Genomic DNA, 114,576 nt, shown 5'->3' with positions numbered 1-114,576 from the left:
ACGAGGCAAAAATATATGCGATTTGCAGCACTGTTACTGTACTGCTTTATATTTATAGGGTTGTTGTACTGACTTTTATTCATTGATCTACCTTTGGCACGTATGGTAACTTCGATATGCAATGTAGACCTAGATCTGGCTAGTTAGAAAGTCATTCATAATGGCATGATAAATTAAAAGTAATGTCTTCTTGAGTGATGTGAGCATGATTTCGTGCAAACGCTTTGTCTGGCGGTATGCTTCGGCCGTGTCTAGTTGCCACCTTTTTGTCAAAGACTTGCCGTCAAAGCGATTTAGCGGTTCGGTTCTATCGCGTAGAAACCGAGTTCTGTATGAGTTTAATATAACTAACTAGTCTATAAGTAACCAGGCATATTCCTAAAAAGTTAGCTCGCTCGGTTTAAATAAAAATAACTGGAAGAATATCCTATCCTGAATAACCTACTTACTATTCTATCTAGCTTTTCGAAAAGTTTTTATGTTTTTTCGAAATCCTATTATAGTGTACAAACTAATTTTTCAATGGTAGAAATAGGTATCTACTTGGTCATTACATTCGTTAACTTGAGTGGCGATATCGAAGCCAGTGGTGCGTTTAAAGCATTCAATTGATATTTTTTTGCCGTATTGCAAACGTCTGTCGGCTGACCTTACCTACTTCTCATTATTTTCCAGTCTGGTTCGATGGTTACTTTTATTTTTACTGGAACCGTCGTCGTACTTGTTGATTTTACTTTTTCAGTTCTTTGGCGGAATCGTTATATAATTTGTTCTACTCTTTTTATTAGCGTTCTAAACATTCAACGTCAGCTATAACCTTTTAATCGTTATGACTACTAACATAAATAAGATATATTTTTCATCACACTCTCTCGTAACGAGAACCGTAATACATAGATATAAGGCTCATAATCCAAGTTATTAGACACGCGTGTTTTATTTTAAAATTACCGTACTTGTGCTTTATTGATGATGACCCGATTATGTTTAGTTTGCGCTTCACTGCAAGCTATATGTATGAAGATGGACTTTTAATTTAGTCGGGAAATACAGATTTTTTTTTAACCAACGTCAACGTTCATCGCGCTATTATCCGTGATTAATATTTTGTTAATTTTTTTGTTTTTTGGTCTACTGTTAGTAATTTGAACTGTTCATTTCAAATTGGAAAGTAGAGCTATTTTATATGTTTTACTCCGCCGGGAATAATATTCGAGACACATGGCGAGTGAATAACCTGTTTCGACCAAAATCTAGAGAGCGGCCTAGAAAACTTTCATACGGTAGAAAAACACAAAACAATTATCAGATATTTCTAAGAACATATTTAAAAGTTTATCCTGTTTTATTCCTAGCAAGTGTGATGAAAATCGTCGTACGGAACGCGTTTGGTACATTACTTGTTACACTCTCGGCTTTCTTAGCGCATTCGCTTTCAGCTCATGCGTGTAATACCGTCTCGGCTGTAAAATGCAATGTTACAAAACTAGATTGATCATCTTCTTTGTCTCCGTACTTGGTCGGTCGGAACTTTCCGGAACCTTCCGGAACTAGATTGATAATCTACTATTATAATCTAGGTTTGAGCATATGTATGTACGAATATCGTATTGATATGGTTATGGCGTCGGTGTGGGTTGTTGTTACTTACATAATAATCGTTAAAAACCGCCAAACATTATAAGAGCAATGTGATGGTCTTCAATTGTCAATCCTACTCAACTATTATACCGGAAAGTTACGGAAAGTTAATGAATGATGAAGTGAAGATTCTATGTATGAAGTCGTACCAAAACGTTACGATTTTTCCTTATTCCACTACAAGTTAGCTTTGACTGCTATCGCACCAGCTGGTAAATGATTATGCAATTTAAGGTGATAACGGGCTAACCTGTTGAGGGTATAACAGTTATATTAAACACATACCCCTAATCGGTTTCTATGCATCATCGTACTGGAACACTAAATGTCTTAGCGGCACGTCTTTGTTGGGATTGTATGCATGTAGGTAAGTTATTCTGGCATGCCTTAGAGCCGGAACTGCTTGTCGAATTTTTATGTGAGAAGTGTCAATAAATTCGTCTTGGTCGTGAGAGTGACACTGGTGACATCAACACTAAAAAAAATATTAAGAATAAAAAGATTTTTGGCGCCAAAAAGTAATCTAAAAAAAATATTGCTTTCAAAATACAAATTTTTACTTTATTTTTTACAAATTTTATAAATAGTGTGGTATAAAAAAAAAGAATCTTTAACGGTGATTACGAATATGTATATAACTCATGTGTTTTATTAAAATTTGGAATAGGAAATGCTTGTATAACAAATATTAAAAATAATAAACTCGACTGCATTGCAATATCTGCAAACTTTAATAAAATCATTACAGAACTAAAAAGATAAAAACAAGATTTTTATTTCAATATTTTATTTTGGTTTTTTATAATCTTATTTGGATATGTGGTTGTATATTATACCACAGATTATTAAAATAGTTTCATACTCTGGTTGAAAGGCGATTGTTGCCGTATTCAATGTTTCCAGAGTACTTACATGATTACATTGTTAAATAATATTATGTAAACGCGTTCATATTTATTTTGATTTGGTTCCGTTGCAATGTAATTTGTATTCAACTTGTCAAGGCACACGCATTTCCCATTACTCGTGTTTAGTTCCACAATTTCCAAGAACGACATTGCTATTTAAGATTAAGGGAAAAAAGGTAGAAGGCACGGCACCAGAATATATAACCCAGTGAAACTAATTTTAACACAGAAATATATGCTTGCGTATTCGGCTTATATCATGCGTCAGTTGCATCGGATGTTATATAAACACTCTGTCTATTTGAGTAGCAGTTACTCCTGCGGAAACTTTTGATTATTCCGGGATATATTGCAACCCAACCATTCCAAACTTCAGACATCGGTTCATCTCTGTGGCGTGAAAAAGTAACAAACATCTAACCACACAGACTGTCACGTTCAAAACATTATTTAAGTAAGATTTCTGAAATTATTTGTGTTTATATTATTATTTGTGCCTCTAGTAAGACTTTCGTATAGGTACAGTAAAGATTTGTGCGTTTTCTGCTGTCGAGTTTTACGACGATTCTTTGTTATACAAAAATCAAAAGTAAACCTAACTGACAAGTCTTAAAGTAGTACGACAAATTCTGAAATTAAAATATCGATTTTGATTGGAGATCTCAGATCAATTGCACTCGTATAAAGAGTCGTCATCAATATCCCTACAGGTACAGTATCTAACACCACAGTTTAAAAAATATAGTAAAACTTATCAGTTTAAAGGCACGCCGCGCATTTGGCATAATCTAATATATGGAGTTTTATACATTATAGAGGTCGATGGTCTCGCAAAAACTGAACTAAAAGGACTAGTAAATAATAATACATGGGACGTCGGCTTCATCTATACTTTAACAATAGTCTATGACTGGTGCCAACGAACTGCAATAGATTTTAAAGATACGAAGTTTCCAAGAGGTACAATACATCGTTTACAGGAAAGCAATTCTATTCTATTATACTGCTACACAAACTACTCGTAGCTAAACATATTGTCTGCAGTGCCTTCGATCGAGACCTCTAGAATCTGGAAGTGTTGCAACTTTATCCTGATCAATAAGCCACGGCTCATCTGAATAGGGTTGTGTTAAAATCAAAATAAAAAAAAATTATATCTCATATACATTCAAAAATAATTTGGAGTAAGTACGTGGTTAGCATAAATAATAAAGTATAACAAGGGTGATACAAATTAAATTTAGGTGATACGAAATTTATCGGTTGTTTAAAAAATTTCAGTATTTCAATCAGTTATGCGTTGACTTGAGTTGATTGCATTCAAGAGTACCTTATAGTTTGGATGTCCAAATTAATCTAACGACAACTTATTTTGAGTAACATTCAAAAATGCGTTTTGAACCAATCGGCTTTTGTATCTCTGGTGGCAGTTCACAAACTGGAGAAGCTATGCAGTTTCAATATTAAATCAGAAAGCAAGCTTTTTTTTATGAGAGTAAAATGTTATCATTGCTGACATTCGGATCGATCACATAATCTGCATCAATCATGCATTACAAAATAAAGAAAACGTAATCTCGTGAGCTCTCGTGGCTATAAGACATCGGTAATCCTCAGCACACGGTACCCATATATATTTTTTAAACTGGTTAAAAGGGAACCATGTGGGTGGATCTTTTATGTGTGTCTAAACACCGACAACTGAGCAGAAGTTCAAGACTGTCAATCAAGGTTCATAACCTTTTTACGATCAGGTTTGTCTGTAATCGCCCATTACGACCCAGTGCAGAAGAGCCTTAAAGCTGTAATATGATACAACACAGTCACGATTTAGAAAGATGTAGTTTACATCTGTTCTCTATAATCTATAGGTAATATCGCGCGTACAAGATTACCAATCGAACACAGTTCTTATTTTGTAAGGAATAATGTTTCAAATGTAACTAATGCGTTCGTTGATCCGTACCGTAATGGTTTGTGCATATTCATGCTCTTGGTTTTGTATTGCAAGTAAATTAAAATATATATTAAACTTACTGTTGCCAGCGACGTTAACTTTTGAATACCGCGGAGACCTTTGATTTCCCGAAGTGAGAAAAGTATCCTATGTTCATCTTCAGGATGCAAACTAATGTTAGCGGTTGCCCACCTGACGACCACTGAAGATTCATTAATATGGAACAGAATTTACTTTATATAATTCGTAATAATTCTAATCTAAATATTTCATGTTTTTCTAAATAGATCTATCTATAAATATAAAAGAAAGTTGTTTTAGTTTCACCATTTATAACTCAAGAACGGCTTTTTTTGATTTTTATGATATTTGACGTTTTTGGATTCCTCTTAGACCGGAATAGTTAGATAGATAATACGTATTAAAATAAAACATTCATAAAAAAACATTATGCACGGTACGAAGCTCGCCGGGACAGCTAGTTAATAATAAAAATATCGTAACTAAATAATTATTTATTATTATTATTTAACTCTTTATTTGTACACCACAATGAAGTTAGAATACAACAGGCGGCCTTATCGCTTAGTAGCGATCTCTGCCAGGCAACCTTTGGATTAGGACAAGATGAGCGAGAGCGGACAGGTGGTGTAAAATTATTATAAACCTACATTCAAATAGCTAAATACAAATACATGAACAAAATTGCACAAATAGGAAAAATATAATAAATAAATATAAAATAATAAACTAATATATACTCTAACCTATAATAATAGGTAGTTTATAAAATAATTTACCGGAAACTAATATCGTAAAATATTATTATTGGTTCGTTTTTTTGTCAACATCGTCAACAGGTCCTGAGCCGTGTAAAAGTAGAAGCATTGCTTACTCAATCATTCGTTCTGTATCAAACAATTGTAGAGGGAAACTATGTTCGATTATATGTCAAATGAATTAAATGAAAACTAGTATTATTAAGACTTTTCACAAATCCCGTGGGAACCGTTTGTTTCTCTGAGATGCAAAGTACTGACTTTACACCAAAAATGAAGTCAATTGGTGGCTTAGTTAGACCATAAAGTAAGGACAAAAAATACTCTATCACATAAATATTATTAGTTCACTCATTCATACATTTAAAGTGGAATAATTTATTAATAAACCCTTCATTAAGTAATTAAGAAATAGAAATGTACTGGTGCAGTGGCCTGTAATTTTGGTATTACTATTTTTATTTGGGACGTTAGATATATTATATTTTATATCTTATATCTTTAAACGAGCAATTCTTGTATATACATATATATAATTGGAATCTCGAAATCGGCTTCAACGATTTTCATGAATTTTAGGGTTTCGGGGGCGATAAATCGATCTATCTAGGATTCATTTTTAGTAAATGTCAGTTTATTCGTGTTTTATCGATAGATATTCCATTAATAATAATTATAATAATAATAATTTATTAACCAAAATTCACAAGTAGACTTAAAACTATTATGGTGTAATCATAAATTCTTACGAATTTTACCGTACACCACCGTGCCGTCGACAAAAGGTAACATCTAAAGAAATTAATTAACACCCACCTACTTACTACATCAATCAAGATATTCCATATAAATAAAATTCCCTCAATATAATTAGGTAGATACATCGGAAGTTTAAAATTGTTTAATTATTTTATTTATTTATATATATATATATATATATATATATATATATCTCGGAATCGGATCCCAACGATTTTCATGAAATTTAGTACACAGGGTGTTTCGGGGGTTATAAATCGATCTAGCTAGGATTCATTTATATAGGAATCTCGGAATCATTTATATTGGATATACGACTATTTTTTTAAGTCGACTCTTTTACGGACGTAGTCGCGCGGGTCCGTTAGCAATTATAATTGACGGAACAAGTTCTACAAAGGCCCGCCTTATGTCCGTCAACTAGCGGCGTAGATAGGCGATTCACAGGACTCTCAGCCTACCACCGACGATACGTCTTTCAGACTGGAACACAGCTGCTTGGCGGCAGTAATACTCCGGACGAGCTCAGGCACAGAAAGTTCTACTACTACTACTATTTACTACTATTAAAATTTTGTTTGTTAAGCATTAATCCGTTTTAAGCGAGGCTATTTGAATGTGCGAGGGCTTTAAGGATAAGTGAAATCTCAATGATAAATAGCAATGTGTCGGTGTTAATAAGGCCACCCGCGGAGTGGCGAACAAAGCCTAATTTGTCACTACTTGTGACAGTACAATGGTCACCGTTCGATTTTTAACTTTCCCTCTTTAAAATTAAGTTCAAATCCAAACGGTATTCATGTAACACTATCCGATGTTTTGGGCTGTCGTTACAATCGCTTAGGTAAGTAATGTGAGACTAAAGTTTAATGCAGGCTGCTGTAAGTCACACGATCAGGCACAAATCTTCTGTGTGTTACAATTGGAAGTACAGTACTGATGAAACGTAGTTTATTAACTTAATTATTGAGTAATATTTTTATTTATAGATACACTTTATTTGTACTCCAAAACAAGTTAAGAAAATGAATAGAAAAGAAGGCGCTTAGTGTGTTTTGGGTTAGTTATGTGCGACTAAACGTGAATGCTAACTGCTAGACGAGCTACACGATTCTTCGGAGTAGGTATAGTTAGAATGGTTTAAGTAATAGTGCGACTAAAGTTTAACGGAGACTGCTACAAAGGCTACAAGTTGTTTAAGATCTGTGGGAAACGGTATAATAAAAAAGTACGAAAGATGTCTCATAAATACGATTCGGTCGCGCTGAGTTCGGTCGCGCTGAATAAATAATGATCATATCTATGTCAAGGGCCGATCTTCCGCCTCTTGCGGCAGTGTGTGATAAACCTACTCGACAAATTCAAATTCGAAACAGGAAACACGATCTTTGACCCTGAAAAGTTAACATACTCAGTCATGTTAGCTCCGAATTAATTCAGTGGGTTCAATGCATTTGATAAATGCGTAGTTCGGTGTGTTTGGAGATAGGAAGGAAATGTAAAAATTATGAGGTATATTGTAGGTATAAAAAGATGGAATTGAAAATTTCCGGGGTATATATAGGTTTTAACCAGAATCATAGCCATATGGGTAAATTAGTCAGATCCAAAATAGAATACATCTACTATTTAACAAAAAATCTACTAGGCTAGCATAGGTTATTGCACGTGAGAAATTATTGACACTATTCAGAAGCTCATAGATCGCTGAACTAAAATAAATTGTCACATAGAAAAATATTGCTTTACGAAAGGAAAGGAGACTTTTACAGCCTACTTCTTTTAGATAGTTAAATTTATCTTTAAACGTTTTACGCTGCTTCATAAGCCATATTCTTAACAATTTTGAGACAATAACGATTAAACCAAAGTATCGATTTCTCTATATTTAGGTACCTACTACCTTATACAAATAAAAACTATGCTGTATAATCACCCAGCTCATGACGTGTAAGGAAAAAGTGCTTCATTAAGTATGTTTTGAAAGTAAATGTTAAGTGTAGACATTCTCGTTAATTCTATGACTAACAAAGAACAGAATTTTAAATAGTGGTTTACCTCGATCTATATTTTTTATTATAATATGTGGTCAGTTCATTTCTACTTAATGAGAATATTCTGTAGCTCTTAGAAGTTATTAAAACATTTTCGAAGATCTCTAGGGTAGCGGTGTCAGCGTGTGGTGTTGTATTTTGATAAGTCGATATCCGGACAATGGTCCAATTTTGGAATTGATAATTTGTCCATCAATCTCTCTTGCCAGCGAGGTTAGTAAGTAAATAATCGTATAACTAAATATATATTACAACAATACACACATTGCCATCTAGCCCCAAAGTAAGCATAGCTTGTGTTATGAGTACTAAGATGACTGATAAATATTTTTATAAATAATATACACATAAATACTTATAATATACAGATAAACACCCAGACTCTGAAAAACCTTAATGTACATACCAACATTTTAAAGTTGTGGGAATCGAACCCACGGCCTTTGACTACGAAAGCAGAATTCAAGTAGTTTTAACGTCTGACAATAAATCGAGAAGACATCTGTTCGATTCTTCGGTCATATAATACTTGGATCAATAGTAACAGCATGGAGTTGCAAAATGAAGCTTTTCCTTCACATACTTCGAAAAAAAACGTTAAGTCATCAGTCCTAGTTGTTTTACCATTACCACATCACTAAAATGTATATAAATAATCGTGTAGTGGGACGTTAATAGCCTTATGATAAATGGTGTTTAGGTAGAGCAGTTCTGGACTGATGGAAGTCTTCAGCACAGTCAACAGTCTACGGTACGATATAAGTTTATGTATGGTAAAAAACATTCGTATACCTTCCAGGTTAGGTGTGTTTTTATTTTACATTTCATCGTCGCTGTCGTACCTACTGCAGTTAGAGATTCTAGTAATCCTCATGTATCAAATTTTTATAAGTATTAAATCAATTCAAGGTTTAAGTAAATCCTCACAACTGCAAATGTTGCACGCCTCATAAGCGGAGCAAAAGGTGATGCTCTACTCTCGACATGTCAAAAAACCCAGTCTTTCAAAACTTAAATGATGTTTTTTTTTATTACTATAACACTTACAGGATTAGTTAACATCAAGTTAAATAATCTGTGTAGCACATACGATATATATTTTATTTATAGGCAATTATTCTTGTTCAATATGGTAAATAATAATAAAACTAATCATTCTTGGACGTCCGTGTGTCTGTGTTTACGGATCTGTGTATGTGGCAGAGAAATTGGACGAAAAAAATATCTTACCGGATTTTTTTTTTTTTATTATATAAAATAATGCAGTATGCTGATTCCTAGTTAATATAAGCGTTCTAAGTACTGTCGTTTAATTATAATTTATCAAAAACTATTTTTCTATATGCAAGAGTAAGTTGAAAATACAGATTCGCGCATGCGCTATATAAATTTCGTCTCATAAAATTGCGTGAGACATAAAGATACTAATTTTATTTGTTATTTCATTTTAAAAAACTTGAGTTTTTGTTTTAGGATTTTTTTTAAAAGTGTGAATGATCGCTATGAGTGCACTTTTGGATTTTCCAAATTCTTCTTTTGCTGTACAGCAAATTTTTTTACGCAACATTTGTACATATAAATTAATAGGTACAGAATGTATGACTTTCAAGCAAGTATCAGTTTTACTTTCGTGTATAGTTTTATGACATTAGAAAACGATTCTACCATTGCGAGAATCTTATATAAAGGGCACAGGTCAAATCGCAGACATACTTACTCGGAGTAAGCGTTGCGTTTACATTGCGTTAAAGTTGGTATATATTCTGTAGTTGACCGCTACGAATTTATTATAAAAAAGATTAATCAGGTCCCAAATGTGGCACTAAGTGACATTAAAAATAATGAACATAAAATAATTGTATAACAGTGGTAATAAATGTCTGAAATATGAAAGATCATGTACGGATAAATGTTTAAACGGTTGAAATCGAAACATTCACTTTTTGCGTCTGACGCAACTCTTTTAACTTAAGGTTGCGGTTTTACTGAAAAAGTAGATATTTTTAATAACTAGCTTTTGTATGCAGTTTAATATATAACTCAATACAAATATTGCTTCGAACGATTAGTTACCTGTCACGAGGCTTCTCAAATATTACCTTGTCATTTCGTTGCAGGCCTTAGATTATACGTAAACATGTTTATACTTACATAATATCTTTGCCAATATTTGAATTAAAACGAAATATCCGAATTGCATCAGCCATTGTAAAGTGAAAAAGCGTTTGTTTACGAAAATACTTAAAAACATACTATAACTCTATTTAGGACTTCTTTAAACCGTAAATAGGTAAATCAGATGATTATGAAAAAATATTTTTTGATAATAGTGAATTAAATTTAAAGCTCTGTTTGCTTTTTTTTGTCGTGAGAATTAAATTAAGTGATGAGTAATTTTTCTTAACTATTAATTTAAATTAAGCCTATTAAGAACTTCGAAGTACCTCTATAACTCCTATAAATTAATTGTACAATTTAACTACGATAATATTTCAAACCTAAAAACGCTACTTTGTCGCTCAAGCAGTGTTGTCTGACAAACACCTTAGTATCATTTTGCTCCATTTCACGTGAGCAGTGCCCAATGTGATAAATGGTGTGCGCACGAGCATCCATCGAAGCCTGACCGATTGCGCAACATTATTATAGCCAAAACCCGAACCTAGTAAACGTCACTAGAACGTTTGACGACTTGTAGATTTTATAATCACTGAAAGATTTTAGTGATCTATGTTTTTCCTGTTACACGGGCGTGTGATTTTCATGCCGTGCCCAGCAATTCTTATTGATGATAATGTAATAAGGGAGAGGTTAAGCATTTATTGCATAGTAACTAACTGACAGGAATATACAAACTTAAGCCGCTTAAACTAAAAATGTTTCTCGTCTACGTAAACATAGCAGTAATTTGGCGTCAAATCTGTCTTAATACGGAAGTAATAGCCATAAAGGGCCGCAAAATCGTAATCATGCTCGTTAGCGGTGGAACCTGTCCACATTAAATTGCTACTTATTACATGAGTGGCTTTACATTTTCACTGTAATGCAGGAATAATAATGTTGTCATGAGGAGTGACCGGTTCTTAGACTACAGATTGTCTTAGTATTTCTTTCTGTAAATATTATATGCAACGTGTAACCGAATTACGAAATAATGTTCAAGGATACATAAGTATAATTCATGAGGAATCGCTCTGTAAAAATAATAATTCTAAACATTCTAAGACACTGTATACTTATGACAACCCTATTGAAGATAAAAACAGACACGCGCATAGTACCTACGCTACGTGACACGTGCCTAAAAAAGTGACAGGAGTCACATGATTTTAATTGCCTTTGAATTAAATATAAGTAACGATGCTCTATTTCCAACGTATAGTTACTATATTTCTTGTACAATATTTTAAAAATATACCACTAAATATTAAATGATTTAGAACTTTTTTTAAACCAAAGGTATTTGCGCGCACGAGATCTGCAAAATAGCTAACTGGGCGTAATATATGTATATCTCAATGGTTTTTATGTGTTTTTCCCTTTAATATCATGCCGAGACGGCATATCGAAATATAATCGATTTTAGAACGCAATTTGAAACACTAAATCAACATTGAATCGATTAGAACCCTTCCAGCGGATCAAGTAACATTTCACGTTATATTAAGACTTCACTTACGGTTACTACTTGGTGTACCTATCTACTGAATACCTAATGCTGAATACTTTCCAACAAATTTCGTAAAACCTATGGTTGCTTTGTTAAAAAGAACCCACTATCGAATTTATAGATACATTCTAACACTGAAATAAACTTGATTGTTCAATAATGCCATCCCTTTCATACAAAACATACAAAAATTTATCGAAATTAGATTTTTATAATCTGATTTGACAGACCAAGTCCAAGCGGCCCATCTGATGGTACGTTAAATAACTATAATAAACTATGAATCGACCTAGACATAGCAGGTCATGCAAGAAATACATTCTCCATAAACCTGAGGCGTGGGAGTTAAATAATAATAATATGCAATCTTTATTTCAGGCATCAAGGCATACCCATGTGTCCATAAAACTGAGGTGTAGGAGTTAAATAAAATAATTTATATTTAAGGCTTATATATTTTTTCGCCGGTAAAAAAAACATTACTACAATAATAAAAAAAATGGTATGTGCGAACAATCCATTTGTAATAGCACAGCAGTGATTCTCATACCATCAGCCCTACTTGCATGCATAAATCAGTATTTATGCATGCAAGTAGAAGTATCAGTATACTTAAATAAAGAAAAATCTTTTATTACACACTTGTTTTTTTATATTTTCTATGTTTAGTACTAAAACGCATTATTCTTTACATTTTAAGACAGTTAAAATAATTGAGTAGGCACAGTTTTGCACGACAAGAATTTAAATAGGTACGTAAAACACCTTTACTGTTATTGTGACCTGTATTTATTTTTACATACTGATTATAATTCAAAAGTCAAAAGTCAAAAATATCTCTATTCAAGTAGGCCCTTATAGGGTGGCACTTTTGATGAGTACATTAAATGAGAATTACACGGGAGTGAGATGATGGCGATAACCATATTCATAAACTTAAAACTAAAGCTACGAGGGTTCCAAACGCGTCCTGGCCTATGTAGAAGCCCAAGACGGTGTTTTTTTTGTCATCACCATCTCAAATTGACATTTAAAATTATTAGAAGAGCAAAAACTCGCTGACGACATACAAAACACTGGCTCTTGGACTAGCGGCATGTCTAGCGGCGGTCTAGTCGTAGAAGTCATTGGCAGGCCCACTTTCTACGTCTGAATAGCATCATGTAATGTTTTCGGCCGTTACAATAACTGTCCAGTTATTGTGATTACAGGGAACGGACACTCCAATTATTTGCTTGTTGTAATTTATCTTGGAAATCAGTATACCGCTTGAGGTATATTATTTATTAGGTAGCTGTTGTGGCAAATCAATGTGAGGCTGTGGTTTTCTATTAGACAAAATTGGTACGAGTGAAAGCTCTTCTTTTATTTATTTATTTTTGATTGTGTATTTGCTGTGTTGTGACGGTAGATCAGAAAACAGTTGTTATCCCTCCCCTTCCAGCGGTTATGGTACGAGGCGACTAAGGGAATTTTATGGGTAGTAGCGTCCTCTATGCTACTACTACCAAACCGTTTGCCCAGCGTCGTGATTATAGCCGAAACTCTCTGTAGGAAGGGGCGCTCAGTCCAGCAGTGTACTGTTATAGGCTTTTGATGTAAGGTATGCAAAGATGCTATAGTAACGCATGAACCCACATTGGAGTAGTGTGGAGAGTCTTAATTGTTACACCATTCGTTATCTATGCACAGGGCGTATCTCTCTTAGTATCTATGGATTAAGGCGCAAAGCACTGTATTTTTGAAATGGTGACAAATTTGTTTTGTAATGGATAATTCTCAGGCATGCCGGTTTCCTCTCGATGTTTTCTTTCACCGTTAATGTAAGTGAAGTCTAATTGCAGTTAAAAACGCATGTAACTCCCGAAATTTACAGGTTTGTGCCAGGGATTGTACTCGGTCCCTCCGAAAGCGAAACCGAAGCCTTGCCCTCTCGCCTATCACCAAGAGTGAGGTGAGACGAGATGGGTCTTTATACCCAGACAAAACTTAGTAATCCTAGGCGTTAATAAGACCGTTGATGATATAATCAGCCTATTTTTGCGTAACGTGATACCCAGCCTTATGAGAAGTGGGCGTGTGGAAAAGAGGTCATAGTTTTTACTCATGCGGCACTGAAACAGCTTAGGTAATATGTAGGTTTCTGCAGTTTCTATCCTAAAAAATAGTAATGTTGTCTCAGTGTATTGTGTATTTTTATTGTCGGTATAACCTATAACAACTAATAATTGAAATGAAAAACAGGTTGAAATTAAACGCTTCGGGAATGGAACAAATGAAAGAAAACATTTATTTTTGTATTGTTTCCTCGACCTTGATAACATGTACTATATACTTGTTGTTTTGTATTGGAATATGGTACGGAACGGCGTGCTGGGAATCGAACTAGGTCTCCACAAAAGGGAGGCGCTAACATTGTGCTTCAATTCGCTTCTATTTTTCAATGGATTAACGAATAAGAAGAACCTGTCTCTTCTTAAGTGCGTACATAATTAAGTAAATATACGATGTTTTTATCGCTTTACGGACTTTTACAAATTTTACCAGACCAAAATTCAAACCAGAACCGAGTATCACTTGGTACCTTCTAGGTACTAGGTGATTCTATGAACTTACTTTAAGAACAAAACCATGAACCTAAATGAATCATCATTAAAATTAACATTTTGTAGCAGCAATGGCTTGTGTAGAGGTAAAAGTTTTTTGTCTGATAGGTCAGTTGATAATTGACTATTTAACCGTTAAATGTGGTACTAACATTCCCCTCCACTGATGATGGAGTTGCTACACCTACGCAATGTCTCACTCTGCCAAAATACATGACCGCAGGGGCCGAGAAAATATGGTAACGTATGGACAGTCGAAGTGCGATGTTGTTACTAAATTTTTTATCCATAATTCCATAATAATATTATTAATGCAAAGCTGTGTCTGTTTGTTTGTTGGTTACCTATGTTCTGCTCAATCGTAAACCCGATATTGATGAAATCTGGCTCACATGACGTAAAGTATCATCCATGATGCAAATAAATAAATAATGAAGGACTCTAAGATGGGACGCACTTGGCTTGAATAGTATTAACATTCCCTTCAAGAGTGCAAATGAATTTGAGATAGAACAATTTTTATTAGATAGATTTTTATTTTAAGGTCTTAGTGTAAAACCGCTCTTCCTAACCTAACCATCGCGTCAGTTTGCTCGTTCTCATTTGCCACTTACATCTCCGAGGTGTGTTGATGATTGGCAAAATGTACGTAGGATACAGGTTAGAAATTGTTGTTGAGTTTTGAGTTGGTTTTACTTGATAACAGTAATTACGGTTTACGATCGCGCGGTAATTTCCTCTCCGCCTGCAGTGGTTGGGGGCGTTGCTGGAGATCAGGCGATGGTAGATAGCCATTATGCAAATTTCTTGCTCGTAAATGAGAAGGTAATGACTTTGTTCACAATCACTCCGAATGAGCTGAATGAAGTCGGATCCTTTTGAATTAATATGTTTTTGTTTAATCCAATTATATCTCTCCTTTAATAAGAGTTCATGTTATGTTGACGGAGTATGGGGGCGGTCAGGACCAAAAAGTATGTATATATATTATGGTTACATACCTCCATAGCTGTGCTTTCATGTGACGGTAGATAAGAATACAGTTGCCACCATCTCTCCTCTTCCCGCGAGTGTCATACGAGTGAGGCTAGCATCGTCCTCTGTGTTACTACTATCATCTACTGCGATCACCAACCATTCTGCCAAGTGTGATGATTATAGAAAAACCCTCCCGTTGAGAGGTATTTAGTTCATCAGTGGACTAATAATAATAATAAATGCTTGTCTGCAGACCAAATATCCATATGACAAAAATTACAAAAATTAAAACAAAAATAAATACTGTGAAGATAAGCAAATATGTACAGACTACGATCTACGATCTTTTTGATCTTACGATCAAAAAATTAATTAAAAATCAATATGAAAATTTTAAATTTTAATATTGATTTTTTTTTTTTTTTGTATTATTTGCAATTCTAATTTGATTTAAGTTAGTATTACGATCTTACGATCAAAAAGATCGTAGATCGTAGTCTACTACATATTAGCTAATCTTCACAGTATTCTTTTTTTGTATTTTTGTTTTAATTTGTGTTGTTAAAATTTACTATTTTAATAATGTTTTTAATTTATTAAACTTATTATTTAATTTATTTTACTAAAATTTATAGGCTATTGATGTTATACCTCCAAGGTTGTGGGAATTATCGCCATGTTGGCGGAAAGCGAGAACGCAATTATTATTTTAATTTTAAATAATTATCTTAATGATAGAATTGTTATAATTATAATTTTTAATGTACTATTTTAGTTTGAACGTAAGTTGTACTGTGATTGTGGTAGACTGATATCTTACTATGATGGTGTGTGTGTGTTATCGGGGTGTTCTTGCACTTATCATGGCTATTGTCATCTTCAGCCTAGCGATTTCAATGGGCCGTAAAATATCTTTACCTTATTATAGTATCCCATAGTTAAGCAGTCAGTGAGCACAGGTTTCTTGTCTCATTAGGGAGAATTAGAGCTAATATGCCTTCTGCTGCGCCAATGCTTGTTTGCAGGCTTTAGGCTTAAAGTGCCCTCAGTGGTAGGGTTTTAGGAATTATGCTATAATAATTATTATTATTTAAGGAAAAAAAAACAATAGATATACAAAGACAGTAGTAGAATACAAAAGGCGGCCTTATCGCTTAGTAGCAGTATAATCCAGTGATGGGATACATTATTTTGGCTGTGAGTCAGAGTGTGTGAGTTGGCATTATTCTTTTTCTTTTTGGCCATTCCAGACACTATAGAACTATTCTTTAAACTTTGTAGGGATTTTTTTAAATGTTATTGTTGTAAATTGATATTTTAACCCCTTTTCGCAATTGTGCTTATTTGCCTTAAAATTTATGTTTAAGTAGGTACCTATAACTTGACTGTTTCCTGTAATAATAAATTATAAAGTGTCTTAAATTTATTTGGTTACCGCACTGATAGCAAAAGTTTATCTCCTGTATTGGGTTTTGTTCACCAACTGTTTTGTATATACTGTAATTTTTATCAACGTCGATAACGTAATTAATTATTAAAATAAATCAAATTATAGTTTTACGACTATGTGCCTACTCATTATTATTTATTTTAAATTACGTTACTACACAATTATTTTACAAACATACCTATTTCGTAAATCAAAATAAAATTTTAAACTGACTTTAATTTAAGTTTGAAACGATATTATTTGGTTCATAAGATGCTGATGATGATACCTAAAATGTTACTGGTCCAGTGTCTAGTGTCAAATCCCGTGCCTACCGGAGAATGAGTTTCTTCAGTTTCCGGATTGGAGAAACACGGTGCAGGGACTTCTCTCTATATGCCTACCTATACCAACCTACTATATATTATAAACTAAACTCTGAGTATATACAAATAATGAATATAATTTACATGTTGGTGTTGTTTATTTTGAGCGGTGTCTAGTGTAAGGATGCACTCAAGGACCCGTCTCAACTGAACACTAATTGTGTCCTGACGGCAAGGTCGGTCTAACTGTATAATACGAAGATTGTGATGCGGGCAGGGAGCGACTGGGAAAAAAGTGTACCAACAACTTTTACAAGCTTTATCATGCATACTACAAGTGTATGCAGAAAAATATAGCCTTCTTTGAGATTTTAAGAGTGAATTTGCTCTGTGCTCGCGGGATCTGATTTAATTTCGTCGTGATTGCCCTAACGGTATGACGCGGAGATTAAAATGCGGGCGGTTGGAGGGTTTGTAGAAAAAGTTGATGCCTTACGGTGCAATTTTTAATAAAAGATTAAGTGACTTTATTATTTTATACCTGACCAGCCCGTGTCTACTATACTATTCGAATGTACTCCTTCAACACTACTTATTTTATAAATACGAAACGATGGACAAAGTTGGCTTCTGAATTTATTTTTATTTAATTCAGCATTAAGTTCGATCGAAACTTTTCGAGTTATGTTTTAACAGTTAAGAAAAACATTGTTAGGAAACCTGCATGCCTTAGAGTTTTCAATAATGTTCTCATAGGTGAGTCAAGTCTGGAATTCGCACTTGGCCCTTCCATTCCATTCTGAGAGGAGACCAGTGCCCTATAGTTTGCTAGTATTATTATGATGATGATATTGATTCGCAGTCTATATATGTACTCTGTTTCATAAGAGGGAGAGAGAGATTTAGAGCGAGGTCCCTATACGACGATTCTCCAATGCGGGCTAGCGATTATTTTGATAATAAAATCAGAACTGAAGATTTAACGTATTCTCTGATTCAAGGGGGTGATTGAAGCTAGACTTAAATAAAAAATAACAAGTGGCCCGATAAAATCCTAAACTTTACGGTTCCATTGCAGCGAGAGATTTTTTTAAATCGCACATGGGTCCTTTTATGTCAACAGTACGGATACATTGTACAGAATGGCCGGCCATATTTCGGTTGGCCAATGAAGATTGATTGCGGCTCCGATTATTTTGTCTGCATAACAAACTCCCAGGTGACGATGCATTGTTGCCAGGACTTCCTTATTCTGATTATTTGCGGTGTCATTCATTCGGTCTTCAAGGTTGTTAGCGGTACAACGTAAAAACTTAAGGCTAATTGTATTTTTTTTGCGAATTTTAACATTCCTGGTATCCAACAACTCGGACATCTATGCAAAACTATGGTTATTATGGTATCCGTATGTTGCAGATTTTTATTGAACCTTAAAGGCATTTTCTATCATAATATGTATATATTTTAAAAGGATTACATGAATAGAAAAAGAAAAACTTGGATATTTTTCTAACTTCCTAGCTGATTAATTTTAAATGAAACTTGAACAGAAAATAAAACTTGGCTAAGTTTGTTGTGAGCTACTTGTTAGGTCAGCACGAGATAATATGTCGACTCAAATTCTTGTCGTCTCGTTGAGGTAGGGCGACAAAATGTCAGAGTAAATAATGTGCTAACAGCAAGCTTGGAACCTAATTAGGTTTATTTTTAAGTAAACCAATGTAGTCATCACCATCATCAAAATCTCAAATATAGGAATAGGATAGGAATATGTTTGAACGCTTAATAGGTGAATTGACCTATATGAATAAAGAATTTTTAGATTTGAAATTAACAATAAGACTTAAATTGCTATTAAAGCTTAATAATTAAATGAATACACTTTTATTGTACACCACATCAACATACAGATAAATTGTAAATAAAAATTTAACGAAAAGTATAGAATTTGGCGGCGTTATCGTTACATAGCGATCTCTCCCAGGCAACTAATGTCGGAAAACACAGCTCAAGAAGAACCTTTTATTATAAACATTTCAATAAATATGCCTAAATGTATTGAAATCAACTATAAAATTTAATAACAAAGTCGATAGTACAACAGTAAATAGTTTTATTTTAATTATAGCTGCCTTAGTAATATGATTTTATGATCAGAGATTTTCTTTTCATTTAAGCGTCGCGTGTTTTATCCAACAAAATTGATCGGTGAAAGATTTTGCATTAAAATTAGCTTAAAATATTTTAAATTTAAAAGATCGTCGTTATAGATATCAATGTTGAAATAAAAATAAAACGTCTTACACAAAAAAGTAATTGCTTATTTTAAAACAGCTTTAAATGTTATGGTCTCAGATCTAGGTTCTAATCGTCTAGTCATTATTAACCTCTTGTGATTGCACGTGTAAGAGTTTTCGTGAGTCAGTGGCGTGCAAAATCACTGCCAACCTAAAATTATAAGTCAAATACGTATCTACGTATCATCATTTCTGATAAACTATGCAATTATTTTAACATTCGGGAGTATGATTCTGATTTGCGTGCTACTTTGTATTCCGTCGATAGTCAATTGTTTTTTCTAAAGACGAAAAAATAGTAAATCTATCGTAACAAAAATAAGAATAAAAAAAACATTGTATATATATACTAGATTGTTGTTACTTGATCCATGATCCATACGTATATTGCCCTTGCCGAGGAATTTAGGACTGGAGCATTTCTCTCCTTCTCACCTCCCTTGTTCTCAGTATTTACTTTTACAAAACTTATGCGTGTTGGAAACAGATGGTCCAGCATCGTACGTTCTTCGGTTTTATCTGCAATGGTACCCACCATTGCAGATATCCCCTTACTTATACTATAAAAACACTAACTACACTATAAATACATAACACTTATTTTGTAACCTCACTATACTATAAGTAAACTACACTTGTACAAAATTTAATGATAAATAAAAAATTATAAATATATAATAAATTAATTATATGTAATTAAACTGTTTTAATGGTGAGATAAAGGCCTGTGAAATTCACAAAAATTTAATTCGTGTGTCGTAGATATACTCGTGGCATTTAACTTATTACGTGCTATTTTATTCATCTCAGTTGAAACAACAATGCGTTTGGTTCCAAATCTTGCATGACATTACGTTCATTCATACTTTAAAAAAGATTCATTGCTTCCCGGATTATAAAATGAATCTGTTCCCTAAATACTTACATCCTAAATGGTTTCCAAGTGTCATTGGACAACCAAATAGGGTCATTATCTACTTTATATGGGTAGTTTAATTATTTATGATCCAAAAACGTAAATACCGTTATTAAGTAGGTAAAATATAATATTTCTAATCGGCAGTTTTTTTTTGATAAATACGGTATCTTTTTATAAACTAGTTTTATTTCAGGATACCTAGATTTTTTTTAACAGTGTCCTTACTGCGGTGTTTAAATGTAATCCGAATATGGCACTTTATCAATTCGGGGTTTGATAAACTGCCATATTCGGATTATCGTACCGTGTTTATAACTATCACCACTCACGCTTATGTAGCTATGATATGTGCAATAATAGTGGCTCATGGTTGCAGATCTCATTCTTGACCGTTATAATTAGTGACAAAAAAAATCGAATGATGATAGTAAATGTACCATCAAATACCGTTAATCGTTACTTGATTTATGAAACCAATTTTACCGAGATAATTGGCATATTAAACATATTCTTTGTAAAACCAACCCTGAATAATCAGTTAAAACTTTATGGAACATATATTATTATGATCCACATCTTGACGTTTACGACTGATGATGACCGAACATCCTTATCATTTCGCGGTCAAGGTTCACATTAACATTGGATAACCTTTGAGGCCAATGTGAACAGGTTAGATGGATATTAAAATATATGAGAAAGTGCCGTGGAGATTGGCTACAGTCGTAATACAGCTGGAATTTGAATATTGTTTCATTTAATTCGCTGACGGATCTTATTTTGCGCCCTAGTCTATCTATCTCATCTCGCTAAAACTCAAAAATGGTTGGCACGAAAGGATTTATTTTGGTAATTCGTTTGCCTAAATACAGAGATTAGCTAAAAAAGAAATTTAGGAAAAGCCCAGACGAAAAATGAAAAAACTGATATGAATCATTGCTTTGGATTACTTTTAATAGACGGAAGGATCATCTAGTTCCATTCTTAAATGCATTTTTTGAAGTCAAATTCTAGTCTTTATACAATAAGAGTCAACATTTAGGTCACAAGTTACCAGTGTGTTAAGATGTGAATATTTGAGGGTCCGTTACAATTGGTAAGATGCCTTGGTACTAGGGTAACTGATGAATATTAATGAATAATAAACATAAATACTTAAGATGTCAATAATGATTACTTTGTTACAGATTATTGGATTCCAATAATTGTATATATTTATCGTCAATATGAAGGTTCTATCTACTTTAGAAATAATTTATTTGGGTATTAACTTTTTTGTATGAATCTCATTTGGCAAGAAAATAATATTATTGTAAAACTAAGTACTACTTCCTTGTCAATGATACTTAAAAATCGTAAATATTATATAAATAGAGACGTGAAAGTTAGGATTTTAGATCAATGCTTGTAGGTAGGTAGTAGGTACTTGTGTTTGTTTTGTGACAATGGAGTGTAATTATCTAATTGAAGTTACAAGTTCTTGCTGCGAGCTATTACGAGCATGTACGCACTTAATGATATAATTGAAAGTGGTGGAAACAAAATGGTTGATTTATTTATTGAACTCTCATTGAGACAAATGATCGTGGAATAAAACCTTTTTGGAAATACTCGTCTTTTTCCTCGAAATAATGTAGTTATTGATACTCTGTCAATTTGTATCCTTTTGAGTAAATACTTTAACCCTTTTTAAAATTTTCATGGAATAAGTTAGAATACAAAGGTGTATTATTTTTTAGGTGTCCTTAAATTATTTCTTTGTTTCCGTAGAAGTTCATCTGCCAGCCTAACAATTCTGTGCTGCCGGCAAAAAGCCGTTTAAACCATATGATATTATGTGTCGGTATATAATCAGACATGCCACATAATTTGTCATCAAGAAACATTGATTTAAGATGTTACGCTGTCAAGAAATATACAAATGAAAGCCCTACTTTCTTAAATTTTAAATAATGCCTTATCTCGGCTTCTGCACCTATAAAGTTGATGTATTCATCAACATCTTTTTGATTTCTTTCGAGAGCGCAAGATGGAATGAATGTTAATAAATTATACATGGTATAAATCATCATAATTATGCATTAAAATGATCAAAATAATCTAGACGAATAAATGATTGTCATTAAGATTCGTCAGCTTACTTTGTTTTCCACAGAGCTGTCTTTCTGTTAATAAAGATAATTATTGAAGCACTACGCGATATTTCTATCTTTTTGACGTATGTTGCATTATTCTTTCAACTGATTTCTTTATATGCCTATGTTGCAAATATTATATGCAACATAGACATAAAACAAAACAAAAATCAAAATCATGTTCCTTTAAAAACACTGATCAAGGAATAGTAAATAGTTACTATCACTTGATCACAGTAGTTTTTTTTTATGTATCATGATTTTGATATTATTTAAAGAGTTCATATATATTTGTTAGCTTAGTTCCTTACTCTTACAGACAAAGGAGGAATACCGCAAGATACGATTCCCACGATTATTTAATCAAACAATTTGGTAAGGACTTCCCGCCAATTTGAATAAATGGTCCTCGAAACAGTTTAGACTAAACTCACTTTAGATGCATTAGACTCTTGTAAGTAGTATTAAAGACTGATTTTAGTAGTGCTTGTAACGAGAGTTTTAAGGCGTCTAAAAACACAATAACAGATACAAAAAGTAAAAAAAGTTTAAAGATTCAAACGCAAAAAATTCAAATGTTAGGCCACCAAATTGTACTCTTTTTTAACTAACTAATACTTTACGTACTACTAACTACTTTTTTTCTTTGGTGTACAATAAAAGTGTATTCATTCATTCATTCTAACTGCGTGGAGATAACAAATAAGTGATTTAAATGAAATTATGAACAGTTAGTTAGTTATCAATTCTCGTATTGCATGTTCATCTTTGGATTGATGGCTTCGTTTCTAAGGATGGTGCATGAATGGTTGTTCATTCTTTCTATAAAATTCTGTGATCGATAAAGGTAATATAAAATGAAATGGTTAACAGGTTTACATGGTTGGTTATAAATTGTTTGTTTTTGAGGAATTATTTACCTGCTGGCAAAATTCAAATGTCATCCCCATATCATCCATTGGTAGTTGGAATAACTTTTTGGCACTAATTAATAAATGAAACCTCGAACCTATACCACGAAATTTCTATGCAATATGTATTAGCTACGTAATATTGAATTCCAGGTAGAACTCATCTTCTCGACTTTCTAATGTTTATTTCTAGTAAATGAATAATAGAGAAATCGAACCCTGCCACCTAATAAGGAGGCACAAATGAACCGCCCTCTCTCTGAGGCAGGTATACAATAAATATTGTTGGTACTAGGTACATAATATTACAGTTTATAATGTTTTGTCATTGAAATGTAAGACAGAGTATCTTCGTGGCTTGCTTTTAATAAAATCAGGATTCTGAAATGACAACACTACAACATAGGCTATTCCATTGACCGTCTTGTGTTTCAAGGGAAAGTAGAAGGAACCAGAGCACGCGGTAAATCACCGATGAGATGGACGGACCAAGTGAAGGCCGCAATCGAGGCTCCTCTACATGAATGCGCATTAGAAGAGAATGCGTTAGAGAAGAGTGGCGAAGGATTGTAAAGAGAGCTACAACACCCAGATGACGACCACGACCAGTCTGTAAAGATTGTAACGACTAAGAAGAAGACAACATACGCGCTAACTAATCTAATATAAAGAGTAAGTTATAGTCGTCATGAAATAAAAAATGAGGATATCTATTATCTTTACAAGATCAATACTGACAGTGATTGTGAGTTACGAAGCAAAATTAGCAATGGTTGGGGCACTCGGCTCGGGAAAACGGAGGATGATGGATGCCCCAATGATGGCCGCTGCAATACAGAAAACGCAGCGTTGATAGACATCGATATCTCATCATCTCTTCTCTCTTCTCATCTCATTTTAGGTAATAGATGATGCAGGGCTAACCTGTTAGGTATGGAATATATACCTATTGAAATGTTTTATCACTAATCGATTATATTCACAGCACCGTACCAGAACGCTTAATTTCAGACAAGATTGCTCTTTCTTACCTCCGAGGAAGGAAAGAGCAACGGCTTGATCATGCATTTAGAAAACCCTACTATAGGTGTATAATATGGTAATGATGAAAATAATGCTTGGTGTCATAGCAGACATTGTGGCTCACAAAACCTTACGATTAAGACAAAATAATAAGAAAAACAAGAAACACGTAATCTTCAAAGATTTTTTATGCAGTGCAGGCTTCCGTCTTAACTGCGTCAGATAATACCCAATGCAATTAGAAATGCTAGAGGACGACCATAACGGGAAATCGTATAGGATACTGCCTGACTGGTTGGTAGTAAATCAACGGATGTCGGCAACAACAAATACTTTGTACCTCGTAAACGTGGGCGACAAGATGCTAGGGTTGTCCCATTGCTCGCTTTTTAAACAAACTACGCACGCACATACCAACTCTCTGTACTTGTTTTCTATTAAGTGGGTCTAAATTTTTTATATCAGTAGGTCCTCAATAATATGAACTCTGTAAAACAAAATTTTAGTCCTTTTAAAAAATATATGATTGGTGATATCGGAATATCGACTATGAAAGGAGCAGAAAACCTTTGTGGGTTCGACTTTATGTTTTTCAACTCGATACCGAAGATTACGTTTTGCATTTGCATACATTTATAAAATATTATTTCATTAATTTTTTGATTTTACATTCGATACATCGAGGTTACTATACTATTGATGAATTTCTTAACGACAAGGCGGCTTGTAAGCATTATTGTTAAATTGTAAAATGATTTTGCAAAAGAGCAACTGACACTTATGTTTCTTTCCGGATTCTTCTCGGTAAAGTGTGCCTTTCGAAATGGTCAAAATTGTCAAACAAACAGATATCCTGGACGTTTAAAAAGGGCTTATATTACATTGAATTGTCATTTATTGCAAAAATCATTATATTAGTCTTATTATAACACTATTCAGCATTAGATTCCTGTTTAATGTAAAATATTTTAATCATGTTGGGTTACTCTTGTTTTCTGCTTTATATAACTACGCAGATTAAGCACCCGATTGTCATAATGTACAATACATTAGTTACGTACAATTGTTTCGCACTTTTTTTGTCCGAAACAGTGAAATTTACATATTAAATTACATTGAAACAGTTACAAACAATACGTATGACGTTCATCATGAAACAAAATATAATTAGAATTTTAATACTAAACAAGCAGATTTACACTTATTTCCTTGTACTTTATGATTTACGATCTATTAATTTTTTATGTTTTTATATTGTTGGTCATGGGATTCATTATTAAATTATTAACACCCCTATTAAAATATATATCTACCAACTTCGATAACAATGTATAAAAAGTTATTAATTAATCACAAGTAGTGTATACATAATTTTTATATTTAATTTAAAACAATTTTAATGCTTACTGCAGTTTTTTTTCTCATTATCTCCTTACCACCTACGAGTCCACTCCCACAATGAAAAGGAGTAAAAAAACGGGGTTCACCCCGTTGGCTCATTGCGGCCTGGTGGACTCCACACATTCTTGAGAACATTATGGAAACTGTCAGGCATGCAGGTTTCCTCACGATGTTTTCCTTGACCGTTGAAGCAAGTGATATTTGAATTACTTAAAACGCACATAACAGAAAATTTAGAGGTGCCTGCTGGGATTCGAACTTGGCTCACTGAGAGGGAATCCGAAATCAAACTCGCTGGGCTATCACGGCATGACTGTGATCTACAATGATGGGAATATTTGAGGTGCCTACGGATTGAAGAGTAAAGTTATACAAAATGAGATCCTCACCCCTCATCAATTCCTATACGAAAATCCAGCATTAATTGATTCATTAGATTGTTGTTAAAGTGATCATTCTGGGATTTTTGTCCATGCTGCAATGTCTACGACAACTGTGGAATCCAATTCATAAGCAAGAATATAGTAAACTCTTCCTTCAACAATAGCTGGACCAGCAGTAGCGGCGCTGGTTTGAAGAAAAATTTAAAATTCATTTATTTCAAGAATGCCTATTTTATTAGCACTTTTGAAACGTCAAGTATGTCTGCTTATAGAGACTCTACCACCGGTTCAGAAAGCAGTTGCCTTTTGACACCTCTATGTGCTAGCTCATCTGGCAACCAGGCGATAATGCTCCTATTTGACGCCCTTTCTAGCGAATTACCTATTGCGGTGTAAGTTGAAACTACTGGATTCGATCCGCTGCAGAGTCAATTTGACATTTTATTATTTTATAAATTTTCTCTGGTCTGGTCTGGTGTAGGGAGACTTTATTCATGTCGGAACATGAACGCTTCATAAGTGCTTGTGATAGCACATGCACTTATGAAGCGTTCATACATGTATGTTTACATAATTGTAAGGGGATTGTGATAACTTCGTTCGCCAACTTAAACCTAAAGCTACGAGGGTTTGAAATACGCACTGGTCTAAGAAGAGACCACAACAAACATAGCGGGTATTTTGTTTTTTAACACCCTCTCACAGTAAATTAATATTAGGCCATTAAGTAAGAGCAATTCACACCCAATCTTTTTTTATCGTTTAAGTAATCCTTATTATTATAATTGGATTTTTCTGTACGCTTACGTTTTATATAAACTTTGAACTTATTGAGAGACATCTCAAAGATATATTACAACCAGATGAGACTGCAGTCATAGGCTTACTTGTACTTAACTGTCTTCTACACAAGATGATGCTAATTTACCGCAACTTCCTGAATTTAACTAAGGAACTTAAACAGTGGAGTTGGACTCGATATGCGTCGCGCATTTGACCGAGAGTAAATAAAAGTTAAAACCCTGACATCTAATTGACTTTATCAGACTAACCTTTTAATTTATCACTGCGTTAATCGTATCCAACTTGCACGATATTTGATCTGCAGTCTTTTTACGCATTGTCCTTGCCATAAATCAACCTTTTAATTTAAATCATTTATCGAATGATTGATCTTGATGCAAGGAAAATAAGACATACTGAGATATTTTTTTTTAATGTTGTCTTATATCGTATAAGGATATTATTTGCTAACGCATGTTTCACTGTACTAGGAATATAATTGAATCAATAATATATCATTTATTTGGATGAAAAAAAATACTTCATATACATTACATATTAGATAACAATATATCGAGATGCACACTGGGTGTACATAAAAGAAAATCTTAAAATTAGATACTATCCTACATTTTATTACGATAACTACAATAGGTAACTGTATCTAATTGTAATATCTATTTCATTATTTAACCTATTATATTCATAAAATAATAAAATGATATGTAGAAACTAACATAATATATTAGGTACATATTCTAGGTACTATTTACATATCTGTGGTTTAATTATGCGGAGGATTATAGTTCAGGTATGGAAATGAAAACAATTTTTATATAATTCTAGTCTATGTGGTCATACCACAATGAAACCAGCTAATAAGTGCCTAATGTCCAAAATGTAGATACGTGTCACGTGGCGCGATGTAGAGTAGCGTGTTATAAGTCGTTTTAAACTAACACACACAATCTACATGCTAAGAAGGCTTCTTTACTTACGAGTACGAATGAAAAAAAGAGTTTTAATAAATTATGAGTCAAATGTATCCACTTGTGTTTTAAGTTACGTTCATTGATCTAAAAAGTGTTATTTAGTCCTAATATTATGTTCTTATACCACCGTGTGCCCACCACCGTGTGCCCAATGAGTAATGATTTGTTTTGTGTCAGCGGACTGGTTTTAACAGTTTTCATACAAATAAAAATCATAATTGGGAACCATGGATGGATGGATAAACAATACTTCTTCACAGAGTACTTTTTACAAAGGATAATAAACTAAATTCGCTGTCATTAGAGAAAGTATGCCTAAAAATATGTTCTCAACCACGACTTGCAAATCTACTTTTGTTGATATCTTAATAAGAAGGCTTATGGGTTTATCTTTACGTTTGAATTTAATGGCTTATTTTGGGTTAGAACATAAATGTTATAATGTTGTTATATTCAAACACATAACAAATAACTCTAATTTTCTATCTATACAATATCTGATTACTTTTCCTGTTAGATTTTTACATTGACTGCATTTGTAATTCGTACATAAATTATTGATCGATAGAACATTATAAAATGTCAAAATATCGACAAATCCAAAAATATTATCGTGGTATGTACCCGTTGAACTATATTTAAGAATGTTGATTAACCACGAAAATCTTAGTTTAATATCATTTATTATATACGGTTTTATTATGTTTTGTTTGTGCCAGCCTTTTCTCAATGCAATACTATGACAACTGAACCTGATGCTAGAACAATTCACGCACCAGAGCACTATAACTTGCTGTGTTGGCAGTAAATTATGCGGGCTCCTGTGGGCGGACTGGCAAACCAAACTATACAGCCAACAGCCAACAGGTAGGCTAAATGCATAGACAATGTGGCTAATGCTAAATAGTGAACTGGAATTTGTGTATAATGAGATAACGATGTTCTAATATTTAGTTTGCGAAACTGGCCACATTGTTTCCAAGAAACTTTCAAACCAAAAACTTAAAAAAAAAATTTCGTAAAATAGCTTAAGCAGACATTTTTACTGCAAATAAACGATACAAATAAATATTAAAAAAATCGATGATGTATATTTTATCATTATAAGTTATATTATATTAGGCCTTCGATACTCGATAATTTACGATTTTATTCTTGCGTTATTGGCTTAAAAATATTGCGTTATTTTAAATAGAAAATAGTTGGTAGATACTTTCACAATTTTGTTTTTGCAATTAGAAAGATGATAAAGATCTCCTGAGGTTTGATTTCAGACAGGCAATCGGTCTTATATACGATACAAGATAACCAAAACCACAATTCTATATTCAAGTAAATAGGATGTAGTGTCGACCTCAGTTTTAGTTTGTAACTAACATGAAATTTATTTTCTACACAAGACCCACCGGTCATTTTCGGTGTTTTACGTTCATTTCGTTATTTAATTAGAAGTGTTAGGTACGCATTGCAAATATTTAGTTCTTACAGTCCATTTCAGTGTCCTAGTGCGTATAATGACAGACTTATTATACTTACCTACCTAGGTACTTAAGTGTACGCCAGCTGGTCTAAGCCAATTAAACAGATTTTGTTAATATTCCATAGTATACAAGTCACCGATGGTGACACAATAATGCGGTTATAACGTAGTATAATCTCCTTAGCTATTTAATTATATAATACAGTTTACCTACTTGTCAACAGTATTTGTAATTTTTTTTGCTATGTAAAATAAAAACAACAATTTATATTTAAAAAAAAACACAAAAGTACAAATAAAAAAGTTAGCCTTTTTTGGCATAGCATTTATAGTTATTTATGTAAAGGACTATTACATGTATATCTTAAAAACTATCTAGAAAATACCTCTTCAGAACAGAACCGACTTAAACTTAACTTGAGCTTAAAATAGAAAATTAGCATACGAGCATATAAAGACAAAAAACAAGAAGTTTTAGTACTTTTGAGTATCCATAGTGACCTTTGTTTCGTTACGGATAATACCCCTATTCTTGATATGAATGCTATAGTATTACTTCTCATTTGCATGATCTATTATTACCATTTTACATGGAAATCCAATCTGAAGAATTTTCTTAATCCGTAATTCCCAGATTCACAAAGCATGTTCGCTTTTTGTTTCTAGCAACCGATCTGTTCCGTGGTTTTGATCCGTGGCCTCAGATAGGCCAGCCGTCGGCTTCCCTACGCCAACATGTCAATATTTTGCACTAATAATATTTATTATCGCTGCCCAGGAATCAATACCCTTTGTGCCTTTCACTTACTTCTTCAAGTAAAACCCGTTTGTGTTGCACATGTCTATCAATAATGCACATACGCTCGTAATCCTCGATAGTGAAAACTTGTTTCAGTACCTAGGCTTGCGCTGTGCGTAAAAGGGTGTGGAACTATTAGAAATGTCTTCGAAAAAGTTGCAATATTGTTCTTGATTTTTATCTCATCGAGCTACCTACTTACTGTTACCTAAGGATCAAGCGAAATAGAAATTGCTTGTATGTTGTTCATTGGTCTATTGTTATAATTTCTTCCCCGAACAATTATTAAATAGATTCTCCTTTTGTTTGTCTAGTGTTACACAGACACCGCAAAGTATCTCTGCATCGTCTAGAGCCCCATAAAAGACTGAAGTGTATCGAAAATGCATATCAAGATACCCACCGACTCAGTCATGAACATTGGTCGTGAATAAAATACATTTTTAATTGTTTCTTGAAAACTATTTATTAATTATATAAGAAGTATTAGCATAATTGTTAAAATGTTAATCAATATAGTAAAATATCTAGCAAATAGCAATTTATACTTATCAAAAGTTTAACTAATAGTTAACCCAGTTTATAAAATTAATGTAACAAATAATTTGTAATATTGTAAACTTATTATAAAACAATATTTTGAAATACCATCACTTACACTTATTTTACGAGCCCGTTTTTTCCATTTTCATAATTTTACGAGGTTCGTAAAATACTGGAAATCCTATCACTGCCTTTTAACCCGCTCATTAGAAAATCTAAGTCTATATTATATATTGTCATATGGTTTTAAAAAGGATACCTAATTTCAGACGAAAACTGAAGCTAGTCAGCGTTTGCAAAAAGTTAAATATAAGCTAGTTAGTAGCAGTCTGAAATTTAATCGGCTTCAGTTTGTCTAATGTCTACGTCATGAAACCACACTTATACTTATTTGGTTTCGACAATATCAAATTTATTATATTACAAAATTTTGCCTTACGTATATCAGTTTGATTTCTTTCCAGTGAGCTAGTTTATATTATCTGATAACGTTTGGGTCTATATGGCATCTATAGCTTACTCAAAGGCTGGAGCGTTTATTTCTATAATGCAAATCACCTTTGTAGTAATAATAGTCGATTGTTTTATTTGATACCAAACTCTATTTACTTGTTCTTTGGCACAAACCAGTCTTGTAATTGAAACGACTTGGAACTAGGTTTGCCACTTGTGGTTGTATATTGTGTACGGTTCGATACAGTTCGTACGAGTGAAATGGCATACTTATACTTGCGGATATTGATTATGATTGCGGAGCTGAAAATGATTTGTAAAATTGTTTATCTATTTTACAAAGCATTTATTTTCTCATCGAAAACACAATAATTTCACCTTATTTATTTTATTTCATGTTACACAGAAGCAAGCACGTATTTCACGACAGCCCATGAAAATATAATTATAGTGCATAAAGTTATGTGTTTTAAACTGCGAAAGCTAGATTATTCAGTTTGGTGTATTTTGTAGCATCTTTTAATCAAATAGAAAATTAAGGCTAATTCATGTTTCATGTATAAACAATTATTTAAAAGAAACGAAACATACTTTAAAAAACAGTAAAAAAGGTTTTACTTCAAGTTATATATAATTAATCTCTCGGCAAAAAAATATAATATTAAAATATGTAAGTGTGTCTTCCAAAATAAACGTATTACCTAAGAGACGGATATTAGTTAAGTATTTAATTAGATTTTCAAGAATTACTGGTTATTGACAACTGGTAATGTCCACAAAGAATCAATTGTTGGCTTTTTGAGGAGTTATAACTGGCATGTGCGAGGTTCTTAATCAGGTCTTCATCGGCAGAAAAACTATTCAGAAGCAACTACCAGTAAGTAAATAACACAACAAATACAAAAGAAAAATTAAGAGTTTATCGAATTTTCCAAGATAGGTACTTAATAATATAAAACCAAGTACAATTTCCAAATCTACTCTTCTATTTCCTAGATGTTCAATACTTCAACATGAACACAGTGCAGGGTAATTGATACTAGGTTTGCCACTTAGGGCTAACAACCGCTGTATTTCTTGTCTGGTTCGATACGGTTCATACAATTTACATCGGTTCACGTCTATCTATAACGGAACTTTAAAATATAATAAAATTTCCTTGCTGTGTAACTTCAAGTTATTTCTGATTATTGGCCACCTCCTCGTACTGAGCTATACTAAATATAGGAGATAATTTTGTCAAAAATAGGAGTTGTGTGTTCTCTCTGCTAAAATATCAAACTGTACCTTATACATTCCGCGCCGCGTATTCATTCAGTGAATGCAAAACATAACGAACAACCCCAGAATATCGAAAATCGGTTTAAAAATAAATAAATTGAACATTCTATTAACCCAATAAATATTTCACAATATAACTCGTTTTGTAAATATTAAAGTAATTTGCTCATCTATTACGCAATCGCATGTTTGGAAAAAAAACTGTGACTTACATAACTAATTTTAATTTAACAATTTAAACCTAGAAATTTTTAAGTTATGAGCGTTTTAAGCAATTAAAATATCACTTGCTTCCAACTTTTCAGTGGGAATAAAGTAACTTTGTTTGAGAAGTCGGTTATTTGTTGTAAAAAAATGTTAATTTTGTTAACCTAATATTTTCCTTAAATTGCAATAAAGTGTTACTTTTTGGTTATCTCTGAATTGGAGCTACGTTCGTGCGCTTCAGCTTTACCTACAAACAACATTACATTACAGCCTACCTGCAAAATATATGTGACAGTTTTCATTTAGATCACGTAATATGAAGACGAGAACTTAATACGAATAAATTAGATTTAGGTCGATTTAAATCTATGCATAAAAAACCTTGGCTTTCATGTCCTAAAAAAATCCAACGGAACACGTCGAGATTAAATCCGTTATTGAGAAAGAATCGCGGAATAACCTTGAACATATGATAGGTCAAGTATTCTCTCTTAACTGAGTTAAGGGCACTCGATATTCGCGCTGGGTTTCATAAAAGAATAGTGAATTTATAAAGGCTCTAAAGAGCTGTTAAAAAAATATAGTAGACCTTTTTACTCGCCTATGGTGAAGACGACAAAGGGGCGTTTACAAAACATCTGCACGTATAAAAGAAAAATCCATATTTTTAAACGTAATGTGCTGTTATAGCTAGTTACTAAAAAGGATTTAACAAAAAACAAAATGGTGCTAAGTCGATATAGACATTAAAGAAAGTGTTAAACTTCCTACAGTAAAAGTCCAGCAGTGGAAGTAAGCAGCCCAGATATTCTCCTCTAATCTACCAAAGAAAGCAGTAGGTACCTAATAAAGCTTTTGCTGAGAGAGCTCGTCCATTGAAGTACTACCGCCAGTTTTGTTTCTAGTTCCTGAAGCTATGTTTGGGATTATATGAATAGTGAAAAAAAAGTCGGTCAGTATTATTGAGCAATTTTTGGGTTTCCAAGTAAAACGTCACTTTTCTGTAGATAAATCATCCAGCTAGTAATTTTCATAACTAGGTAAAAGTTATATCTTTATTACTGCCTATGATACATAATAAATTACTTACTGAGCCATAAGTTTAATTACGGTACGCGGAAAGATCAAAGGCTATAAAGAGAATATTTATTTTATTAACTGTGTTTACAGTAGAGTGAATGTTGCATTAGGGGTGAAAGAATTTATCATGTACAGACTGCCACAGAAATGACATGAATTTTTTGTCTTTCGATCTTCATCCAAAAAATCCCGTACTTCATATCCTATACGTACTGCTTTTTTACTGTTTCAACTATGGAATTGTGGACGTATTATAACTTTATAGCTAGTTACGTTAGGTTAAGTTTGGCTTAAGTATTTTGAGACTGGGAACGATTTTACGATTCCAAGTGTGTAAGTCTTAAATTTAAGGAGTATACTGAAAATGACTGACTTACTGAATCTCTCTTACTGAAGCCGCCTCTGGTACTCTACTTCTTTCTTTATATGTTAATGTCGTGGTATACAAATAAAGAGTTTAATAAAATTATGGAGCTTTGCTATATCAGTAATTTTTCTAAGAACCGGATTGGATTTTAGCAAAGCGCTGTTTACTAATACTGAGAAGTGTCTCGACTTTTTGGTCGTGTACTGTACTTTTTTGATTAAATTAACGGAGAAGGGTACTTTGATGAATCTCTTCGTAAATAAAGTGTTGATTGTTTTTAGAGAAATATTTGTTTGGAAGATGCATGGAGTATTTACGTTCATCCGAATATTTACCCTCTGATAATAGAAATAAAAAGAAACAGACTTACATTTAGTACAGTTACAGTACTTTTCGAACTAATAATTTAATCTAAATAAGACGCAGTTATTTCAAAGAAAATCGACTATAGATTTGTTTGTATATACTCGTGCAAATGGTAATCTAAAACCGCAGAAATTGTCGGGACAAAGTTACAAAACGGAAACAGCATCCTTTCGGATGTCAGCGTAATTTTGACCGCTGCTGAAGGTTGAACATAACACGTAGCTCATGTGTATAAGACACAAAAATCGTCCACTTCCCTTTACTAGTGATACAGTAATAAAGACAAATGAAATGCATAGCGAAGCAATTGAGTCATTTTGTAATACTTATGATCGTGTATTGAGAATTTATGTGTTAATTCGTTAAATTACTTACCACACATTTTCAATTAGTTGTGTAACGCCAAGGTCATAAGCTTAATGCTTGCTTATAAATAAATTAAGTTTATTACAAAATTAAGTGCCAACATAATAAAACATGATTCGTATATGTTACTATTGCTGACTGGTCTTTTTAAATATACCTGCTCACTGATGATCTTTTTCAATCATATTTATCAGAATTTTCAAAATAAGGAGCAATAATGTATTATGGTGCAAATAACTTAACTACGAAATTGTTATCAGACTTTAAAACTTCATTTAAGATGGGCACATATTTCAAATCAAAAAGGCTTTCATATCTTTCCACTTCATGCAGGCTTATTTTCAATTTATTTGCTTCATTTTTACTAGTTCAGAGAGAACCTCAAGTTATATAAATTTAATGCTGCTAATATTATTACCGTGTGGTGACGGCAGATCATAATATAGGTGTCACGACCTTCTCTTATCGCGGATGTAGTACGAGGCGTCTAAGGGAATACAAAGGTGACCGGGCAGCAGCATCCTATGTGCTACTACTTCAATCTTCTGCAGTCAATAACCAGTCTGCTCAGCGTGATGATGGGCAATATCACCCGTTGAGAGTAGCCAGTACAGCAGATGACTGCTACAGGCTATTTATTTATTGAAAATGTATATTAAAACTATCAATGATGTCGAATCCATACGTACGTTTACGCATACTCAATTAGTAAAGTAGGCCATGTTCTACTCTAACAAAGCATCTTATATAGATTAGCCGTTTCCAGCTATTTCCATTATCTTGCAAAAGCGGCAATTGTCTTCGTTATCGTCCGACGACACGGTGCTCAAGCACTTATTATGTCTTCCACGATTACTCAGGTTATGTTAACTTTCCTTCGGTGGCATCCATTAGGCGTAATTAGTTCAGGCTGAGTTATGTTAGCAACGTCTCAGTCGGTATGCAGGTAGTTGCCAGATTTTCTACCTTTTTAAATCGCAACAATCACTATTACTAATATCAATTAGAGAATTTACTCGTTTCTTTTTTGTTATTGTTTCTGTAGGTTCTCAATATTAAAAAGCAGTTTTTATAAATGTTTAGGTGTAATAATATAATTATGGTACAAGCTACCCGTTTAATAAAATATCTTCGCGATGAATGTTTCGTTTGTTGACGTGAATATATGTATAAGCCATATTCCGTGTGTCACTTCACTTTCGAGGGAGCAAGTTCGAATCCCTGCACGCATCTCTAACTTTTCTAAGTTATGTGCGTATTAAGCAATTGAAATATCACTTGCTTCAAATGTGAAGGAAAACATCGTGAGGAAACCTACATGTCTGAGAGTTCTCCATAACGTTCTCAAAGGTGTGTGAGGTCCATCAATCTGCATTGGGCCAACATGGTGGACTAAGGCCTTTCTTATCGTGGAAGGATCGTGCCCTGCAGTGGGCCGGTTATGGGTTGAAATGATGATGATGATGAATTCAATTTACTTAAATAACGAATGCTAGCAATTATATCCTGACACCAGTGCAACTATTTCATTATTTTAACACATATAAAATTATCATCAGTTCAGCGTTTCATTTGAACAAGTGAACGTGTAAATAGTACTTCTAAGAAAGGTGATCCGACAATAGGCTTGAAATATAATATGTATACCAGTCCAGATAACGGTAGGTATTGCAATACGATTATCAAGATTTCATTACCTATAGGCGTACATGCAAATACTAATTATAAGCTTGTAAAGATAATTCTTCTGTCGATCTCCATAAAGGTTATGTACGTAAAACTGTAACGCTGATCAAAGAAGTAGCGGCGTGAAAGTAGAACGTAAAACAATTATAGAACTGTAGCGCTTATAGTATTTAACATAATATTTGTAACGGTTGCCTTTTATTACTCTTTTTCTTATTAATAAATGTCTAGAGAGCTGTATAGAGAGCATTATTGGTATTACCAACATATTTTTTTAACTTTATATCTGCATCTTCATCGTCATTATCAACACATGGATGTTCATTGCTGGACGTAGAGATTTGCATTTGTAAGAATTTTACGCGATCTTTTTTTTTATTAATCATGTGGGTATTTTTTGGTTTCCTGGAATAATTATTAGCCTATGTTACTGTAATCGGCAATGTACCCTCTACGCTGCTGCCTTTGCAATGAATAATTGTTAAGATCTTAACAAGTATCTTAAGATCTTAAGCGGTACTTCACGCCTGAACAGCTTCTTACCTTGTACCAAGCTCAAGTTCGATCGTGCATGGAGTACTGTTCCCATTTATGGGATGGCTCTGCCAAGTATCAGCTTGATGCCCTGGATTCGGTTGATCGCCGTGCTAGAAGGCTCATCGGTGACCTAGCCAATAAAAAACTTAAGAGTTTGGAACATCGTCGCAAGGTTGCCTGCCTTTCGGTATTCTATAGGATATATTTCGGAGAGTGTGCTCAAGAACTATTTGATCTAGTTCCCCCCTCGCCTTTTTACCATCGAACCGCGAGGCACCGGAAGGATCTGCATCCCTACGTGGTCGATATACCGCGGACGCGTACGAAGCGCTTCGCATCTTCGTTTCTAATTCGCACCGTTAGGATCTGGAATGCTCTTCCAGCTTCCATTTTCCCCAGTTCTTACAACATTAGTACCTTCAAATCAAGAGTGAATAGGCATCTTCTAGGCAAGCGCGCTCCACCTTAGGCTGCATCATCGCTTACCATCAGGTGTGATTGCAGTCAAGCGCTCGTCTATAAATATAAAAAAAAAAAAAAAAAAAAAGTATTGAAGAAATTGTAAATTACACCATACATATTCCCTTGTTGTTAGCGGAGTATAGCAGTTTAAGCTTAATTTTCATAATGTATTATGAATTTCCGCAAAGTAACTCCTGCTTCTATCCAATACTTCAAATATTTATAATAACTTTACTGAATTGTGAGTCGGAAATATGGTCAAGATTACACAGATTATTAAATACTTTTAACATTATTTTGCTGCACTCAGTGACTTTTCGTAGATATGAGCATCCTAAATGATTATGTATATTTAAAATCTTAACGATTCTCTCGTTAAATATTGTAAAAAAACATCAAGGTAAACATTTTTTCCATTTTAATGTTGGTACGGTCAAGGTCCGTGATCTTCAATAAGCAAGAATCTTGTGTTTTTAGGTAGGTATAAGAAAATACAATGACTGGTAATAATTATCCCACATCGGAAGGTTTACGATATTAACATTCTATGTTTATTTGTTTGTAATGTCGATTAGGTATCTCATCTTTGTGTATTTGTTTGTACCATCATGTTTATCCAATTAATATCCCACTTGTAGGTTCAAGCCTCTTCTCTCATAAAACCACCACGCTAATCCAATGAGGGCTGGCGGGGTCCTCAGATTTTCATTAGCATCCTCTCGGCATTTCCATGTCTTATGATATGTCTTTATCCGCGTAACTTCAGTTACTTTGTACAGAGTAAGTAGACTTTTGATAAATATAAATGAGGGTCAGAAAAATAATATAGGTACACTTAAGGTACTTGCGGTTAACAAGGGCCACCTTAATTTAAAGCTTATAAAATGGTATAAATTTAAAAATAAAACTTAATTTGAAATCACAAGACAAATATTTGAAGATTAATTCATCTAAAACCGACACTGACAGTGCCTACCGTCCAAACATCACGTCTGGCTTCACGGAAGATCAGCGCTGTGTCTTTAACAGGCACTGCAAACATGCTGAGTGAAGACCATTTTGGGATTACACCGTTCCTATAATTGTTGTGTAGACTATTAGGTTGTATTTTAATTCTAGTGTGTGTATATCCAAATAAAGTTTTCTTTTCTTTTTTTTGTTTTCTAAAACCGTACAAATATTACTGTTTCTATCACATTTTCGATGAAAATTTACGTTTTTTAAAACCTTAGCTTTGGTCCTTATTGAACTTAGGTAGTATAATAAAGACCATTAATTATTACAGTATTTAAAATACTAACGTTAATTTTCACTAGGCCTTATAGCTTATTATATCTTACATTATCATTTTGGCATTAAACAACAATGTAGCTACAACAAATTATGGGAAAAAAACCATTGTGGTCCTTAATAAACTTATCTAACAAACTTATAATAATAAAAAAGTATTCCAAAGAAATATCCAGAAAAATTGTATATTTTAGAATAGAGAATTATTTACTCTTTCACAACTAGGGACAGGAAATAGGAATCGAATATAATTAAATTACAAAAAAAAAATAGTGGCATTCAATAAGTTATTCGACATATGAAGTATATAATAACGATATAAAAATTTCATTAAGTGTTTGGTAACATATGATATATTTCTTAAATCTAAGTCACGAATCATGACACCATTTTCGGCAGAGTGGGCATTGACGTATATCTTCACAACGTTCTGTATCATATGCGTGGCAGTACCTTATGTAATAATAATCTATTTATTTTGGTTTCTTGCCTGAAGTTTTCTTTCTAGAGTCTGTCTTTTGTGTTCTTTTTCAGTTCCTTGAGATTTGTTTTATGTTATTTTCCTTTTGATTTGGATCTCTTTATTCTTTCCTTCTTTCCAAGTAAATCTTTTGAAAACATAACAAAGAAATAATCCAATTATATGCACTAAGTATGTAAAAATATCTATGTAGATTTGAAAGTTTAATAAGGGCCGGCCAGCGGCCTTTATTGCCCGCCTGGAATGTGGCTCTTGTTAGACTCCTTAGGCTTGTTTTATAAAATTAATTAATAAAATGGACATAAAAAGTAATTTAATGGTGAACTTTCCTTGATTTGTCCGTAATAATCATTTTCTTGAAGTCCTTAATTAAAGATTACGTAAAATTTGTATATTTTAAACTTTAAAATTCTTCACTTTACCCAAAATTTTTGCTAGTGTGTAACGTAGACCTACTCATCGGATGGCGTCGTGGCTATTGACGAGATGGCTGATCGCGTGATGTTGCGCTTTTAAATATTAGCCTTCTGATTGGTCCTTTAGAAGTGTTCGTGAATGGAATCTAAATAAATGTGTTACAAATGTGTTTTTGTGGCAATGGACCTTGATAGACACCGGCTCTTTCTACCCGCAGGTACCTTATGAGTAAGGGGTATAGGACCATTTTGTTCTCCTTTAACTATTAACTAATGTATTATCATAACATATCAGTTTGGTACCTTGTTTAAGATGAAATTGGTTAAAAAACTAAAGATGATCACACTACTTGGAAGTTAAGGAATTTTAAACATAGTTTGCAGTTTTTCAGGTTCTTCAAAAAAAAGAGCTAAAACAACGTTACATGATTTACAGACCGGTTGCCATGGAGTAGATTGTTAATTTAAATAGCCGCTCAATTTTTACTTTAAATGTCGGCAAGTGAAATCTGAGTAAGTACAGTACGTCTTTGTCGGTGAAATAAAATATGAGCAAATTTTGCTAGCAAACACTACTTGATTCTTATAATTGAATTTGTCAAGGTATGTATTTTTTAGATATTAATATTCACGCATTTTATCTACGTACTTATAATATAAATTCGCGATTTATTTCAATAGTCAGTGTTGCCTAGGTTAACAATATCTAGAGGTCGCTGTAGGAATAGGTGTTTTTAACTAATACACATGTGGGTTGCGCGGTTATAACTCCTGAACTGCATCTTGTAACTAAGGTCATAGTTGGTGTTCTAAAAAATAATTTTGTTAAACTTTTTCTTCTTTTACTTTACCAATACATACGTAAGATTTCTTAGTTTAAAATTTCAGGATTGCCTGGTTGTTGTTAGTTTACCACGGGTTAAATTTTTAAGATTCTATTGAGAATAAGTCAGAAATAAACTAAGCAATTACTCCTTGTCAAAATCCTACCATTTACAATGTCTTTGCAATTTTCAATTTCATGAATCTTTTTCAATGAACACTGTCTTAATATTAAACAATGCTAATTTTTCTAAATTTAATAAGCCATCTGTAATTGGCCTTGCGCTGAATGGAAATGGCGCTGTAGTAAATAGTATAAATGGTGCCTAAATACGCTTTCATCCCCTTTATACTTTTTTTGTTATTGTCCACAAATCTGCACTGGGCCAGCGTGGTGGACTACGGCCTTAACCCCTTCTCATTGTGGGAGGAGACCCGTGCTCTGTAGTGGGCCGGTAATGGGTTGATATGATGATGATGATGAAACACAGTGCATGCCACTTACGAATGTGTCAACCTTGCCACCATCCCAAAATTACATAGCCAATAAAGACAGTCAAGTTAAAAAGAACTTATTCAATTTACATATAATATACCTATTGATATATCAAACGGTCTGTGTAGGTACAGATTATCACGTTCGTGATAGTGATTCACTTACAAAAAATAGTAACTTAAAATGTATTGAGTTAGATAAGAGAATAAGAATAGCGGTAATGATGAAAATAACAAAATTATCTGTAACCGCTTCCCCGAACGACTATAAATAAATGAGAAATAATTAAAAATAAATGATAGCTTAACGCTCGCTGTACCGTGTTTATAAAAATAATGTAAAACTCACGCGACACTTACATAAAAATCAAGAACGAGTAGAAAAAGAAATGGGTAATAAATACGAATAGATGTGGTTCGATTGTAGTGCGACGTTAAACCGCCGGTGTCTACTCCGGTATTCCAACTAACGACACAAGTTGTGTCTGTGATCCTAGCATGTATACTTTTTTGGGGTCACAATTCAATGCAGTGTTCAGGGGCGGCAGCTGTTAACCGTAGATATCCCACTTAAAACCGAAACCAGATCAAGTTACTTTCATATTTCTCACAGCGCGATTTGCTAATTTATGTTAACCGTGCGGTTTTGATTAACTTTATTTCGGTTGCATATTGGTAATTCATGTAGCATCTTAAATTTTTTTTAAACTCTCTGTAACTATATGAATGATAGCGTGATGTACTGAAAGCCTTTATTTTATCTTTCTCAACTTTTCTTTCCTCAAATTGGAATCGATTTCTAGGATTTTTGGAAATTGTTTCTAAAAAATAACTTACAATTCCCCAAAACCTATTAGTATCGATTTAAAAATTTAAGCCACTGTTGATATGATGCTACTACAGTGAATAATAAATCGATGTTTTATCGGTCTCCAAGATTCAGTTTATTACCAATAAATACAAACAATCTAAAGCCTCAGTAAAGGTAAAGGTACTGCTAAAGTATTAATTAGTTTTTACTAACATGATTTAAACTATCTTTAACTTTAAACACAGATTAAAATATTTCAACACGCAAACCAGTCCGCTCATTAAAACATCCTGCGCATTTACGCTTTTTGTGGGACATAAAGAATGCCTATTGAGGTCCTTGTGGTGAAACGAATCTCAAGTTTAAGTAATTTAGGTATATCTATTATTTAAGTAAGTATTTAAAAAGCAACGAATATTTTCGGAGCTACGGAATCATCAGAATTTCCATCGAAATGAGGACTTAATTGTACCGAAATATAGTTATAATAATTATATGCAAAATTTAAATAATTCCAGAAAGATCTACTTTTTCCATTTTTGTTTCTATCTATATTTATTATACCTAAGCACCAAAAGGGGTTTCGTATCATCATGATTGAATTTCGGTGTTGTAGTGAAAAGTGCGTAGGGAAATTAGAAAATGGATTTTAGAAAATCTGTGTGGAAGCCATAAATTTCCCCACTCATATATATTGTGAGTACCTACGATAGACTTACGCAAAGTAATGGCTGACAAATATACCGATGCTACGCTGAAATTACCGACTTTGGGCTACAGATTTTAATTTGCAACAGACTTTAGATTTTGTTACATTTTGAGAGTCGAGACCACTGTGCAATGTTCTCAGTGCAGTTTGAGAGTTCGAGTCGTATCGGAACGGTTGGCGTGCTGCGTGTCAGCCAGTCGGCAGTCCGCAACGAACCTCGGAGTAGAGAGCGCGCCACGTGCAGGAGCCGCACCGACGTGGCGTGATGTCCACAGAATAAAAAAGCCGGCCGTGCACCAATTGAAAAGTGACAGTGCGTCAGTGAGAAGAATTTGTGCTCGGGATTTTATACAGGACTCATAACTTCATATCGACACGACGACTTCGCCTCCATTTACATTATTATAGTTTTTAATTTGCACAACATTTCTAGGTGAGTGTTTTCTTTTTCTTAACTTTTACTTTATTAAAATGAGTGCTCCGTTACATTTAAATATAGGAATACTTTTAATTTAAAATCTTCATATTTTATCAATGTGATTAAGGAATATTTTAGAGTAATTTAATGAGTTAAATAATGAGTCAAACGTAACTACCGATTCAACGACAAACGAGTTTTCAAGGTTCACAATTTAATATTTGAGTTAGAGTCGGGTATTTTATTTTAAAATGGGTAGGCATACCTACCTACCAATCAAACTTTTTGCCACTTCTACGTAGGTAGTTATGTACCTAATAACCGTAATTTTTTTAATATTTTAGAATTAAAATAATTATAGCTGAAACCAATAAGCATACTGTTTTTTATAGTAGTTTTAACAGGTCTTCTCTATTTTAAGTGAATAAATAGCAAACTTATTTTATCCACGTTTTACAAACGAAAGATTAAGAAGAATCTCTTGAGTATCGTCAAAATTATCGATACAATAATCGACGTAAAACTAGGTCATATTCGTAATAAAGTAGGTACCTAGATAAATATTAAAAAATAAAGATAGGATCTTCAAACCAATTTATTAGTAGGTACGTATACTTAGTTAATTAAGTGGGTAGGTTGACAAATTACTTTAATTAATTACATATTAATCAATCATTGCGGACGATAAATGTATTATCAATTTACCTACTTAGTAACGGCGAATATGATGTTTTTATACTAATGCGTAAATACTAAATACCTCATAATAAAGTTATATTATTTATTTTATTTTTATAGAGAAATTATTATTACTTTGCATCAACGTTGTGGGTGCATTTCCAAAATTTGAACTTTTACAGTTTATATGCTCTTGGATCTTTTTAATAGGTAGCTGGGTAGTTGGACTCTAGGTAAAAAGGACTGCTCATTATTTAGACAAAAGTTATGATTTTTTTTGTGGTTAATCAAATTTTTTAATAAAGTAACGCTTACGTAGGTACTTGTATTATACATAGGTTATATGTGGGCATTGTTAATTATTTGAATAATTATCTACTAAGTGGTACTAAAGTTATTACCGTAGTAGGGAGGTAAGTACCTTCAATCTACATACGTACTTGTTTCCTTATTAGAAAAATGATAGCTATATTTGCGTGCCCATGTGACATTGGCTTTGATATTCAGATAGACAAACGACTGTCTTTCTGTACGGCCGGCACAGATATTGTTTTTAACTTAATAACTATTCTAATCTTAATTTACAATTCTTCTGAAAGTGTATTGGTATGTACCTGCATTCCTCCTAAACGGATTTTACGATTTTCATGATTCTGGACGACAATTATACTCAATAGACTGCGCTGTCAGATTTCTGTTTTCTTTCATCGTCTGCGCTGCTACCTATCCATTATTTTGTAACTATTCAAGCTCTAGGCCTGAAACTTAGCATATGAAGAATTCTTATATGAAGAACCTAGGTACAACTGCTTTTTGGGTCAGTTTATACCTATAGGGTTTATTTTCGAATGAAGGCAATTTTTGTTTGGTGTTCAGAACAATAAATAATTTCTGTAGCGTAGGTAGTTGTACCTGGTTCTCACGTCAAGTTGTGTTTGTTTGTGTTTCTATAATAAAAAACTTTTGACTACCTACTTACTTCTTATATATTTCAAAAAGGTAAAGGTAGTATCAAAACGGCTTGGTGACTTATTTACCGATTTATCTTACTTATAATTAACTTAATTTATAGAAAGAAAAATCCGATGATAAAAAAAATACATAAAAATGAAAGATCACACAAAAAGATTAAAAATTCCTTGTATGAATTGCTCTAATATAGATAACACGTTTGTTTTTTGTTGGCTTCCTCAGAAGCTTTTGAAACTGCCAGCTTAGCCAGAGTTTGAAGTGTTATGTAGTTATTATAACCTCCAAGGAACAAAAGTAACTAAATGAAAAAAAATATGGCAGTGTTCACATGAAAATTTTGGATTGTAATAAAACCATACTGCGGCGTGTTAACCCTTAGTTTGTTTAAAGTGGGATAAAAAATATAGCGAGAGGTCTATACCCTTCCACTTAATTTTTAGTTTTATTTCTCGGTCCAAGGCTAGTTTTGCGAGGCATTGGCCGCTACGAGACTGCTTGGAGTCTGCAGCTTGCTATCATTACCGTAATAATAGTACCGATTAACCCATCCATTGCCAACGCGGTTTTTAAATGGAATAGATACATTAATTCATCAACCTAAACTATTCCGTTATAGTAGTGCAGTTTTTGTAGCGACAAAGCTTTTTTCATCAATGCCATATTAGGGCTTCAGTGCATACTCACCTAATGGTCTGTGACGACGATCTGTGCTGATTAATTTCGGGGGAGGACTGAATTCCTCAACGTACAACAGCACATCAGTCATTTAAACAATGCATGCACATGCATGCAAACGCGGTGTTTATAAGAACTCAATTCAAAGAAAATTAGATTTGCAAAAAACCATACACTTGGACTAGTTAGCCCTTAGTTTCATCAAAGTGGGATAAAAGGATAGCAAAAGCTTTTTACCATCTTTTTATATAGTTTTAGTTCTCGATCCAAAGCTTCGAGGCATTGGCCGCTTCGAGACTGCTTGGAGTCTAAAACTTGCGAATATTACCGTAATAATAGTACCGATTAACCTATTAAATGCGAACGGGGTTTTGACTCGAATAGATAACATTTATCTTTCAACTTAAATTATTTTATGGCTGTGCAGTTGGTATAGTGACAAACCTTTTTTTCGTTACTGCCAAGTCAGGGCTTGACTGTATAACCAAATGGTCCGTGACGAAGATCAGTGCTGATAATCCTTGGAGAAGGAGGACTGAACACCTTAACATCATTACCCAATACCGACCCTTTACAGCGCACAGGTCTACCTCAGAACGTCAAAAGTTTAGGCTGTAGTGATCATTAAATTAAGAACATACATAGTCCTAATTCAGCTATAATTAAATATAAATAAATAAATAAATAAATATACTACGACAATACACACATCGCCATCAAGCCCCAACGTAAGCGTAGCTTGTGTTATGGGTACTAAGATAGCTGTTGAATATTTTTATGAATATAATACATATTAATACTTATAATGTACAGATAAACACCCAGACACTGAAAAACAATCATGTTCATCACACAAACATTTTCCAGTTGTGGGAATCGAACCCACGGCCTAGGACTCAGAAAGCAGGGTCGCTGTCCACTGCGCCAGTCGGCAATTGTATGCCCACGTCTCATTTTACACCCGCGGAATGTTGCTAGCTCGCAAACTTTTTCCCATTTTCCCCATTTTTTGGTGAACGTTTTAAAACATTAAAGGTAAAATATTTTGATGCTTCAATATTAGTCGTGTACACGGTGTCTGTATGTTCTTAATTCTGAGGTGATGATTTGTAGACTTCACACACCTTGAGAACATTATGGAGAACGCCTAGGCATGCAGGTTTTCTCACGAATTTTTCCTTAACCATTAAAGCAATAGATATTTGATGGCTAAAAACGGACATTATTCCGTAAAGTTGGAGGAACTCCTAACGTTCAAAATCAAACGCAACATCGATTGCGAAAGTGGTTCTTAAATGTAACATACATTTATTATTTAAATATTTCAATGTAGCAAACATTCCTTAAAGATTTAAGTTTGCATATTTTTTATTAATAAATAAGGACTTAACTGCGATCTCAATAGCAAATCAGTCGTAATCGATGTCCTTGCCTTTTATTTTAAGTATTATTTCTCGTTCCAAGGTTACGCTTGCATTGCATTTGTCGTTACGAGACTGCTTGGAGTCCCAATAATTGCCGTAATAGTAATGTCGATAAACCCAACCATCGTGATCGTGATTCTTGAATGAAAAAAGTATACATATTTATTATTTGGTTTTTGAATCGTAAAACAACATCAACGTTAGTTAGTTATTGACTCACCTGATAAAAGGTATATATTTGACAATGCAGTTAATGACGGGTGTATGCTTATCTGCAAGGGTAATGGCTGTTGATTAAAGATTTACGTAACATTTCAAATAAAAATCCTGTTTGAAGTGTTTGTATACCGTTTTCAAAAAAAACTTCTTTAAACTTCATTGCATTACTTACATTCAAAACATATTTTAGTAATTGTAACGGTCGAATTCTATTTAATTTTGTTACAAATTGCAATCTTATTTCCTACCATAACGAGAGTCCACAAATATAATAAGTAAATAGATGGTCATCGACCTGATTACAATATTGTAAAAAAATCGAATGGTTATGATAAACTCTCACTGCTAAATGATAGTCATATTGCTGATTGGGTGATGCAAAATATGACTTTCATTAAATAAATTACCAATGTTGATATAAAGAACCTCTGTAGAATTATCACTATGTAACGGTGACTCTAAATACATTATCCGATTTGACTTTGTCGTGACTCGTGAGCTAGGATCACGCCACCTTGCCAACAAGCGATCTCTGCGTATTGTTCGTTACTTGGTTTTGTGTAATTTGCCACAGTCGTGACATCCATATTTGTGAATCTTGTACCTACATATTAAATTATTAGAAATTATAATCGTCATAAAGTTGATGTAATAAGTAAGCTTTAACTGTACATAGAGAGTTTACCAGGAGAAAGTTATTCTTTTCGGGTTTGATTGCAAACTTGGCAATTAGGTAGGAATTTCCCTATCTCAGATTCATATGTGGCTAATTAATTAATTTTTTTCTTAAGTCGTTCAATTAATTCATGTAATAGTGAAAGTTATTTTAGATTCGTTAACTCGGTAATGGTATTCAGTTTTTTCCATAATTATTGACACTTAATATCGATGAAAAAATTACGTGAAATTTCGTTATTATGTAATACCAATAAAGAATGTAGGTATTTGTACTAATTGAACATCTTAATCGACAAACACATAAAACATAGTATTTGTTTTGGACTGTATGCTAGGTAGTTGACTTTATTATTCATACTTAGATACATTATGATATAGGGTACCAAGCTAATCTAAGTGCAACATTGTATAAAAATTAATTAATAATGTTGTATGTTTCTAACCTATAAAAAGCACATACACTGATAAAGGGCTATTGGCACGGAAAAAATATAATTAACTAACTGTCCCGGCGAAGCTCGTACCGCGGATATTTTTTTTATGAATCTTATATTTTAATACTTATTATCCTATTCCAGTCTAAGTGGAATCCAAAAAAACTAATATCATATTGGTCTGGCAGTTCTTGAGTTATAAATGGTGTAACGAACACATCTTTCTTGTATATATATATATAGATATAATTAGGACTATATTTTAAACGACTTTAAACGAGGAGGTCAAAAATTCAACATATCTTGTTTTATCTCATGGTGGGCCCTTTTTTATTTTGCTGGTTACAATAAAATTGGATAAAGACGTAAATCTTCGGAGAGGAATGCCTGTTATTCACAAAAACGGTCTGTAAGTAAAACCTATTAAATTACTGCTTACATAGAATTAAAATGACAGTTACTGAGAAGACGGACCCTCGAACGCAGAACAGAAACTAATAAATGAAAGCCACAAAGCAATTTAATTTTTTTTCATTCCATGACTTGTAAACACTTTACTACTTTGGGGTAGGTAGGTAGGACTAATGTCTCTATGTACAGTAAACTATCTAGGCCATGTCGAATGAGATTCAAAAGAACACGGACATAAGCTAATTATCGGGTACCGTTTCTCTAATTGAGTACGAGTGGTTTTGGACTTAGGCTATTTATCAAGTTCTAGATTGCGAGTGCCAACATACAAATATTTAATACAATGATTGATCGAAACAAATTCGCGATAAGTTTAATTAATTAGAAGTCACAGTGTGCTTTCACCGTTCTTATTTAAAAAAAGGTTTAAACGATCAATGTTATTTTACTGTGCACCAATTTTATTTTAAGTACTGAAGTTCTACCATCAATGATGTGACAGATATGGTTGTACACTTGTTTTCTATGAAGACGATTGGTCTTTGAAGTCACCAATTGGCAACTGTCCTGCTGTCCTTAATGTTTTCATCTAGGTAAAATGATTGTGTTGAGAATTTATTTAAGTTGTTAGTTGTTTCTTTATATTTGATTCGGCTCTAGGGTAGAAAGTTTTCCTCCAGTTGGTTACCGTATGTTTTATTCGATAGTCACAAATTAATATTAGTCAATAACTATTATATACCCATTGGCCAGCGTTGTAGAATGCGGCCCGAAACCTGCTAAGTATAAAAATTTGATCAATAGTTTTTTCTCTCAGCGAAACGGGGCCGGGAACCGTGTCTTGTAATAGGGCAATTATTAAAGGGTTGACAATGATGATGATCCCAACACCTGTTAACGGAAATTCTGCCTTCTAACCTTACGATTCAGAACTTAGTTATATATAATTTTTATTCTATATAATTTGTGTGAATTTTGAAAAGTGCACCGGTTCATGACCGCAGTAGATATGAAGTATTAAGAAAATATAAAATTTCTCACTCTATACGTATTATTTATTATAGTTATTACGGTAGGCAGTGTTTTTGGACATGTATGAAGTGCAAGCCACTTCGCCACCATCTGTGAGTATTATTTAAATATGAAGGAGGTACTTATTACATATTTAGTACTACTTTTGCGTAATGACGTATTTACTAGGTATAATAATTTATCTCTAATGTGCTTATCTGAATAGAACACAAATATAACAATATTATTTAACAGATTTTTATTATAATTCTGAGTTGGTAATCACCTACTTACAGATTTATGTTTTAGATAAAAATAAATTGCAATCTTAATATTCTTAAACTTTACATAAATATTACAATTAAAGTACCTGTGACTGTGACTTTTCACATTATACTAAAATATTTATTTTTAAATATAATATTATTGGTATAACGTAAGTCATTATAATATATATGACCTGTTTTCATTATTTTAAATAAACTAAGTGATTTTTTTAGCCTTTTATTTGATACTAAAGTTAATGCATTATTAATTTAAAATAAATTCGTCAACTCGTAACTTACATAACATAAAAAAGGATTAAAAGAATTAAGTCAATGTTATTCCTATTCTGCGGATGCATCTTCAGATGTATTTATGATAATATAATAAGTAATAAAAATTACTTAGATTAAACCTATAATACGATAAAAGATAACAATTTTTGTTTGCGCAATAATAATTATTCACTTACAGTACTATCAATGCTGTAAATATTGCAAGGATGATAATCTCTTATCGACGGCATCACAAATCATATAATCTGCTGTTCTAGCATACAACCAATACAGATTATAATCTATTTGTATTTTTTAATTAATGAATGATTACTTAATTTCTCTTACTAATTGTAACAAAATATAATTTAATAAAATTGCAGAACTATAGGATACCTAACTAATCTAAGCGCAAAATTGTATATAAAAAGCACAGAGACTGATGAAGGGCTATTGGCACGGAAAAAATATAATTAATAAAAATAGGACTGTATTTTAACATACTTGAAACGAGGAGGTTAAAAATTTAACACATCTATTTTTGTCGATGTGTCCATCCTTATTTTATCTCATGGTAGGCACGTTTTTATTTTGGTCATCATCAACATCATTATTTTAACCAATTGACATCCAATGCTGGACCTAACATCTATTTGAATTGGGAACGTTATATTCGAAATCAGGGTTAATATTTCTACATATGATTATAAACATCATATCACAATAAACTTTACCCAAGAAATTGGGTTATCTTAAAACACGCCATGAGAAAAATGAGAAAAAAAAATCAAAAGAATAGTAACCGTTCAAATATAGCGAGCAACTTCAGCGAAATGCTAGAGGTCATTTCGTTCTTTAGAAAACTATGAAATGGATGCATCTGAAAAGAGCTGAGTTTACACGTGGCTTCATGCGGAGTGAAAGTAAACTCGAATAAAAATGTTGAACTGTATCAACCTTGCGCTAGCATTATGTATGCCATTGGCTCTGATTTAGTTATTATTGTGATCGAGTTTTATTTATTCTAAAAATTTCAGAAAATAATCTGCCTATTAAACAGAACAATAATTCAAAATTATCTGTCGCAGCTGACGTGGAAACAAATCTAAGAAACTTTGAGGTGATACCTGGATATGTAAGAAATAAAAATGAGTTGCATAGTTTTTGTGAACCCTTGTTTTATCTGCAATATATCTTCCACAAATGTTAATAATGCGATTTATTTTCATGGTCAAGCTTTGAAGTATATAAATACATGACTGCCGTTAGAAAAATTAACTAGAAACCTTTCCATGTTTCCTGAAACAATACGTAAGTTAGAACAGCGTGTTAGGTCTAAGATCTTCATCTCTTGATCCTTTTATGACGACTTTTGATGTTTTCATTCTTTTTACATTATCTGAGTGATGACAAAAGAACTTAAAGATAGACTTATATAACCAATAAAATTACTAGGTAACACTAAGAAGGGAAGTGTGATAATGAGGAAGTGTCAGGTTTCGCATCAATCTCGGGTCATTGCGGTGCTAGGTGTAGCTTTCAGCTTTCTCCCGGTGCCAACTGCCGCGCACTTATCTGATGCAAATACATTCATCGTTCGACGCTAATTAGGAGTGTTTTGTACTGAGATGCTATCAAGTTTTCTTCTTAAGGCACTGGCTTTCCCACGATTTTTGTTCTTTGGCTAGTGGTTCCTTTCAACATTATCATGAATTCTGAATTTCTACTTTTCTACAGTGAGTACCATTAGAGTCTTCTTCTGCGGTATCCAATGCTTACGCTTCTGTTTTAAATCAGCCGCTTCCACTTAAATACGTTAATACTCTGTGCTTTGTCAATAAATTTACTTGTTTTATATGCATCTCATTACCTAGAGGCATTTTTTTATAAGTAAAGCTTTGTGTGACATTTCTCGTCCGGCAAAGTGGTACCGCCATGCTTATTTCTGCCGCAAAGCAGTATTTTTGCAATGCTATCTATCGATCTGCAAGGTGTGGTTGCAGGTTTTATTACAGGCTTACGGGGCTCAACAACTGTGCCTTAGGTTGATGGGCACTGGGCAGAACGTTGCAGGACGTGTTCCTTCAATTAATCCATAAGTTATACTACACATAAAAAAAGGAACAAAAGGCAAACTCCAATGATTGACAGTAAATCATTTTAAAAACAGACGAGTGATAAATAAATATAGGTATATAGTAAAAACTTAATAGAATATTATTTACTGCTCCAGTGTAGGCAAGTTCGTGAACTATAACCTGGCTGAGATTTACCTGGCTTAAAAAATAATTACCTTCACCATACAGCCCGTGAGAAAATGTAATTGATAAATTTTACCAGATCAGTTTTTATGAAACATAAATGTGCCTGACTTGTATTTAAAACCTTGATCCCTTGATAACGACCGTGTTATTGTCACAAGGTCATCACGACTTGAAGCTAAAAAACCACGTTCCTACCAACTATGATACACATATTGCATAATATTTCAATAGCGACCCAGTCCAATAACCGAATCCAACACAGTATTTCAACTAAAGCAGTGTCACCATTCCGGCATCTAACTAAACTCTACTGGAATGAACGGAGACTGGAAAAACCGGCCATCAGTGGATTAATATTAATATTACTAATATTAGTATAAAATTACTACTACATTAATATTAATTATTACTATATTGATATTAGTATCAAATTTGGGGATAGATGGCGATGTGTATAGTGTCGTAATATATTTGTATTTTTTACGATACATTTCAACGGACGGTCGATTGGCGCAGTGGGCAGCGACCCTGCTTTCGGATTCCAAGGCCGTGGGTTCGATAGCCACAACTGGAAAAAAATTCTGTGATAAATAGGAATGTTTTTCAGTGTCTGGGTGTTTATTAGCATTTAATAAGTATTTTTTTATGTTATTCATAAAAATATTCGTCTTCTCAGTACCCATAACACAAACTACGCTTACTTTGGGGCTGGATGCCGATGTGTGTATTGTAGAAGTATATTTATTTATTTATTTATTGAAAGCCAAGTGAGTAGCCTATGAAACAACGAGAGGCATATCAATAACGCTAGGTAGCCGAGCGTAAACAATAACCAAGTAATCAGGTCACCTGAAAGGTGTGGAGGATACGGGTCAGCCATTATGCGCTGATTGAGCCAGAAGCATTGTAATTGTGTCTATTGTGTCAGGACAATATTACCATAATATACCAAACGAGCCAGTGCAAGGGCTGTCAGAACCAAGAGGGCCTCTAATGTAAATTTTCAATTTAACAACGTCATAATACATCTGTCGCACTGCCTAGTTGGTCTATTGATCCTTGTGCCTCGGAGAGCACGAAAAGCTATCGGTCCCGCCTCTGATCTCTTTCTAGTTTTGCAAGATCTGCTGTCCCATTGGACTAAGGGAGTGCACCTGTGTTTGTGCAAATACCTGTGAACTAGGTATAATATCTCCCGCGTAGTTGGAAAATCTCTCTGAAGAATGAACTCAGTGGCTGACATCGTTCGGGGAATCTATTTGTTTGTTGTTAAAACCCTTGTTTATAATAAGGGTTTCTTTAATAATACTTATAGTAATAAATCTTTTATTTGGGAAAAAAAAAACACTTAAAAAAGATCTTAGAATTCTTTCAAGTGCTGGTATCTGTCGTTCATATTTCGATGAGCGTATTAAGCTGCTAAAGTTACCTTTAACAGATCACTTCAAGAGATAAGGCCATCTTTGCACCCTAGCACTATGTATTACTAACGTGTGTCTTTTTTTTGTATGGTTTTTTAGAGTTTTGCAATAAAGTTTTTTTTATTTATTTGTCTATCTGAGCTGCAATTGAAGAAGCATGGCGGATATACCAACCCGCACTGAGCCAGCGTGTTCGACTACGTGCCCCCTTCTCATTTTTGGAGGAAACCTGTGCCCTGTGGTGGGCCCGTAATGATAATGGGTTGATATGATGATGATGATCATTTACGATATAAGATCTTATTCCCTGTCCTAAAATTTGGGAGTAAAGGAGCCAGCTTTGGGGCATAACTAGGGTGAGAATGATAAAGATGTAAATCTGATGAAGATAACTCCATTGATTGGTAGATTCACACTGACTATAACTGTCAAATATGTTTATTTAAAAACTCACACTAGGCTCTGTCGGTGTGTTAGATTTAATATTTGAATACCTTTAGAAATCGTATTAGAAATCGGCTTATGATGTCCATTCTGATGTCATAGCGGTAGGATTAGAGTTACTTGCTTTAAAGGCGTAAACTCCGGGCCAACGAAGGGTTTCGATGTGGACGGATTCTAGAACTCAAACAAATGCAACTAGATTTTGCATCAACAAACGCTGTGCAGTCATATGACTTCGTTGGTGCTCAAAGTCATGATTGTGGAGAGGTTTGGAGTTCGTAATTTACTTTCTTTAGAAGTGGTTGGAAATTATATTATTAGGAAATTACCTCTTTTTTTTAATAGTTATGAAAATAATCTGCTTTGAATTTCTCATATAGACTTAAAAAAGTTAGCAACCCTATGCCGAGTGCATTGCACCATATCTGGTCTCCTAGAACAAAAATGTACTGCACTATTGTTTGTTAATAGATTTTAGAACATCAATAACTGATAAATAATAATGAGTTTCAACTTGTTGTTTACTCAAATTTGTTATTGTTTTTATTTTTTTAATATTTTGAAAAGGAACACCAGATTGCCATTTTTTTTTATACCTAGACTATTTTTACTTTTTAACTTTTTATTGATAATATTTTTAGTTATAAAAATTCAGTACCTACAGACAAAATCGCGGTTGATTGTTTATAAATACCGCATGTTATCACCTTATCTTTGCGGCCAAGAGCTAGAATATTGTTGTTACACGTCTCTACTCAAATAATTTATTTTACTGTGGAATATGATTTATAACATTATATTCCATTTCTGCTTGCCGTGGTAACTTTGCATGGTGAAGTGGGAACGAGTGCACCAACATGAATTATCTATTTTTGATTACGGAAGACTTTCTTCTGTTTATATGAAACTGATACAGCCTTTATTTATTCCAGCGGTATGCTGTATATTTATTCCGTATTTACTCAGTAGGTTCTCGAATTACGAATAATGTCGTCACAATAATTACCTACGCTGAAGAAATGTGCGATTAGCTTTATAACACGCTTTGGATACCGTATCATAATCTTCGACCTTATGTTATAAGTACAAGGACGTTGATAAATTGTCTAATTGCGTACAGATTAAATGGAAAATATCGGTGCCAGAGACACTTTTGATAACACTACCATTATCAGTAAAATAACGAGTATATAGGTACCAAGTGCAATTTTATATATTGGCCTGATATCGAACCATAACCGCCGACTTAGCGTAACAAAGACGCATACGTTTTACCGGAGAAGTACCCATTAGCTAAATGTGCTGCTGAATTAAAATTTAACGTTTTGTTGGTAAATTTTAACCAAATAAAATTAGTTTATATGCAATCATCATATTTAAAACAAACTTAAAAATATAAATTTTTTTTTCAATTACGCTAAGTCGGCGGTAATAGCTCTTCAGCCAACTTAATGACCACTGGAGATTTTTCTAGGACCATTTTGTGAAGTTTTCGTCTGAATCGATTTTTATTAGATACCGATTAACGAAATGTTTAAATGTAAACATGAATAGTACCTACCTACTTAGTACCGATAACTTTAAAGTGTTTCTTTGTTGATTATTATTACCGTAACTTAACTGACCGACTTGATGGGTGCTGTGATTTCAGTGGTATTCAATTGCATCGTTAAACCCGGAAAGTCTTATAAATACCATCAATTATAACGGTGCATAGCAAAATATATGTTTTAAATATAGTTATTTAAGGAACTAATAAATCTCTTGCTAACGTTAAAACATAATTATAATATTTGATACCAAAGTAAAAGGTTGTAAATTTACTTTGTCACGAAATGTTAATAGCTGTAGCTAATGGCCATGTTTCTTCAGTCATTGAGTAACCATCAAAACTTTCCCATGACTTTAAACAATGGAATCTTTGACGACGAGAACTGTCTTACAAAAAGTTTAAACAACAACTCTCAATTGGATGTTCAATATGTTCTTTCTATCTATTTATTATAATGCCTACAAGTGACCATCACGTATCTAAATTATTTATATCTAGTATTTATAAAAGTAGATTATTAAATATATATTATTATATGATGGTATGTGCATACTGCATATTACGGGTATATATATGAACTTATAAGTCATTTATATCCACGGGGAAAGGACCAAAATTTTCATCTACTTTCACAGTTTTATCCATTCACCGTGTATGGGTGGGAAATAATATACGTTTAATGTTATAATATTATAAACGCGGCGTCGCATTGGTCGGCCCTGAACGAGGTGGACAGACGACATCAAACGAGTCACTGGGAGCCGCTGGAAACAAGCGGCCCAGGATCGTGGCTTTTGGAACTCCCTACAAAAGACCTATGTCCAGCCGTGGATTTCAATCGGTTAAAGTTTTGATAATTATAAACAGGGGAAAACTTTTCCTTATCCCTGTAATCGTTCTTTGATAGGTGAAAAATTAAATATCTTGTGTTTTGTGGCAATAAAGTTTTTCTATTCTATTCTATCTCTTGTATGGATAAACAGCTTGTAAGTTAAAACCGAAATAATTCTTGACAGACATTAGAGGTACATTATATACTGTCTCTGAGACTTATCTGTGAAACCGAAAACCTAATAGTTTTTGAGTAAACCACTGCCATAGTTTTACTGAAAGAAATCAGATACAGCCCTGACATCACATTCATATTTGTTTCCTGCAATGCTTATTTATCCATAATCAAGAGCCAAAAACTGCGGCATTCATTTTGCGTTCTGGCTTTTCAAAAATTTTAATTTTACTACCCACTAGTTAAAGGCTACCTCATGTATAAAAATTTCGCACTTTATGTAGCAAAGATTCAATTAACACATATTAAACACTTCACACATATTCATAGGTAAATTAAATACAAATAGGGTTTACCGGTTTGAAAATACCGCTTATTAATAAGATTGAAATGGCAATGTTTCTAACCAATTTACCATATTTTATCGGGCCTATTAAGAGTTTTTTTTATGCGATACCTAAGACAGTTTGTTATTACCATATTTTATAGTCTAAGGCCGGCTTTCCACTAGAAGCGAAGAAGCTGAAGGTGTGCTAGATGTGTGAATACAAATTTAAGCTGTGATACTGTATCGACCTTTCCAGTAACGAGTACAATCTATGTTAAAATGTTCTTGGTAGCGCGTTCGATAAAACAAGAAAAGTTTTATTTTTTATTGAACGTGTACTAGTATGTTCAAAGAATATATTTTTTATAATGTATTGGATTACATAGATGAAAAAAAGATGGGGCTGAGTAAAGGGCTGTAAGTTGCTCTAACCTAGTCATATTTTTACAATCCCCTCATACCAATAGTTACTAAAAGTATGTAGTATTAGCGATTCATGTAGATTCATCTTGTATTCGAATAGGCCTAGCATAAGTCTAACGCGGGCAAGCGAAGTTTTGAGTTTCAATGACTTGTAATCCTGATAATCGATATTGTACATACCTATATGTCCCTTTCTATGAAAATCATTCTATTGTATTCCTAAAAAGCACATCCCGAGCAAAGCAGCCTCGCACAATTTTGATGGAAGGTCACCCTAAATTGGCAAAGCGGGAATTCATGTTAGAATGCGGGCGAATTCAATTGCATATCTGACATTTCAATAATAAGGAACTAAATAATAGACAGGATAAGCTACAATTTAATATAGCCATTACATATTTTATTTACGTTTTATGGCCACGCAAGGGTTGCCCTTGTTTACAAAAAAGGCCAACATCAACATATTTTATGGGCTTGACAATAATGGATAAAAAATAATCAAATGAAAAACTTGTCTCGTGTTCATGGAATAAAAGTATGGTCAGGTAAAGATGATAAATATTTCTCAAAGCATAAACATTTTATGGTTATCACATTAGATGGTGGATAATTTAAAGTTGGAGACCTTTACAACCCGGAAGATGCAATGGATATCAACGATTTACCTATTCAGTATGTTCGTTTTATATACCGCTATTATATTTATTACTTGAGGGGATGGCGTATAAGGTATATCAACTACACAAGAATCATCATCTGCATCATGAGCTCCAATTTATTGTTCCAGTTGGACTCGACCTCCTTTCATAGGACAGAGGGATTTAGAGCTAAGACTGCAAGCTACTCAAATGCGGCAGTGATAAAAATTGTTACTACCCATGTACGTTATAATTTTTATGACTTATTGTTATTCATTAATGATAAAATAAAAAATAAAAAAAAAATAAAAAAAAAAATTAAAATAAATTAATTTTTTTTTTTTTTGCAAATTAAGTTTATATGACGCTTTGTCAATGCTATGTGCACTTGTCATTGACGTGCATATCAGTCCATGTGTTCGTGTGTGTGCAATGTTTAAAAAACGTGTAATATGCATGTTGTTAGTGCTCTTACATAAATAAATAAATAAAGCCCGAATAGGATGACTAGCCTTCTTATTCCGGACTCGTACCTCTGTGTCAATCAAAATGAACGGCTTTATTATACTAGTATGGATTTTCCGTATCAAATCAGGGTAAACAATCATCGTCATTTTAGCTGCTAACTAAAACTCATGGTAGGGCGATTAAAATTCAGGCCTTTGCTTGTTCACGAAAATTTAGTTAAGTTTTTAGTTAAATTCATGTTAGCTGCAATCAAAAACCGAACAACTTCCGGCAGAGAAATTATGTAATAAAATATAAAAAGTAATTTTACGTAGATAGATAATGGATATTCGTAAAAAATAGGGAACCCGGAACATCCTTGTATTTCTTGTATTGATAAATCCAATAAGTTCCTTATAATTAGACCTTTATTAATACATGTATGTAGATATGATAGTGTTATTTTATTAATATACTCTAGTTAAGTATTTACTAGACACGATACCTGATTAGTTTATTGTTTCTACTTATGATAATTAATAAAATAATTTGAATTGGAGTTGGAATCCAGTAACCATTATAATATGTTGCAGAATGAGGAGATTGACTTAATAAATCATTTACAGTTATAACATTTGCGATTTATTTAGACGGAGTTCCCTGCTTCAAATACTTTTCACAAAATAAATATCTAACAGTGCAACGTTCGTACTTATATTTAGCTTATATACAGTTTACAATGTTAACATCAATGGTTAAGTTACAGACTCTTTAAGGTTAGGATGGCTTAGCTAAATTTATTATTAAATCTGAAAACTTTGAACTACCTTAATGGATTTTATGAGATACCTTGAGGCGTAAATGGAGATTTTCAATTTCGTTAACAATAGTAATCGCAATTATAATGTGACTTTAACAGTCACAGTACTACTAATTGTTTATACTTATAATCATAATATTATTCAAGTATTTCTGGTATTTTTTATAATTATAAATATGTTAGAATATTTATTTTATATTTTTTATTAATATTAATTATTTTGCAATAACTAAACCATACCTGCATTAATTTTACTTATCGTTATTTATATATCAGAACTAAACTTTTTTATGAGTAGCTCAACTTTAAGTGGTGTAATGAATACATTTATTGTTAAACAGTTATTACGATAAGTATTTTATGTTAAAATAACCTGTATTTTGTATTGTATGTAAAGTTTATTTCAATGTCACGTGCTGAATTAAACTAAATCTCACTATGCCCACGTCGATACCTACGCTTGGTAGGTACCTATTGTTGTCAAGTCTTCAAACCAGATTTAACTTAATATACCTTTGTAAACCTATACGTAAGGTTCCAGTACTCCGCCCACACAGCTCTAAAATAGGCTTTCCACCCATTCCACAGCCAGGCAATTCCAAAGCAATAAACCGATCGCATTATAAAGTGTCCCTTGGAACAATTTGCGATACTAACTCAGCATCGACGTTTATAGATGTAAATAGTTTACTGTTTTAGAAAGCAATCGTAAATTGTAGTGGTAATTTTAGATTATTTTCTCAAAGGGAAGATAACTATATAAGTATATTAATCAGATAAATAAATGCAATAAAGAAAACAACACTTTATGGATCAAGCGATACTTGATGAATACAAGTCTTTGGAACTCAATAGTTCATAATACTATTTTTTTTATACACTTTATTTGTACACCACAAATAGAAAAAAAACAATGGACACAACAAAAAGAAACTTAAAAAGTAGGATAGAAACGGCGGCCTCTATCGCTTAGTGCCGATCTCTTCCAGGCAACCTTAGGATTAGGAAAACCAAGGGAAACCGATTGGTGGGGTGTATTATTATTATATACATACTTATGAACAATTACACACGAATCCTTATCCAGATTACATACATACAATACTAATAATAATAAATATAAAAAATAAAGAACTAATATATCCTATAACATACGATACGTACTTAAATATGAGTAAGAGTTAATCACTGTCTATTTGTTGTTAAAAAATATAAATATTCAATACATCTTTACTTTACAGCAGATATTTTTGGTAGATATACCTGCACCTAACCTACCTATAGGTAAATCAAGTGACGAAACGTCTTTATTCCTCATATCTAATATTTGTGTGCTACTACCACTGGCGAAGTTTACTGTGCTAGGTTAGAAAAAGATTATTCGGCAATTTGAGAAATCGGTGTTAAGGTTACATTTCTGCAACATATAACATTGTTTAATTTAAGTAGGTATATTGTAATTAATACACATTATATCTTCTCTTATGTAGTTTTTTAACACTTTCAAATCAAGTCTTGAATTATCAATTCGCTACTCATCAGTTTCTAAACTGGTAAAACCTGATAGCACAATTTTTAATGTCATTGACACAAAATACCAACATTTTACGAACACCTGGCAAAAAAAACTGTATTTTAGGTAATTTTACTAAAAATAGACGAAGTGTTCGCAAAGGTTACCTGAATTAAATTTATAAATGCTATTTTCCGTTGAGGGAAAAATTATCTTCAATATGGCGTATAAAACATTTGTTTTTATACCGACAAAAAACGCTTTCAAGAAATAATATACTCCAGTGATTACAATTTTTAAATCTATTATATTATATTACCTATGTGTTACAGGTAAGTATAAAGTTTATTAAAATTCGATAATACCGATGCATCTTCTTAATCTTTGGCGTTAAACCTATATCTTCACCTCTGCAAAAGATAATTTTAAAATATACCTTATCATCAACATCACCATTTAAGCCCATTGCAGGGCACGGATATCCTCCTACATTGAGGAGGGGTTCAGGCCATTGGCCACCACCACACTGGCCAAATGCAAGTTGTTAGACTTCTCACGCATTTGAAAACTTTATGGAGAACTCTCAGAAAAGCAGATTTCCTCACGATGTTTTTACTGAACCATTTATGTATGTATTTTTTTAATTGATAAAAAGGCTACTTCTTAAAAAAAGTAAGATGTGCGTTCCAGGATTTGAACTTGGACCCCAGAAAATGAAGCCAATTGCAGAAAACTTAAGGGTTAGTAATAGTAAATTTACGCAAATTATTCCAAGAAAACTGCGTGCACATTTTGCCATAACGATATCGAAACGAAGTTGGACGAAGTTGAATTTGAAATATATCTCGATTGTATAATCCAAATGGAATAAAATAGATTGATTTAGATTTTTTTGTTAACAGCAAGTCGCTGTACACTTACATACAATACATCATCTATTATCATTATCACAATACCTACTCTCAAATAACAGACGTCTACCCACTCGTATCAAGTAGGTAGTCCAGATTGTACTGATAAGACATTGGCTCTATTACTAATAGTTATATCACCGATAGCTTATTGCAGTCCACTGGTGGACTAAAGGCCTCTCCTACCGAGAGGGTTTGATGATACCCACCACGCCTTGCATACGCGCACGCTTGGGTTAGTGTTATTTTCCTCTAAGTCTACTTGTACGAAACCCGCGGAAAGAGGAGGGTTTGCGACCACTGATTTGCCGTTATCACACGGCGAATTGGTTATACATCCGATGGTGTTTTGCATTGTGAGATTTATTATTTGCATCAGTATCATATGAACCGCTAGAAATGTAATGTTAGACATTCGTTTTGCATCTTGTTTCCAGCGGCTCCCTGCGACTCGTTTTACAATGTACGAGTATGTCCACCTACAGGTTGTCTGCTAACACTGGCTGCTTTACCGGTGCTTTGCCATTTAAGCACTTAGAGATCCCAACATCCATCGAACCTTCAAGGTAGGTTACACGCCCCTTGCCAGCATTGCAAATAGAAGTTTAACGGTTCCGGCAAATCTGGTTCCCTACGGAACTCTTGTGAGTTCATCACTTAGAAATCTCGGCATTAATAACTTTAATTTATTAATAAAATGGTATGTCGATACTAACTATCACACATTCCTTCTTATGAAAACGGTCCTAAAATTTTTAGCTAAATTTTTTTTAAATTGAATATTTGATATTTCCTTCATTATACGTATGTGGTTTAAGTATAGAGATTAAAAAAATCAATAAGGAAAAGTCTTATATAATAAGTAAGTCCGAACACGCATTTAACCTCAGTGCTTTTATTTATTTTTAAGAATCCTCGAATTAAAGTGAAAAAGGTACTTAACTCGTTTTAATCCTTTGGTAATGTGAAATTTTGGAACATAAACGCACTTAATAATGTTTGCCTTTTGCTAATTAGGCGGTCAAACGAGCCGCCGCAAAGATCGATTGGATTCATTACACTTTACTTATGGCTGCAATAAGCCAGTGACTGTTTAAGTTTTCTCAGCCAGTACCTTGCTGTAGCTTCCAGGACCATAAAATCGCTATTAATGTAGTATAGATTGCTTGTCTCCCGCAAATGGTAGGAAATATGTTTTATGTAGCTAGCAAGGAATGCTGATATGCCCTAGGCCGTGATAATGACTCTGAACCAGTATCTATAGTAAGAAAGTATAGGCTTGTGGCAAGGTGGTAATACTGCATAAGCACTCGTAACTATTTCCCAGGAAAATCTGATTCGCTGATCATTTGGAAGCAAGAATGTTGCCTGTCGTAGAACTTGTTTGCTCCTTACAACTTCCACTAATTGAATGTTAAAGTTTATTTTTTAATGACTAGTAGGTAATACATGTAACAGTTCTTTTTTCACACTTATTTTTGAAATCATATCTTACTATTTATTATACATCCTGACTGCTTAACTTACACTAAAAAGGTAAATCTGAGTAACCCCATATAGAGGTATGATAACAAACCGGAGTCCGAATCACTAGGCTTTCACTCCTTTTTGCTTTGTTTAATACTGATGACTAGATGTCGGCGGTGACAGGACACTTAAGAAGGCCAATTTAAAATGTTTTATGGCAGTCATTAAGTAAGGTGTGTTGGCCATAGTATCTTGGCAACTTAACTATCTTAAGTATTCCTAGGGCCTTCACGACACGACATTTAGATGAGTACCAGCCACCAGTGGCGTGCATAAAAGGTATGCAGATGATATAAGAGGAAGAAAATCTCCAGTAAGAGTTATAAATACTTGAGGGTAGGCTTTTTATAACTCTTACAATGCCTGTCCTTAAGTTTTTTATAACTCGTAATGGAGATTTTCTTCATTTTATATCATCTGCATAACCTGTGCATACCCTGTGCATACTATGCACGCCACTGCCAGCTACCTACTCGCGTCGTCTTATGTAGTAGGTGCAAAGAGATTTAGGCTGAGATTTTATATATTTAATTGATGGACCAAGCAGATGGCTCACATGAAGTGGGAAACCATGGTCTATAAACAGAGCACACTTCGCAGGGCATGCAAGGTACACGTCCTGCAACGCGCCGCACTGTGTCCATCACAGCCTGAGGCGTAAGCATAAAGCCTCATTCGGCTGTAATTACACCGGCAACCACAACTCTCAGACTGGACCACTGCATTGCAATACAGCTGCCTAGAGTAGCAGAAATAAGCATACCATTAGTGCTTCTCTAGACGAGCTCTGTCACTAAAAGCTCAACTAGTACTATTAAAATGTACATAGGGCGTAATTTGACGTTGCTCAGACTTTACTAAGTGTAAAAATTAGACTGATGTATTTAATATTCACATAACTGTGTCTTTTAAATATGTATTAAGTCAGAGCAAAGTCAAAGTACATTCAAAGTACTCTCAGCATTACAATTTTTGTTTGAGTTCACTTTAGGTTTCGTATAAGTATTACGGGTTTTCATCATCATAATTTGAGTGAAAATGTGGTTGGAGATGGAGGATAGAACTCCTCAGCGGACAGCAGCAAACCCCTCATTTAAGGCTTAGCGACACTGAATACTTTAATTTTTTTTAGATCTACAACTAAATTTAATGCCACATCAAAAAAGTAAATCAAAAGCAGACGAAGTCTAGTCTAGCTAGTATAATATAATTTCAGGATTTTAACGCACATATTAACATAAAATATGAAATCTATGTTACCTACCTAATTCTTGCTTATCTAATAACAATGTAACACATACTCGTTGCAACGAACATATTGTTCACTATAAGTGTGATTTCGTACGTGAATGCCATACTTATAATACAAATTACGTCTCAATTGATCGCTGTTTTGGTTAGCATATGCGAAAAGATGATGTCAATGAATTAATTAACTTACTGCATGGAATGTAGTTTAGTGAGCAATGCTTAGAAACAATATGAGTATTTGTTTGGTTAAACGCGCTTCTATCGATAACTACAAGATAGATTTCGTTTATTTTTGTAACCTCAGCCACGGTCCTCTTACGTTAAATTAGTAAAGCAGTCAGTCCAAGATGGCCGATTCAAATTCTACAGGTTCTGCAGCTTAAATTTATTGTAAAATACATTCGTAATTTTCCTACAAGCTAAATAATATAACATTGTGTGAATAAAGTAAACAACCATAATTTAAAGTCATGCCATAATGTAAAAAGGAAGTGTATAGAAATATACATGTATAGTAAACGTCATTGTATGGAGCCAAACGGAACTTCAAAAAATTATTATTCGTTGAACGTGTATAAATATTTAGATTTCGAATATGAATAGGGTTGACCCGTCTGGTCCTAAATGGAATCGGGGTCCACTAAAGGGCACGTAACATTAACATGGTTAAGTATTGTCTCTATTGGGCCCGTTTTTTATTGTAAGTAATATTTTCGTGTCATCCTTCAAATTTATGAGTATGTACGTAGGTTCTTAAGAACTTTTGATTTCTTTAGCGTTGTTCAATAAAAACCATTTTAATATTTGAATGGTATCTTAAGATAAAATGTATCATTAGGAATTGGAATAATAAATAACAAAGCCGCCTTTTCAAATAATTTTAAAAATAATATTCAGTGTAATTAATATATCACTGTCAATATTATGATAGTTATAATGAAAAAATGAACAGAATTTTACTGACGCCACAGAAAAATATAGAAAAAACAGTAAAAAATGGCACAGTGTTTTTGTAAGACTATCAGAAATGGAACACTCACTGACACCAACAAACTAACTCTAAAATAACGGCTTATTGAAATATGTATTTTTAAACTCGTTTTTAAAATAAATAAAATGGAAATGGGCACTTAAAAATATATTCTAGTTTAATTAATAAAGTGGTTTGCAAACCTGCTTAAAATATAAAAGATGATCATGAGATATAATTTTTTAGTTTGAACTGTAAAATAAATTTAATGACTACGGTTTATGTCTCAATAGCACTTAGTATTCCAACCTATAGCGATATATACATTCGATTTTAGCAAAGTATTATGTTTTTTTTTATTACATACTGTCTGAGCTCCACGATGTTACGCACATGGTTGCTATGTAAGGACGTTATGAAGGACGAAATTTGGTGTAAAAATACGAATGTTCCAGTAAACTACCCTAGGGAATTTGATTGTGGTCAAAAGTAGACTACCTATGTTCTCTCCATCCTTTTAACTCACAATTTTCTAAAAATCAAGTATATTGGTTGCTAAGTTAGGGCGTTAAGTAAGGACAAACAAAGTAATAAACACAATTTCGCATTTATAATTTTAGAACGATGTTTTATTATTTTTCTTACACGTGATCTAAGACCGTGTTAAGGTAATACGTTATATACATAACGGAGTCACGTATTCTGGCTGTAAGGTCGTCCTTATTTGTGCAAACAGTCTCGGAGATAGCAACGTTTGCGCTTAAATGTAACCAAGAACACAGAGATAATATCGAATGCGAGTAATGTGAACTCACCGCTAAACATTCCTACCTGAACCCCGACAATCTGACGCCCGATTCTAAACCCCGATCAACAAAAAACTGTTTCCTTCTCATTCTGTTTACAGGACCTCCGACACTAAATTCCTTTTGTACTCTATTGCGTCCATGACGGCCTAGCGACCTTTTTTTTATCCGCGCGTTTGCCCAAACTTTGTATGCTTTGCGAGCTTTAAACTAATTAGAGACATACTCCGTTACATCCTCAAGATGACTTTAATGGCCCTTGAAGTTTTTCGATTTGTTTTTGAAATTTGTAGATTTGCAATTAGTAGGTTTTAAATTTTTTCTCCATATCTATTAACCATTTTCAGGCCGGCCCGTGACGCCAACCAAGGCTACGAATACATTCTCGAAAGCAATGCAATAGTCAAATACTGATCATGTGGAAAAAGCAGTCCTTTCACATAAAATACCGTTTTTATGTAGAATGAAATGTATTGTTTTAGAAAAAAGACTGCGTATGTTCTTGGAAGAATAAAAAAATTCTTCATTTATTTATTCATAATGTATCTACGCCTTATTTAAAAGGTTGTTCGATGATAAACCTTTCATCATTTTTTTAATTCTGCGCCTAAATAATTTTATGTTATCTTGACGTGTTGAAGTCCATGAAGAACATAATAATGACCAAACATAGACACTTTTTAATGACAACGCCGTAGTTTCATGACCCTGACCTAATGCTCAGGTGAGGAAAGCATGCACGATATGTCAATCTGTTTTTAAAAACGTCTAACATTTAAATAAATTTTAAAATATGTACCATTTTGCCATTGTTAAAAACTAAATATAAATTTTAAGTCACAAATTATTTTGATAGAAGTTATTTGGACATAAACTGAATGATCATAATTCAAAATACACAAAGGTATAATTTTTAATTGGAGAACTTTTGTTTTTTTATAAAGTTCGTTAAAATTACGAGAAGCTTATTTAAATCTTATTAGCTAAATCAGTCTGGTACAGCTCAGTCGTATATTAAATTTCGCTTAGTGAACTAAGATCTACGTACATATAAGAACTAGTTATATATATGAAAATAGTTACATAAATTAATTTCGTTGCATTAAAAATTCAGTCCAGTAACTACTTTTGTAGAATTGACGAATATATACTTATGCGTACAATAACATACGGAAACTGGATTTGTATACATAGGTACCTAAATCTTAAGTCATTTACGTATGGTGTGACACAGCTATTTGCATGTATGATATCACTTTTGTAGGGACATATCTGACCGTAAGCTTTTTGTTAGCGATTCACAGTTTTCAAGGAAACTATAGCATAAACAAGATATGAGCTGTCACCAACTTCTGTAGGCAGCGCTTGATATACGTTTGCGAAGCAAACACAATGAATCAATCCGCCCACTAGCATTTGAAAGGTGTCTTTGACACGCTATGCTATGCTATTCTAAGTGTTGTTCAGATTTTTACATACACTTGCAACCGAATTCATTAGTTTATGCATTAATTCCTGACGTAAAACAATGATGTCATTGATGGAAAGCGATGATGTGTTCGTGACGCAAAGAATTCATGGTGACTTATAGGTTGGATTGGATGTGGGATTGGATTGCCTACTCTTTCTTGCACTGTAGCTACCTTGATAAAATTGTAAGAGAGTTTTAGTGCCCGCTTATTTCCACGACATGTTTATTGATATTTATATTGGATATCATAATTTAATAGTTCCCAAGAGATAGTAGTAAGCCGAAGAAGCAATAATAACTGTGTACACTGTCCATTAAGTAAACATAGTTGCCGACGTCCTTCTTGACCTTGTTGATGCAAACAACTTTATCAGACAGGGCTTGGTACTTTTCTTCAGTATATACTGCAAATTGTTTCAAAAAGTGTATTTATAAAAATGTATATAGGTACCCACTGGCGTGCACTTCATATATGCACAAAAGCACTGCATACCCTAAAATTTTTGTATGACTCATAAATTCTTTATGCATACCCTGGTAAAAAACCCTATGCACGCCACTTAAGGAACCTATAAAAAATATCTCCTGACCTTTTAATGCAAAGCCTTTTAAACATTTGGACGTAAAATAAAACATCTTATAGTCTAAATGAGTTTTTGTGAGTAGGTACTTTCCTAAATTCGATTTATAATATAATATATTTCGAGACATATATTTAGTATTTTAGAGATATATATACATCCAATAAGAATATCAGGTTCTAGTAAAATTTATAGATTACCTTGTATTAAAGTCATAAAATAATAAGTGCTGAACGCAGCGCATTTAAAAAAAATAAGAAAATTGTGGAATAAAGAATTGGTTATTTGGATATTGATTTTTATTTCACATCATCTTCGCAGCCTGTACGTTTTATTTCATTTACAAATATTATAAAATATACTTGGGCTAGTGGTAAAATATAGTACGTAGGGTATTATCAAAGCAACATACTTTGATAATAGAAAAATACCAAATGGTGCCAAATTATGAAACAATGTTATATAGTGCACCTTATCATAGCATTGTAATCGATATCATGAATTCGGTAGTGCGAACGCAGAATTTCAACCTACCCGATAGACGACATATAGAATTATAGATTGTCGAAATAAGTGTGGTTAAATTACTTTCAGTATATTTTTTCCTTTCTCGTAATGGGCTCATATGATATTAACATAATTTGGATATGATTAGCACATCTGCATTCTGCATAGATTGAAAACTGGGTGGAAACTTTGATAACCAATGCATCATTTTAATTCATAAATATTATAGATTACTACAAAAGTATATATACTGTTATAGGTTAGAAAATAATTATTCTGGTATAAATTTAAGATAAAGCTCTCTAAACCTGAAAAGGTCTTATAGATCCACAGCATAAAATGATTTTGGAGGACTCTTGAGCAAACATCTAGAAGTAGAACCAAGCTAGAAGTGTCTCAATTTGTAAGTCAAATAATATTATTCAATTACCTACTACCTCTATTACTGACAGGTTTCCCACGATAGCTTCAAAAGATATTACGTGTTAGTAATAAATGTTGCCAGATGAGATTACTTCTGCTTGCATGCAATTTACGCACTAATGCGTAACTACAGGCAACCGCAAATGTTTCTGATTTGCACGATTCGTATCTCCCGGAACGATGTGTTGCAATATTCGTTACGTACATGTAATCGTACAGTTTATTTACTTAATCTTCAGCAAATTTACTTTATCGTCTTTCTGTGTTAACAGGTATTGGTTAGCTATACTGCTTACTTAGAAGTAATTTCATAACGTCACGTGCAAGTAGCGTTGAAATATGTGTAATCGATATGTACAAAACAATTTGTGTGTTTATAGAAGAGTTGTTTTGAACAGATTATTTATCTATTATTATTATAACAATTAAAACAATTGTTTATGGATTTCCATGTGTTGCGTATATTACTACTTTTATTTTATCGATTTTTATGCAGGTATAAAACGTGAATGATATTTTCATCAATAATCCCATCAACTTTTTCATTGTATGGGACAAGGATTACTTCTCAATAAAACCTAGAAGTTCTTCTGACTGAGGCTAGGATATTATAATATTTGCATATGTGTAAACTCGTCAGCTGCTCGTCGGGTCCTACCTGTACAAACACTAATGTAGGACTGGCCAGGGAGCCCTTTATAATTTTGCCTTATAAAGTTTAAATTTGCATTCAAGTTAAACAGATCAATGTTTATATTAGCAGCGATCAACAGCCAATTCCAATATAACCTGGTTGTGTGGTGTATGGTTTTACGAATTCAAAAGTGTGACACTCTAAGTTTAGTGTATTCTTTCGGATTGATGACCCTGGTTTTCACTATAGCATATGCATCAGATAAACGTATTGAGCGTCTATTCGTGAAAAAATATAGAAAAAATTGTATAATGAGTATGTCAAATTTATAATAGTTTAGAGTAGTAGTATATATTATTACATTTCTTTTTGTTGGATTATATTTCCAACTGAATGGTTTTCTTCTTTTGATGATTTTTCAAACACTTTTTTATTATTCACGACTATGCATTCAGTATCAGCTGGTTAACATATAATTTAACACGTTCCGTGTGAATCACCCCTACCTTTTACGGTAACAGCAGACTTTTTAGACCAAGGTCAACATGATTGGTATCTACAAAAAGGTCTGTTTACTTGGTCATTTCGAAATATTGATATCTTATGCCTTAACATTTTAAGACTCTTAATAATAACTAGCTTGTAAATCATTGGAAACTTAATGTATGATGATACACATGATATTGCGTTTCGTTTAAATATTTTAATATAAGGTATTAAAATTACTTGAATTTCAGGATTCAGTTATTGTTAAATTATTTAATACGCAAACATTACGCAAATTAACAAAGATTATTTTCAAAAATATTTCTTTCTTAGAGGGACTTTTCAGTGTCTTGTTTAGTTTTATAAATAAAGTGATATACTTCGGTCTGAAATTTGGCGAAGGCTATCTTTATGTCTTCAAAGTAATGAATTTGCATAGGAGCGAATCTTAGAACTGCTTTGGCCAAATTTGACATTAAGACCGGTGCAGTTTCATGCCATTTTTGGTTTATATCTCGTACGGTATTCGCAGCGGTTTGCATTTACCGTTACATTAACTACCGCAAAGCTTGGTCTTACACATATATTTTACGATCTGTTTGTGTTTAATTGTGTTGTTTGATATCAAAACACAAATTTCTCTTGGAATCACTTTCTGCACTTATTGCCAACGCTACTGAAGATTTCATTTTACTTTTACTCAAAAGACTTCAGTTTACTTTGGTTCCTCAATTTTATACTTTACTTTAATCTATAATAATAAAAATAATAATAATATTATAAGACCCCGGCCGTCTGGTCTTCCATGCTGGAGTGTAATCCTCCGCCCGGTGCAAATATGTATTTACTATGTAATGTTTATTTAAGTGTATTAATCTCTTTGATGCAAGTAAGTATATTAATGTTGTTTTGGCTCACTATATATATTTATCTTGTACACGGGGATGAGAGTAAATTTCCATAATAATAATAATAAATATACTACGACAATACACACATCGCCCCTAAGTAAGCGTAGCCTGTGTTTTATTGGTAGCTGACTGATAAATATTTTTATAAGTAATATGTATATATACTTATATTATACAGATAAACACCCAGATCAACAGAGATCTATATAGAGCTAAAAGCAATACACAAATTGTGCTTAAAAAGTCACATCCATCCATGTAATTTCGTAGTTAATATAGTTTTACCTCGGTACCTATATCGTTGATATAGGTACCGAGGTGATCTTTTTCATGACTTGTAAGCTTGTTCATTCATTTGCGTCCGTTTGCGTTACACCAAAAATGTCACAAGACCGGATACCGAATGGCAGTTTATAAAGAAAAAATTCAAAATAGCTAGACGACTTAGCTGAAAAGAGAACGTTACACAGCGGTGTATAGGTACATACACTGACTGAATCAGCGGAATCAGTGTATTTATCTAAACTAGTGACTGTCCAAAGATACAAGTATTTTTTAATTAGCTAGAATGTAGCTAATTTTAGCTAGTTTATCTAGTCTCACGCAAAATAAAATTACACTATACTCGATATTACAAAATAAATTTCTTCTCGTACGTTTAGATAAATTGTTATCAGTTTGTATTACTTATCGAGTCGCTTTATTGCAAGTAATAAAGCTCTGCAATGTTTCCGATAACCTATGTAATAATTAAGGACGAAATGGAGACCACGACCGTAATTTATATATGAATGTCCCCGATTTTATCACATTGCTTATACCAACAATACAAGAATAACCAATGCTACTTGATTAATCAATGACTTTACTGTTATTGGATATGTCGCCAATTATTTTTAATATATTAACTATTACTCATAGTAGTGTGATTTACTTTCTGTCTAGATTAATATTTTGTATAATAGGGTAGCCATTTCTGATAGTACTAAGAGTTTTAAGTAATTAAACATTTTATTAGCTCCTAATATTTGATAAAACATAGTAATGAATTATATGATAATTCATATCCCTCTCTTACCAGTCAAATATCTTAATATTAACTTAGTATTTTAGATAGTAATAAATTAATAAATATTGTACAGTATTTCTTATTCAGAAAAGGTTGGAAATAAAATAACCGTTAGAAAACCATACCAAAAGAGTAGTGATATGATAAACTGCTGCTGTTATATTTCATTAATATAATTTTTTATCTTATAATCTTTCTACCTATCCCTGCCTTTTATCTAATAATCGGAATCCCTGCATTCCGATTTGCAAGATGTTTTAGAATTGTAGCCAGTTTTACCTGCGCCACGTTATAAAACACCCTACGAACATCTGTTCTCGATCTGATCATTGTACTTTATAATACGGGGTCATTTTCAATTCATCAATTCCTATAAGATCTTTGAAGTACTTTTATTACATCTATTTTTATTTAAGACATTTAAGGCAGCTGCGATCGTAAATAATACTAATAATGGAAAGGCGGTACAAAATTCCAAAGCGTGCCTGCTTATTGCGAATTCTCCTTGAAACTATCAGTATTATGATTTAAAAAACCCATGCTTATTACTGCTTGCTGATTAATATAAGAAATAAGCAACTTATGAAGTTAATTCGGTTTCTGCTTTTAGTGAAAACGATATTTTAACTCCTGAAGTGATTTTGATCCAAATTGCGAGAAACATTGGAGTGGAAAACGATTACAAAATTTAAGACAGCATAACTCTTCTCCTAATACATCGATTGTTTTTTTTTAAATATACTATATAATATATATTTTATATTCAAAATACCGTTGTTGTTGTTACAGAAGTGCAGGAAGTGGGATGTCGTGACTGCTGAAGCTTATTTTTTTGGTAAGTAGGTAACTCTTTATTAGTTTCCTTCCCTTTCACTTGATATGAAATGCAGTTTATTTCGGTTGCTTAATTTACCGTATCGTTTAAATTATCAAGCTTTCAATCTTTTTATCTGTTTCTGATCGTACGTCAATTTATTTTGCGTTCTTCGAAATACATCGCACAACATGTAATAGTTTTAAAATAAATGCAGTCAATAGGTACCTACAATCCAAAATTTGATGTCGGTTACTGTCGTGGTGCACGTGAAATTCGGGATAAAATAGATTAAGTTAGTAGTAAAAGTTAGTTTGAATAAAATACTGAACATTTAATTTATTTCGCTTGCCGTTGAGTGTAGGTTTAAAATCAACATATTGATCTTCATCACTTCTCTTCACTTATTGATCTGATGGGTGACTTAATCTATTACTTTTATAATTAAGTATTTTAATAAAAATCAGCACTATTATTAACGTTATGTGCGTAATCTGCACTTATGCTAAAGTCCTATTGTCACCAAAATGACGTCAACTTATCAGTTAACATACTATGTTACCTGAGTCACATCAATGAGTTTATCGTTTACTTCTGTAACTTTAAGATTTATAATAATTGTTCGACCTTTGTACATTATGCATGATTTATTGTAATGAGATGTCTTCCTTGGTAATCTTTTAAGTATAAAACCTTGAAAGCTTTTTTTCTATCTTTTAGTAAGAAACTTGCACTTTAGTAGAACAACAGTTTCGGGGACAAAGCGTTAAATATTCTGTGTACTTAAAGTAATGATATTCGTTAATGACAATAATAACGATACAGAGTCTTAAAGGAATAAATCAATGAGTCGATATTTTATTGTCCTTTAAGAATTTTATTATGACTTAATTGTAGCGTAGAACTAAATTTTATTAGATCGAATACAAACAATCCAATTTGATTTTGATAAGTGGCTTATCTTTAGGTTATTCTAATATACCGAAAAACAATAAATTACGCAAAAAACACGAATCAAATTTCTACTGGTGTTTATGATAGTAATCTGAAAGATAACAGTTTAACATAAAAGTAGCAAATATTGGTTACAATTATAGAATTTTGGAAGTTAATCAAAACTTAAGGTGAAAAGTAATTTTATATGAATATAATTCCAGCTTTATCCGAATCTGCTTAGAGTTTAGTCATAGAACAATCGTAAGATTTAAAGGATTTTCATTGCTTAATTTAATACAAGTTTGCAGACTGCCAAAATAACTACAGGACGAATACAACATAAGAACTTGCAAGAAACGTGCATTCTTAGTTGGTTCTTTACTATTAAAATTAAGATAATAGCGAAGTAATGCTACTGTTTCAGTTGTGTGGCTTATACATATACATAGAGATATAGAGGCTGTAGAGAGAGGTACGTCATTCACTGTCCCTGAGACTTATCTTTAAAACCGAAACCCTAATAGTTTTCGAGTAAACCGTTGCCATAATGCCCTAACATCACATGCAAAAGTAAAATCAAATGACTTAGGTCACTTTATTAGGTACGTATCGCCTGGCGTAGGTACTATGCACGTGCCTTTTATCTTCAATAGGGCTGTCATAAGTAAACATTTCGAATGATTTCAATTAGTTTGGATGCAAAAATAAATATGCTTCTATTGATTTCATATTTTTCAGGGTGATTCCTTATGAAATTTACTTAAGCACACTTCGACAGTATTTCGTAATTCCGTTACACGTATTGTGGTATCCTCTTGCAGGTATTGTGGTCATTTTCAACCAACTAAAGGTAGAATTGAATTAAATTAAATGAAACAATTTATCAACAATTCAGTAGGCAAACAATCCAATTGAATTCTCGTACTAACTTACTTACCATAGCCGGGAAATGTCCTGCAAGTTGGGTTCAATGAAATGTAGTTCGTCGAAGGGCTGTAGCAATTGGTTTTAATTGAACTGCACACGTCAATCGATGATCAATTATTGTAAGATACCTATTATTAATAACTACAGTAAGCACTAGAAATAGAGCAATACACTAGAAATATATTAAATTACACATGCATGGCTTATGATTTCATAAATAGGTAATTTTCGAAAAAAATTGTGAGAAGCAGATTTAATAAGATCAAATAAAAAATACTCGTAGTTTTGTTTGCCTAAACTAATATGTAGCTAACTATAGTAATTTATTACGTAACTGTGATTTGTCTTAATTACGTTTTTGACATTGAAATATCTGATATTCTTATAATCAGTCTTTAGAATTATTATTTGAATGCCGATTAAAAACTTGATGGATTACATTTTATCTGCCAAAATATTTTGATGCTGCTGTGTACCTACCTTCTAATTAGTACTTAAAAAAATACTATCATAGAAATACAATGAAAATAATATTTCTTAATACCTTACACACGTAATGCCTTATAACAGGATATTCGCTTAACCCTGACGTCATATAGATTAACAAATCTTATCTTTAAGATAACATTACCAGCACCAAGCGATATCCAATATTGACTTCTGCGAATCCCTCACTCAGAATTCTAATGGCCCACATGTGATTCATAAAAAAGGAGTTTAAATGAGCACCTTTTTTGTGCAACTCGAAGGAATGTGTCAATTTTTATGTGGCAACTAGCAACTAATTACTAAAAGCCTTTTTAACAAAAAATACTGACGCATTGAACTTAGAAGGTCGAAGTTGGAACACATTTGCATATATCTCATTATAATTATTGTTCTGTAAGTTATTTATTTACTCTGTACACTTCGATATACTTTAAGATTACTCTATACTTGGATTTAAAAGCATTGATTGTTATTAATTGCATATCCCCACATATGCATATTATGTGAATTTCGATAAGTAAATAGAAAAATTAGCCAGTTATGGTTACCAGTTATGGTTATAAAAGACCTTAAATGTCACTTAGATTACACCATAAATAACACTTGAATCAGATTTACTCGTACAATATATGACGAATCGTCAATCAAATGTGTTGTGGTTTCGCATCTGACAGATAAAGGTTAATAAAATGAATTATATTTGAGGTCAGTTATTCAAGTTAATAAAGATAAGGTTATTTTCTTGTGTAAATATTACTTAAAGTATACAGTATATATATATTATGTTTAATATGTGTGTAGTTTTAGAATTTATGAGTAAGTAGTTTATTATTATTATTTTTTAAAAACATATATAGATATATATTTTAAACTTATATTGCTGCACCAACTTCGGTTTTCCTAACGTCAAATGTTGTCTGGAAGAGATCGCTTTGGTGATAAAACCGCCTTTGCACGCTCTATTCTAATTTTCTTCTGTGTATGTGCTTGTATTGTATAAAATGTGTGTGTGCAATAAAGCTTTCAAACAAACAAACAGTTAATATATAGTATAATGTATACACACAATAAAAATAAATAGAAAGATATTATTGCGTTTATATATTATTAATCAATTCATTCATAATATTTTAAAAGTTTTTATGACATCGACTATGCGTGTACATAGTGACAGATAAAGACATATACAAATATCACTACGAAATAGGTACCATTTCATCCGTTTCATTACATCAGTTTTATGCATGAAATCGGAAATTGTAATTTGTTGACCGCCTTGCCATATTGTTGCCATCTCTTTCAGTGTACTTTTTATTTAAGATTTCAGTGCTAGACGACAATCTTGCCTGATCGAGGTTAGGTAACGTATTCAATTATCACAGATCCTAGACTTGAGGCTTGGTCACGCCACTCGAAGGAAATATACTTTTGGATTCTAATCAGTCCAATACTGATTAAAGTGTAATAATTACTCATTCAATATAATATAATTGATTATGTTTCTTATAATATAATTAATACTTAGACAGAAGATAACACACTGTTTCACCTTTTGCTTATCATCGTATGGATTCTAAACCAAGGCACTGTAAGCACTTGTGTGCGGTGGCAAGGTGAGTCGATCGTTGATCTTTCGTGGGCGACTGCCTCTGCATCTCACATGGTGTCAGGATGGAGAGTTGCAGAGGAGGTGGTCACACTTTCAGACCACCGACATATCATTTTTGCGGTAGCACATCGACCTCTGCACACATCCGAGCATATAAGTAGCGGCCAGATGCGACGATGGTCACTTAAGAAACTTGACAGCGACTTGCTGGTTGCTGCTGCATATGTTGCGGACTGGGCAGTGGGGTTCCAGGATTCCCTACCCAATCCAGAAGAGGAAGCGGCCTGGTTTCAGTGTACAATGACATCTATATGTGACACCTCTATGCCTCGGGCCGGACGAACTAAAACTAAGGCAGTCTACTGGTGGTCTGATAATATCGCGCATCTGCGCAATACCTGCCTTAGGTTCAGACGTCAGTACACGAGGGCCAGAAGAAGACGGAGAGCCACAAACGAAGAAATAACTCTGGCATACACAAATTACAGAGAAGCCACTAGGGCGCTCCAGACTGAAATAGCAAATGCCAAAGCGAAGAGCTGGAAAGAACTGCTCGAAGGACTTGACAGAGATCCATGGGGGCGCCCTTACAAAATCGTACTCGGCAAACTTAGACCGTGGATACCACCACTGACTGAGACCATGGACCTTGACTTGGTGAAGAGGGTGATTGATGTACTCTTTCCTAGCTTCCGAGAAAACCCATTGACCTTAAAAGCACCACTTGATCACGCTGATTGGTCTGAGGAGTTTGAAGTGTCGGAGGATGAGCTAAAACGAGCCGTTAAACGTCTCGCAAACAGGAACACCGCACCTGGGCCGGACGGTATACCGGGCCGCGCATGGGTGCTTGCTGTGGAGGCTTTGGGAAATAGGCTACGGCGCCTTTTCAGCAGTTGCCTCCATTTAGGTGTATTCCCATCCGGCTGGAAAAAATCCAGGTTGGTACTTTTAAAGAAGGATGGCAAGGCTGCTGATTGCCCTTCCGCTTATCGTCCAATATGCTTGCTGGATGAGGTAGGCAAGCTGTTTGAGCGCATTATTGCTTCCCGCCTTAGCGACCATCTAACCCATGTGGGTCCTGACTTATCAGAAAGTCAGTTCGGTTTTCGACAGGGCCGCTCGACAGTGGATGCGATCCTCCGCGTTCGCACTATATCACAAGGAGTTGTTCGTGAGGGTGGAGTGGCGTTGGCGGTGAGTTTAGATATTGTGAACGCCTTTAACTCGCTACCCTGGATGCCTATCAAGGAAGCCCTAACTCACCACAACGTGCCTTCATACCTGCGCAACATAGTAGCAGCCTACTTGCATGACAGGTCCATACAGTACATAGGGCGGGATGGCCTTACGCAAATAAGGGAAGTCAGTTGCGGAGTTCCACAGGGCTCCGTACTGGGGCCACTTTTGTGGAATTTAGCATACGATGCGGTGCTTCGCGTAAGTCTCCTACCTGGTGCCCATATAGTGTGCTACGCTGACGATACTGTAGTGCTTGCTGAAGGAGACTCCTTCCAGTCAACCTCAAGGCTCGCAGAAATAAGCGTGGCAAATGTAGTTGCCAAAATTCAGGAGCTGGGCCTCAGGGTAGCGCCTAAGAAAACCCAGGCACTATGGTTCCATAAGCTTCCCAGGCGGCTGGAACCACCCTGCTCGACGATTCGGGTTGGCGATGCTGATGTGCAGGTTGGCAGGCACCTGAAGTACTTGGGCCTGACCCTGGACAGCCGATGGGGCTTCGAGGAACACTTCGAGTGCCTGGTCCCCCGAATTCAAAAAGTAGCAGGTGCAATGCACGGTTTGCTGCCCAATCTCGGGGGACCTCAGGAAGAAGTCCGCCGCCTTTACGCAGGTGTTGTGCGATCAATAGCCCTTTATGGGGCACCTGTTTGGTCGCAAAGGCTATTAAGAGTAAAGCGACTCAGAGCGAAGCTCAACAGCATGCAACGCAAGATCGCCATTAGGGTTGCGAGAGGATATCGCACAATATCCTTTGAGGCGGCTACCATTTTGGCCCGCTGTCTGCCTTTTGACATATTGGCGGAGGTGGACGCCAATATATATGAAAGAAGAAGAGAAATGGACGTAGAACCCGAAGCGCTGAGGCAACTAGCGCACCGACAAGCCCTTATTCTTTGGCGTACGCGTCTTGAAGAGGAGAAAAACGTACGCCAACGCGCTGTTGGTGCCATACTACCAAACCTCGAGGCCTGGTTGTCAAGGAAAAGTGGAAGTGTAACCTTTAGACTGACTCAGGTACTCACCGGGCATGGTTGTTTCGGGGAGTACTTGTGTCGGATTGGTCGTGAGGCGACACCAAAATGCCACCATTGCGGAGGAGACCGGGACACCGCGCAGCATACACTCGAAGAGTGCCCGGCCTGGGACCAGGAGCGCCATCTACTGATCAGCCACGTTGGAAGAGATCTTTCTCCTGCAGCAGTGATAGCAGCAATGCTCGCGGAGGATAGAGCGTGGAAGGCGGTAGTCTCCTTCTGCGAAACTGTACTAGTCAAGAAGGAGGCTGCTGAGCGAGATCGAGAGCGAGCCAATCCTGCTCGTAGAAGACAGCGCCCTACAGGTAATCGGGAATCATAAATCTTCCCGGGACGAGCTATAAGCGTTGTGCAAGGGAGGCACCGGTGCGTTCCTAGGAGATCCCGGAGCCTCCCATTATGTACTGAGGCTGGCAACCGAGGGGGTTTTAGTGGGTAGAAATCCCACATAACCCAAATTCTCCCACAGAGAATTGGGCATCTTTTGAGAAGATTTCCCCCCCGTCAACAAAAAAAAAAAAAAAAAAAAAAAAAAAAAAAAAAAAAAAAAAAAAAAAAAAAAAAGGATCAAAGTACACGAATAATAAATCCATTCACATTAATACGAGTAGAATTATACTTATAGGTTTTTTTTTTCTACTCTCTGAAAATCAATGTTATTCCAAAATCAGCGACAGTATTAAATTTGGTGCTCAAAATGTTTGGGTACCAAATCGACCAACCAAATTACTTTTACGCTCACGTTTCGTCACTATAAAATCAAGATTACTTTAAAGTAATCTCATTTATCAAAGGAAATGCCGTGAAAATATTAGGTTCGTGTACATATTATTTTACGTAGAGTGGTATGAACTCATATCTGCTCTACGCACGTGCTTCAAATCCTATTAGGTGCCTTCGTTAATCTAACGTATCGATTTTTCTGTTCGTTTATAACACAAACAAGACGGACAAGTTTATAAAGTGACCTATTTTTAAGAATTCGTGTCATATTTTTTTATTCCTTAAATTATTTTGATAAAATATAAATAAAGTCTTGATTTTCAAAAGTTTTAAAGTAAATAAATATTTGTAAATATTACTTGCTTTCTGTTTACTGGTATTATTCAATTTGTTATACGGATATTGCACGCTAATAATATAAATTTACCCTTGGAAATAAGAAAGTTAATAACTTTACCTTTGAGACTCAATAAAAGGTAAATACTTTAAGGCCATTAGACGTTTAATATTACCCGTTCTAGATCCTGCTACATCCAAATATGCAAGTTTACGTAGTTAATTATAATATTCTTTCGCCAATTAGACCGTAAGAAGCATATTATAAAGTGATTATGTACCTAAAGTATTTATTAAAACTTTTAGTCTAAAGACTTCTGGACTATTGAACCAATGCTCAAGTTTAGGCTGTGATCTGTAAAGTGTGATTTGACTCCACTAAGCTAGTAAATATACCATCTAAGTATATATCGGATAATAAGTTTGTTTCACTTCAACTGTAACTCAAGTCTGAGGTAAAGCTAAGCAGCTTTATAGATATGAGCCTCTGGTTGCATCACACTTCTAATGTAACCAATCTGATCAAAATCTGCCGGAAAGTATTAAAGTTATTAGCGCCATTCTTATCTAGTAAATAATACTACCAATAAATTTCATTTCCGATCTAAAGATTATGATTGCAATAATTATTATTATTGGCGTTATTAATTAAAATATATATAAACATATGATAACATTTTAAGCCATGACCTATCTTCCAAGCTATCGTAACTACGAGACTATCATAGTATTTCCGGCCAGGCGTCGTTTCGTCTCATCCGCGGCTCTAGGCACCTGTGTAGATTTTGGCGGACGTCCAAGTGTCATTTTTGTGTTAACGTTTGTATGTTACTGTGTTTCTGTGCCGGGTCTTGATGGGTGTAGCTTTTTATTATTAGTTCCTCTCTTTTCATGAACAACCTATTTTCGTATCATCTTAAAAAAAAAAAAATATTAGCTATGAATAGGAAGAATCGGTTGGTTAGGGCTGCGAAGTTAGGTGTGTTTAATTCAACCAATTAAAATATCACTTGCTTTAACGGTGAAGGTAAACATAGCGAGAAAACTTGCATTCCTGAAAAATCTCAATTACGTTCGGCCGGCGCGATGGACTAAGGCTTAACTCTTTTATTTTAAGAGTAGATCCATGTCCTGAAGTGGGCCCGTAATGGGGTAAAGTAGGTGTATAGAGATGATTATAGTAGTTATTGTACGATGAAAATTAGAGCAATTAATTACGAGCAAGATTGGCTATATCTTTCTTTTCTAGTTGTTTTGACAAAACCAGGACTTGGAAAGTAAGTCAATGCACAATACATTCACAATTAATATTCTTAAATGAAAATAAGTTCCATTCAGTATTAAAATAAACCTACTGTCGTTTGGAGAACCGAATTTCCATTTCGTAATTTTATTTTAAACCGAGTTTTTAATTAAATTAGAACTCGTAAAGGTATTCTAATCAATTAGATTAATCGAGCTTTTTTGTGGCGGAGCAATCGGCATTATGGCTTTGCCAGTAGAGTCGTAACTAGTTAAGCAGTAAAAATAAAGTTCAGAAACCCTCATTAAGAATCTTATTCAGTAAAAATTAGAAATCATTCATTGCTAAATTTCGTCTCCGCATCGAACTGAATCCAGAACCAACATTTTCTAAGGCCACAGCATCTATCGCTGGGCTCAAAGGTTATCAAAGTTTTCTCCTTGATTAATAAATAAATAAAATAAAATAGCCTTTTATTTCAGAGAAGAGTTACATTAACTTTTTACATTTCATTTTATCATTAAATAAAGTCCCTTAGCTCTGTGTGCCTCACGGCAAAGGCCTCCTCCAGCTCTCGCCAGTGCTTACGATCCTGTGCCACCCTTCTCCATAGTGGACCAGCTGTAAGTTTCAGCTCGTCTTCCCAACGTCTTTGTTGCCGACCCTTTTTTCTTTGTCCATCTCGTGGATACCAATGAGTTACTAGGGTACTCCACTTTCCTTGGTTGTCTCGTAGCATGTGACCCGTCCACCTCCACTTGAGCTGATCCATCCTGGTTAAAATGTCTGTTACCCCGGTTTTGTCTCTAATATCGGAGCTCCGGATTTTATCTCCTCCTCTTTCTCCTTGATTACAGTTCTACAAACCATTACGTTACGACTTGCCAATAGTAACTATTATTAACGTAAGCAACAGGATAAATTAGATTGAATGATATTAGATTAGAATGCAAGTCGGTGTTTGTTCGGCTTCATGACAGTGTAACATTGAACCTGCTATATCTGACGTAGCATACAGTAATAGCTCTGAAGCTATCATGGTCAAGGCTTATCAAATAATATACTAGAAATTACCTATAACTCTCGCATATTACTACTTTGATAAATAGTTATCGGAAGTTTTAAAGAATTAAAAAAGCTCGTATAAAACAAACATATTCATGCTTTCTACCCCAATGAATGAGAGCTGTGCATGGGCTATCTAGCAGTTCGAATGGGAATTCAAAAAGAAAGGAATCCCGAATCTTGAAATCGTAAAAAAAGGGAATATTAGTATCAATTATGGTTGGGATACCTGTTATACTATTATAATTTTTATAAGTATAAATTTTAGTAAGAATAACTATGTGTTTTTTTTTATATTTGTATGCCTTACTTTCCCCAACCAACTTTGTCTTAACAACTCTTCTTGCCCTATTCCACGCTCTTCCTTCACTCTTTTCTATTATTGGTCAACTCACTATCCACTCCTTGTACACGCATATCCTCTTTCACAATAAATATATATATCTCTTTGGTCATTTCTCACTTCTTTGCCTTTGCATATAAAGAAATACCATTCTTCTGGTAACATAATTTTCTTTCATAATTGCTTTAACGGTGAAGAAAAACATCGTGGGGAAACCAGCACGCCTGAGAGTTATCCATAATGTTCTCAAAGGCATGTGAGATCAATTTTTATGCTCTGGAACAATCTGCCTGCTGAAATCCTTGGAAGTAGTTCTTTTCAGATATTTAAGAGTCGTCTGAAGGACTACTACCTCTCTTTGAGTGATGGAATTTGAAGTAGATTCTTTATATTCTTTCTTTTAAAATGTTAAAATCTACTTATATATATTATGTATATTTTATATCTTTACTTTATGGTATTTATGTATCAACACTCTTGGCACTATCCCTCTCTCTTGCTTGCTCATTCTCTAAATAATAAAGTGTTCTTCTTCTTCAATATTCAATTGGCCAGCATGGTGGACTACGGCCTAAAACCTTTTCATTCTGAAAGGAGACCCTTGCCCTGTAGTGGGCCGGTAATGGGTTAAAATTTTGATGATGATAATGACTTAATTATATCGAAGAAATAAGCAATTATGTTTGTACGCATCTTTTAACATCTTGTACCCAAAAATTACAAAGTACCTACCAACCTACAAAATTGAGCAAATTACTAAATAGTAATTTGCTCAATTTTGTAGCATAAATATGCTAGTAACGTTTCATATAATTTGTCTTCTGACAGCGAGACATGTAATGATGTTATGTAATTATAGCGTATTGTGTGATTATAGTGCGTAGTGATAAAAAAACAACATTGTTTCTATACTATGCTGGGTTTAGTTAGCAAAAACGTTTGACGTCAGTGCGACGTCGGTTTTGGAAATGTTATTGTGAATAGTTATTTATGTTAAGTTCAACAGAAGTTTTTTACTTCTTGTGTGAAATTATGCAGCGAACTATTTGTATATTTTGAATTGCTATTCTAAATGTTTGTCTAGAGATTAGCATACCTATTTGATTACGGATCATTTGATACTGATGTTGATTCCTGGGTCCTGATAAAAAATATTAGTTTAAAGTTGGAATTTTGAGTACCAGCTTAGAGTTAGGAATTGCCCATTTCTACTACTATTTCGTGAGAGCACGTTAAGCTGTGCCTAAATCTCTCTTTGAGATCCTCTTGTCTGCTAACAAAGACGAGGCTTGTACCTAGCACTTATATCACTGGACAGTGCCAGAGATATTGATGATGATCGAGGTGTTTCGTTCTCAATCTCCAAGATAACGAAAATGTCGTTGTCGTTTTAATTTAAAATCTAATTTTATTTGCGGGTTGATTTAAAACGCCCGGAATATTTTAAAAGCCCTTTTAAATTTCCATTGATATTCAATGTACCATATGGAATTTCGATTGATGTGATATGTATGGAAAAATTATATAGAGAGATGGCGTATATAAAGAGATTCTTAAGTCTTATAAAATATTCCAGCTTTGCCAGTATTAATGCATCTAAGTTTAAGGAGCCAGATAGCTTCACTATTATTAATTTAATAAAATAACAACAACTTTCTTAAACGTAACCTAACAAACGAACTATATCAACGTATGCATAAGTTCTAATATTGTACTGTCATTATAAAGCTAGAGTATTTTGCGATTTAATTAGGGTCACGACTCACGTTTGGTGACTTGAAGTAAACGTACTCATTTTGTGTGCTAGTTCCTATCACAAATATAAACTCGTATGGGTAGGTACAATTTCTTTAATGTGACCTAATTAATAAATCGTAAGAACGCAGAAAAAACAAACTTATAATGAGTAATCAACCGATGCCAGCAATTTTACTAGGTTAATGTTAGAATACGTAACACGCTACGTCGTCATAGGACCTAAATGTGCAACCAAGTGTTTTGGGATCGGGCGCAGGACTAAGTTACGTGTTATCGTTAACGTCCTCAGCGTATTATTTTCTTGTCAACCTCGCTGCGGTCTTATCATTGGGAGGTCCACAAATTTTTCAAAAAACTTCGTAAGAAGAATTAAAACCAGGAGCAAGCAAATTTGAATTCTCAAATATTGAGTGACATGTTAGAGTCGAAATAATTTCTTGGTTTTCAAATATTTAGTAAGTAGGTACTTGGAAGCAGTCCAGCGAGACAATGATGCCCTCACCTTGAGCGGTGCGAGAGTAAAATGCAAAAGCTTGTGTACCCTTGACCGATAATAATGCTTGTACCGGGATTAATATGTTGATGCAATCCACATACAGCTGATATTCTCAGTTAATTAGTTTTAATGCAAACCCAAAGTGCCAAATTGTGAATGTTCATATTACCCCTATGTATAAAGAGGACTCACGGACATTTACTATACTATTTATTATACTCATTAGAAAATTGCAAAACTTCCTCGTTGGTTTGTGGATAGTTTATATTTTCAATACCATCGCTAAGTTAGAAATTTATCAGTAAGTATCACTCATCTGTGATAATAATCATGGTTAAAATCCCCCAACCCGTATTTAACCAGCGTTCAAGTAATTAATCATTTTCTCATATGGAAAAGGATTGTGTCCAGATGTGGTACATTAGTAGACTTGGATGACGATGAAATTCCAAAAGTTTCAGTTGTGGCGATAACTATAAAAAAAGTGCGAAGACTATGGTCCGAGTAAAGTTTCTTTATCAGTTCAATATTTTTCTAAGAGGAATTGTCATATCAGCACGTACTATGGACAAATAAAATGACCTAACGGACCTACAGACTGGTTCGAATAGGAAGTAAGTAGGTATAAACAGTAAGCCATAACGCGATCGTAATCTCATTGTCCTCTTTATTATTGAAACCATCGACTGAAAACCTTCTTTTCAGCAGAAATCTGAGTAGTTGTTTTGAATTGATGAGTTTGTTTAAACCAAGTGTTTACAGTTATGTGTGTATTCTCTTTGTTAAACAGTAAAGCGCTGACTATTATTTGAAGTGCATATTGTTTGTTGATTATCTTCTATCACACTCAGTAAAGAATTCTAAACAATTCATATAATATATTAGATCTATCCTTTAATGCATATTTTGATTATTCATGTTCTTGTACAATGCCAAGTCGGGCGGTTAGATGGTTTTTTTGAGAATGTGCATTATATGATAAAAGTATGCTAACCCTTGAAGTAAATATGCATTAAACACTTCCCCCCTTATTAATAAACGTAGCGTAACGTTAGAATAGTTTCGCAGTGTTTTGTCACACTTCAATTGACAGCATCTTACAAATGTCAGAACGGGGCAAAAAACTTTATTGTTAATAAACTACGGCATACGGATTACAGACAGCGGATACGTGATAATCACGTAAATATTTTAATGAAGCTAATTTTATAAACCTAAGCAGCAATGACCTGACCATGACTTTGGAATTATATTCTACTAGATACTATTTTATGTTATAACGCCCCGCAAGATAATTAATGTGTTTCATATAATCTTCAGTTGTTATGTCTAATTATTTTTAGTGTAATAGCTAACTTGCCAATAACATCTAGTTCCTGTTAATCCGTACTAATATTATAAATGTGTCAGTGTGTTTGTTGAAGCGGTGATAACCTATTGGGTAAGGCTTCGGATTAAATATAATGTTAAGGATTACTTAAACGATAAAAAGCTTGGATGTGAACTGCTCCTACTTCATATTTATTTACTGTGAGATCTTGATAACAAAAAAAATTACTCTGCTAAGTTTGTAGTGGGCTCTACTTAGACCAGGGCACGTTTGGAACCCTCGTAGCTTTAGGTTTAAGTTTATGTAAACATGTATGTATGAACGCTTCATAAGTGCCTGTGGTAGGCCTACATGAATAAAGAAATTTTGAATTTGAATTTTACCTTTCGCTGAGACCGAGTTGGACGCACGGCACGGCACGCACCACTGACTTTTCGGAGCTATATGCTTTTTTATTTGAGCAATTTAAATATTACTTGCTTTAAAGGGTTTAGGAGAACATCGTGAAGAAACCTGCATGCCTGAGAGCTCTCCATGATGTTCTCAACGGCGTGTGAAGTCAACCAATCCGCACTTGGTAAGCGAGGCAGACTATGGCCTTATCCCCTCTCATTCTGAACCCCAGCACGGCTAGCATGTGCAAGAGACAATTATCTCCCCGGGGAAAGGATATAAATTTATCTTCACCCACAGATTTATAAACTCTCAGATCATTGGCGCACAAGTGAAAATAATTTCCAAATTATGTATGTGTAATAAGAACGGAACTAAACTTCTCCCATTCCATGTTTCCATACTTTAGCAGGTGGACACGTTGATTATATCCACTGTCAGGGGATATAATCGAGGGATATAATTTTTGTCTCCTGCCTGTGTAGTGGGTGGCTAATGGGTTGGTGATGATGATAATGATGAGTGTGTTTTGTTTCCTATATTTGGACTAACTTATTGCACCTATTTTGAAATTTGGCAATGAGATAACTTGCATCCTGGAGACGGTCATTAAATCCAGAAAACACCTGGAAACCGGTTATTTTAAAAAAAAATTGAACAGCCTTTTACTCCTAGAACTCAACCTGTACGATTTTTTGCCCAGAGCTTGAATCCTGGAGAAACACATGTCTCTATCGGTCCAGTGGGACTGGGCAGGACTACATTGCGTATAACACCAAAACTTGCTTGGTTATATCGGCTACTCTGTAACTTATATATAATACATCACACTAGCAGGTTCTGAAACTTTGTCCGTTTACAACTTCTGATAAGTTTTCTTATACAATTTTTATACACTCTGTGCCACTGCTAACCCAACGCGTTACTTCGCCTGCCACCATTGTCATATCAACCCATTATCGGCCCACTACAGGGTACAGGTTTCGTCCTACAATGAGAAAGGGTTAAGGCCGTAGTTTACCACGTTGGCCCGGTGCAAATTGGTGGACTTCATACACCTTTGAGAACAACGCCTGCCACCGCTATAACTTTCTTTCTCGGCAAGTAGTTCAGTTCCAGAGATCAAAGCGGCCTTATAATAAAAAACAAACTGCTCAGCTTTATTATTAGTAAACAGATATTACATTATTACTCAGTGTTTATCGTATGAACATTCAATCCGTTCGATACTAAATAAAATCAAGAGTTTATTGGTGCTTACATTCTCGTGGTTTCAGATCTATTTTGACTAACGCACATTCAATAGATACGGAAGTACGGATTTCGCACTCCAAGACGTTTGACTGGAATTTATGGCCCATTATGCCCACGCGTCGGTAATCTTCACTTCGGTACCAAGTTCAAGTGTATACGATAAATCATTTCTTACCCAGTTATCGAGATAACGCATCTTTGTAGGAACGAGAAAATAACGCGGAAGCAATAATTGTTTCGTAATTACCATTCCATTTCGCGGATCGTTAGAGAGAAAATGTAATAATTGTAAATAAATTAAATGCTATATAATTTATTTAATTTAATCATCATCATCATCATCAACACATCAGAACGAGAAGGATTTAGGCTGTAGTCTAACACGTTGACCAAGTGTGGATTGGTAGACTTTACACGCCCTTTAGAACGTTATGGAGAACTAGCACGTTTCTTCACGATGTTTTCCTTCACCGTTTAAAGCGAGTGATGTTTAAATTGCTTAAATGAAAAACGCACATAACTCCGAAAAGTTAGTGGTGCGCCGGTGCTCGAACTCGGTCTCCACGAAAAGAAAGCCGAAGCCTTACCCACTAGGATATAAACGCTTCATTAATTTATTCATTTTATAAAATATATTTTTAATCATTGATACTTGATGGCCGATTGGCGCAGTGGGCAGCGACCCTGCTTTCTGAGTTCAAGGCCGTGGGTTCGATTCCCACTTTGTTTTTCAGTGTCTGAGTGTTTATCTATCTTAATATATATAAATCTCCTGTCACGATGTTTGTCCGCGATGGACTCCTAAACTACTTAACCGATTTTAAATTAAATTGGCACACCGTCAGCATTCTGGTCCAACTTAAGAGATAGGATAGCTTAGATCTTTAATTATAGTCGCGATTTTATTTTATTGCAAATTATTTTTCTATAATTAATTGACAGTCACATGTTATATATATATACTACTATACTCATTTAAGGCTTAGCGATACGGAATACTTTAAAAACAAAATCAAACGCAGACGAAGTTGCGGGCAATAGCTAGTATATTATAATTATTTATGTTTATTATTCATAAAAAATATTCATCAGTTATCTTAGTACCCATAACACAAGCTACGCTTACTTTGGGACTAGATGGCGATGTGTGAATTTGAGTAGCGCCTAGTAAGCTTTTTGTGACAGAAATCGCCCGGCGAAGTACTATCGATGGCGATATAGCTTATTTCTGCCGCCAAGCAGCATTGTTGCAATGCTGTGTTCCGGTCTGAAGGGCGTGGTTGCCGATGTTATTACAGGCACATGAGACTTAGGACCTACGCTTCAGTTGCTCGACACAGCACGACATGTTGCAGGACGTGCTCCTTGCATGCACTGTGAAGTTTTGCTCTGTTTATAGGCAATGGTTTCACACTTACCATCACTTGGTCCGTCAATTATTATTATATTAAAAAAAAGGAACGGTTAAAACATTATATGAAATAGTGTCAGGGGACTAATTAAAAGCTTTAAATAAAACTAAAGCTCGTTTAAATACTACTTTAATTAAAATTTATTTCTACGCATGATTTGGTAGGTATTCAACCTTGTTTACTTGCTATTAATTAAAAAAAGGGTTTTATTAAAATGTTAAAAAAACAAGGTGACCATTTAAAGACACTTCCTCGAGTCGAAAGGACCTTAACCTACTCCTGAATTGGTAAGAGATTTATAAAATTATACTGTTGCATTAAACCAGCAAGGCACCTGGCCCTTCGATGTCGATCTTTATTTAGATGTAGGGCGGACATATTAATGAAAGTACGAGTAGGGGATCGCGATTGTTGATAAATTACGTCTTTTGGCAGTAAGATTATAGTATACCAAGACAGTGGTCAAGCTTTTTTTAAGATTTATGGTCTAAAGATTGATTTAATGTGTATACCTACTAATGTTATTGTCTGCCTCCTAAACTAACACTGCAAATAACTAGTGATCTCTGTAAAAGTTCTTCTTAATTCTGCTTACAATGACCCCGAAATTGATTAATTTTATGGTAATATGAATAGTGTACGTCGCAACTTAGTATATAGGTTTAGGTTTAAAGACATTTATTCCCATAAAAAGACCTAAGTCACTTACGTAGGAAACTTAATTTTCTATAATCTTAATATATATAAATCTCCTGTCACGATGTTTGTCCGCGATGGACTCCTAAACTACTTAACCGATTTTAAATTAAATTGGCTCACCGTGAGCAGTCTGCTCCAACTTAAGAGATAGGATAGCTTAGATCTTTAATTATAGTAGCAATTTTATTTTATTGCAAATTATTTGTCTTTAATTAATTGACAGTCACATGTTATACATATATATACTACTATACTCATTTAAGGCTTAACGATACTGAATACTTTAAAAACAAAATCAAACGCAGACGAAGTCGCGGGCAACAGCTAGTAAATTAATAAAGATAAACTGTTGTATGCTAGGTAAACTTAATTTTTAGTTATAGTTTGCTGCATTTTTGCTGGGTTCTACCAGGTACCCTTGTTTATATAATACTTATCTGTGGAAACCTGTTATTACTTTTAAGTCAACCAATTTGTTAACTATTTAGTATTTACAACTGTTGGTTTCCAATTAAAGAAACATAAAAGAATACAAAACTATCCCACGGAAACTATTACATGTACATATGTTTTCCACGAGCCTTTTTACTACTCCTGTCTATAATCTATCCGTTCAGACTTTGGCGTGATTGAGGAACAAACATCCATCCAAAGTTTCGCTTTTATAATAATATATATATAAATATGTATGTACATATCATCCTATTGGTTTGCAAATTCGACATCGAATTCCAAGTTCCGTGGTTCGATTTCCGGGTCGAGTCAGTAATTGAAGTATTATAAAAGGGTTTTTTCTTTTAAGGCATATGAATTAGCTGGGCCTCCGGAATTTCGCGTTGACAGGGTTCTTACCTTGAGAGCTAGTTAGGCCGCTTGATTCGGTTAGCTAGTTATTACTAAAATGTGACAACAACACTTGCTCCAATCAGTTTTCTATTATTCTCTCTCTCCTATGAGAGGTTAGGTGTGTTACCAGCAGTTTGACATTAATTAAAATGCTTGAGGTGATGATGATGAGAACCAACGCGCGCCAGGAAGGTTATCAAAGTCTACAAACTGGTATTGACTTTATGTAATTCTTGTTTTAAACAATAAAAAACGAATTTAAACTGATCGATCCGAGCCGATCAGACATTGGTGTTGTTTGCTAATATCTTATTGATGTACTGATAAATAAAAAAAAAAAAATAATATACTACCACAACACACACATCGCAATCTAGCCTTAAAGTAAGCGTAACTTGTGTTATGTGTACTAAGATGACTGCTGAATATTTTTTTTATGAATAAATACTTATAATATACAGATAAACACCCAGCACTGAAAAATATTCATGTTCATCACACAAACTAGTTTCCAGTAGTGGGAATCGAACCCACTCAAAAAGCAGGGTCGCTGCCCACTGCGCCAATCGGCCGCCAAATACCATCTATTAACTGATGTAATACTTACGCTTTAAAGGTAGTTAACCTGTAAATTTGAAATAAAAGTAAAACTGCAGTTGGAACTAGTTTCATTGTTGCTGCCAAATGGACTTGAAAACGTTTAATAACCCGTTTTATAGAGACCGCAACCCGTTAAATTACATTTAGGATTGTGGGTTAATTGTTCTGCCTTGCCCTCTTATTCTGTTCATGGTTAATGATTTTAAGATTTGTCATCAAACTACGAAACACTTTGCCAAACGTCACTTTGATTTGGGAAGATATTATGAAGGCTCATTGCGCTTCTGCCCTTATTTTATCATGCACTAGCTGTTGCCCGGCTTCGTCCGCGTTTTATATTGGATTTTTAAAAACCCCGTAGGAAGTTAGGAACGCTTTATTTTCCCGGGATAAAATGTATCCCGGTTTTATTTGAATCAAAGTATGTGCGTAATTTCTTCAAGATTAAACTTTTCTATGCAAATATGTAAAAAATCCCACCGGTACTTATACCACCAGCTTTTCCGGGATAAATATTATTCTATGTTCGTGTCCAGAATGCAAGCTGCATGTGTGCATGTATAGACACACTTTCGCGTTTTTAATAGTAGTATTGATTATTTTTTACCAACTTTGAAATTGTCTGTATTAAAACCGCAAAACAATTGAGATAATGAGGAGACACTTATTTGAATCATGACATTTGTTTTAATATGCGGATCAGATATAAATTAAGTAAATACCTGCCCTGGCAATTGAAGGATGAATCTAGTTAGTAGTTCCAGGCTAGAACGGCGTCGGTGAAACCAACCAACTAAATGTGATTTCAAATAATGTTTCAAATTTTGCTAATACTAAATTCTGTGCTTTAGATTAACTAATCCCAAATATTTTGGTAAGTGGCCAATTAACTACAATAAATTTGTGTGAGTTTTATTTTTTTAAATATATATAGAGACATTTGCAGAACGAATGTAACCACCAATAGGATACTTTTCGGGAATTCAATTCCGAATTATTTAAATTTTTACAATAGGAAAAATTAATTTAAAAATTGCTTACTCTGCAATGCATGCTATTACAAATTGCATAAGAAAATAAGTTCCACACCTATGACTATCTTCCTAGTAAGCGGGATATCTAGTTCCCATTTTGTATGTTTGAGTAAAATTGATTCGTATCCAATTCCTGAGTTCTCAGTTGAGTGCTCGTGTGTATAGAATCTCGTTCCAGGGTCCAGTTACATTGCAAATAGAAACGCCAAATAGAGCGTTGTATTCAAGATTTCACTTTATAAGAAAATGGCAATCTATTACAATTATGCAAAGCTTTATGACTTAACTGCAAATAAATTAAAGCAAACTATGAGTATAATAACTTGGGAGAAAAATAAAAACATTCTCGAATGAAATGCAAGTGCATAGATCAGAGTTAAAAGCAGGATCTTCTTGTCTAAAACGTGTTATTTGTCTCTAGATTTAGAGTATTATTTTGTTAGTTATAAATTGACTGAAAATTTTTGTCCATAGTTTTCAAATATTTCCAACTTTAGTGTTTATAAACAATATACCTTAATTAAAAGTGGGATTTTCTTGTCTAAAACGTGTTATTTGTCTTTAGATTTAGAGTTTTATTTTGTTAGTTATAAATTGACTAAAAATTTAGGTCCATAGTTTTTAAATATTTTCAACTTTAGTGTTTATAAACAACATAACATGAGTATAAACATAAACTAATTAAGGGAGTAAATGGATATTTTTTTACGGTTAAATATATAAGAATGAGGTAACAAAAAAGGTCAAGTGACGTCAAGATTTAGCCTTCAAATCGGTTGGCGTAACGATTTAGTGGAAATAACGCACAGGTAAATCCCACGTGACGAGATGAGAAAAATAAATTTCCATTCATTAAGCTGGCTCTATTAGAACTGCGTTTCTTGAACTATAGTTCCCAAAGTATCTATTAACAAATTAAAAAAAACATTTTTTTTTAAATACATCACTAATAATTTGATGAATATTATTATATTTTAGTATAGGTTATAAATTGGGCATCCTAAACTAGTAATTATAATAACCTCCTATAAGAGAGAACACCATGCCCAGTAAACGATTCTCTTGTATGTGAATAGCTAGATATATTGTGATACATTGTTCTCTTCTGTTACTATAAAAGGCTTTGTTCTGAAAGACTGGCAGAACACTCATAGCCCAAATAACTGATCGTAGAAATTTGGATTCTCGAAAGAATATTCTTCTTAAACCATAATATTAAAAAAAACGACTTTTACATTTAACAATGGAGGATTAAACAGCGTAAGAAAGTTTGCATGGATGTCTGACACTTTCAATTTATATCCATTAAACTAAGTATTTGGGCTTTTTGTTTAAAAAAAGTAATTTTAAGTTCACAGTTTTTAAGAATACTACCCCAAAACGGGTGAAATTGGGAATTAAGTCCATCTTAAAGCGCATCAATTCATGAAAATTATTTTGGCATTCGGTTAGTTTAAAAATTCCAATTCCAAAGATTAGCTCATTGCGGTGTTTTGGTTTTAATTGATTTTGGTTTTGCATTTAGTTTTCTTTCTAGAACATATTTAGCGGCCAAGACAAAATTGTTGGCGTCCGCTAGTCAGTGTAAATAATATTTGGTTTCTTATTATATTCACTTTCCTGGTTTCGAAATGGTGAGGCCAAGATCCAAGAGTTCTAACTAGCGATTTGATTAATATGCTGTGATATTTTGTGTCAATGTGAGAATAAATTTCCCGAGCAACAGGTTTTCTCGGAATTACTGATACGGGCGTCAGTTCGTCTGGTTCTAGTGACCTTTTGTTTGAACTTTAAAATGAAACCGTATCAGCTGTTATCTCGCTAGCAGTTGGTTGCGAAAATTTATTTCAGAAAACAATTGGTTACATAATGAATAATGATGTATTAATAGTTCCACTGCACGTAGTTAAAACCTGTTAGTTACTTAATAGACTTGAATTTGAGCTTATACTTACTTATTGCAATATAGAAAATATCTTAACGTGGTCAGAAATTTTGAAAAATATGAAACCATCTCAACTGTCATCTTACAAATTATTGCGAAAATTATTTCACAAAACAATTTGTTCTAATAGGTCCACTTCACGAACGCAAAACCTGGGAGTTACGAAAGTTATATTTAAATTTGAGCATATACCTACTAACTTATTGTTAGAAATGATTGCAATGTGGATAAATAGTTTGATTTTTGCACGTAACATTTGAAACACACTTGAAAAAAAAATATAATTTAACTTTTTAATAAGTCCTCTGAGTACGTATTTATTTTATTATACCAAATATAAAGAAGGCCTATGAAAATTCGATCTTCAAATCTTTCTTAACTAATCCTTATTAGGTATTTTATGAGTGCATCATATCTAGTTATGTGCACGAGTATGTTCTTTTGTGCATAATTTTATATCTTCCATACAAACCCACAAAGCTTGTAAATTAGCTTTATTAATGTTAACTACACTAACTAATGAAACATGTCAAAACAAGTTGCAATGGTCATTTTGCAGTTATCTTAACGGCATACATATACGGCACCGTTTCAGTGGCCACGGTCATCCGGTGCAGTTTGCATATCCGTTGCATCGACCTTTAAGTGAGTCATAGTTTCATCATTATCAATACAGCCTTTAGTCGATATTTATTGACCTGTAAATTTAAAAGGCCAGTTTGTGTTTATTATTGTAACCATCAATCCATTACCGACTTACGAATGAGAACAGTGTAGGCTTTAATCTTCCGCGCAGCTGTCCAAATGCACGTTGGTAGAATTCACACGTCATTGAAAACATTTTGTAGAACTCTCGGGAATGCAGGTTTCCTCACGACGTTTTCCTTCACCGTTGAAGCTAGGGACATTTTAATTGCTTAAATTAACTAATTGAAAACTAAAAAAAAATATATATATTTTTCATTACTAAAGAATCATCTTAAATTTGATTCTTCATCGAACAAAAAAAAAACCTAAGCATTGTTATGATTTTAATAAAAGCAATAGCAGTTTGTTCTCTAGTAGGGAGACATAACAATAAGAGTGTATCGATCCTATATGCTATTATTGTCCCATAATTGGCCTACGCCAGGCTACAATGAAAACAATTGGAAAAAAAAATAATAAACTATTGAATTAAAGTTAATGTATATAAATAAATGATTTAAACACTTCCGCCTATGGAAGTCGCATTGTTAAGAATATAATTTTTTTTACATAAAAAGTTACTTAAATTATAAAAAAACTTAACAATGGTTTCTATTTAATATCAGGAAAACTACAATTCCTCATAACAAACAAATCAGAAATTTAATTTAAAATGTTTTTATCATTTAAATTCATTATCAGCTCTGTATTATATATCTATCAAATAGTAAACTATTGAGGGTAAATAAATTAGATAATACGTATCTTTTCTGTCTAAAAGCAGAGCCAAGGCCAATAGAAGTGGTATAAACTATAAACCGCAGACGGAAGAGTCTAATACAATCCACTTGATGAGTTTGCCGCGATATATACTGTGAACAAATTGCTTCAATAATGTACCTGTTACATATTTATTAATGCGAAACTTCATCCATCTATACTAATATTGTAAATGGGACAGAATGCTGTTTGATTGTTTTTATACCTATGTCTAGTAAGTCGATCTAAACGAAATTTGGCACCTAATATTAGTTTCTCGTCCGGGAGATGGACCACATTTTAGCCCGGAAAATCACATGGGAATTAAAGTATGTAGCATTAGTGACCCATATAAACAAACAAATATTTGTGAAATTATTCATTGATAGGTATAGAGAGAAATTAACATTAACGGTTTCCGAGGGATTTTTTTAAGAAAAGAAAACTCGGGTTGACGTGGACTTGAGTCGAGACTACAGCTTAAGCAAGTCTTTTTAAAGATAGAGATGAAAAAAAAAACAACAAACTAGATACATAGGAACATACTCACGTAGATTATATCATGATAAAGCTTTCAGCTTCTCGTCAGCCTCAAAGTATCAAATGCTCCATAATCGCGCCATAATACCGCTTTACGTGCTGACGTGAATCGTGCCATTGAAATTTGTATAGAGTTGTCACTCAATATGTTGATACAGGGTTCATTCTAAATGGATAAAATGCCTTACAGTGTATAAGTTTTACTATGGAATAGATAATCGTATTTATTTATCTCGATTTTAATAAACAAGGCATAACGTTGGAATGGCAATGCAGTGTCTGTCGCACTTTTATATTTTAAATGTGGTTAATTTAAAAGTATGACACAAAACGACTTAACTTATACGACGTTATGCCACGTTTTTGTGACAAAAATTTCGCAGTGACAACCATAACATCAACAGTTCATTTAAGGTCAAATGGTATGGCAACAGCAAACTGCTCCTAGATAATATTAGCATAATAATTCACACACACATTCATAAGCACACCCATGTACACGTGTAAATGCGATTGCAAATCATTGCAATTAGGTAGGGTTGTGAATTTAAGGTTTATTTTAATTGAAAATTAAAAGAGGTTATTTGAAATTATAATAATTTCTCTAAACATAGTATTAAGTAATACTTGTCATTGCTGGTGTCCTGGTACCTCGTTTCCAACTAGCCGTTTGACTTATGCCCAATAGTGGAGTCCATTGGTTGATATGATGATGACTAAATCGAAAATAACCTTAAAAGTGGGCAGGGCAAAAGGGCAGTCTCCTTTCAGAATGAGAAGGGTTCAGGCCGTTTTCCACCATGCTGACCAGGTTCTGGTTGGTGAACTTCATTTACGTCATTGAGAACATAATGAAGAACTCTCAACCATGTAGTTTTACCACCATACTCTCCTTTACCGTTGTTGCAAGTGATATTTAGACGCTCATAACTCCGAAAAGCTAGATACATACCGGGGATAACCCTAACCTAACCTAAAAGGATACCTCATAAGTACTCGTAGAAATAGATTATATCTTAGCAGATAACTTCATGCATTCATGATAATAAATAAAACAAGCAGCGTACAATACCTACTACGTATTTCACAGTTACGCGAAGGTATGCTTAATTAATTTAAAACACGAATTCTCGTCAAATTACTTAATCCACAGTTTGTTGGCATTATGAAATCGTGTAGTAAATTTATCGTTAAAATACATCACCTGATGAAACAAAACAAGTCACGTGTTTCTTTCTTAAGTCACGGGTTGAAGACTTATAATCACTTTTTTTATTTTGTAATATGCTTGTGTTCTAACCGGGAAGTTTGCTGTGGTTCTTAGACCAGAAATGCGTTTCGAAATATAAGAGTTCACGTGTCGAATTTACTAGTCACAATAATAGAAAACAAAATGTATTAACACTTTATAGGCACCCATGATCCAATTGACCTAAATATATTATATATATAATAAAAAAAAAGAAAAATTTTTTAGAGGCTTGAATATATAATATATTTTTTTAATGAGAAACTTTTAATAAGATTTTGTTTAAATACGAAATCACTCCGTGAGGATAAGTAAGGTCGTTAAAGGGATAATAGCACTAAAGGGATTTGCATAGAGATTAGCTTATGGGCCAGAGATGTCCATAGATTATTCTTTATCCCGAAATAATGCATGGTGGTATAAAACTATCCAAGTGCAAATTTTGGATGGTACTCTTTATAGATGGTTCTAAAATGGATAAACAGATTTTTGATAAACTTTCAATCGTAGGTCTTAGAATAGCTTAGGAAATGTTTCGTTCATCCCGCGCGTTTAAACTTCTTATACAACTCATACTTATATTATGCCGACAGGCCGGCGCCGAAAACTTCAAAGTTTGTACGAACTGTACACCTACAGTGTAATTAGTACGTTGCAATTCGGAGGATTCAGATGATTAATTAGGAATTTTGATTCTCCGCTGTTACATTAATGTAAAACCTAATTTTAATCCTGTTATATTAATGTAAGCAATAAACTTAATAAAGTACAGATTTCTTTATTTTCACATAGTTACACAGTAGCGTGTGGGTGCCCTGCAAACTATTTGAACGGACGAACTTAAGTCTTATTTCGGTCTAGATTTGCATTGACACAGGTCCTCAATAAAATGATTGCACTGACCTACTATCAATAAATGTCCATCCCGACAAACCAGGTTCAGAGCACTTTGCCACTTTGGTTTTATACAATTTATAAGATCTCAAACTTGGCCTAGACAAACGACTTAGACGAGACGCCAATTTATTTTGCGATCGTGTACGATTTCGCGTGGAAACCGAATAGGGGTATGGCTTATAACTATATCCTTAACAGGTTAGCCCGTTACCATCTCAGATTGCATCATCACTTACCATACAGAAAAAAAAAAGCAACATCTGCTTTATCTGATAACTTTAACCAACATCTGTTTTTATTCCCCTACAAGTTGGCCCTTGACTTGAATCTCTCATGGTCTGAGGCCTGAGCTTTAAGGACCTTGATTACCAACCACTCAAAGATATCCTTACTGGAGTATCTTCAGGCTGTTGTGTGCACTTTGTACATAGGTACACAAATTCGTATTGGATAGATTTTGTTTGTATATAATGTATCAAGTGTCTATCCTCACACCATTATCCTCAGGAGACGCTGACTGTACAACGTAATTTTTTTTGCAATTTTTCTTCGTAAAGTATACATTTCACTGCATAGGACTCCAATAACATAGTGTGTCCTGTTGTGTTGCGCAATCCCCCACTTATGGTCAAGAACTCCGCGAAGACGGTGTGACGGCATTTGCACAAACGGTTAACAACCATCTTCCTGTCGCTAACATTGAACTACTTCTGGTGGCGAGCGCCGGCCAAGTGCACCGAGGATGTTATTATGTTGCTACAAATAGAAACTGATTTCAAATTGTGCTTCACCCACGTACAATGCGATTTCATGCCAGCTGTTACAAGCTATTTCGTATATGAGTGTTTTTTTTTCTACAGTTTTGAAGTATAATTAGTAAAAACTGATAGGTTTAGTATTTTTATAAGGATAATACTTTAAACTTCACAAGGAGGAGGAAAATTCAGTTGTTTACAGACCAAATTCAACATATTCATATTGACTTTGATTGTATCACATTATGTCTTAAGGTGAACCTTTCATAGTAATCACTTTTTTTTTTATCTGTTGTTATTGACTGACTGACTGACTGACTGGCTGGCTGGAAGACGACTAACTGACAGATGACTGGCTGACCGACCGAACGACAGAATTACCGACAGACCGACTGACAGACTGGGGATCGCGGATGAGGTTGTAATTTGGCAAACTGGCTATTGAACGTTGAGAGGCTCATTGAAAATTCATGCTATAAAGTAGAAAAATTAGAGCTTAAAGTTTGTATTAAATTTATGGTGACAAATCAAAATCAAAAATAACGCGAGCGGAGCCACCAAAATGAAGTATAACTTTACTATTGAAATTAAAATATAGTTAAGCTTATAATATAAATTTGTTATCAATGTTTGTTAATATAATATATTATTAAAATTGTTTTTACAGAATCTGTACCACGACAAATTTTGCGGTTGTAACTGAATATTGAATGTCACCCATATTTAATTTAATCAAGCCAATGACTATTGACATGATTATCCCACAGAAAATTCAATACCTATCGACCATAATTGAATTATCACTATAGTGTAGCACAATACAACTTAGTGATATGTTGAATGTAGCCCTTTTAATAATGTATTTTATTTCTTATTTTCAGGTGACCTGTAACGACCAAGATGGCGAGGCTTCCTGCGTATACCTATCTTCTTGCGGTATCAATACTTCTGGCGCCAACGTTGGCGGCCGTCTGTCCCGATAGCTGTGTTTGCAGCACTACACGTGACGGCCTTCATCGTGTCACCTGCAGTAACCTACTACAACTCTACAAATACACTCTTCGACAGAAGCATCATAATATTAATATTCTTGATCTATCACATAATAATATCACCAAAATTACCCACGAGTTGGATAAACTAACCGAAGTGGTAACACTAGATCTCTCTACTAATGGACTTACAGAATTAAATAAATTTTTGCACAATACGAAAAAATTAGTCCACCTGAATCTCGCACATAATCGATTTCAAAAGATTTCACTAAAATACCTTCCTGTGAGTGTTAGTTCTTTAGATCTAACCGGAAATCTATTAAAAGATGTGCCATCTGATTTAGGGAATTTACCCAGTTTGGAACACTTAGAGCTAGAAGGTAATCCACTTGACTGCTCGTGCGATAATATCGTTAGTAGAAATCGATTATTGGCAGCTAATGTGTATATTGATAGTGTGAAGTGTCGAACCCCATCCCGTTTAAAAGGTCGATCTTGGCTAGAATTGAAAACAAAGGATATCTGCAAAGTATCTAAACCAGACTTTATGGATATGATGATGGGGGACGAGCCGATTGATGCTGTGCGAATAGGCGAAGAAAGTACCGCCTTAAAATCAATGCCTTTAGTAGCCGATAGTGATTTAGATGATGGTAAAATAGTTCACGGAACGGATTTAGGAGAAGATGATGATAGTCTACAATTCATGAAAGTAGAACGCTTTTTATCACCTTCGCGAGATGAAATAGAGGGATCAGGTGAGGATGAAAAAGATAAAATACTTGAATACAGTACCGAAAAATCTGCTACAAATGGTAACGAAAACGATGATCTGATCGATGGTTCGGGTGAAGGATCTGGTTTCTCCAGTTCTATAAATCTTGATTTTAAAGATCATACAGATAGTAATCTGGAGACAACTACTTCTATTACCAACGAGTTAAATAAAGATTCTGTTCATAAAATATTATATTCTGAAGAATTGTTGTCTGCGCACAATGTTAACTCAGCTGATGATCCAATAGAAGGCTCTGGTGAAGGGTCTGGCTTCTTTCCTTTTGATTATGATGATCATACACAAAGTATCATAGAAACCACAACTACTATAGTTGAAGACTTAAGCCCCGATCCAGTCCATAAAATATTTAAAGATGAAGAGACTAACATAACCGAACTGGAGTATCCCTTACCGGAAACTCCTACCGTTTATAAAGGTGGGCCTGATTGGCATATAAAACCGGATCCCGAAGTTATAACAGTAGCCTCCGTTCCTTCAGAAGTTACTCGCGATACTACTGTTTCTGAACAAATACGTGTTACTCAGGCCTCTGAAGTCCTTGGTCAAGCTCCTCCCAGCGAAGAAAACGTAGTTACCCATAAAACTGGTACATATGTGTGTATTGCCTTGATTATCGTTCTACTAGTAGGGTTAATTGGATTTGCAATCACGAAAGGGCAAATGAGGAAACGAAGAGATCGAAGAATCCTCAGGCAACAAAAACGGGACGTGGAAAAGGCTTCGAAGGAGATGGTAGATATGAACAAATCGTTATTAGGCAAACCAGCTCCATTAGAAAATTCAGTAGAAAGAAAAGTTAACGGTAAATACGAACTTGTACCTACACACGAGTCACTTCAGAAAAAAGGAGAAAATGGAGATGTTGTTAATGGTATCAAACGAGAAGAAGAGAGAACCGATAGTCCGCATGATACAAATCAAAACAAAAGCAGTTCAATAGATAATAATTTAGCACATGAAAACCAAGTTCCACTACAAGAAACTTCGTTTGATTCAGAACCAGGGATTGCTAGTTCCAGAAAAGATACCAACTCTTTGTCTAGTGAAGATATTTTTGTCCCTATTAATGATGATGACAATCCGAGACTAAATAGTAACTTAGATTTAGACGTATCTCAACCGCTTATCAATGGAGATCCTATTGCTGATTCCTACTTATCACCAGCCCATGAATATGTACCTGTATATTCACCAGATATGGGTCGAGTACGGATTAAAATGACGGAAACACCTAAGCCAAAAACTCCAGTGCTAGTCACTAGAAGTAGGTCTAATGCTGGAGATATAATTATTATACCAACATTAGATGGAAACACGTCAAAGTCAACTACTTGAAATTATTTTTTATTAGGCAGAATAAGAACAATTTATATCCAAGGTGTCACTTATCAAGCACTTCACTATTGGCTAAATTCTGTGATTATCCAGTGCTGGAACTTGTGTGGGAAGTAGGATGCGTTCATATGGGGACTCTACGAGTTGTATGAAGATATTGACTGTATTAAGTACTGCCAAAGTGTGTTTGTAGTCGACAGTGCCTTTATTGTAACTGTTTAGTGGTTTAGATATATTTATGAGAGCATATTGCGCGGTAAATAGAAATATTTTTTATACATGTAAAATGTTGCCATGTTCATTATATATAGATGTAAAAATTGTTTTAATTATTATGAAGAACAACTTGTTAAAAATAGTTTGTTGGTAACACAATTTGTACAATCTAGTATTGTATTTTATTTCGGTTTTGGTACAATTCTTGAGTTGTCAATGGTTGTGTACTTACCTATTTTATCCCGAATATATACTATCGGCAACATTAAGCAACGAATGGTTTAGCTGGTTGTAGTCTATCATCCTAGAATTTCCTATTATGAAAGTACGAATAAATCTATATTCGTCCTTTCTGCGGTCTAAGCATAAGTTCCTTATGAGTAATTTTATTAAATTATTAGTTATATAAGATTGTGATACCATTTATTTTAAGTAACACATGCTATTAGGGTAATATGTATGAAGGAAAATAGGTTATTCTTGGTACATTATTTTCTTTGGATAATTATTTGAAATTATTTTACCTTTTTAGTAAGAGATGTTTAATTCCTGTATCACTCTGCTTATGATGACTTGTTTTAATTTTTTCATTTTTATTTATCGACATTTTAAAATTTATATTAGAACCAAACTTACAACAAAGTAATGAAGGATCAAAACAGAACAATAAAGTATTTCTATGTAAAGAGATTTATAACTGATGTAATTTTATTTTGAATGATATAAAGCGTTAATTGAAACTTTGTGCTGTTTTATTACCTTAATGTATGTTATGTCAACATAAAGTATTGTTAATTGTAACTTCGTATTGACATGTAACAACACCGGTTGTTTTAGTCCGTGCGAGTTGGACACGCTCTATAGTAGACCAAAGTCCGAAGGAATAATTTTCTCCCCTAAAAATAAAACCTAATCACACACTCTGTGGCCGCTTCCTTACTTAGTGTGGTTAACATAGCGTTAGATAAAAGAGGAATTTTCTTTAATAAGTGGTAAAACGACATAACATTTGAAAATTTACTATACTCAGAGATTCACAGTAGCAGGATAAAATAATGTTTTATCACTTCTTTGTAATTGGATTGGGAAGAATAAATATAAATAATTAATGTAACAGTATATTCATTACAAAAGTATTTTTATTCTTAATTTGTGTTTCTGTACAAGTTAACCAAAATTGGCTTTCAATATTTTAAAATTTTTAAATAATTTCAAACAAAATTATGATAGTAGAAGAGATATTGGTAGCTAATATCTGTAAATATCTATAACATTTAGGTTTACAACCCTGTTACCAATAAGAGAAAAGGTCTGTGGCTCTGTGCATCTGTGCCTAATATGATGAGGATGATATTTCCTATTTGTTTTGAATTCCAGTGCTTCTTAAAATTAGCAAAAGGTGGGATAAGGTTAGTAAGTAATACTAAAAGTATACGCCTATAAAGACTTCTCAAAAGTAAGTGAAATCAATTAAACATCTATCTACTAAATTGCATATTAGTAAATGTGTAATACTTCTGTACTCAGAAGCATCGACGGATGGACGGACAGATAGTCTTCAGGCTTTAATTTTTCTGATGAAATCAAATTAAGCATTAGAAGTTTTATATTTACAGCTCCTAAAATATTATTTGAACCTACGAGTATAAAATAATTTTACAATAAATTACTATGGATATTACCTTATATAATAAACTTAATCCATAAATAGTAAGCCATTAAACTTAAAATGCAATAAGACATTCAAAAATCACTCTCTCTTGGTTGATTTTCATCAGAAAACCGTCGAATTCTGGGACGAAGTGGTCTTTCCAACTCTGCTTCGACTTCTATTACACTATCATCTTCTGTATTGTATTCCGACATTCGTCTTCGTCTTGCCCCTGGACTTTGATCTAATTCTGCTATTTCATGGCTACCATACCTTCTGTTTCTCCTTCGTCGCCTTTTATTTTTATCATAAGTAGTTTCAGCTAATTCTATGTCATCTAATACAGGTACATCGCCATTTCTATCAGTTTCTTCTAATAAATCACCACTAGATTTAGTTTTCCTCCGGCCCCTTCTTCGTTTAGTTTTCCCTGTGCCGGTTTCATTAAGGGACTGACATGAGACATTTAGTTTAGGCATAGAAAGAGCTTCGTCATATGATGGTGGTGCTATAAGATCTCTTGGATCTGGTGTGTTACATAACGCTTCTTGCTCTGCCCTAATTCTTAGTTGTCTCAATCTGTCTCTAGCTTCTTCAACTTGTCGTTCTCTCTCAGTTTGCATTGCTGCTAAACGACGATTCATAGATCTTCTTATGGTGTTAATAAGTATAATACATAACGAAAGCCCAACTATCATAACAATTATGAACCATATCAAATTATCTGCATTCCCCACTCTTTCACCAGGGTTCCACACAAAATAGCATGCTTCTAGCCATGTTTGTCCTATGAAGGTTACAGGACTGTTGCATATAAGGTTGTAAGATTCATCCTTTTTATTTGGCTCCAATGTAATATATTCATAAAAGTCGAACATGTTATTATCGGTACAATCGCATCTCCACATGTTGTCACTTAGTTCAAGTCTATCTAAATATGGATTGGAATCAAAAAACGTTCTGCTCCAAATATTGGTAAATCTGTTTCCGATTACACTGAGCCCACTTAAACGAGGTAACATAAAAAAAGTGTAATTACTTACAGAACTTAATCTATTGTAATTCAAGTTCAAATATTTCAAGGTGTTAGAAGAGATGCTGTCCGGAATATGAGACAGCAGATTATGTGATAAATCTAAATCCACTAGTGAAGGAAATCCTTCAAGCGAATCTTTTCCAATAATACTAATTTCACAAGAACTCAAGTCAAGTACAGATAATGAGGTGGATTTTATGTGACCAACTCTGTTGAGATAGTTCCTAGCTAGTTTAATTTGAGTCAACGAGGGCATCTCTAAAAGACTGTCTTCGGGTATTTGCGCAATTTCATTCCAGGATAAATCTAAATATCTGATCATAGTTAGCCCCCGAAAAGTATCACTTTTAAAAGATCCAATATTGTTATTTGAAAGATCCAAATATTCTAATTTTGTGTTATTTATAAACTCATTGCTCCTCAAATATCGTATCATGTTATGATTAATAATAACTTTTCTAAGATTTGGGAATCCAAATAAATTTGGCTTAAAAATATTGCAGTAAGAGATATCCAAATATCGCAAGGAACTAGAGAACAAAAAATTAGCTGAAGAAGGTAACTGTAATCGGTAGTTATGTGAAATTTTTAAATACACTAAAGAAGGTAAGTAAGACAGTTCATTATGATTAATATAACTCAACTGACAATTGCTTATATAAAGGCTCCTCAAAGTTGGTGATATAAGATTTTGAATCCTCAATAAAGGATTATGGTTCATTTTTAAAACATTAATATTATTAAGACCGCTTAGTGGTGATCTTCCATGAATAGAATCTATTTCGCAGTTATCTAAAATCAGTGTTTCTAACGAAGGACTTATAAGCAGTTCTTGATTTGCCAAATTTGCCATTGAATTGAACTTATTTCCAGATAAGTCCAATATTTTAAGATTGGTGGCTGTTTTAAGTACCTCATTAGGATTTAAACTGAGCCATGACTCAAAACGGTTTTTTGATAAATTTAAAATTTCCAAAGAAGTGAGATTTTGTAATGCATTTTCCGACAATTCCTTCAACTGATTGTTACTTATGTCCAAAGAAATAAGGTTATTAAGCTTGAATATATTTTCCGGAAATGTGGAGATATCATTGCTTGATATATTCAACTTGGTGACCTGAAAATTAAATATTAAAAGTTTCAATTTAATTAAACATTTACAGTTTTATTGAAAGGGAAGTAAAAAACTTTATTACAATAACAATCTTCGCCCGTGGCTTTGCTCACGTTTAGCCCTTAGCCTTTCCCTTTACTTAGGGATATTATCTTATTAAGGGTAGCGTTTCTCCATTCAATTGTCAATATGGATATTTAATTTATTACAAAAATATTTATAATTACATAATAATTCGATAAAAATATAACGTTTGTGTGCAACTACAAAATTTATAAAATTATTTATTACTTACATTATACTTGCATGGTAATATCACATTTTTTAAATTAACAAAATTGATCAAAATTACCTTAGCATCAATGCCAGTAGGAAGATCAGTTAATCCTCTATTTGAACAGTCCACACTTGTTCTGTCTGTGTTGCAAGTGCAAAGAAAGCAGATTTCATTTGTACGCTCATAAAATTCCTGCATTCCCGCATTCGCTAGACAAATTAGCAGTAGCAGCTCCGAAGTCCTTAAAAGAATCATCACGTCTGTCTATCATTACTACCTGTAAATGTAATAAATTTCATCATTGACAACAATACAACACCAAACGCATCTGACGACGCAACGTATTGCGTCGTCAGATGCGTTTGGCGAGCCAACCATCACCTAACACACAACCTAACGAATAACAATATTTGAACACCTGCACTTAGTTTATTTTAATGTTCTTGTCACGAGTATTAATTAGTAGCCCAAAAAGGAGCTATTTTCTAAGTCCAATTTTGGACTTAGAAAATAAATATCAACATTTGCGAGCACCTTTATGTATATCTACTTGCAACAAATTTATCTTTGTTATCAGTACTGATAAAGGCAAGTTGTAGTTCATATAAATTTAGGTCGGTATGTATAAATACCTACTTTTACTGCTTTTAGAACTGCAAACGTAAGATTTCTCAGTTTATAACCCATTAAGATACGTACAGACACTTCTCCTGTAATAAACAAGATAGTAGTTAATGATAAAATAGGAATGACTAATATAATTTATAAGAGAGGCTGATATGATAGGTGTTTATCGACAAAATATTTTATATCTGTTACTAGATACCTAGTTGCCTACTGTTAGTTTTTGAAAATACTTTAATTAAATGGGACTAGTAGCTTTGCCCGGTTGTTACACTGGTGTACAAACTACGTTGGCCCATTCAAACATAGACATGGTTTTCTGGTTATAATATTATCAATACGAAGGTAACCTATAATTACTAGAACGCTAACTTAAGTGTGTAAGTAATAGGTACATAGAAATGGTTTAAAAATTATTGTTTGCAAGAAAATAAGCTAATATTTTCGATATAGGATCATGAATCTACTTAATTGAAATCAAATTGGTGGTATATTGTTATTTTTATAGGAATTTCATAAGGTACCACTTTGTTTCTTACCAATTAGTCACATAGTTTCAATTAACCATAGGGGAAATATATAGTGGTCAGTTGTAGTTAGAATGCGACTATCAACTCGCTCATTTCACTTCACAGATGATAAAAAAATTATTGGTTTTCACAACTTGTAAGTATTAAAACTGAATAGGAGTTTGGAACACTAGATTTCGATAACTTTTTTTTTAGCAATTAAAATTGTCTACGTCTGTCGTCATCTAGCAAAAAACTTTATATGAGCCGAATTAACGCATGACGTGCTATCATTGATAATGATAAGGATCAGGTAAAGGAGACTGTGGGTGTGGTAACAGCTTACAGGTATTGATCATTATATTACTATTATTATCAGAGTATCAGGAGACAACTTATGGAATATTTAAAAGAGATTATAATATATGGGTAGGATGGTTATATAAAGTTGTATTTGTAGAATCGGCATGTTATTCTATTATATCATAATATTTATTAAAAATATTTAGACACCTGCTATTTTTTAATGGCAATTATTTGATAATAAATAATAAGTATTCGATGAAACTCAAGGGTTTCTATGTTATTTAAATCTAAAACTGCAACGCCATCTAGCAGCAATGGTGATAACTACGAAGTAAAGCCAGTCGCCATGTTGGCAAGTTCTGCAAGTATGCATAGTGATTTTAATATGTCACACTAGATGTCGACAGGAGTTGCAAAGTAAAACTACTTTTGAACCAAACATTTTCTTTTTAATTATTTTTGCTTATTATGGAATAACTTAAAATAATAAGCGATCCTATCTAAACAAACTACGTATAAATTATTTTTACCAATCACACATGCTTTGCTCACTTTTAAAAATTAGGAAGTACATTTAATTATACAATAAAATATCATAAAACACTATAAAACAAAACACTGATTTGCAATCAATATCAAACTATATTAATGTCTACTACTCGTCTTACTGAACGTCTGTCATGGACTCTTGGTCTCGTTTCAGTCAAATCGCCGATCGATCTTGACCTTCTGTACCTTCTATTATTATTACTATTATTAATATTATTGTCTTCTTCATCAACGAAATCTGGCAGTGAGTGAAACGAGGCGTTCAAACGAGGCATTAAGAGAGCCTCGTCGTAACTTGGAGGTAGTTCTTCCCGTAATGGTACTCTTATTTCCACTGATTCAGCTCTGCGCTGTGTCGCATTTCCATTCAAAGCGGTTGTTTCGGGTGTTACTCGTGGAGGGGGTGGGTTTAAGGCCATGATCCCACGACATACGCACGAAGTGATAAGAGTTCCTATGACCATACCAAATAGTACAGCCATTAATGTGTACGACGATGTAGTGTTTTCATCGGCATGCCATGTACGTATATACGCTTGCTGCCAACTCAATTGTGTCACATTTGATGGAGAATAACAAATCAATGATCCTCTGTCATTAACTTTTGCTGGCTCTTTCGTTAAAAATTCATATGTAAGTAGCAAATTGACTCTGAAGCCTTCACAGCTCCATCGGTTACCCTTAACACGAACTTCTCTCAAAAATGGGTTTGAGGCAAAGTATGAGGATGACCATACCTCCCTAAACTCATTACCTCTCAAATCTAAAACCGCTAAATGCGGTAATGATGAAAAGGTCTGGTCGTTAATCATCGATATCTCATTATAACTAAAATCTAATTCTTGTAAGGAATTTGAAGCTAGATTATCAGGTATAGATTCTATTTCGTTCATTGACAAATTTATTTCGAGTAGTGAGTTCATTTCTGATAATGAGTCCTTATCTATGCTTGTAATTTGACAATTGCTCAAACGCAAAATTCTCAAAGAGGGTGACTGAAATTTTGGAACCTCTGAAAAATAATTTCTGGATAAACTTAGCACTTCCAAACTTGTTGCTCTTGCAAATATTCCAAGTGGTAGATTGTTTATACGATTTTCTGATAAGTCGAGATATGCCAGCCGTGACATTCTTACGAAAGCGTCTTCGTCAATACGATTAATCTTATTTTTGGATAGGTCCAGTTTCTGTATATTGAAGGTGTTTTCGATTCTTAGCCACGAATCGTAGTTGTTGTTAGATAAATTGAGTGTATTAATTCTCTGCCAGCCAACGATGTAGCTGGGTAATGCTCCTGTTATGCGATTTCCAGATAAATCTAAAGTCTCAACTTGATGAAAGTTTTTAAGTTGTTCTGGAAACGTGGCAAAATTGTTGTTAGCCAAGAGCAGGACTTGAGCCTGAAAAATAAATTGGTCATTTAAAAATTACACTTAAAATACTTACACATTTTATTAACTGCTTATCTTGTAATTTTCAACTTACTAAATTTATTATTATTTTATGTGATGTTTTCATTTGAATATAAAAAAATGATAATCTATACAAATAGATATTGTAAATGCGAAAGTTTGGATAGATCTTTTTGATCTCTTTTTCGTTACTTGATCAAGCCAGAGTGACTGAATAGATGTGGATATGGTCTGGAAAAGCACATCGACTTTTTATACCGCAAATGTACGGTACCCGTGCAATAGATTTGTTTTAGTGTTTCACAGAGCAATGGCTCGACATGTTTTCTTGCATAGTTGTAGTTCAGGGACCAGAGAATAATAGGAGTGCACATCCAAATTTCCAGGCTATAATATTACAATTAGTTGACAATATTTCATACATTATAATCCAGACCGCTAGGTAACTCGGTTAGTCCTCTTTCAGCACAGTCCAGATAGAGCAAAGCTTCATGAGTGTAAGTTCTACAAGGTTCTTCCTGCTCCTCTTCCATATCTGGCAGAGGGCTTAACAAAACCGTCGCTGGCAGCAGCCATAACCACAGCGACAGAATTATGAAACCTGAAACAGAAATATAAATCGTTTAACGATGCTCAGCTAAAGAAGAGGTGTAGAGTTTTTGTGACAGAGCACGTCGGGAGACCTACTACAGCCATGCTTATTTCTGTTTTACAGTTAAGGTTCCAATAATAATCAACATTTTAATGTCTGGAATTTTTTATTTTGATTATATAATAATGAAAAAATTTCATTCCGCATTTATTATCGTGGTTAAATCTATTTATATATTGATGTTTATGATTGTGTTATTGTTATACATTGATGTTACAACCTCTTTAATTACTAAGTTAAAATGATTAAAATTAATGCATAATATATTCGTCGCCGTCAATGGGTCAACAGGGCATTTATTGAGGTAAAATCGCGAGCATGTAATTTTAAGTGACACACTGCATTTTGTTTGCAGATCTCCAACACTTGCAATAGCCAATAATGTAGAGATACACGTACTTGCGATTTAAAATTCACGAGGTAGGTATGAAACCTGTGGTTTGACACGAATTTCACAAAGTGCTGTGCGTATTAAATTTGCGTAAATATTTACTGCAGTAGGTACGTGCGTCTACACTAAGATCTCCATTAAACTTATAAAAATCCGGGGACAATTTTAACGCGAGTGTCCCCAACAACTAGGATCTAGTGTTTCCTTTTGCAAAAACTCATAGCTAATCATTTATATATTGTCAAGCGAGCCACAACACCGAGATGACGACCACGACCAGTCATCATTTATATAAATTCTTGAAAAGTTACAATTTGATTTGTATCAGGACTAGTTAAGGCATTACTTTATATGTTATTGTCGATATACTTTAAATCTACAACTCAAATCATTGATTTTAACACTCAATTCCAATCAATGTACATGTTATTATATAATCCTTTCTTTTTATAACTCTTTACCTAGTTCAATGAAAATACGTGATTCAGGTGCGTTACAATTTGATAAGATTACAGCATAAGATTTATTGCATGGAACTTTTAATCCGAACTAAATTTAAACATTATACAATTACTTAATCCACATTCCAAACACGTGACAATTATAACAAATGAACAAAATTACTTACAGAAATAGCGATTCCATTATAAAACAAAATATTTACGAAAGTCATGCTTTTTATATTATTTATAATATAGATACTGTATCATACAATAAGAAATTATGCATTTATTTTCATTGGACTTAATCTTCCTAAGAATAAATCTAATCTTAATTATTATAAATTAACTATTGTAAACATTAAGTATGGAAAGAAGTAAAAGAAGGAATTTAAATGTATTATTTAATTACAGATGATTATGATCTTTTTTTAAGATTATTAATTATTAATAGTGTACACTTCATTGCCTTGCATAAGCTCTATACTTAATTTATGGAAAGAAATGATGACAAACGATATTTTTGAATAATAGTGGGAGTTCTTATTAGATTAATTTTCTAGTGACGAAAGGGTCAAGAGGATAGGAAAGTCTATGAAGGGTTAAAAACTGGGTATATAAGATTTCGATTTGTGTTTCAAATATGGCCTTACATTGATTTCTTCGAGGAAACCATCTTGACAAGTTGGCCTAGATGTTAATAATTATATAGAAATATACTATATGTTTAAGTAAAACATTGGATGACCATTGACCAGTGGTCATAGACCATAGACTAAAGAACAAATAAGTAAATGCTCTTAGTGATGAATAAGTATAAATACGGAATTTTATCGTTATTAAACGAAAATCTGCATCGATTTCGTATTTACTTTAAATACATACGATTGTTCTCTTTGTTTCTTTCAATTGTGACGTTACTTCTATTAAAACGATTTCCAAAATGATAAAATGGAAACAAATCTTTTGTTATCGGTAACAAAAATCTAATAATGCATACCCATTAGTACCGTTCCTTCTTCCTCATGTTATTTTATCGTGCACTTTTTCTTCACAATTTTGATCAAGTCCACTTCACCTTTGTGATAAATTTCACTTCGACTACATTCACGTGCATTTATTGTTATATTCTTATGTTTTATGATTCATGTCCAAATTGGTATGGCAAGACTACCTATCTACAAATGTCAACGGATGGGCACCACTAGCTGTGTCAGACAGTACAAAACATACAGGTTGCTCGCATTGCTCCTTTGATAAGATAAAATTGTATAAACGTTATGATTTTGTTCCAAACTTTTGGTACAATTATAGATATGTCTTACCTGCAGGTTTTAACTATACGCACTCTTCTTTTGAACTTCTACAACTACATCTATGTATTCGGTCCTAGTACAGATCAGTGATCAGTTTAAAAAAAAAAAATTGTTTAATATCTATATCTATTGTATCACTCTTAATTGCATTTGACGGCCGACTGGCGCAGTAGGCAGCTTCCCTGCTTTCTGAGTCCTAGGCCGTGGGTTTGACTCCCACAACTGGAAAAGGTTTGTGTGATGAACATGTTTGTTTTTCAGTGTCTGGGTGTTTATCTGTATATTATAAGTATTTATGTGTATTATATTCATAAAAATATTCAACAGCTATCTTACTACAATAACACAAGCTATATTTATTTATTTATTATTATCATTCTAAATTTAAATAAAAAGAGAGTACCTATGTTTGATTGCAAGAGGCACATACAATATTTACAAAAAAAAACAAATAGTTGCACAAACGACGGCCTTTAACGCTATTAGGCTACTTACTTTGAATATAAATGCAGTAGGTAGCTGGAGGCCTTTTACATTATGAATACACTTCTACCGTAAACCACATAAAAGTACAGAAAATAGAAAAACAAGCTCAACAAATTACCTAGCAAAAGTCTACAAACAAGTAGTCTCATATGTAATTAAAAATCATTAAACGGGTGCTAAGTGCTGCTAAATGAAAAAAATAAAACCGTTAATAATCCGAGTAGCAACTAACTTCACAGCAATAAAATATATATGTATATGTTATTCTTATGCATATTTCTAACTAAAAGCTTTACACAATTCAGTAAAATATTCTTGATGGACAAAATATCAAAGTCGGCCTAGCGAAACTTTGAAGTAAATTAGGTAGTTACTTACTAATTCGTCGTTTTTAAAAATTAGTCGTTAAAAGTTCATTATTAATACTTTGAGAAAGTATAAAACATATGAAGTTTAATTTATAATGCACTCAAAGACTAACATAATACATAAGAAACTGCAAAAAAATAACTGCAAATTTCAACGTTTCGTACTGATATCAAACCGGGTCATGCCATGATCTTAAATCTTAGTTGAAAATCTTGAAATA

At 33.7% G+C, this 114,576-nt stretch overlaps 2 protein-coding genes across 2 annotated transcripts; one reads left to right on the top strand and one right to left on the bottom strand.

Annotated features, from left to right (window-relative positions):
* Positions 1-42,761: 42,761 nt before the first annotated feature.
* LOC120628352 (protein windpipe) lies at positions 42,762-103,967 on the top strand. Its single transcript, XM_039896679.1, has 3 exons — positions 42,762-43,035; positions 73,254-73,299; positions 100,761-103,967. The coding sequence occupies exon 3, from the start codon at positions 100,780-100,782 to the stop codon at positions 103,006-103,008; it is 2,229 nt and encodes a 742-aa protein (XP_039752613.1). The 5' UTR covers positions 42,762-43,035; positions 73,254-73,299; positions 100,761-100,779; the 3' UTR covers positions 103,009-103,967.
* Positions 103,968-104,921: 954 nt separating this feature from the next.
* LOC120634223 lies at positions 104,922-113,378 on the bottom strand. Its single transcript, XM_039904697.1, has 5 exons — positions 113,186-113,378; positions 111,125-111,303; positions 109,383-110,690; positions 107,378-107,566; positions 104,922-107,028 (listed from the first exon to the last, which is right to left on the bottom strand). The coding sequence occupies exons 1-5, from the start codon at positions 113,187-113,189 to the stop codon at positions 104,968-104,970; spliced, it is 3,741 nt and encodes a 1,246-aa protein (XP_039760631.1). The 5' UTR covers positions 113,190-113,378; the 3' UTR covers positions 104,922-104,967.
* Between the last annotated feature and the right edge of the window lie 1,198 nt (positions 113,379-114,576).

Source organism: Pararge aegeria, chromosome 2 (assembly GCF_905163445.1).
Source record: "Pararge aegeria chromosome 2, ilParAegt1.1, whole genome shotgun sequence".
NCBI classification, from domain to species: domain Eukaryota; kingdom Metazoa; phylum Arthropoda; class Insecta; order Lepidoptera; family Nymphalidae; genus Pararge; species Pararge aegeria.
Note: the sequence above shows the minus strand (reverse complement) of the source record. Positions and strands in the feature narration are given on the sequence as shown.

Excerpts from the sequence above, each read along its gene's own strand:
- LOC120634223 (XM_039904697.1), bottom strand. Across the intron at positions 110,691-111,124 it reads CTAGCGGTCTGGATTATAAT|GCTCAAGTCCTGCTCTTGGC; the intron begins GTATGAAATATT and ends TTTATTTTTCAG. Across the intron at positions 107,029-107,377 it reads CTACTGGCATTGATGCTAAG|GTCACCAAGTTGAATATATC; the intron begins GTAATTTTGATC and ends TTTAATTTTCAG.
- LOC120628352 (XM_039896679.1), top strand. The coding sequence starts at position 100,780 with ATGGCGAGGCTTCCTGCGTATACCTATCTTCTTGCGGTATCAATACTT.